The sequence below is a fragment of the Martes martes genome, assembly GCF_963455335.1.
Source record: "Martes martes genome assembly, chromosome: 15".
Lineage (NCBI taxonomy): Eukaryota > Metazoa > Chordata > Mammalia > Carnivora > Mustelidae > Martes > Martes martes.
Genome location: NC_137903.1, coordinates 25,268,440 through 25,390,335, shown reverse-complemented (window position 1 = coordinate 25,390,335; position 121,896 = coordinate 25,268,440). Strand labels below are relative to the sequence as shown.

Sequence of the window (121,896 nt, the reverse complement as noted above, 5' to 3'; positions counted from 1 at the left end):
CCCACACTCTCGGAGTGATAATGCCTGGCGCCCAGAGACCTGGAGCAGTGCGGGGAGTAAGAGGCCCCAGCACCCTCCAAGGCCAGCGGAAAGGCCTCTGACTGCAGAGGTCCCCCGTGGAAATGGGATGAAAGGGGGTGCCCTTCTGACCCAGGGAGGGAAGGGCAACAAAGCCAAAGACAGGTAAATGTCAAATGTTAATGTGGCCTTTATTCTACAGCACATGTGGCATCTGTGTATCCCCACAAGGAGACAGGACACTCTATAAAACCAAACCCAACCATCCCAACGACACTAGATGAAGATTTAACCCAGAGTCATGTCTCTTCAAAAACACAATACGGTCTTGTTTGCCATATTATGCCAAGAGACAGCACAGGAAGGGAGAGTGAAGGACTGAGGTTTGTGCCAAGGTAACTTCCTCTTGTTATTGCACTTTTATTCTACACACTTAGTATGTTACACTTTTATTAACACTGTAATAGACATTAGTCCTCTGAAACAAACAAATATTACATAAGAATAAAAGACAACAAGCTGTCCAGACTGATTTCCTTCCCAACCCTCTGAGTTGGGTGGCCTCCCCCCACGCCAGGCCTTCACATAGTCTCCGCGGGCATCTCAACTGGACTGGATGTTAACAAAGCAGATGAAGTTAAAAATAAAACCCTTTTAAGAACAGTAGTGCTCCTCGCAACCCCCAAAGGAGTTTGCAGTACAAGTTTCTGAAGGTTACTCCCTCCTCACCCACTTTTACACAGCACTAGCCCTAACCGCTCCCCCATATTTAGAAGGGTAAATCCACTTTTTTTTTCTTTTAAAGAAAAAGTGGGTTATTTGATCCAGCAAATCCAGAAGTCAAACTTTGAAAACTCAAAGAAAGCAACTACTCTTTTGGCGAAGGACTCGAGGGCCCTTTATCCCGCTCCGAAGCTGTATGGACTTCGGGGATTCCCTCATTAGCCAGATGGAACACCAAGCATGCCTTCTCTCCAAAGCAAGGCCACAGGGGACCTCTGCCCCCCCAGGTGCTACCGTAATCACCGACCCCTCTTGGCTTTTCAGTGCTAAATAATAAGCCAAAAAAATAAAGTGTCGTTCAGTGCAGTTATCACTCTGGAGCCTGCCACCTCAAACCCCTTCTCTCATTAGGAAACAACTTCCAACCCCCACTTTGGCAGCTCAGCAAAGATGCGTCAGAATGCATTGGAGAGCTGACAGGTGCTGGGGGCGGGTTCTACCGTTCCCCCGTTTCCATCCGTGCCAGTAATATGTCCTTTCCTTTACTGTTTCCTTGAGTTTTAGTGTTAAAAATTAGGAGAAGCTGCTTCCTAGGCTCTGTCCCCTTGAAATGGGAGTCACAAGTGATTCTCTTTGGTCTGGGAAAAACCAGCACAGCCCTCCTTCCTAGAGGAGTGGAAGGCTTGCTCAATCAACGAGCCACTCTCTACAGAGGATCAAGGAACTAGGTCACGCCTGTGGAAACCTCAGCCAAATGAGCATTCCCCAACTCCTGCCAGACTGACCTCGCTCGCCAGGCACAGCGTCGGCCGCGCGGGGGCCCCAGGCTCTGCCACTTCTTGATTGCTCTGCAAGAAGGTCCCTCACTCAGTTCTGAAACAATGTAAGTGACCGGACTTCAAGCGTGTTGAAAAAGGCCAGGTGATCATTTTCGGGCTGGGGTAAATCGCCCTAGTGAAGTCGATTAGGAGGACAGAACACAGTGAGGGTGATCCGTCCCACCCTTCCTCCTGCCCCAGCCACAATCTCACCTCACCCCTTGGGAGCACATGCAACCAAAGCTGGGGGGTAAAATCTTGAGGACTTTGGTCTTCTTGAGCCCGCTACAGCCAAGTGCCCCCAGACTCCTTTGAATACCTAGTGTCTTCCCAAGTAATATACAGTACAGTACATTTCATGGCATTCCATCACTTTAACAATAATGGGTGCCAAGGAACAAAGAATCCCAAATCAGCTGACGTTATAAAACAAAAGCAAAGTATGCGTGTGTTATATGTCTGTATTCCCGCACTCAGCCTGCTGAGTGTTCAAATAACACCTCCTAATATCTCTATGTGGACTTTGGCTGGCCTGGAAATCTTCAGGAATATCTTGCATCTTTTCTCAAAATACTTTTTTTGTATTGAATTGTTAACACAATTACTGTCTTACTTAGCATTGGTCCTTCCCGTCCTCCCTCCTCACTCCGGCAAAAAATGTGGGAATCTGCTAGGAAACCAGTGTCTGAGAGCAGACTAAGCTGCAGGGAGGGGACAAACTGAAAAGGGACACTGGGTAGAAGAAGCCCCCCCACACCTGCCCCGGCACCTGCCCCTGCATGAATGGGGAGTAGGAACTAAGACTTTGGAAGAATGTTAGGACTCCTGATTTGAGCTGGAGTAAAGGAGGACTCTGGGAAAGGGAACTATAGGAGACCTTTCCTGAAATGTCATACAAAACACTTAGACTGCTCTTTCGGCAGGTAGACGCTATGCACCTCTCCTTTTTAAACTTGAAAATCTGGCTTCCTGGAAGCCCCATCATCGTCCCCAGGAGGACAAACGAGTTAATGCAGACAACAACAGAGTGACTTGAAGAAGTAAAGCTATAAATGGGTGTTAATTCTAACAGGTCTACTGGACATTCCACCAGAATGAGGCTCGAGCTACAGACCCCAAAGACAGCGGGTCGGCACTTCGCTGTTGCAAGTAAAAAGGTTCTTAGCACTATATGGAGTTTCTGACGGACCCCGAGTGCTTGGAGCTTCCTACGCTCAAGGACATCATACTCAGAGCCCAGCAGAGCCAAGAGTGAAAACTGAACTTGAAGAGTTATAGGAAAACTTTCTGGTAGACGCCATTTATACTCTGTTAATGTTTAAGAGATGGCCATTCTCTCAGAAATGACCCGACAGGCTTCTAGCAGCAAATCTGCCCATTTCCTTACACACCTACTCAGGGACCTGGTTCACAGCCTTGGGGGCCAGGCACAGGGGAGAGAGTGCCATGCCCGGAGATCAGGCAGATGGACAGAGGTTCCTCGCCCCCCTCCGCTGTCTTCTTTCACCCACCTGGTGTTCTAAATCGAATGGACCATCTCAGTGGAGCGAAGCTTTATGTCAAGGTCTGAGATGCGTCAACGTGTAAATTGCTCCCCTTCAGAATTTCTCTTCTTAGGCACACTTTCCGACACACGCTCCGAAAGCCCACCAGCACAGCTCCCAGCTGCAGCGGAGGGGAACCGTCCCAGACACAAACACGCAGGGATGAGGGGCGCACACAGCTACAAGAAGCGTTCTCTTTCATCTGGTGCTTTCCCTCGTACGTTACAGTCAAAAAAAAAAAAAAAAGTTACAGTCAAAAAAAAAAAAACAAGTTGCAAAAGAAATCTTGGTTAAAATGCTCGTGGAGGAGTTTAAAAACATCAGTGTGTTAGATTCAAACACAAAAATGGGAATTTTTGATTCTCCTGGTATCCTTCCAGGGGGCTTGCAGGGAAGCCCACGGCCTCCAGATCACCGCCCACGTCTCGGGTCTCCCCACCTGTCAGTTTTGCTCAGACACTCTTGCCCAGATACCGAGTTCACTGGAGTTTCCCCATCTTGAGACCAAAAAGAGGGAGGAAAAAAGATCAAAGGGAAGAAGAAGAGATTCTGTCCTGGGATTAGCGGTAACTCAAAATCCAATCACATATGTATATACATACATATGTGTGCACAACATTTTTTTTTTTCCTGTGGCCTCTTGATGATGTGACCATGACATCCACCCCCAAAGTCAGGGCTATTCAGTCCTATAAATGTAAACACGCCGGCACTGTAAGGAACAGACAGCTCTGTTTCTAGCTCCCTGGTGGAGGCCTCTGGCTGTGGCAACCTGAGATCTGGTTGCAGGGAGCCAGAAGTTACTGTTTGGCTCCTATGTTCTCACAATCCCAGAAGGAAGTTCAAATTTTCTAAGGGTTCTGACGACTGGATAGAACCAAACTATTCCTAGCCAGAGCCAAAATTATGAAAATTATAGCTTTGACTACTATTGCCACTGCAGTGCCCTGCCTGTCTTAGCAACATAAAGTGAACAGACAATTGGTACATTTGCCTCCTTTTCAGTTCTGAGGCTGGAACGTTGTATTCCTCGGCGTTTACGTGTCCTAGACAGTCTTCTGCCGACAGCATGGCTTAGGGCATCAGCGAGCTGCTGCACGTGCCCCAGCACACAGCCAACTGTTCACGGTCCGGGAGGCATCTCTGCCTGGGAAGGTCTCAAGCTGCCCAGCAAGCATCGGTTCTCTCGGGAGCTCTCTAAATAAATGTCAAATTCTTCCCATGGCCAAAATGTGAGGGGAAGGAAAGAAATAGAGAGTAGAGGAGAAAGGTCTTTGCTTTCAAGTAGAATCGTCGAGTCCCCTGCTTGGCCGCTCAGAACTCGACTTGCACAGCCGGTCCATGATACCCTGGAGCATGGGCTGGACGATGCCCAAGAGAGGCCTCTGAGAGGGGTCCCCGTCCCAGCAGGCCTCCATCAGCTGCCAGCACTCCTCGTCAAACACAGGCAGACGCTCTGGTCGGGCCCCTGGGGAAAGGCACATGGAAACAAGGCCACGGTCAGTGAAAAAGGCCCATGCCACGATGAGGCCCAACCAGCTCGCAGACCGATCGCCCAGGCGGGGCTCAGGAGCTCTGGCTTCAGAACCCAGTAGTAACACTGACAACAAACTGGAATGCACTGGCATAGGAAGCTGAAGAACTGGGAATGTTCCAGAAAAAAGCCTTCTGGAAACAGTTCAGTACCACACTGCCTGAAAGCCAAGGCCTGACTTCAGTGTCTCTCCTGGATTCCGTGGTGGTCTGTGGTCCCACTGCTCTCAGTGGTGGTCGGCGGTGGAGGGGTGGTGGTGGTGGTGGTCAGAACAAGGTAGGGCTTGTGGCGCTTACCTCTCCGCACATTGTTCCAGAGATGGTCTTTGCTGGCACACCTCTCAAATGCTTCAGGGAGCTTGACAGAGCCCGAGCAGATATACCAGAAGAGAATGCCAAATGCGTAGACATCGACAGAGTTATCGTACTTCCCTACAGCGAGAAAGGGCAACAGCCTTGAGCCCGGGACAGAGAGCAGCTGCATCCCCGCTCATGGGGTCTGCACAGGTCTCCATGCCTTTTTTTCTAAACCTTTTAACATCCATTGCCTCCCCTAACAACCCTGATAGGCGGGTCGCCGATCTTTTTATACCTAAAACCACAGCCCTGGGAAGGCAGACACCGGAAGGGCTGAGGCTAGAGCCTGACAAAGGAGGAGGACGGGCCTTTGATTTTGATGGAACAGCCAAGAAGATTTAACCTGAAAGTTCGGATTAGGGAAGGAAGGCTGGGAACCATGTGGGTGGGTAGACTGGAACCAGAATGTAATGATCCTTAAAAGTCAGACAGAAAAGTCTGGATTCAATGGACAGCAGGAAATCCTTTATGTTTTAGGGCAGCAGGTGACAGGAAGAACGTATTTTAGAGTCTTCTGTCAGCAACAGGACTCAGAGAAACAATCCAGGGAAATGAAATATGAAGGAGCCAAAATAAAATGAAAGCAGTGCGAACAGAACTTCTTTGGGAAGTAAATCTAGAGAAAGAAAAATGATGGGCGTGTGCTTGGCTCTCCAGCTGACCCTGACCCTGACCCTGATAAGCCCAACTCCGTGAAGCCCGGGGGCAGACCCGTGCGTGAGGCTAACGAGAGAGGCCATGCAGATCGCCAGTTCGAACCCACACTGATGAGGGGCCTGCCGTGACCTTCACATCTATCTGCCTTGGCAATGCCACAACCATCTCCCATCCCCCAGGCCCGAGCCCTCAGGTCCTCATCCAGTCCTTCTCTGCTGCTGATCCCCCAGTCTTGCCCGCTGCTCCCCTGAGCGGCCCTGGCACCGGGCGCGCTTGTTTGGTTTCCGCACCCCGAGCAGCCTCCTCCTGGACACCAGCCCCACAGCTCTGCCTGCCTTCGCTCTGGCCACTCGAACCCCCTCCACCTCCTGCTGCTAAGCTAGCCTTCTGCAATCACATTTTCACTCACACCTGTGCACAAGCTCAAGTTCCTCACTGCCCCACACCGAGCCTTCACTCCTCTGCACATTCAAGCTCCCAGCGTTTCATCTCCAGCTTCGTCTGCTGTCACTCCCCATGCAGATCTCCTTCCTGTTACGCTTCTTTCTGTTCTGCAATTTTCCTATTTCCCTTTCCCCAGCCTCCAGAATGTTCTCTCCTTCATGACATAGGGTGAGATTCTAGAGCCAGAAAGACCTAGATTCCAATCCCAGCTCCATCATCTCTAGCTCAGTGTTCTGGGGTGGCTTTCTGAAGCTCACCCATCTGTACTCGGCTTCATCTGTGACACGGGCACAAAATGCATCACCATCACCACAGAAGGGCCGCGAGGATTAAATGGAACAAAATATATGAAAAAGCATACTCGTGCTGTCCAGCCCAAAGAACATACTTCCCACAAGTTCCCTTCCCACAGACTGATTCTTCCAGACCTGACTCAAGCTCTAGGCAACATCTCACTTCTACCTCAAAACTGTCAAACATTTCAACCTTCCTTCGTCCCTTGTCTGAGAGCCAACATCACATCAGAGGGCACCCGTTCTAGCAGCTCGCCACATGCTGTCCTCTACTGCTTCCTAACGATCTTACCTCTCCACATACATCTCTGTCATCTGCAAGTTCCTCAACGATCAGGGCCAACTCCTGATGTACCGGTCACTCAGTCAGTACCTTAGGGTCAACCAATTGGCTGATTACGGCAATTACGGCGCAAAGAGCCAGAGAAACAGCCACCAGGAGACCTGGTTCCTCGGGTGTGTGTTTTTCCTTCTTCCCGCTCCACCTCTTCCCTTCTCCCCCTCCCTGCCTTCGGTCTCCCTCCCCTGCTTCTCCCTTGCCAGCAGCAGACCTGCCAGGAGTACTTGTGGGTACTACTGAGCCCAGGGGGTAGCCGTCAGGGTTACAGTTCACAGCCCGGATGAAGCGCACTCCCCGGCCCGCAGCCTACCTGTGAAAAGTTCAGGGGCCATATGGATCGGTGTCCCCACAATGCTGCCTGACATCATGGCCTCCGGCTTGCAGAATCCTAAGTCGGTGATCTTGGCACGGTTCTGCTTGTCCAGCTGCCAACGAAGCAGGGCGAGAGTCAGCCCGTGCTGGACCCTGCCCACGGCACCAGCTACGCGCACACGCTCAGAAGCAGGTGTCCACCTCCAAGCAGCACTTAGTCAAGCGCCCTGTCTCCAGATTCATTCCCACTCCCGTCTTCACCCCAGACTGTCAGCAACCTGATGGCAGGGGCCATCTGTTTCATCTGTGTGTACCTCGCCCATCTCGGAAGCGTAGTAAGTCTTGGAAAAATGAGTAAGTGAAAGACACCGAAGAAAGTATTTTAGTTCCTGATGATTCTCCTCTGACCTCCAGACCCCAGGGCAGAAAGTCACTAAGGAAGAAGGCCGAGGTCCTCTGGTCAGCTGAGGAGAGTTGCGTGAATTCCCCACAGTTTCCTTTCCTGAAGGTCCAAGAGGATAAAGCTGTGCCCCAGTTGACTACTGGTAAGCCTCTCCGGTTTCAGCCCATGATTTTAGGGCAATCTCTCCCATTGCCCGCACTGCTGTCATCGTTCTGTATCATTAAGTGTTGCCGGACATCCTGACAATATGCAATATGGTTTCAAGAGGAACAGGTCAGAAGGCTCTTCCGAACTGAGATACCAGACCTGGTGGGCTCGTGACCACCTTCCCCTTGATGGTGCATTTACCCAGCTCAGCCCTCAGCCAGCACCTCCGACCAAACCCTAACCAACCACCAGACCTGGAATCCTCAAACACAGCAACGTCACAAAAGGACGATTCCAGATTAAAGGAGGACAGGAAAACAGGACAACAAAGTGCCCCGTCTGATCCCTGGAGTGAGCCCGGGATCAAACAAGCAAATGCACTGCGTCTGAGCAACTGGGAAGTAGTATTATAAACTGCTCATTAACTAACAGTGCCGTACTGATGTCAATTTCTTTGTCAATTTATTTTCTTTTAAATACACAGAAAAATGTCCTTCCTAGGAGATACAAGGTCAAGTATTGAGGAAACCTGTGCTATTGGCAATTTACTTCCTACAGTTGAGTAAAAAAGTACGTGTATGTGTGTGAGAGAGAGAGAGTGAAGAACAGAGAGAGACGAACCCAGAGAAAGACAGCACAAGTCCGGATGAATGATCTGCAGGTCTCCTTCGGACCGCTCTGTTCTGTACACTCGTATGTGCCCAACAGGATTGGGAGGAAAAACCTTAAGCAAGAGCAGCTCAGTCTAGGAGTCGGCCTGGCACTCCCCAAGCCTTGCGTCCAGGCTGCCATCAACCCGTCCACTGTCAACTCCATGGCGATCCTGGTAGGCGTGTCCCGCGATCCCGCTCACATGGAGGCGGACCCCCCCAAAGGCCACTCAAGCCACAGAGGCAGGACGCTATCTCAGGGAAATAGCTCTACTTACCAGGACATTTTTGAGCTTGATGTCACGGTGCACGAGTCCCTGGCTGTGCAGGAAGCGGACCCCTTCCACCACATCGAGCGCTATCTGCAGACGCGTCTCCAGCGTCAGCCCAGCCTTGGGGAGACAAAAGAGCTCACTCGTCACTAACAAGACAACTCCTCTGTCCAGCTCCGTCCCGTGTGCTTAAACCCACTAAGAGCTCCTTCTGTGGGCCACTGCAAGCAGTCTGGGCTGGGGCACACCGAGGACAAGGACAGAGAAGCAGGCAGGAGGAAGGGAAGAGGAAAGCAGTTAGGGCAAGGAAGCCAAGGGAAAGCAAGGAAGGACAAGGTGTGAGGCCAGATAACATCCCTTGGAGGCGGCACACAGGCGGCCGGATGACCCCGCAGGGGACTACAGATGGTGCAGGCCACAACTGGAGGCCTGAGCTCATTTCCAAGCCCTGAACAGACTCTGGGACTGCCCTTGAGGCTCAAAGGAGTTGTAGGTCTCCAGACGCCTGACTGGCTCAGTCAGCAGAACATGTGACTCTTGATCTCAGGGTTGTGAGTTCAAGCCCCATGTTGGGTGTACAGATTATTTTTTAAAAGTTAAAAATTTTTAAAAATAAAAATATTTTTAAAAAAAGGATTTCTAGGCCTCTCAGGCAGAATGCCTTCTACTGCACTGTAGGCCTGGTTAGCCTGGTTTGGCTTCACAGATTCAAATATCAAAGTCACGTTTACCATGCCTCCAGCTTAGGGCCTCTTGAATTCCAGAGAACGTTACATCACCCATCTAGAAGCTCAGCCTCTTCCTTCTACCTGCCCGAATTGTACCCATCAAGGTGGATTTATCACACTCAAACACCAAATCTTCACGAATTATTCACCGACTGTAAGTCTCTTAAAAGCTTCTGGTAATTACACCTTCTATGCCCAACATGGGGCTTGAACTCATGACCCTGAGACCAAGAGTCGCATGCTCCCCTGAATGAGCCAACCAGGTGCCCCGGCAATTACACTTCTTGATATGCCCTTATGGTGCTTAGCACGAGATCTTGCACAAAGTAGTCACGAATAAATATTTGTTGACTCAACAACAAACACTAGCTGTATCCATCGAAAGCAAAAAAAGAGGAAGAACGGCAAAGTTATAAGATGCTTTTTCTGTACTTCTGAATCATCTAGATTTTTACCCCCACCACAAGAGGCAAACAGTGGTGCACTGGCAGTATTCTTGATATAAACTAGGCCAAAAAGTCGATTCTGAGAAACTTCTAAGGTTTTTTGGAAACAAGGGCAATAAAACTTGATTATTCCCAAAAAAAGGTCTTGTGAAAGCTAGAAGGTCTGGATAAACAAGAAAGGAAGACCGGCCAGGGAGGACCCTGCGGATCTGGCTATTGGCTGTGGTTCAGCCCCGCGCCCTGCCTCACCCCCCACCCCCTGTGCCCTGCCTCACCTTCAGCCCTGTGTAGAGGTCCCGGTGCAGCCGCTCCATGATGAGCAGCACGGCAATGCTGGAGCCCCCGCCGTAGCTGTAGTCGATGACCGAGCCGTGCAGATCCACCAAGCGCTCGTGCTTCGGCAGAGACCTGGTGGGAACGACAGAGTCTAGGACTGCCATGCTCTGCCTCTGACCGTGTACAGCATGCCACCGCGTGGCCAGGAGTCCCCTTGAGACCACACGTAGTCCAGGACCAGAGCTCATGGCCCTCGGTGCAGAGGGAGGGTCAAGAGAATGGCCCCCTAACAAGGAATCGGAATTATGGAATCTAAAGACTAACAGGCCTTAAGGACTGAGAAGTCAAAAGGTAAGGCTGAGTCTGAGAAACTGAGACGGTGGGGAGACGGCAGAGGCCGTAAAGGCCTGCAAGAGAGCACATTTCTGGGCCCGACACAGAAACACTGGCTACGACGTCTGGGGACCCGGGAATAGAGAGACACAGCGTGCTCTAAGTCTCGGCACAAAGTTCGTCCCAGGCTTCTGGCTTATTCCCTAGGTCTTCTCCCACAGAGACGAGTGACAGGAGAACCTACCTCATGTAGTGAAACTCCAAAGCCAGGTCATTCCAGTGCTTCTCGTCCGGAGGGACGACCGACTTGAGGGCACAAGGGAAGTGCCCTCCCCAGTTGTCACACAGGTACACCACACCATACTGGCCCCGGCCTAGCTCCTGTCCCAGTTTAGGTTTACCTATTAAGTAAGGAGACAGAAATAAGGCAGGAGGAAGAAGAGCTTGCTGGGCAACCTCCCTAAGATTGTTAGACGTGTGGGGCACCTGGCTGGCTGGGTCAGTGAAGCATGTGACTCTTGAGCTCAGGGTTGTGGGTTCAAGCCCCACACTGGGTATACAGATTACTTAAAAGTAAAATCTGGAAGACTGCTTATGAAAAAAATATGTAAAATATCTTGCATTTTAAAAAAAAGATCCTTAGGGAGCCTGGGTGGCTCGGTCAGTTAAGCATCTGCTTTTGGATCAGATCACGATCTTGGGGTCCTGGGATCGAGCCCTATGTTGGGCTCCCTGCTTAGCTGGGAGTCTGCTTCTTCCTTGGCCCCTGTGCCCCGTTCATGCTCACTCACTCTCTCTCTCAAATAAATAAAAACTTTTTTTTTAAAAGATTTTATTTATTTATTTGACAGAGAGAGATCACGAGGAGGCAGAGGCAGGCGGGGGTGGGGGGGAAGCAGGCTCCCTGCTGAGCAGAGAGCCCCATGTGGGGCTCAATCCCAGGACCCTGACATCATGACTTGAGCCGAAAGTAGAGGCTTAATCCACTGAGCCACCTAGGTGCCCCTAAATAAAACCTTTAAAAAAAAATTCTTAGACATGGACCTAGGAGTAAGAAGTTGTAATTATGCTGGGGGAGAAATTCTGATGCTACTGGAAACTAGTAGAAAGTAACCTAACTGGTCCGATTTTTAAAGATTTTGTTTATTTGACAGACAGAGATCACAAGTAGGCAGAGAGAGAGGGGGAAGCAGGCTCCCCGCTGAGCAGAGAGCCCAATGCAGGGCTCAATCCCAGGACCCTGAGATCATGACCTGAGCCGAAGGCAGAGGCCCAACCCACCCAACCCACGCAGGCACCCCAAACTGGTCCGATTTACATAAACTTCAGTCATGTCTGAACTGTATAAACAGCAGGACCAAACAGACTTCAGGAATTCAAAAACACATCACAGGGTACTGAGGCAGCCTTGCAAGGAAGCAGCTTTAGACACTGGGATTCTCCGAGGTAGAATATGAGAATGTCACGTGACCAGAACCTTCTTCCTATTTACTTTCCTACAAGGAAAAAAAACAAGGACTCACGATGCAGCAAGACATCCTGTAAAGAACGGCTTTCCAGAGAAAGGCGAGCCAGGCGTGGGGCGTGATCCTTCCGAACCTTCAACCACAGATCTTCTGTTTTTTCCAACCGGCCTGAGTGGCCAGCTTCTAGCTGGAAGGGAAGCAGAAAAAAGTCATGTGACTTGTCAAGTCCCCAGCTTGGTTTCCTCACCTGCTATATGGGGTAATAACAGCTTCTCCTAAGGGCGACTGTAAGTTACACAAGATGTCCGTAATGTGACTGGTACACAGTGGGCTCTCAGTAGGTAATACCTGTTCCTCCTGGTTGCGTACCTCCATCTCCACACCCTCACCACACACGTGCACACATACACACGTACGCACACATACACATGTACACAAGAGCACACACATCCACTCCAAGGGGATAAGCAGATGTCACATAACTGTGAACCAGCATAAAAATTACAAAGTCCTTTCTCTCATTCCTAAAATAGTAGGCAACTTACATAAAATTCCTACCCCTTGGGGCACCTGGGTGGCTCAGTGTGTTAAAGCCTCTGCCTTCGGCTCAGATCATGATCCCAGGGTCCTGGGATCGAGCCCCACATCAGGCTCTCTGCTCAGCAGGGAGCCTGCCTCCCCCTCTCTCTCTGCCTGCCTCTCTGCCTACTTGTGATCCCTGTCTGTCAAATAAAATAAATAAAATCTTAAAAAAAAAAAATCCTACCCCTTGATTTTCATTCCTCACTCAGTGAAATGAGGAGAAACGAACCAAGTTCCCTACACGTTCCCTGGAGTTAGAAAAACCTCCACATGAAAAACGTACTGATGACACTTTCCATGACACAATATTACCGCTTCACGGCTAGGAAGAAAATACACTGATGATTCTATAAAAATTCTATGGAGAGCAGCGGGCAAAATACTCCCCGACCGTAGGTTCTTCTCCCTCTTCCCGCACGCCCACCTGCCGCAAGGAGGCTGCAAAAGCCTCGTGAGAACTGTTGAGCCGGGTCCGGAACTGGCTGCAGATGCTCTTGGCCAGCTTGGAGGCACTGAGGCTCTCGATGGCTTCCTGGGCCACCTTCCTCTTCCACTCCAGCGTGATGGCAGGCGGACTCACCCACGTGAGGCGCTGGATGATCTGCAGGACGAGGTCAGTGAGAAGACTCAAGGGAGACTGGAGCCGCCAGAAAGAACCCACGCCCCTCCCCTGGGGGTCAGCCAGTCTAGGAGCAGGCGATGAAGAAAGGAGCCCCGTGAAGGCCAAGACTCCTCTCCAGTTCCATCGACCCGAGAGTCAGGGCTCAGAGCAAGGGAAAGCATCAAAGAACACCAGGCCGAGTCCACATGCTCACAAGCCCTCACTGTGTACAGGTAGTGCCCGGGGTGCTGAGAACTCCCTTTCTGAACTCAGGATGGAGAAAGAGCACCATCGAATTCCGGAAAAGAAACCACACAAATGGCCCCTGGCAACCAAGCCTGGTTCTGAGAAAACATTTAGGCTAGGAGAAAGGAATATGAGGAAGTGAGTGACGGAGAGCTTTATGGCTGCATAAAATTTCATTTAAATGCACCACTTTAAGCGTTCAAGGGGCACTGTTCCTAATTATTTCAGAATAGGCATAAACCAGAACTCTCCCGGGCAGACAAACCCGGAAAAATGGCTGCCCTACCCCAAGAGAACTTTCTAGACATCAGTAGCTATTGGAGGGACTAAGGTTCATCTGAGCCAACGGGGGCAGGAAACGCTCCTCCAGCGGACTCCACCTGTTTGATTTGCTCCCACAGCATCCTTGTGACCGATGACCCGGAATGAAACGTAACTTCAACGTGATAGGCGGCATTTAAGATCTGAAAGAGAGCCACGAAGGAAATCAGTACTTCTGAGCACAATGGCTGATTAAAAAAACGTGATAAATACTATTTACTTAAAGCACAGAGTCCCGTTTCAAGGTTCCCAAATATGTCCTTCCATAAACGTGCAGGCCACACCGGTCGATCACCTATTTTGTGACTCTGTGGGCCCCTTTACTTCCATCTTCACCAACCAGCTCATGCCTTAACCGCGATTTTGCAGTGCGCAAGCACCTCTGACGGGCAGGGGTCATGCGATGGGAAAACAGCATAAGATTCAAACTGGATGGGCCAAAGGGTGCCCGGGACGTTCTTGGCTAGCTCGAGGCTGGGCGTGCGGGCGGGCTCTGTCTCCTGTGCCCTCTGTGATGTGGTGACTACCCAGTCTTCGAGTACCTGTTTGAGATAATTACTGGTGATGTGAACTGAGACATCCTGGGACTTCTCCAGGCTCTGCAGACAGCGTTCCAGGGTCCCGACGAAGCTCTCGCGCAGGTAGTCCACCGAGCTGATCAGCTTGTTGGCCACCGCCTGATTGAGCCGGGAGATGATGAGTTCCTGGATCTGCCGGATGCAGCATTTGATTTCTCGGGTGCCCACCGCCTCTCCGTTCTCCGGGATGATGACATCTACGGAGGCAGAGACAAAAGCCAGCTGGCCGTGAGGGAAAGGGACGGGCACTCAGGCTTCTCCCCATCAAAGCCAAGGAGCCGCCACGATAGCCACCAAGGCTCTCAAACACATAGCTGGCAGACGAGCTCTGACCCTCAGCGTGACCCGGGGCCACAGGATCCGCGACTACTGAGGGCATTACTGAGAAGGAGCAACCACATCTAGAACGAGCCTACTGATTCTGTCGGCTTTCTGTCACATTTATAGGACAGGAGGAACATTTATTTATTTATTTATTTATTTCTAAGATTTTATTTATTTATTCGATAGACAGAGATTACAAGTAGTCAGAGAGGCAGGCAGAGAGAGAGGAGGAAGCAGGCTCCCTGCTGAGCAGACAGCCCAATGCAGGGGTCCATCCCAGGACCCTGAGACCGTGACCTGAGCTGAAGGCAGAGGCTTAACCCACTGAGCCACCCAGGTACCCCAGGAGGAACATTTATTGAGTGCAGACTATTTGAAAGGCACCATAGTAAGTATTTTACATACGCAATCAAATTTAATCCTCATGATAACTTTGTCAGGTGGGTATTACTGGTCATTTTATAGGTCAGGAAACAGCCTCGAAGAGAGGACAGAAGGGAAGGGGACAGTACAGGAAGGACAACAGCTCGCATCTGAAACCCAAGCTCACAGATTGCCTTGGATCTCTGTACCATTTCACACTGCGGAACTCCCAGAAAAATCCAGCAGTTGGGGATTCTATGCTAATCAATTACTGAATAAAAAGCAAAACTGGAACATTGTCGCCAGCCTGCTACTACCTCCCAGAATTAGAATCTGTTCTGCAAGTCAGAGGACAGAACTGAAGAGACGACAAATTACCCACAAAAACTCCACTCCTAAAAAGGCACTCTCATGTCTACTGTGGGAATTAAAATTGGTGCCGCCTCTTTGGAGGAAATCTTGTATCTATCAAAAAAATTTTTTTCTAACCTATCAAAATTTTAAACTAACCAACCAACCAACAAAAATATCTACATACTGGGCGCCTGGGTGGCTCAGTGGGTTAAAGCCTCTGCCTTCGGCTCAGGTCATGATCCCAGGGCCCTGGGATCGAGCCCCACATCGGGCCCTCTGCTCCGCAGGGAGCCTGCTTCCCCCTCTCTCTCTGCCTGCCTCTCTGCCTACTTGTGATCTCTGTCTGTCAAATAAATAAAATATTAAAAAAAAAATCTACATACTCTTTGACCTACCTATTCTGCTTCTAGGAATTGTTTTTCTAGAAATATACCTTGACAAGCCTCAAAGATATGCATGTAAATGATAATGCAGAGGAATCTGTAACAGCAAAAAACAAAAAGTAATGAGTCTAAATGTTCATCAGTAGGATTATAGTTAAATAAAATCAGGCACATCTATTAGAAGAAGACAAATCCATATGTACCTTTGTGGAAAGATCTCTAAGATATGAATTCAGTGCAAAAGCAAGGGGCAGAAGATCGTATGGAGGAAAACTGGGTGGCTGGAGGGCAGTATCTTTGTATCTCTGAGTGAAGTACTATACATGTAGGTATTATCTTTAAAAAAAAGTATTTTCTGGGCGCCTAGGTGGCTCAGTGGGTTAGGCCTCTACCTTCAGCTCGGGTCATGATCCCAGGGTCCTGGGATCGAGCCCCGCATCGGGCTCTCTGCTCAGCGGGGAGCCTGCTTCTCCCTCTCTCTCTGCCTGACTCTCTGTCTACTTGTGATCTCTCTGTCTGTGAAATAAATAAATAAAATCTTTAAAAAAATTTTTAAAAAAAAAGTATTTTCTGAAGTATGTATGTAATATAGCCTGCATGCATGCATTACCTCTATTTTGCTATTTTTTTAAATATTTTATTTAAATTTAAAAAAAAATTTTTTTAATTTATTTATTTATTAGAGAGAGAGCGAGCGAGCACAGGCAGACAGAGTGGTAGGCAGAGGCAGAGGGAGAAGCAGGCTCCCCGCCAAGCAAGGAGCCGATATGGGACTCGATCCCAGGATGCTGGGATCATGACCCGAGCCGAAGGCAGCCACTTAACCAACTGAGCCACCCAGGCGTCCCAAGATTTTATTTATTTATTTGAGAGAGAGAGAGAGCATGAGAGGAAAGAGGTCAGAGGGAGAAGCAGACTCCCTGCCAAGCAGGGAGCCCGATGCGGGACTTGATCCCAGGACTCCAGGATCATGACCTGAGCCGAAGGCAGTTGCTTAACCAACTGAGCCACCCAGGCGCCCCTATTCTGCTATTTTTTAAGGTTTTATTTATTTGACAGAGAGACCGAGCATACGTGCATGCATACAAGCAGGGGGAGGGGCAGAAGAAGAGAGACAAGTAGATACCCCACCAAGCGGGGAGCTTGCCTAGGACCCTGAGGTCACAACCTGAGCCGAAGTCAGACACCTAACTGACTGAACCACCCAGGTGCCCCACATTACCTTTATTTTAAAACATAAACCAGGACCAGAAATTGGGCTCCTGAGGCTATGTGGTGGCTCTCTTCTAAATCTACCCATCATTGCCTCAAGGATCCCCAAGAAGAGCTTTGAACGAGGTTAAGAAGCAGACATGTAAGTCCTGTCTAACACACAGCTAACTCAGAAAGTGGCTTCCCAAATCGGCCAGGTGGTTAACAGAGCCGGACGGCTGGTCTACTTGTCCCCGGCAACCCTGTGTCTGTTGAACTGACCACTGCATTCCAGACACCGCACACGGTATCCCCGGCACATTACCAACAGGCAAACATTTCCCGGTCTGCCCAACCGTTCTGCCCCATGCGCTACGATACTAGCGCTGACGCCCGGCGTCCTCAGTCAGAAGCCTTCCAAGATCTCCACTGCAGGTCCTGACCCACCTTTGCTCATCTTCAGAAAGACCTTAAGAAGGCTTCCTGTGCTTGCTAAAGTGGCCTGTCTCCTCTGTGTGTGGCACAACCATACTCCATCGTTCACACACTCACTCAAATTCCCAGGAGGTAGTGCAGCACACAACTCCGTGTGAACTGCTGTAAGAGACAGGATGATAAACAAGACCCCGTTCTCCCGCATCTCTAGGACTGGAGAAAACAGTCGGTAGAACATAAATAACTGTAATAAAAGAAAATGAAATACACCAGAAATTTCAGGTATGCATGAAATGTGGTGGGAGTTCAGACGGATGCGATCTCTGTTAGCTAAGAAAATTAAAGACTGGGGCACCTGGGTGGCTCAGTGGGTTAAAGCCTCTGTCTTCAGCTCAGGTCATGATCCTGGGGTCCTGGTATCAAGCCCCGCTTCGAACTCTCTGCTCAGCAGGGAGCCTGCTTCCCCCACTCTCTCTGCCAGCCTCTCTGCCTGTCAAATAAATAAATAAAGTCTTTAAAAAAAAAAAAGAAAATTAAAGACTACATGAAAAATGCTATTTCTATAGAAGAGGCTCTGAAGGGTAGGTAGGATTTGGAAATTCACAAATAAAAGACTTTTTGGGTTTAGGGCAGGGTGGGGGCCATGAAAAAGTAAAGGAAGGGCTAGAGGACAGCAAGCAGCTGAGAGCAGGTGAAACGTGCCTGGTGGGAAACAGGCCTGGGAGAGTTGGCCAGGGTTGGGCTCTGCAAGATCCTTAACACCAGGCTGACGAGTCTGAACTTAGTCCGCAGAACAGGGAGCCAACGCAGCTGAACTGGAGAAAAGAGAGAAATGTCCCAGAGAGCAACAGGAAACAGTAGTTCAGGTGGACTGCAGAAGAGGGAACAGAAAAGCTAAGGCAGATACAGAACACGGAAGAAGATGCATCAGGGCTGGGCCACTGCCCGGATGCGGGGACAAGGGGGAGCAAAGATCTGGAGACCGTGCTGCAGCCCCGAAGCCGGCTACCAGGAAGATGGTGGTAGCAGGAACTGGGAACAGATTCAGAGGCAGTGAAGCATGGAAATGCAGAGTACAGGCTCAGGACTCAGACTGTTAGATCCAAACTCTGCCTTTACTTTTCTGTAGCTGTGACCTTGTGCAAATGACTTAACCTGCCTAAGCCTCAGTTCTCTCCTTAAGAAGATGCCAATACACATACTCCACGGAGGGACTGGAAAAAAAAAAAAGCGTGATTGAAGGTCCCACGTCAGAAATTCTGATTAACTGGTCTGGAGTGCTCTGGGGTGATCTCAAACATCTCTATTTTCAAAAAGCCCCCAGGAGATTTGGCTGTACCACCGTGATTGAGAACCTCCAGGGTAACCTGCAAACCACGGCACTGTAATTCATGGGTGGGAGGGCTAATGTTCCCACAGGGCGGGTTACTGAGCAGTCAGTACACAAAGTCAGCCGCACCAAAAACCTCAGCCCCAAAAGGCCTGATGAATCACACTGGCCCAATTTTGTTATTAGCCATTCATGAAGAAGGGACTTCCGGAAAAGCTGAAAACACGACTTTGGGAAACACTCCTGAGCTGGGTTTTGGAAGCAGCCTGGAAAGAAAATGAGACCACAACACACACCGAAAAGAACCAGTAAGGAAGCACAGGCCGTGCCGAAGGTCAAAGCCAAGATTAGAGCATGACTTAGTAACTGTTCTTCAGGCAGCTCTTTTCCCGTTCCAACAAGGTCAAGAGGAGACAGACAGAAACTAGAGATTAAAGAGCGCTATTAGGAAGAACTTACCAGAAGTCGGACTACCAGTCCCGGGAAGGAATGACAAGGGAATCTTCCAGGGAGGCCTCTGAGAAGGAGAGCGGCCGCTCTGGCTAAGTGATTTAAGGCGGGCTCCTACTAATGACAGTTGGGTAGATGAGATTCTCCTGAGTTTCCTTTGGCCCTCAGAATTCATGGGACTCAACTTCCAGCTGGAAAAGGGTTAAGGAATCCTGTGGTCCCGGCAGCCCATGCCAAGCTCTCCAGCTAGGACCTACCTTTAAATTCCATGTTGGCAGCGTCCTCCAGAAGTTCCTCCTTCATGGTGTTAAGCGTCTCAACAATCATGTCCTTCATTTCCTCCTGCTTCCGGTTGGCAATATTCATCAATGACTCGTACAACTCGTTTTCCTTTTTCCGAGTGTATTCTAGACGTTTGGGAGTGATCTGCAGGTCCCGCTGCATGTCAAAGGCCTGGTTGATAAAGATGTCGAGGCAGTGGCAGTGCACCCGGTTCAGGGCCTTCGCTGTGTCCACCAGGCGGGTCTGTAGCACCTGGTGAGAAAACGTACTCAAGTGCCTCAGTTTCTCACTTTGCTCCACCAACATGCTCTGAGCTTTAGTGTCTTGGCTGGGGGTCCCACAGTTCCAGTGACTGCTGCTCAGATAGCCCAGGTCCACCAGCTGGTGATGGAGCGCTGATCTTTCATTCTCTAGTCTTCTGGTAGGCGAGGCAATGATTTCCGAGCCCAGCTTCGGCACTTTGAAAAAGAACACGGGAAAGGAGAAATACTTCCGGATTTCCTGAAGTTCTTGCTCATCCCTCTCAGACAGTTCGTCCTTGTGGAGTGCATAGGTTATCACAGGCAGGAAATCGTTCACCAAGTCACCCAGAACATCTACTGCGGGCCGGAGGCCTTGGCATGGTGCGACCACGATGTCCACGTCCTGGAAGGGGAAGGGGGTCATATCAGCACCTCGGGGTCAGAACCAATCCTTGCCTCCCTGAAGTCCCACAATCAGACCAAAATCCAGATCTATGATGGGGCACTGGGGCTTCGGTAGGCCCCAGTCACTTGCTGACCTCCTTCCTGAGTTCTCAACACTCCCTGCCGTAGCCTACGAGGCAGGCACTCATCTAGAGAGAGACGACAGCCTGTAGAAAGGATGGCAGTCCCTTTAGTCATTTCAGACGTTAGTTCTAGCTTTCTTTGTTGTTTGGAAATCCACTGGTGCCCTCTGATGAAGGAGTAAGACAAATAAAGAAGGAGAGAGAACTGATGTGGACATGATCAGATTAGGATTGAGGCTGCCTGGAACATTCCTCCCACTCTCCTCTTTGTTCACATTCCCAGCCCCACCTTTCTAAGGCAGCTAACTCCCAGGCTTACTACCAAGCAGCCTTCCAATCTCCCTGTACTCTTGTCATGTTCTTAGTGAGTCTTCCCTAGTACACAGTCTCAAGCACTCTCTACTTCTCCTTTCCTTAATGTTCAACACATTTATAATTAATTTACTTAAAACCCGTTTTTGGGGGCACCTGGGTGGGTGAGTTCGTTGACCTTCTGCTTTTGGCTCAGGTCATGATCCCAGGGTCCTAGGATCCATTCCCACACAGGGCTCTGTGCTCAGCGGGGAGTCTGCCCCTCCCTCTGCCTCTCCCCTTTGCTTGTGTGCACGTGCTCTCTCTGACAAATAAATCTTTTAAAAAATTAAAAAATAAATAACACCCATGTTTCCCCAATAGCCTGTCAACCCTCTGAGGGCAGGGAGCATGTCTACCTTGTTAACTACGGTAATTCCAGTGCCTAACACACAGCCCTCAATATCGTTGAATCAATCAAGCGGCAAACTAAAAGCCAGGTTTGCCAAACATTATTACTGTCCTATTCTGAAGCTTGCAGGTATCCCAAAGTCTTAGCTCCCCAAGCCTTGGTAATGTCTTTATTCTCATGGTCACTTGGTATGACAGAGACCAAGGTTTGCATATCCAGTACTTGGTCTCTGCATTATTGGGAAGGCAATGGCCTTTACAGACAAGGCTGCCCGGTAGGTGTGTGGGCATTTCAGGGAAGTTCTTTAGAAGGGGTTTGATTCTGCCAGGAAGTATGCTTTTCGGCCTCATTCTTTTTGCCTGGAATAAGAAGGTCATCCTACAGTCCTAAGGCAAACCTAAGGGTAGAAGGCAGCACTGAGAATGATGAAGCAAAAAGAAGTAGGGGGCCTGGGTCCCTGATGACGGCAGAGCTGCTACACCAGCCTCGCTTCAGGCCTCTTCCATGTGAGGGGAAAAAAATTAGCTTCCATCCAGTCTAAGCAAGCCCATTTTTCTGTCAGTTACATATGATTGAACCCACCAATCACAACTGATACACCAAAGATCCTAAAGTGAGTTTCAATAATGATCTCTGGTTTATTTTATTTTAAAGATTTTATTTATTATTTGACAGAGAGAGAGAGAGAGGGAACACAAGCTGGGGGTGACAGAGAGAGAAGCAGGCTTCCCGCAGAGCAGGGAGCCCGATGCAGGGCTCGATCCCATGACTCTGGATCATGACCTGAGCCGAAGGCAGACGCCCAATGACAGAGCCGCCCAGGCACCCCGTGATCTTTGGTTTAGAAACAAACCACTACAGGTCCTGTTACAGCCAGTAGTTTTTGCTTTGTGTTCTACTTCTTTCCTGAGGATCTTGAGGCACTGAAAGAGTGTATGTTTCCTTCCACTGCACACACTGCTCTTCTGTATCTTTGAAATCAGGGCACCTGGGTGGCTCAGTCCTGAAGCATCTGCCTTCAGCTCAGGTCATGATCCCAGGGTCCTGGGATCAAGTCCCACATCGGGCTCCCCACTCAGCAGGAAGCCTGCTTCTCCCTCTCCCACACCCCCTGCTTGTGTTCTCTCTCTCGCTATGTCTCTGTCAAATAAATTAAAAAGAAAAAAAAAGAAAAGAAAAAGACACCGTCTACTCTATCTGGCATTCCAGACGGAAGGGTCGACCTGGAGACTCACGTCTCTACCACCACTGTAGGCACACCAAGTGTGATGGCTTCAGGGACTCGCAAACTCAAAATCATTCCTCCACAGAATTCTAGCACATTCCACAGAGCTGCAAAAGAATTCAACACAAGGGGCACCTGGGTGGCTCAGTGGGTTAAAGCCTCTGCCTTCAGCTCAGGTCATGATCCCAGAGTCCTAGGATCAAGCCCCGCACTGGGCTCTCTGCTCAGCAGGGAGCCTGCTTCCCTCTTTGTCTGCCTCTCTGCCTACTTGTGATCTCTCTCTCTGTCAAATAAATAAATAAAATCTTAAAAAAAAAAAATTCAGGGGCGCCTGGGTGGCTCAGTGGGTTAAAGCCTCTGCCTTCGGCTCAGGTCATGATCCCAGGGTCCTGGGATCGAGCCCCGCATCAGGCTCTCTGCTCAGCAGAGAGCCTGCTTCCTCCTCTCTCTCTCTCTCTCTGCCTGCCTCTCTGCCTACTTGCGATCTCTGTCTGTCAAATAAACAAATAAAATCTTTAAAAAAAAAAAAAAAAAAAATTCAACACCAACCTGTTCAAGTGTGTGTCCCTAGCACTTATCAGATGTTGCAAAGGTACTTTACTTGAAATGTAAACAACACACACTTGTTTGTGCTCTTCCAGACTCCGATTCTGTTTTCATTCCTTACCTTACTGAGTGGCAGGTATTTCTGATGAAAAAAATTTTAAATAAAAACCTGGGTCCTCTTCCTTTTTGATCTCCTTGCCTAGATAAGTAAGAAAGGACTGGGAAATGCCAGCCCGTTGTTTCTTGTCCTGTGTGTGTGTGTGTGTGTGTGTGTGAGAGAGAGAGAGAGAGAGAGAGACGGAAGAGATATCTCCCATCCCCAGAAAAGCTTTACACAGATCTCATCCTCCCCAATAAAGACGTAGTAAGTCTAATTCTCAGGTAGATCACATAACTGTTATGTGGCTGGCCACTGTGAACTCTCCAAAGCTAAAAGTGCTTTTAGCATCTCACCATTTCTAATTTGAGCAAACACTACAAATCCAGCTACTTTCCATCCAAGCCTAGGCCAGGAAGAAACTGCTGTTTCATCTATGCCTCGAACTGCATGAAATGTTTTCTGGTTGGTAGACTAGTCTGACACTCATCCCACTGTTCAAAACAAACCCCCTTTCACTACCCTGAGTCACACTGCTAGAGTATGAATCACTTCATGAGGCATATTCAAAAAGTGGGTAAGAACTTTTACAGCTTAGAGTAGAACACACAATTGCCTAAACACCAACATTATAATACACATAATAATTTGATAAAGGCTAGGAGAGAATCCCAAGAAATGAAAAGCTACAATAACATACAGAATGACAGGTGAAAATTTATAATCTTTATTTTAGGGCACCTGGGTGGCTCAGTCCTGAAGCATCTGCCTTCAGCTCAGGTCATGATCTCAGGGTCCTGGGATCGAGCCCCGCATCTGGCTCCCTGCTTGGCAGGAAGCCTGCTTCTTCCTCTCCCACTCCCCCTGCTTGTGTTCCCTCTCTAGCTGTCTATCTATCAAATAAATAAATAAAATCTTTTAAAAAATTTTTATTTTAAAGCTGCAAACCTCTCTTCAATATATGAATACATTTTGAAAGATACAGCCCAATCAAACTTATTACAGGAATATCATGAGAAGCAAGCCTAAATGAGCAAAACCAAAGTAAGAGTTCCTTAGAAAATTGTCAGGAATAATTTTGTTTGCTTGCTTCTTTATGATGGATTTTCTTAAAATTCTAAAATAAATTCATAGGTTTTCCTCCAAGAACCGTTCTGTGTGTGCAAGAAAACCAAAAGCTGCGGGGTCTACTTGCAGAACCAATATCCTTCCTAGGCAACTGAGGACTTTATTTGCTCACAGGCATAAATTCATTTTTTAAAGGATTCAGGGCTTTCTAATGGAAGGCACTACCTGATACACTGACAAACAGAAAGAAGTTGTCCACTCCTAAATACATCTTGTACTAAACAAAAATGGGCAAAAGACAAGTGCGACGCTCTCTCTCCTCTGTTCCCCAGTGAGTCAGTGCGTGCAGTTGGTCTCACCTCGCTGGTGACCTCGAGTGCCGGACACAGGCAGGAGGAGCTGCTGCCTGACCTCCTGGCGGTGGCCCAAACCAGGCTGGAAGGCGCTGTGTGATTCTGTGACACTTACCGTGAAGGGATGACTCATCCCTGACAGTTATAAACAAAAAGGGAAGCCAGCACTGTCTCCTGGAGACAGGGAGTGAAAAAAGTCATCAGTAATATAGAGAGGCGGAGCCAGACCCATTGTGGGCCCTATTCTGGCCCCCGGAGAGGGAAGTTTGCCCTCGGACGGTTTCATGGAAGGCTGCCTGCCTTCCTAGTACCTAGAACGGGGCTTGGCATTCATGAGCATCCAACAGATTCATGTGGAATGAATGGATGAATAAGTGATGCCTTCACTACCTGCTCCAAACCATTTCAGTAATCATATATAACATTTCCCATCTTTCAACCCTAATCGCACACATTTAGCTGTGACTGCTGTTTGCTTCTACTCCCAGAAGAAAGCAGTGAGTAAGCATTTTGCTCCTAACTCAATCAGGGAAAAAGAATCTCAGGGAATAATGAGAGTGCCCCCCAAATTCCCGCTGGAAGTCACAGGGAATTCCTAAAGGGAGTTCTCCTGTAGAATGCATTCTGCACAAGTCTACAGAATCCACAGAAGTTGATGTGCTAACCATCGATTTTTCTTGGCAAGATTAAGAGAATGAACAGAAAGGAGATTGCTACTCTGCAAACACCAGAACTGACCTCTTAGGTTTTGTCTCTGATGTACAAGGACATTGTCTGAAATGCCAGGAAGAAATGGCCCGGTCCCTGAAGAAGCCTGACCACTTCCTAATGACACTGGCTCTCACGGCTCGTGGCACATCCTGAAACTCCGTTCTGGCCGAGAATGAGTGCATTCACTGATGGTTCAAGCAGAAGACAGTCACGCTCTCAGGCAGGTCACAAAGGTCTTTGCTTTCTCCGCAGTTCTGAAGCCTCAGGTTCCCATCACACAGAAAAGAAGCACATAACTACATAAGATAGCTCTGCCCATGCTCAGTCACTGACCGGATCTCGACCTCAATCCCTGTCCCCACAGTCTGCCTCCCTTTACTGGCCATTCTCCTCCCATGCCATTCTCATGGGGCTGTCCAGAGGTTTTCCCTATCTGTTCTAACACAGGTGAAGCATTCTTCATTTTACCTGGTTTCCAGAAGGATCACTCTTAAATGCTAGTTACATCTTAAGGAAAATACCTCTCTGTTCTTGTTACATTGTACAAAACACCTGGCTACGCACACACTTAGTGGCCTCCATGCAACCTTCCTTGCAGCTACTCCAACACCCAGTACCCAGGGATTCAGGCAAATGCAGGAATCTGGAGCTTTGTTCTCTTGTCATTTACTAGATTCATCAAAGCAGAGAGACAAAGTGGTAGAAGGCAGAAGGGAAACTTTTTATAACTTTAACTTTTGTGTCATTTAGATTTTTTTTATTTTTTTTTAAAGATTTTATTTATTTATTTGCCAGACAGAGATCACAAGTAGGCAGAGAGGCAGGCAGAGAGAGAGGAGGAAGATGGCTCCCCACTGAGCAGAGAGCCCGATGTGGGGCTCAATCCCAGGTCCCTGAGATCATGACCTGAGCCGAAGGCAGAGGCCTTAACCCACTGAGCCACCCAAGCGCCCCAAGTGTTATTTAGCTTTTAACAGCATCTTTTTCTTCTGCCATTACAAAGGCTCTCTATAATGAATGAGGAAGAACTTTGTCTCTAACTGGAGCAGAATCATGACGATAAGTAATTTGGAACCAGAAAGACTTCCGCTTGACAAAAGGAAGGCTTTCCAACATGGTTGTCAGGCAAGGGACTGGTGACTGAGAGAAGGGGAAATTCTCTTCTCAAGGATGCTGATTAGTACATTCAAAGGGAGGAGGGAACTGGCTTACTTTGTGCCAGACACTGTGCTAAGTCCTCACACACCTCACACACCTCACAGTCCTCACTGAGGCCTCACAGCAGGCCTAGAAGATACAGACTGCTACCCTATATCTTGCACAAGAGGGAACCTGCCCCGTGACCCGGTCAGTGAACTAACAAAGCCAGGATGTCAATCCAGGTCGGCCCGACTACAAAGAGCACACTCAGTCACTGAAGGTCCACGGGGCGTCAGGAGCCGTCTGGGCTGATGTCAGGCAAGTTCTAAAAGACAAATGAAGGATGGACAAGATGACTTCAGGGACCCTGACAGTAATAGCATTCCAGGTTAAAAAGTATATACTAGGAAGGAAAGGCTCTGCCGTGAAACCAATCGCAGGGACTGGCTGAGACACCATGAAAGGAGTCAAAAAGAGAACATTTTCAATAGCCCCACCAACTGAGTTTCTGCCTGGTGACAGTACTTCCCACCCAAGTCTCTGAATTCCCTGCCCCCACCACCATCCTCGACTCAAGGTGAAACACACCGAGATCTTTGACACAGTGAAAACAGGGAAGCTGGAGCGCCTGGGTGGCTCTGCCTTCAGCTCAGGTCATGATCCCAGGGTCCTGGGATCGAGCCCCATGTCAGGCTCTCTGCTCGGTAGGGAGCCTGCTTGCCTTCCTCTCTCTCTGCCTGCCTCTCTGCCTACTTGTGATCTCTGTCTGTCAAATAAATAAATAAATTCTTTTTTTTTTAAAGATTTATTTATTTATTTATTTGTCAGAGAGAGAGAGAGAGAGAGAGAGGAGCGAGAGTGAGCACAAGCAGACAGAGTGGCAGGCAGAGGGAGAAGCAGGCTCCCTGCCGAGCAAGGAGCCTGATGTGGGACTCGATCCCAGGACGCTGGGATCATGACCTGAGCCGAAGACAGCTGCTTAACCAACTGAGCCACCCAGACGTCCCTAAATAAATAAATTCTTAAAAAGAAAACAGGGAAGCCTCTGGATGTAAAAAAGAGGTAGACAGTGGACGCCTGGGTGGCTCAGTCAGTTGAGCATCTGCCTTCAGCTCAGGTCATGATCCCAGGGTCCTGGAGATCGAGCCCTGTGTCGGGCTCCCTGCTCGGTTGGAGAGCCTCCTGGTCCCTCTCCTTCTGCCTCTCCCCCACCTGCTCCTGCTCTTTCCCTCTTGCTCTATCTCAATAAATAAATAAAATCTTAAAAAAAAAAAAAAGAAGTAGATGGGATCCTGGAAAAAAGAGAAAAAGACAAAAGAGGAAGATTAAGGCTATAATCTCTGCTGGATTTTCTTCCCAAGAGCTAACCTTGGAAGGCCACAAATGAATCACTGGTGGTGAAATGAGAAAACAGCCTCAGATTCAAGCTGTTCTTTTTACATTTATTTTAGTGAGCACAGAGATTTAAAAAACAAAAAAGAACTTGCCTCTCAACCATGCACACCCTTAATAGGTAAATTAACCTGCACCAGGTACTACGGGTTTCTTGGCCAAGAGCAACGTGTGCAGGTATGCAGGACGCCTACGTTGCCTACACCTGTTAGTGTGTGATAGGGGAGAGGCAGGAGGGATGTTCAGTATGAAGGGGACAGGCTAGAAGGAATTTATATTTTTGCATTTGTCTGAACTTCCAATACACTTTTTTTTTTTTTTAAAGATTTTATTTATTTGACAGAGAGAGAGAGATCACAAGCAGGCAGAGGTAGACAGAGAGAGGGGGAAGTAGGCTCCCTGCTGAGCAGAGAGCCCGATGCAGGGCTCAATCCCAGGACCTTGAGATCATGATCTGAGCCGAAGGCAGAGGCTTTAACCCACTGAGCCACCCAGGTGCCCCCCAATACCCTTTTTTAATGTAACACTTTAGTTCCCCTTTCTCTTTGCCCCATAAAATCAGGGCTTCTTTATATCTCCAGAATGCCATTCTCCATCTTATACATGTTACCCAACTTTGGGTCTTTTTCCTTGGAACGGCCATTTCTGACCCAATTCCATATATTATCTCCCCCAAAAGGTTATCTTCTTGCCCTGCGGACCTTCACCCAGCCTTCTTTCCGTTTTGTTACCAATCAACTGTTATCTTTCAATCTAGAGACATTCATGATAAGACACGGTATCTAACTGAAGGTGAACAACACATAGCAGATTTAGTTTTATACAGCACCGTCAGAAATGCCAAAAACTAGACAAAAATTGAGAGAAGCTAGTTTTCCAGCAACAAAGGATGGTTAGTAAATTTGGGGGTTAAAATTTTGCATAAACTATTGTCATGTCAAATAAAATCCTTTCATGATCTTGGGTTGTGATAGTGTTAACTGCTGAGAAATGACAAATACCAAGGTCTGTACGACAGTGAAAATAGATTATTTCCATTGCTAGCTACTGACGGAGACTGAGGGTTATAAAGAGAAAGCTTTACTACTCCAACTGGTTAGAGTTAAAAATAAAGTTTATTTGCAAGTCATCAGACCATTCCTGGAAACACTACAGTCTACCTCAGTTCCCCGAAAGTTACCCCATCACACACCATCCTGAGCCAATGATTGTGTCTGCATGTGGCAGTCTGGCCCCCAGGTGACACGTAGGTCTGTCCAGAGGATGGAGATAAACAGGCCCGCAGAAGAACTGACAGCTCTGTCGGCCCAAGCACGAGTGAGACACTGACCAGGCTGCAGGGTCCCCACCTCCGACTGCGAGAGTTTAATCATCTTGGCTCCTTGCTATCCCTTTTCTTATAGGTGGTCCCAGGAAACACACACACACACACACACACACACACACCACCTACCCCCCCCCCCCATATCAAACTGAGGCAACCCCGAAGCGGGCACTGTGTTTCAGCGGACTTGTAAGAAGAGGTGGCAGTTTGCCGGCCGGCTGGGGTGACGGTGGAGAAGGGAAGCACGAGTGCGTGGAGACTGACCTAGGGAGCACCGTCAGCGCTGCAACGTGCTGTCAGTGGGAAAATGACTCTGCTTTTAACACTAAAGGAGGCTACGGAAATGAACGGCTTGACGGTGTTCCTCTGCTGATGAATTATGAACTGAGAATCTCGGGGGACCCGGAGCTCAAAAGCTGGGAGTACTAAGCCCTGTGGGTCCCCGTGTGTCAGTCTATTCTGGAACACACTGAAATTGGCTAATTTATGAGGACTTTAAAGCGCCATATTAGAAGAATGACCATTGTATAAGAGGGCAGAAACTCTGCTTTGATAATCTGACAGCTGAAAATGAACATCTCATTTCCCCTAATTCAGTCTTGGTTACCTTGAGCCAAGTTTTCCTTTCTTCACACCCCCTTTGCAAGCCAAATGGAAGGGTTGTTCAGAGTTAACTCCTTGATCTTAAATACAATGGGAGTAAACAAAAAGATCTTTCTCACCGGCACACAAATCTTCACAGTAGCTGGGAAGCGCCCCCCTCCCCGCCCCCTGCCCCCCCCCCCCCCCGCCCTGAGCTCCGTGCACTGAGGCCCATGGATCAAGACAGGGGCCTGACTGTGCAGGCCGAGGGGGCCCGAGCTCCACAAAGGCTCTGAAGGCCTCCCCAAGGCACGGCATCAAGGGGTTCCCACCTTAGAACCACTGGGGTCGGCCGCTATTTCTACATCAAAACCACTGGAGAATAAAGCGGATCCGGAGGAACACTGGCTAAGGAAGCCTCGCCAACCACATGAAACAGAACTCAAGAGGCTAGAGAATTCCTCAAGACAAGAGAATATTCCTCAAGAAAGAAAACACAGGGGCACCTGGGTGGCTCAGTGGGTTAAGCCTCTGCCTTCGGCTCAGGTCATGATCCCGGGGTCCTGGGATCAAGTCCCGCATCGGGCTCTCTGCTCAGCAGGGAGCCGCTTCCCTTCCTCTCTTTACCTGCCTCTCTGCCTACTTGTGATCAGTCTGTCAAATAAATAAATAAAAAATCTTAAATAAAAAGAAAGAAAGAAAGAAAACATACTTCAGCTGTGCAGGGGAAAGCTGATTTGGTACCTTAACTTCCCAACCAAGAAGCCGCCTCAACTGTTCCCTCAGCAGCGTGCTTAGCGCACGTCAGGAGCAGCCGGGGGCGGGGGGGGGGGGGGGCTCTCCCCACTCAGATGTGTGCCCGGGGGACGGCTCTCACTCTCCTGCCTGGCACTTGCTCAAACTGCCTCAATTCATGGAACTAAAGTAAATGAGCATTAAAAATTAAAGCCAATAAAATGAAGGGACCCAGAGAAATCAATCCAGTCACGTGCCTCTCCTGGCCATGGCTCTGTTCACAGTCCACGATTGCTTTTAAAAGACAAGAACAGGAAGAACTGCCACCTGACCGAGAGCCATCAGACCTACTTAATAGTGGTTTTTTGTTTGTTTTGTTTTTAAGGATTTCATTTATTTATTTGACAGAGAGAGACACCGTGAGACAGGGAACACAAGTGGGGGGAGTGAGAGACGGAGAAGCAGCCTTCCCGTTGAGCAGGGAGCCCGATGTGGGGCTTGATCCCAGGACCCCAGGATCATGACCTGAGCCGAAGGCAGATGCTTAATGGCTGAGCCACCCAGGCACCCCATTTAACTGTGTTTTTTAAGCTGCAGGTCAGAATGCAGCAGCTCACAGCATCAATTTTGTGAGTTGCTACCATCAGTTTTAAAAGGTGAAATCAAATAGAAAAGAGAAGATAAGAGTGTGTTTTACAAAAAGTAAAAGTATTGTTTCATGAAATGTTATTTCTATGTGTATAGGGGCACCTGGGTGGCTCGGTCGGTTGGGCATCTGCCTTCGGCTAAGGTCATGATCCCAGGGTCCTGAGATGGAGTCCCACATCTGGCTCTCTGCCCAGTGGGGAGCCTGTTTCTCCCTCTGTCCCTCCCCCTGCTCATGTTCTCTCTTTCTCTCTCTCTCAAATAAATATTTTTTTTTAAATGTATATGTGTATATATATGTATTAGGTCCTGATACAAAATGTTTTTTTTTTTAAGATTTTATTTATTTATTTATTTGACAGACAGAGATCACAAGCAGGCAGAGAGGCAGGCAGAGAGAGAGAGAGAGGAGGAAGCAGACTCCCTGCTGAGCAGAGAGAGCCCCATGTGGGGCTCGATCCCAGGACCCTGGGATCATGACCTGAGCCGAAGGCAGAGGCTTTAACCCACTGAGAAGGCGCCCTCAAAATGTGATTTCTTAAGTAATCTCTATACCCAATGTGGGGCTCAAAGTCACAACCCCAAGATCGAGAGTAGCATGCTCTACCAACTGAGCCAGCAAGGTGACCCCAGTGAATGAAATTCTAGAAAAGTCTGAAAGCCACTGAAGCACTAGAACCTGAACGAACCAGATCAGGCCAGTATATCACAGAGAGATTATGCGTGGCTCAAATACTGACGAACTGTGAAGTTCACAGGTCAACCCAGCAGCCTCAGTTAATGAACAAGGATTACTGTCAGAGCCGCAGCCAACATTACGCAAGAACGCCCTCGGCATCCTGGACCTAAGGAGTGTAAGCCCAGTCGGAAAACACAGGGAAGCCACTGCTGAAACTCCACTCAGAGAAAATGCTGGCTTGTGTACATAGCCCCTCTAGCATTTATCAAGATAAAAGAAATCTGGTCTCTGGAAGGAAATGAGATGACAGCTTCTAGTTCTGAAGTGTCAAAGGCCATAGCCACAACCAAAGGACTCATTCACTGACTGGGAGATCGGGCCTTTTAGAACAGGGTAGGTGCAGAGCTTATAAGAAAGAAGAAACAAAACTTCTTAGTGCTGCTAAGCCAGCCCTTCCTTCCTGGCACAGCTAATCAAGGTGACGGGACTCTCTGTTCTGAGCAGGTGTGCACTCTTTTCCTCTTATCCACTCCTGACCCCTGACACAGTCACATTCTTTGCTGATCCCCACTCGGTCTCATCACATAGCCTGGTCCCAGCTATAGAGCAGGACAGGAGGCCTAGCACAAGAGCTGAGTCCTTCCTCTGTGGAGATCTGAATACCGGATAGTTGAAAGGATCTCTTGGAAGTGGGAGTAGATTTCAAGGGGGAAGCCAAGAAGATATCTTTCAAGATGACTGGATCTCCGTATCTCCTCACACTGAACCTGACCTGTCCCCAAGTTCTCTAGTTCCTTAGAAAGTAGGAGACAGGAACTGTCCCCCATAATAACAATGGCTAGGTCTAAGGAAAAACTCACAAAGTCTTTACTCCGGCTCAACTCGAATAAGAGCATTAATAATCAATCCATCATCTTATCATTCCTTTTAGAAAGGGATGGCTGGAGGCAATTCTAGCAAGATTTCTGGGCTTGATCATAATTACTCTGCAAAAGCCCTCGGAGATGCAAGGAGCACAGGGGGCAGGGAGATAAGCAAACTGCCCAGGGTCCTGCCTGGGGTGCAGACGCAAGGACGGGTGCGAGGGGCCTGTCTGTCACTTTCCTGGGTGATATGCTCTATCAGCTAATGCTCAGGGCCCAGAGCATTGCCAAACCGCTCTGTGAGAAAGCTCAAATACAGGAAAAGCGGGTATGTCCGTGTGCAGCTGTTGAGACCGGTACCTGCAAGAGCGCGTGGTGCATCGTGACCTCCAGTTCGGCTAAAACAGGGGCGGCGTCCTCGCCGTCCTCTTGGACCTCCAGGTCCTCCTCAGGGATGGTCTCCCAGTTGCCCTGATGAGCAACCAGCGTGTGCACCAGCTCGTACTGGCCAGGGAGCGCCAGGCCAACCCGCGTCTGAGTCCCATAGGTGAAGCGGAGACGCCGAAGCTTACAGTTCTCCTCCCTGGCCGGCCTGGCGGTGGGAAGCACGTGCACCCCCAACAGCAGGTTCAGCAGCTGGCACTTGACATTGCAGTCCTGGCCGAGGATCAAGATGCAGGGAAGGCAGTCCACAACCTGCTGGAGGTACTTCTCTTCCTTAGGTGGGAAGGCGATGCAGCTCAGCTGGCCTGGTCAGGGAAGGGGAGGGCAGGGAAGGAGAAAGCAGTACAGAGAGACAGTGAGGACGGGCGGACAGAGACCCAGTCAGGATGGCAGGGTCCTACAGAAGCAATTTCTAGGAAGCTCCTGGCTGGACAAGAGACCAGGAAAACATCTCTGTTGGAAAAGGTTCCTCAAATATCGAACAGGAGTCCCGTCCCTGGCTTGTCCCCAGAGCAGATGTCTATACCTAGAAAGGCAGCAGGGACCTGCTCCCTCCCCACTCCTTTTTCATGCGGTGCAGGGCCAGCCCAAGGAATACACCAGGACTCGGCCTCGGTCTTGAGATCCTTAAACTGGCAAAGCCAGAGAAGACTACACAAACTAGGAGGTGAATCCAAGGGGACACTGTACCTGAACATGTCAAAGTGAAGACCTTCGTGACAGAAAACCTAATACTTGCACACAGGTGGCCCTTGTAAATGTCTCTACCATGTGCCATGTTAGCTGTTACTTTCCTAATTTATGACATCTTTTATAACTAAATATGTGAGCTAATCTTTGTGTGTGGGAAAGAGCTGATCTTTACACACACGTACATCAAAATAAATTGTTATTCAAGTCTGTTTAGTTCTAGAATCTTTTCCAGTTCGTCTCTCTGATGGCTGCTGACAGCATCCCAGCGGCCGCGTCTGTTCTCCTATAACTTCGGGCGCTCGGTGAAGATCAGCAACTCCTGACCAAGGGCCATTGCTTCCGTTTACGGAGGACAAGGCGTTGAGTAAGACAAAGGGAAGAGTTCCCTGTCAGGAGACAATCGGGTGCATCTAGGAGGAATGTGATCTGTCTCATAAACATCCACTCAGGACAACCACACTCATGTAAATGGCGAGCTTCCACAAACACAGCAGGGGCATTCAAGAGAGAACAAAAAGCTCCCTAAAGGAGGAGAAACCTCTGTCTGGGTAATTCACTGACCTGCACCTCTCGGTCGGAACACAATCATTCCCCACCCGCCCCCGTCTGTGACTCAGGCAACCCCTGAGTTTGCTCAGAAAGGCACAGCCACAGCGGTTCTTAGGCTGGAAGAAGGCTGATCTCTGGGCCAAATACATCTTTACTGAAAGGCTGTGTGGCACCAACTGAAAAGTACTCCCCTTCAGTCGCGTCACTGTGAGCTGTTAAGCCACTCCTAAGCTTTTTATTTCGTTCACGGGAGGGGGTCTGATTTAAGGGGCTCTTCTGCTTCAGCCTGGATCTATTCTGTAACCCCCTTCCCTTCCACAAATGGCGCCACCAAAAGTTTTCAAGAAGGTTTTGCTTTTGCCCAAATTCCTCTCCATGCTTTTCATTAAAGCCCTTCCTTTCATGTGTGTCTGTGAGTCCAACACCTGGCCTGCATGTGCACATCGGGACACCGAGACAAGGAAATCGAGTCTTCTGGGAAAGAGATGGGCTCCTCTGAAAAAGCAAGTAGTCGTCGTAACAGAGCGCCTAACTTTGTGCAAGGCATTTACCAAGCCCAAGCGTAACACACCAGACCACTGGTCCAATCTTTGATCCACAATCTAAAACCAAGTAGAGAGGAGTGCCTGGCTGGCTCAGTCGGTAAACCAGGCAATTCTTGATCTTGGGGTTGTGAGTTGAGGTTACTTCAAAATAAAATCTTTAAAATAAACAAAAGCGAGGGGACAACGCCAATTGCTTGTATGTCGACTGAGCAAGTAGCAACGGGCTAGTCCTTAGTCCCTTCATATCTGGTTCACAACTCAACAACACTTATCACAGTCTAATCTGGTCATCTGTTTATAATGTCGAAAGCAGGAAGGACCATCAGATTTCTCTGTACCCTGGACACCTAACACAGTGACTGACACTTAGCAAGTACTCAGGTTACGCACTGGTTTGCTCTGTGTAAGAACCATTTACTGTAGAAAATTATCTACGGAAAGCTGTAAGTAGTTTCACTGAGTTCTCAGAGAAGTCTAGGGGCAAAACCACCGTCCCTAAAAACCTTCATCTCAATGCAGAGAGTGGACACGGACAACAGAACAGGACCTCCCCCACACCTCGAAGAATTTAACTACAACAATGCCAGCCTGAGGTGTGGGGACAGATTCGCCAGCTAGAATAGCTTTTAGCCATACTTTCTATCGTTTCCTCTTTTCCCAGTGCTGCTTGGAAGCTCAGAGGGACATCGAGGTGTAAGCCCATGCTGATGACCTTCATAACTCCTACAGCAAAAGTTGACACATACGAAAAAATGAAACCTAAGTGAGCGTGGAGAGTGGATAACTGAGAACTAAAACCAACTCATCACTTTTCAGGACCAGAGGGCGAGATCACAAAACCTCTGAGACTAAGCATCAACTCTAGGAAAGCCAGTAAAACATGCTGCCTCAGCCAAAGCCACAGCAGACACACCCCATTAATCATCTGACCCAAATGATCACCCTCCCCTCCATCTCTGTAGTGACAAAAACAGCCACTGCAAATACACCAGCTAGGTTCAAACCACCACAGACCAGTGCAACGGGACAGGAGTGCACTCTACTCAGGTTCTCTGGGCAACGACTGGACTGAAGAAAATCCTCAGTATGGGCATCGCCATCTGTTTTTCAATATGTCACTATTCAAGCCTTTCACTTCTGCCACCGTTCTTTAGCTTTCCACTGATTTCCGACATAGGTCTACCAGATTCGAACAAGGGCATGGATGGAACAGGAACAAAGTCCGTGCTCGATGGCTTCCATCCTTGCCTCTCCCGGGCAAAGGGTTCGGGGAGGGAGGAGTGCAGCAAGCAAGAGGAAAAGCAGGGAGGGGGGCAGAGATTGTGACTCCCAGGCTCCACTCCTCACTAGTTCTGTGACTTTGGCAATTCACTTGCGTTTTCTCAGCCTTGGATTTCTCATCTGTGAACTCAGGGAAGGGCATGACATCATCGTTTACATCTTTCCAGTTCTAAAATTCCAAGACGCCATCAGGTTTTAACTGGTGCAAGACACACCACTGAGGGGGATGAGTGGTTGGGCTGGTTGTTTTCAATCTTAAATTATCTGTGAATTTAATCTGCAAGCTTTCCCTGGACTATTTTAACAGCAGATCAAAAAGCTGACTGAACTAGCCAGGGGCTCGGAGGACCTACAGAGAGTGCAGTTTCAGCAGCTCTCTAAAGGAAGAGATTCCAAACTGTGGCCTGACAGTAGGAGGGAGGAAGAAAACCTGCTTCAGAGCTGGAGCAGCTGCCTCACTGACAGTTTAAGGACTTCCGAGTTAATCGAGTTTTCTTTCGTAATTAATCTAACAGCATCTGCATCTGGGGCAGCCAGAAGGGACCGGCAGGGCGTCTCAGTGGGAGCCCATTAACCCCGCCAACACCAGTCACAGGCAAATTCAACTCACATTGTCTTAAGCGCAAGCCAAGGCTCTTATTTTTATTTATATATTTTTTGATGCTTCTTAAATACAGATCATCTTGATTCTAAACAAAGGTTTTCAACTAGAAGAGGGAGGAGGAAAGCATCTATAGTAGCAACCCATTTTGTTTGTTTTCCATCACAAGCGGGAGCAAAATACACCCCAAAATATGCCTCTTTGGCTTGCTATTTTAAGCTGGTTATTTTTAAATAAACAGCAGATGCAGGTGAAACTCTGAAAACTGAGCACAAGTTACCCTTTCATAGGAAACATTTACATTTAGAGCGGTACAAGGGAAATCCCCATTTGCAAGGGTGTCTCCCTCTCTGTACCAGGAAGAGAAAGAGGAGTCTAAATCTCTAGAAACCCTTGTCTTTTTTTTTTTTAAGATTTTATTTATTTGACAGACAGAGATCACAAGTAGGCAGAGAGGTAGGCGGCATGGGGGGGGGGGGACATGGCGGGTGGGCAGGCTCCCTGCTGAATAGAGAGCCGGATGCGGGGCTCAATCCCAGGACCATGAGATCATGACCTGAGCTAAAGGCAGAGGCTTAACCCACTGAGCCGCCCAGGCGCACTAGAAACCCTTATCTTAATGCAGACCATTTACCCCTGCACAGCAGTCCTCCTGGTAACCTCCCATAACTGACTCCCCACCCCCAACATCTCTGTCTTTAGCTGGAGATAGATGATGTTTAAGGTGGTGGCGTGGGCCTTTCTGGAGGGTTTTTCCTGGAGGAAAAACATGCATATAGAAGGGATACACGTTATTAAACTTGTTTGTTTTTCTCCTGTTCATGTGTCTTTTTATCACAGGGGTGATAGAAACTGGAAGGGCAGATGAAAATTTATTTTCCTCCCCACAGTTGTATTTACTTAGCTCGTTCTAAGTACATCCCTTAATTTGCTTCATCTCATTTAATGCTCACAATTCTACCCGACGAGGACTATTATTATCCCCATTTACAGATGAGGAACCAGCAGCTTGAAAAACAAAACATAACAGAGCCATGTTTCTCCATTTATCTAAACAGATGAGAGACGGAGCCCAGCACAGTGCAGGAGCTGGGCCGAGGTCTCAGGGGCCCAGCTCAATGCCTAGGGGTAAACAGGGCCCATGAAGAGCCGAAGAATATGCCATCCCAAGGGGTATTTTGAGCTCAAGGGACTGGACACACAGCAGTGTAAGACAGGCATTCTCACGTCCTCCCCTTTTTCTTCCTGAAAGCAAGAGATAAAAACCCCCATCTGGATGGTGAAGTCCCTATACCAGAAGTAAAGCAACACTCTTATCATCAGAGACTTGGAGTTGAGGCCAAGAGAAATCAGTACAAGTAAGGCTTGTGAAACGAACCCTTATCTTCCTAGTCACTTTTCCACCACTAACTGCCTTACCCCAAGCCCCTTTGTCTTGTCACATTTTCATAACTTACTTCTCTTTGCCCATCCAATTCAGTACATTAAATGTTCAGGTCTGCTTCTTTGGGTCTTCATCTCCTATAGGGATGTTTCCATGTACATTTCCATGTGCGTGTAAACGTAATAAAATGTGTATGCTTCTCTCCTGTGTATCTGTTTACATCAGTTTAATTCTTAGGCCTGGCTGGGGACTCCAGAAGGACAGAGGAGAAATGTTTCCTCCCCAGTACCCACACCACATTTTCCCCAATTTGGAGCCAAACACGATTTGTTGATTGCAGGACCCCAATTTATTTTTATTATTTTTTTAAGATGTATGTATTTATTTGAGAGAGAGAGAGCTCAAGCAGAGAGAGGGGGAGAGAAAGAATCCTCAGGTGGGCTCCATGCCCCAGGAATCCAATGTAAAGTAGACTGACAGAGTCTCTATGAAAACTCTGTCAAAAACTCTCAAAATTGGGGGGCCTGCATGGCTCAGTGGGTTAAAGCCTTGGCCTTGGGTTCAGGCCATGATCTCAGAGTCCTGGGATAGAGCCCCACATCGGGCTCTCTGCTCAGCAAGAAGCCTGATTCCCCGCCACCAACCGCCCCCCACTACCTGCCTCTCTGCCTTGTGATCTCTGTCTGTCAAATAAATAAATAAAATCTTAAAAAAAAAAAAACTCTCAAAATCATGAGGAATAAATAAAGCCTGGGAGAAAAAACACAGTAGCACCAGTAGCTGGTGCACATTTTTAAAGAAAGTTGTTATTCTAAGATCTCCAGAGTACTTTTCTAAAAGAAAAGGAGGAGGGCACCTGGGTGGCTCAATTGGTTGAACATCCAACTCTTGATTTTGGCTCAGGCCATGATCTCAGGGTCGTGGGGTTGAGCCCCATGTCGGGCACTGCGCTCAGCACAGGGTCTGCTCCAGATTCTCTCCCCCTCCGCGTGCATGCTCTCTCTAAAATAATAAATAGATAAATCTTTATTTTTTTTAAAGATTTTATTTATCCATTTTGAGAGAGAGAGAAAAAGAATGAGCAGAAGGAGTATCAGAGGGAGAAGCAGACTCCCTGCTACACATGGAGCCCGATGTGCTCAATCCTGGGACTCCCGCATCATGACCTGAGAGGAAGGCAGATGCTTAACTGACTGAGCCAGGCACCCAATAAATAAATCTTTAAAAAAATAAAAATCAATTTTCAGAGAAACTTTTCATGCTCCTCTTATCAGCTCCTCTTATCAACCTTTGCTTTTGAGGTTAAGACTATTATAAAAAGGAAGAACTGGAGGGAAGAAATGCTAATGACCTTTTTATGTCTCTAGTGACCCATTAGGATACTTTGTTTTTGGAGTAAGGGCAATGGATCTATGTCAATGCACGTTCTTTGGCTGCTTTCCATGCCCATCACTGGAGAGGTGAGTGAAGGCAGGGTAAGCTGCAGTCCACGGCCAAGGCAGGGAAGGCAGGATACGGAGTAGGTGAACGGAGGTGAATGGGACTCTGCCGTGGCTTCTCCTACCATTACAACTCACTTGGTTGGCAGGACTTCAGAGTCAACTCAGGTCCCAAAAGTTACTGCCGCAAGCCTTGTTCCTGGCACCCGAGGACTTCCCTCCACTGGGTCCAATTTGTTCACCTCGCTTTTAACAGTGAACTTGTAGTCCTCTCTGAAAGCGAGTGACATGCACAGGATTTTATGGGAGGATTTAATAATTTGCTCAAGTAATCAGTGACACAAATACGCATTTCTACAAATAAGCTGTGAGACATCGTTATTTCCTATGAACTGTACGTGCCAAGAGTGGAGAAAAGGACAAGTTCAGGAGCTGAGAGAAAGAATTCTGCCACGAAACGCTGATTTATCATTCCCAAACCAGCTCTGAGCATCAGCTCAACTTAAAGGATTCCGAATTACAGCGGAAACATTAGGAGCCCAGGAGAATTTAAGGAAAACATACGCCCAGGTAGTCTGGCTTTCAGAATCCTCAGGACCAAGTTGTACAAGTACATGTGGTGGAACAGAATGGTTTTGGGAGATTAGACGTTGAAATGTTCTCAAGGAGCCAAAGCGTTTGTTGGAAGCTGAGAAGTCAAGCTGGCAGAAATGTCAGTAGGTTATCCCACCGGGAGGCCACGGTAAGGTCTACGTGTTTTTCAGAAGTAGACGGTCCTGGTACGTGGAAGAGGGAGACGGCCACCCCCGCCCTGCACCCCGGAAGCTTACACAACGTGGGAGCCCTGGAATGAAGAGCCCACACTCAGCCGCCTGCTGACAAGTTCTGTTTTGGGCAAAACTGCTGCTGAGGCTGGTCACGCTGCAGGGGGACCAGAAAGGCAGCGGGCAGCGCAGGTTATGGGAGGCAGAGGTAGAAGCAGTTCCTCCGAGGAAGCCAACCCCAAGGTTCCCAGAGGGCTTAGCGTCTGTCACTTGGGAGGTAGCCTCTCACACCCCGTAACCCTTAAGAATGACTCCATGATGGGGAGGGGTCAAAAGGACACAGCAACCAGCTCACAGTGGGGCTCAGTGATCAAATCAGGGACAATCAGGCATAAACATGTTCTTCCATAATAGTATGAGATTATAATCCATTAAAAGAAATCCATCAAAAAAACTGAATAAAGGGCTAAGCGAAAAAGGAATACCAACGGGAATACCAGCTAAGAAATCCGGAAGGATGATGGACAGGGAAACCCCACCGAGCCAGGTGGGAGCTGTCAATGGGTGCTGAGGTCTAGCAGAAGGCGGTGTTTTCAGGAATGGGATTCTCAGGGAAATCTTAGAACACCTCCCACTCAAGACTAATTGATTGCAAAGGGAAAAAATGGTGACTTTAAGGTGGAGAGACCTAGAAGGCAGCCACAGGACCAGTGATCAAGCTTAACATCTCCAGGGACGGGCGTGGTTGGCATTGGGTACCCCTGATGTGAGGCACATTCCATCATTTCCGTGCTTAGTCTCGCTAAAAGCTCAGGACCAAGTCTAGTGAGGAAACACCAAACAGATCCAGGTTGAGGGTCATCCTACAGAATATAAAGCCTACCCTTTAAACCTGTCCAAGATCTAAATGCCAAGGAAAGGCCGAGGACCTGTTCCACATTCAGGGAGTCTGAAGACACACGACAGCCAACGCAACACATGTCGCTGGACAGGATCCTGGATCAGAAAGAAAAAGAGTCATTCTTGGGGACAGTTGGCAAAACGTGAGCAGGGTCCGTGCATCGGATGGTGGCACAGCATCACTGCTCGGGCCCTGGCTTGGGGAGGTGCATGCTGGTATGGAGACGCAGGTCCTCGCTGCGGAGAATGTCACACTGGGGTGTTCAGAGGAGAGAAGACCACCTACCGACAGTGCGCTTTCGAAGGCTACAGAGAAACAGCAGATACAATAGAGGAAGACAGAGAGATTGGGAGGACACCAGCAAACATCAGCAAACGCAAAAGCAATAAAATGTTAACAACTGGGGAATCTGCCTGAGGTGCGTACAGAAGTTCTCTGTACAGTTTGGCAACATTTACGTAAACGTGAAATGGTTTCAAAGTAATTTTTTTTAAATGAGCCAGAAGGATACCTAGCAAAGTGTATCCAGTTCTGGATCTCACAGGAAAGGAGATGGAGAGAGAATTGTACTTGACATAAACCCCCCAGGGAAAAAACCCATCAAATACGATCATAACAGGACTGAAATAGGAACCGTTTCCTCACTGTCCCTACCTTCGCCCTGCACATCACCTCCTCTCCCCCATCTTCCTGTCATGGTGACCTGTGGGCCGCTCAGAGTCTGGGGAGTTCGAGGTGCTAATCTAGGTAAGCAGCTCAGAGTCAGATCTAGAACCCAAATCCTCAAGGCTAAGCAGTACAGATGAACGTGCCACGGGACCAGAGCTGCTGAAAGTTCCCTACAACCACCCAGTGCACTGAACAAGAAGCCACCAGAAGCCACCAGAAGCCGCATGACCCAGCACCGCTTGCAGAAGTCCCTTCTGATTATGCAGCAGGAGGGACACATCTCCACCTCTTCTTATCACGTAACTACTTGTATGCCTCAGTTACAAAGCACGTTTCCAAGCTGGGGCAGCAGAACTCCATTTCTCTCCGTGGAGGAAGAGGCTACAGAACAGGCCAATCACTCAGAAGAAACTGAAACAGGCTCCCCCAGTGGGAGCCTGAAGAGTAAGAACGACTTTTCTCCTACTGGCTCTGTTCTCCCCTATATTTCCCCTTGTACCTACCTATCTCCAGAATAGTAAAAGTTAAGGCTCGGGGCACCTGGGTGACTCAGCCGGTTAAGTGTCTGGGTCTTGGTTTTGGCTTAGGTCATGATCTCAGTGATGTGGGATCGAGCCCTCCACAGGCTTCACGCTCGGCGGGGAGTAAGCTTGAGATTCTCTCTCTCCCTCTCCCCCTCCACCTGGTGCATTCTCTCTCTCTAAAATAAATAAATCTTTAAAAAAAGGTGGGGGGGGATGCATCTGGGTGGCTCAACTCAGTTTCTGCTCAGGTCATGAGCTCAGGGTCCTGGGATGGAGCCCCGTTCAGACTCTGTATTCAACAGGGAGTCTGCTTAGGATTCTCTCTCTCTCTCTCAAATAAATAAATCTTTAAAAAGTTAAGGCTATAGTATGTTATACACAATATTCTTAAAAAAATATACTCCATATGGGCTCAGACACTGTCCCTCTAATTTAAATAAAGAACGAGCTTTTATTCAAATTAGTCTTGAATCTAGCTGCATTTATGACAGGGCCTTCGTCTTTGCTCTGGAAAGTTTGGCTCGATTAAAAAAAAAAAAATCCTGGGAAATGTAATTTCCGCCCCCATTACATCGAGTGGAAAGGGTAAGAAACACTAAGCTATAAAACATGTCCAGCATAAATAGGCACTAAAGTTCTTAATCTGATGAAGCTAAAGTTGGACTTTGGACTTTTTTTTTTAAAACATCTGAATAAAGACAAGGGATAAAAGCATTTTTTTAAAAAAGTGTGAGATTTGTGTTTTTTTTTTTTTTAAATCAAAGGCTTTTATGAGTACATAACCTAGCATCATTCTTCGCCATAGTTTTGAGGCATTATTCATTAGACAAGTGAAAAGCAAAACAATCCTCCAGTCCTGCTTCCCATCTTCCTGCCCAGAGAACACCACCCCAGGGAACGGAAGCACATTACAAAGCCCAACTCCAAAGAGAGTTGTGGTCAAAAGGTTCCCACCGCCGCATGGCGCAAGGCTGGGGAGTGTGTCCGAACCATTCACACTGCCTGCCACACTGAAGAAGGCAGAAAAAGGCACCGCACGCGACGGGTACTTCAACCGGGGGCCCACAGGTGACATGAGGAGTCCCCATGTCTGACCAACTTCCCTTCGGAGTATTTGGTTTGGACTTTGGAGGAGTATCCTGTCTAAGGGGACTTTCTCAGAGAGGCTGGCTGACAGCTCCAAGCAAGGGGCACGTATCCCCACCAAGGCTACCTCTGTTCTCCATTAAGGTGTCAGATTCCAGGATCCTCGTTTGGCAAAGAACTGAATCCATTTTCTTTTCTTTTCTTTTTTTTTCTTTCAAGATTTTATTTATTTACTTGACAGAGAGAGAGATCACAAGTAGGCAGAGAGCCTGATGTGGGGCTCAATCCCAGGACCCTGAGATCATGACCTGAACCGAAGGCAGAGGCTTAACCCAACGAGCCACCCCGGCGCCCCGAACTGAATCCATCTTCAAGCACAAGGTGGCCTCGAGTTAGCCTGGCAATCGTACGGGGAACTCCAGGCAGACCTTCGAGAGTCAAGAAGGAAAACCGCATCTCCCACGTGGACCCGCCCTCTACGCCTTTGCTATGAGTACCGCCACCAGACTCGCTGCACCGTGCAGGAAGCAGAACCCTTCGTTCCCTAGAGGTGAACTACTTTCCTCCAAGAAGCAAGGAGAAAACTCACCTGAGGTCTGAACACTGTTAGGGAGAAAACCACACGTACCCGCACACCTCATATTCTTCACGCTGGCCTCCCTCTGAGCAAGCTCGGAGAAAAAAGATAGCAGGATGAAAGCCTCTCTAACAGTAATCTTTGTGAGTGCATTCTGGTTTTGAGCCACACAAACAAGACAATCACAATTACTCCATCAAAGACAGATTGGGGTTGATTTTCTTGAACTCCTGTTAGAAAGTTAGTAAAGCATCTCAACTCCTCTTTCTGGCAGTGTCATTTAACCTTACCACTTCCCATATGCCTTATCCCATCCCTCAAAGACAGTCCTTGGTTAAGTAGGTAACCAATTTGTAGAAAATCCTCTAGAGGGAACGTAACAAAACAAGAATCCCTCTTTCCATAACATCATCTTGGAATAACGTCAGAGCTGGTGGGACAGCAGTTCCCCATTGCGCGTCCTGTGCCCACACTGAATCGGACATTAATAAGGACCTGTTGAGTGAAGAAATATTAAGGATTTACTTCCCTTGTCACGGTGATGCTCTGGCAGACTGGGATCACATGCAACTCATTCCCTGGGGCATGAAAATCATTTGGGTATCAGCACAGAATGCAGCCCGGTCGATTCAGTCATCTCTCAAATGCACCATTGTTCTGTTTTAGGGGTCCAGCTAGTAAAATGTGGGCAGAAACACAAACACCCCTATCTTTAATGGGGAGGAAATGTCCTTCTGAGGTGGGAAAAAGCATCATTCCAATACCTACCAGTCATGGAAATGATGTGACAGGCGTTTCTTTGCCCACTATGTATAAAACGCTACGGCAGGCATTACGGGGGACACAGAGAGGAATAAAACATGGTCTTTACCCTTAGGGATCCACAAGCTAGTAAGTGGGATAAACAAATATATCCACAGCAACCATGCAAACAACAGAACAACATACATACGAAAGCATGTTCTGTATGTCCAGAACCTATAGGAATTGAGCAAAAGGTACAAGGTGAAATGCACATTTCCCTTCGACAACGTATTTCTTGAGGTTTTATTTTCAAAAGACTGTTTTTGAGAAGTACATGTACTGCAGGAAGTGAGACGGAGAACAGAAGAATAGAGAAATAAAAGGAGGTGCTGGCAAGGTGGACAGAGCAAAACCAAATTTAAAAACCAGAATGGATTTTTGTTTAAATCCATGTTTTCCTTAAAAACCACTTCCAAGGCTGAAGAACTAAACATACTGAAATCAGTGACGACATTTCAGACTAAACTACACACACAGCAAATCTTAAAGGTAATTACGTCTTTTCTTTTGAAGGTGGGCAGGATTACCTATGCCTTTTCACAGTGGGCTGCGCTGTGCCATGGGAAACAGATCATCCCAGGAGGGCAAGATTAGGAAGGGAGAGGCTGTGAAGGTAAAGGTACAAAGAGCCATCGCTTTAGGGGGATAAGGAGGGGCTTCCTCCCAGGGAACAGGAGGTAGCAAAATCAGCAAAGAGGGGCCGGGTGCCCTTAATGTCAGGGACTAGAAAGGGGAATAAGAAGCTGGAGTAGGCAGGGTCATGTTAGACTCAATCCAATCAGAGAGTCTCCCACTGAAGTCAATTACGGCTCCATAGCTGGGCTCTGACTCATTTGTAACAAAATCTCTCCATTGCCAGGGTGCATTTTATATTCTCATGGCCAGGTCAGAAAAGAACAAGGAGGGAATGACAGAAGCAGAACTGGACTGGGGAGTTCAGAGACGCGGGACTGAATCTGCCTCCAGCTCAAAACTGCTCGGTCCCACATTCCATCCTTCTGTCCTTCTGCTCCTCTTTTTCTTCCCCCAACCCACCATGCTCCAGCCTCCTATTCCAGTGCTCACCAACTACATATACACACACACACTCAAACAGCCGCTTCCATTTAGCACTAAGTATATGCCTGCACTAAGTGCTTTAAAGTAGATCATCTCTAAATGTCACAACAACTTTGGGATATAGACATTAGCACTCCCTTTTTATGTATGTATGTATTTAGATACAATTCACCCTCTTAAAGTGTATAATTCAGTCTTTTTTAGCATATTCACAAAGCTGTGCACCCATCACCACAACCTAGTTCTGGAACATTTTCATTCTCCAAAATGAAATCCCACACCATTAGCAGTCACTCCGCATTTTCCTCTCTCCTCATTCGCTGGCAATCACTAACAGACCTTCTATCTTTATGATTTGCCTATTCTGGGCATTTCACACAGATGGAATCATCCGATATACAGCATTTCATACCACTACCATTTCACATAGGAAGGAGCCAAGACTCAACGAGGTTGAGCAACTTGCCCAAGGCACACAGTGAATAAGAGGCTGAACTACAAGGAAACCCAGTCTGATTCCAATGCTTGTGTGTGCTTTTCAACCACTATCAAGTCGCTTCCATACAGGAAGAAAAGTGAGAGAGAAAGCGAAAGTTTCCAACCCGCTTGGGGTCATGAAAGTCAGACTTAAGAACCACAATTACAGCACCATCCCTGCAGAGGTTACACCGAAGAGTCAAATCTGATCAGGGCGAACTACTTTCTAGAAAGCACACCTATCGCAGTCTCTGGCTGTTTCACCCCACAACCTGACGTCCCACCACCCAGCCACAGGAAGAAGGCAGCTCCATGAAACCAGGCTTTAAACAAGCACCTCTCTCCCCAATTTTCTGTCTCTCCCCCAATGTCTCTGCCACTTAATTACCATACTGATTTCCGTCTAAAGAGTCAAAGAAAAATGTCTATTTCAAATAAGTGTACTACTGCTCTCCCTCTTCTTTTAAATTCTGGCAACCAGTTCATACTAGGAGTGAAAAAGAAGGCAAAGAATGTTGGACAAACTAAGCTGTTTGCTAACCAAAGGCAAAAAGCTATAGAAACCTAAGAATTGTAAGTCCCATAAAATGCCTATAATCTAGCCATATCTTAGCTCTCTGCCATTTTTCTGCCATAGGTGCTGCCTGAGTATATGACTGACATCAGACTGTCCCTTTCTGGAGGACCAACTTCAGGTCTTCCTCCTCCTTTTCATCCCTCCAACAGAAACAAATAACAGGTGCACTGTAATGATGATAATTATAATTCTTTTTTTTTTTAAGATTTTATTTATTTATTTGAGAGAGAGAGAGAGAGCACGAGAGGGAGGAGGGTCAGAGGGAGAAACAGAGTCCCCGCTGAGCAGCGAGCCCGATGCGGGACTCAATCCTGAGACTCTGGGATCATGACCTGGGCTGAAGGCAGTCGCTTAACCAACTGAGCCACTCAGGTGCCCTCTTTTTCCTTTCTTAAGAGAAAAATATAGATGGGAAAGACTGATTCCCACCAGCCTAAGGCCACAGTCAATGTCTTTATTTGACTCTTTTTGTCCCCTATACCAGATACTTAAATGTTTACTGAATAACTATGGAATAGTATGACCTACCTATAATACCTACACAGCACAGTAACAGGCACTATGGCTAAACACGCACAGTACCATATATTAACTCCCAACAACCCTAAGGGCAAGCACTAGTGTTAGAATCCCCGGGGCCAGACGAGGAAACTGGCACAGCACAGCTGCGCTGTGCCCAAGGTCATCCAGTTATGAAGGAGTGGAAACAGGACTGAGGAATGCAGCGCAGAGGACAGCACTCCAACTAGACACATTTGAGTCATTCCAACATCTTCCTATGTTTATGATACGCTACAACTGCTAAGAAATCTGTTGGATCACAAAACAAGAAAAATACTTTTCCCTCTGCTACTTTGTAACACTCCATTCTGACTTTTTTCAAAGAAGTTCTCAAAACCTTTATCTCATCACTTCTGAAACCTCTGACAGAGGAAAATAACAGATAAAGGGGCTCTCATTCCCTGGAGTTTGGTGAAAAGAAGGCCAACAATCTGGGCAGCAGAGGAGGAATGGAATTTTTACTTGTAATTCAGTCTGCTTTGCACCGGCCGGGCAAAGGTACTTTTTAGCTCCTAAAACATCATGTACATTATATACTCTCGAAACTGCCTCCGAAGAATACAAAACTGTCAAAATTAAGGAGAAAGTATTATTTTGGGGTCCTTCCCATCTCCTCCGTGGTTAAAAGTGCTATAATAAAAATATGGAGTTAACCAATGATCTTCAGTTGCTCAAATACTATACTACATCCAACTCAGAAGCACACTTCCACTCTGCAATGATGATTAAAGCCTTCTAGAAGGGGCGCCTGGGTGGCTCAGTCAGCTATGGGTCTGCCTTCGGCTCAGGTCATAATCTCAGGGTCCTGGGATGGAGTCCCAGGGTGGGCTCCCTGCTCAGCGGGAAGTCTGCTTGTCCCTCAACCATACCCCCACTTGTGCAAGCTCCCTCCCACTCTCTCTCTCTAAATAAATAAATAAAATCTTTAAAAAAAAAAAAGGAAAAAAAACCTTCCAGAGATTTGTTAGGTTAGGAATTGACTGTTCCTTTCACTCATATGTGGAATTGAAAAAACAAACGAAAAGGGCAAAGAGGGGCTTCTGGGTGGCTCAGTCCTTAAGCGCCTGCCTTTAGCTCAGGTCATGATCCCGGGGGTCCTGGGACTGAGCCCTGCATCAGGCTCCCTGTTCAGCAGGAAGCCTATTTCTCCCTCTCCCACTCCTCCTGCTTGTGTTCCCTCTCTCACTGTTTCTTTCTCCGTCAAATAAATAAATAAAAATCTTTAAAAAAAAAAAAAAAAGGAAAAAGAAATGGGCAAAGAAAAAAAAAAGAGACAAAACAGAACCGGTGGTTGCCAGAGAGGAGGTGGGTAGGGGTTGGGTAAAATAGATAAAGAGAATTTAAAAAGTTTTTTTGAGTGTTTCTGCTCTTAATATTCCAAGTTCCTATTCAGAAACCAACATTCGCAAAAGAAAGTTGAGAAAGCCTCTGAGTGAACTTGACCTTGCAAAGATAGCCTGTAAAAGGAGAAAACAAGAGCTAGCTGTCTTCTAAGGAGCGGTTTCTACTTTCCAACACAGTGACCTAAACAGCGGGAAAAATGGCATTCCCAAAATATATATAGTAAGTGCCACCTCACTAATTTTCCCTGATATCAGCTCATTTTCACCTCCAAAGACAAAACTGTCCATATTGAAAGAAATGGAAGCATTTTATGGAACAAAATCAAATTGTTCCCAGTCCAGTCATCGGCACGCTACCCTGGTTTTTATTTCAGATGGACAGACTCCAGAGGGTGAAGAGAATTAGTTGAATACAATACGCAAAGATTAGTTCATGATGCAGTCAACTAGAAAAGCCAATGAGGCAAGATACAAAGGGTACATTTGTCTTTAACTTGCCTTTTAAAGAATTAAAATAAGAGCACGTCAAAGTGCCTTGAAAACCTCCATCTCTTTGATTTTTTTTTCAGTAGTGATTCTAAAATAAATAGTTGTTTTAAAGTAACAGCAATAGAGGACTCTTTTAGGTAAGCTATAAGAAAAACTTGTGAGCAGGGAAGCTGCTGGAAAGCACAGCTGGGGGGAGAGGTGAAAGTACAAATTCTGAGGATCATCTCTGAAGACATCAGCCCTTCTTGCCAGGTCTCTGACAGCCTCTACAGGTCCGTTTTCAGAACAGCAAATCTCTGGGCATAGAACGCCAAAACCACCCCTCCAGAAACACTATCATGCCGTTCCTCCCATGCTTATTACATCCAGGCCAACTAAATGGAACAGTATTGTTTAAGATCGTATCAGAATCTTGCTATCTTACTTTGATCACCATTTCTGGAGTCTCAGACAAATTTAAGATACCAAACAGGCAACTTTGGGAATGCAGGATCCAACACACACGAACTCTGAAGACTTCAACAATTCACTCTGTTCTGAGCCTCCTGTTCAAGTGTGTGGCATCTAAATGTGTGCTTCGGGGCACCTGGGTGGCTCAATCGTTCGGTGTCTGCCTTCCGCTCAGGTCATGATCCCGGGGTCCTGGGATCGAGCCCCGCATCGGGCTCCCTGTCTGGCGGGAAGCCTGCTTCTCCTTCTCCCACTGCCCCTGCTTGTGTTCCTGCTCTTGCTGTCTCTCTCTCTGTCAAATAAATAAAATCTTTAAAAAATAAAATAAATGTGTGCTTCCCAAAGTGTGTTTGTAGACCATTTGCAACAGAACCCCCAGTGGCATTCCATGTTTAGATCCTCAGGATCCACCCAGAAGACCTACGCTATCTGTGGGGTAAAGCACGAGACATTTTTAATGCTAATTTGGTTTCAGTGCACATTTAAGTTTGAGAATCACTAAATTAAACCCCCTGACTTATTTGCTATGTTGGCCCCAGGGTACTTGCCCACATGGGACGCCAGTCCCTTCTCCCTTCCAATCTATTTCCTAATTAGACGCAATACTTAACAAATCCTCCGGTTCCCCACCAACAACAGTTGAAGAGGAAGCGAGAAATCAGAAAAGATCAAAGCCCCTGCAGGATTTTAAGTGCTTCAGGGACTCTAGCACACCCCAGGGAGAATCAAGGCAAGAACGCTCAGCACCACCACCGCCAACAAACCCGATCCCTTCCCTCTCTAACTTCTTCACCAGAAGCACGAGCAACCGCTGGCACCCCTCAGACAGCTACTTGTTTCAGCGATCCAGCCCCGTTTAGAGTACAGTCCTACTTCTTCACAGACTTGCCACGCGATTGGTGCAAAAGCATTGCACATAATCACACACGCGCGCACAACACACACAATCCACGCCAGTTCCTGGCCTCCTCGGGCTCCCGGGGCTCCCCGCCTGCTGCTCTTCCTCTGCCTGCCCACTCCTCCATCCCTAGGCGGGTCTCCGACCACCGCGGCCGACCTCCCACTCGGAGCGACCCTCCCCGTTCTCCGGGGGACCCCGGCCCCTGCGCAGGGCCCGCTGGCTCGGCGCCCCGCAGCCCGCTCCTGGAGCTCCGAGCGGCCCCCGCGCGCCCCTCGCCCACCCCCGCCCCGAGGGATGCCCGCCCACGGCCTCGCCGATCCAGACGGCCCAGGCCGGGTGGCCCCGCCACGCCGCCCCGCTCCCACTTTCCGCCCCTTCCCGGCCTGTTCTGCAGGGACAGGGGTGCGGTCCGCCCTCCAGCTGGCCCCTCCAGCCCTGTCTCCGCCGCCGCTGCCCTCCTTACCCGCCTGCAGCCCGGGCTCGGCGACGTCGCCGGCAGGGCCGCGCTCGGCCCCGCCGCCGCCGCCCGTGGGGGAGGAGGGACAACTGTGGCTGTGGGAGCACTTGATGTCGCGGAAGAACTTCTGGGTTTCCCGCAGGTTCTGCCGCAGACGGCCCAGGTAGCGGCGGTAGCGGCCGAAGCCCCGGCACAGCTCGCGGATCATTCCGCCGCCGCCCGGGCCGGGACCCGAGACTGGCTCGCTCCCCCACGGCACCCCGTCGCCCTCCATCTCTCCAGCCTCCTCTGTCCGGCCGGCTCGGTCCCCGGCCCGCTGGCCCCCGCTTCCCTGCTCTCCGCCCCCCTCCCCACCCCAGCGCTCCGGGGGAGGAGGAATCCGCCTCCCGACGCCCCCGCCTGCAGTCGCCCGGGCTTCCAACCTCCGTCACCGCCGTTGAAAACAAACCAACCCGCAGTGCGCCGCCAGCGGAACCTTTGTCTCCACTCTCCGGGAGAGTGAGGGAAGGATCAGTGGGACGCGCCGTCCCTTTGCGGGGTCTCCTGGGACTTGTAGTCTGGGCCGTGTAGTCTGGGCGGTCCGAGCTCGGAAACCTGGGGATGGTGGATGGGGCTGATTCCCCGTGGACCCTCACGGGTTCTTGTTATCACAAGCTCTCCTCATTTCAAAACGTGTTCCCGCGCTCTGCATGGAGACGAGAGAGAGGAGGCTGCAGAATCCGGCATCAGTAGAAGTGGGGTGTCTTACTGAAATCAGAGTAAAAGATTTCAATAGCAAAGAGAAGGAAGGAAACAAGACGGAGGCCAGTAATACCTCCATGACTACCCTAAATGGTTCTCACTTTCCGGATACAGTAGATACTGGGGAATCTGCTGAAAATACCCTAGAAATAGGGAAACGTTCCTGTTTGTATTGCGTCCCCTTCTTCTGATTTTCCTTCTCCAGGTGTGGAAAGGGGGGATGTGAAAGGGTTCTTAAAGAGCTTTAAGCTGAAGTTCTTTGGTTTCTGGAAGTCAAGAGACTGGGCTGGGTAAGGGGAAGTTGAGGTTTGCAGCTTTTCAGACCAGTTCTGATTATCTTCACTTGGCTTCTGCTAATATAGGCTTTTATTGACACAGACTGCCACGGAGCCCTGGATACAGTTACGAAAAACGCAAAACTGAACAACCACCTCTTTCTCGCCTGCTGCTTTCTCCTCTCTTCTACAGGCACAGTGCCTTCCTTGCTTGCTGTAGAAAAACCCCATCTCTCATCCAGGCCACACCTGTGCTCCAACAGGGTGGATGGTGTAGTTCAATTGAATTTAAGAAGAGACTTGAGTTTGACCCTGAATTCCTCTGATGTCTTGTCTTGGACTTAGGAAGCAAGGGCTTGGACTAGTTGATCTTCAAGCCCTTTTGGCTCTAAAATTTTGTAAGTCTTGTTTCAAAATGTTTGCTTCTGTCTCCCAGCCTCTCATCCCTTGAGTGCAAGTGCTTTTAGCAAAGGAATGTCATGATAATTGGGCTAATTCAATGTAAAATGTGAAGGCATTACATTTCCAGTGGCTTTTAGGATCTTATAAAAAGGGGTCACCAATTCACGTGAGTCTCTGCTTGTTAAGTGGGTGTGGAAGACTACAGGTTGGGAGGGAGCCTCAAATTCTTTCTCATGTCCTCCCTCCCTTTTAAACTTGCTCGCACATTCTTCACTGGCCACTCCTCATTTCTCAAGACCTCCATGCAACCCCTAAAAGGCTCAGTAAAACATGAATGAAAATGCAAAATGGAAAGTTTAATACAAGATGGTTGATACTGTTTCAAAGAAGCAGCTGCAGGGGTGCCTGGCTGGTGTACTTGGTTGAGCCCCCAACTCTGGCTCAGATCATGATCTCAGGATCCTGGGATCGAGCCCCACGTCGGGCTCCGCACTCCACAGAGTCTGCTTGAGATTCTCTCTCTCCTTGTTCCTCTGACCCTCCTGCCTGGAAGTCATCAGGGAGAGCATTATGTCAAGTAAAGGCCATGGAGCTCATCCTTTTATTTATTTATATGTATATTTTTTTACGTGGAGCCTGAACTCAGAACCCTGAGATGGAGACCTGAGCTGAGACCAAGAGTCAGTCAACTGACTGAGCCACCCACATGCCCCTGCTCGTTCTTTAAAAAACTATTCACTAGTACTTTATTTTTAAAATAAGTAATATAAGACTGTAGTATAAGGTGCACAAGCTACAAAGGTTATACAGGGAAAACTAAGTCTTTCTTCTACTTCCTGTCTCCCAGTCACCTAGTTCTCCTCCTAGGAGGTAACCCCGTTGCAGATATAGGAATGTACCTTTAAACTCAATTGAGAGCATACTATTCTGCCCTTACAGACTCTTTCACACCAGAATATAAAGATCTGCCTCATTCTTTTTTGCTGTATAATATACTACCATGTGTATTGGTATATTTTATTTATCAGGTGCTCTGCTGACTGGAGTGCCTGGGTGGCTCAGTTGGTTAAGCATCTGCTTTTGGCTCAGGTCATAACCCCAGAGTCCTGGGATCGAACCCTGCATCAGGCTCCCTGCTCCACAGGACGCCTGCTTCTCCCTCTTCCACTCCCCCTGCTTGTGTTCCCTCTCTCTCTGTCAAATAAATAAATATTTTTTTTAAAAAAAGCATCTATCTTTTGCCAGGACTCTGGGATCTATCCCCACATTGGACTCCCAGCAGGGAGGCTGCTTCCCCCTGTTCCTGTGCTCCTCCCCCTGCTTGTGCTCTCACTCTCTGTCAAATAAATAAATAAAATGAAAAAAAAAAAAAAAAAGTCCCCTACTGGTGAGCCTGTAGTTTTTTTGCAGTCTTTTGCTACTACAAACAATGCTACCATAAGGAAACTTATACATACATGATTTAGAAATTTGAATATGTGTATGTCTCATCTCTATTTTTGCTTTGCTGAGGAAAGTCATCCTTTGTTTCCTGCTACTTAAAATCTTAAATACGCAAAAGTCAGTGAACTTTTCCTAAATCCCAATCAGCTACATGTAAAAACACACATTTTATTCAAATATCTAAGGACAAACGGAAGAGAATAAAGATTTGAGTGGTATCAAGAGAGAACTTAGGTTAGAGTAGGAAAACATTCCTCAAAAGCGAGGAGAGTTAGGGCAGTTAATGAGGATGAGCACACAGATGTACTTTTGTTCCCTCCTACAACACCACAAAAATGACAGTAGTGGGTTTTTTAAGTGTGAACCCACAATAATGAGAGGAGCCAGTAGGGAAAACAAAAACAAAAAAGGGAGAAGGTAGAAAGCAAATAGACATGCGTTAACTAAGTTAAGTTAACCTGCAGAAACCCGAACCTTAAATCCAAAGTGGAAAAAGCCGAGGCCCAACCTGATTTGTACCTGCCCAGTCCCTCAAGTCTCCAGACTTGGTGGCGGTGGCTCCCCACACCTCCCCCACCCCGCACCGCTGGTGCCCACCAGAGAGGTATAGGACAGCAAGGGCTGTCACCTACAGGTGGTACCCTGGGCAGGGATTAAAATAAGAATTTCGAGAGCTGTTCAAGATGGCCAGGTTGCCTCTCCCTTCTTCAATGGCTGTGCTCCTTTCTCTAAAAGAAGACTGAAGTATTTATTCTCCAGAGAGGGTCAAGAGGTGTCTCTGTGTAATAAAATGGGAGATAACTGGATTTCTGGATATTGGATGCTCAGATCCCCAGGCCTCTTCCACCATTCAATTCCTACATCTCTGGCTACCAGACATTTACCTTCCAGAGAGGAAATGCGACGTGTCTTCTTCAAGGACTCTGACCAACCCAAGAGGAAAAGCCCAAAGATACTGACATCAGAACAGAGACTTTGGAGCACCTGGGTGGCTCAGTCGGTTGAGCGTCTGCTTTCAGCTCTGGTCGTGATCCTGGGGTCCTAGGATCCAGCCCCGAATCTGGCTCCACATCTGGCTCCCTGCTCAGTGGGGACCCCACTTATCCCTCTCCTCCCAGCTCCTGCTCTCCCTTGCTACCTCTGCCTCTGTTTTTCAAATAAATAATAAAATCTTTTAAAAAAATAAAAGTAAAAAATTTCGAGTCCCACATTGGGCTCTCTGCTCAGCGGGGAGTCTGCTTCCCCCCCCTCTCTCTGCCTGCCTCTCTGCCTGCTTGTGATCTCGGTCTCTGTCAAATAAATAAATAAAATCTTAAAAAAAAAAAAGAAGTAAAAAATAAAATAAAATGTTTAAAAAATAACAGTTTTTTTAAATTTTATTTATTTTGGCAGAGAGAGATCACAAGTAGGCAGAGAGGCAGGCAGAGAGAGAGGGGGAAGCAGGCTCCCCGCTGAGCAGAGAGCCCGATGTGGGGCTCCATCCCAGGACCCTGAGACCATGACCTGAGCTGAAGGCAGAGGCTTTAACCCACTGAGCCCCCCAGGCGCCCAAGAACAGATTTTTTAAATTGAGATATAATTGACATTAAAGTTTATGTTAGTTTCAGGTATACAATGTAATGATTCACTATTTGTGCATATTCAACATAAGTCTAGTTAACATCCATTACCATACCTAAAGAATTTTTTCTTGTGATGAGAAATTTTGAGACTTACTCTCTCTTTTTTTTTTTTTTGATACTTACTCTCTTAGCAACTTTCAAATATGTGATACAGTATTATTAGCACCAGTCACCATGCTATAGGTGACATCCCCGTGACTTATTTGTTTCACATCTGGACGTTTGCTTCTTTTGACTCCTTTCACCTATTTTGTCCCATCCCCCTACTCTACCTCTTGCAACCACCAATCCAGAGCACAGATTTTTTTTGTTTGTTTTTTTGGCTTGTTCACTGCTCTCTTTCTAGCACCCAGAACAGTGTCTGTGACTTAGTAGGTGTTCCTTGGACATTTGTCAATGAATGTTCACTGTAGATATCTTTAAATATTCAGGACAGCACAAAGGAGAACATAAAAACTACTCATATTTTTACTATCCAGTAAGAACAAGTTCCTCTTGGAACTATGACAAGTTCCTCTTGGTTAGATGATATGATTTCTAGAGAGATTTCAAAGTCTTCTTTTGTTTGTTTATTTTTATATTTTAATATATATTTTTTGAAGATTTTATTTATTTGCTAGAGAGACAGCAAATAAAGAAGCAGGAGGAGAGGCAGTAGGAGAGGGAGAAGCAAACTCCTTGCTGAGCAGGTAGCCCCATCTGGGGCTCGATCCCAGGACCCTGGAATAATGACCATGATCAGACGCTTAACCCATACGAATGACAGGTGACCCTATTTTTCATTTTTCTTACATAAGCTCCATGCTCAATGCCGTGCTTGAAATCATGACCCTGAGATCAAGAGATCAGCCCTACCAACTGAGCCAGCCAAGTGTCCCAAGACTCTGGAGTCTTGATCCTCATGTTCATGTAGGTGGAAATCAGGTGCTTTTTGTGGAATGCCAAAAGACAATAACATTCATTTCTGCAGTGTGAATTAGGAACAAGTTCACCAAGAGAATAACTGTTCTCTATTAAGCAACATAAAATCACAATCACGAATCTGAGGATTTAGGGGGCGCCTGGCTGGCTTTCTCCGTAGAGAATGCGACTCTTGATCTTGGGGTTGTGAGTTTGAGTCTTACATTGGGTGTAGAGATTACTTAAAAATAAAATCTTTTCTTTAAAAGATATTATTTATTTATTTGACACAGAGAGAGAGATCACAAGTAGGCAGAGCAGCAGGCAGGGGGGGGGGAAGCAAGCTCCCTGCTGAGCAGAGAGCCCTACGTGGGGGGCTCGATCCCAGGACCCTGAGACCATGAGCTGAGCTGAAGGCAGAAGCTTAACCCACTGAGCCACCCAAGCACCCCCAAAATAAAATCTTTTTGAGTAGAAATCCAAGAATTTAAAAACCTACAAATTAAAAGGAAAAAAAATACTACAATCGACATTTTGAGTTTTCCATAAGTATTTCTTTACTACTGTTCAATTATTGTCATCTTCTGAAGTGATAGTCAGGCAAATGATAGTCAACTCCAAAGAAGAGAAAGAAAATGATGGAAGGAAAGACAAGAAAATATAATTCATTGACTTAATTTGATCCATGAATTAGAAAAAGTTCACCATTATCAAGTTTAGCTGCAGGACATATCTTCCTCTAGCTCAAAACTGATTTCCAAGGGAATATGCTCTGTTCTTGACAATCTGGCTTCTTATTTTGTGTATTGCTGGTGCTAGAGCAGTGCTTCTCAAAGTTTAATGGACGCAGGAATCATGCAGGCATACTGTCAAAATACACTTGATTCAGTAGGTCTGGGTAATGCCAATGCTGCTGATCTGGGGACCACACTTAGGGTAGTAAGGGTGTGTAGAGAGCAGGAGGGAGCAAAACCTCATGGTTAAGGACATAGGTCTTGGAATCAAAGAAACCTGCATTCATTTTTTTAAGATTTTATTTTTAAGTAATCTCCACACGCAACATAGGGCTTGAACCTCACATTTCTGAGATTAAGAGTTGCATGCTCTACTGACGGAGCCAGCCAAGGGCCCCAGAGACGTGCATTCAAATCCTGACTCTACCCTTTCCCATTTGTATGTCTTGGAGACCTTAACTTATTTTCTATAAATCTTAGGTTCTTATCTGAAAAATTGTGAGCATCGAAAGAACAGTGCTGGGATGCCTGGCTGATTCAGTCGGTAGAACCTGCAACTTTTGCTTTCTAGGGTGGTAAATTCACGTCCCACGCTGGGTGTGATTTAAAAGATTACTTAAATTTAAGTAAGATTTAAGATTTATTTAAAATTTTTTTAAATTTATTTATTTGTTAGAGAGAGAGAGCGAGCGAGCACAGGCAGACAGAGTGGCAGGCAGAGGCAGAGGGAGAAGCAGGCTCCCCGCCGAGCAAGGAGCCCGATGTGGGACTCGATCCCAGGACCCTGAGATCATGACCTGAGCCGAAAGCAGCCGCTTAACCCACCGAGCCACCCAGGCGTCCCATAAGATTTATTTAAATTTAAGAGATTACTGGGGCACCTGGGTGGCTCGGTGGGTTAAGCCGCTGCCTTCGGCTCGGGTCATGATCTCAGGGTCCTGGGATCGAGTCCCACATCGGGCTCTCTGCTCAGCGGGGAGCCTGCTTCCCTCTCTCTCTCTCTGCCTGCCTCTCTGTCTACTGTGATCTCTCTCTCTCTGTCAAATAAATAAATAAAATATTTAAAAAAAATTTAAGAGATTACTTAAAAATAAAACCTTGAAAAAAAAAAAGCTATGCCGGTGCTCGCTTTGGCAGCACATATACTAAAAAAAAGTGATGCCAATTGTAAATCTCAAAATATGTTGCAAAAAAAAAGTTAAAGCATTATCTAACACATAATAAGAGCTCAAAATATGGCCACTGTTTTTTTTTTTTTATCAATTGTGTTATCATTATTACAGACCTGAATTGTAGTCCTGACATGCTAGTATATAAACTTGGGCAGGAGGTTGGCCCTTCTTTTTTTTTTTTTTTTAAGATTTTTATTTATTTATTTGACAGACAGAGATCACAAGCAGGCAGAGAAGCAGGCAGAGAGAGAAGGAGCGGAAGCCAAGCTCCCCACCGAGCAGAGAGCCCCATGTGGGGCCCGATCCCAGGACCCTGGGATCATGACCTGAGCTGAAGGCAGAGGCTTTAACCCACTGAGCCACCCAGGCGCCCCAAGTTTGGCCCTTCTGAGTCTTGGTTTTCTCATCCATCAAATGGGATAATAATAGTGCCCACCTCAAAAGGTTATTGTGAAGATTAAAATGGGGGGAAAAGTATAAAAAATACTTAGCACAGAGCCTACCAGATGAAAGGCACTCGATAGAAGGTCATTGAAGTTATGACTGCTATAAGCCTTGGTTTTGCCCCTGGCTCTGTGACTTCTGGTAAAAGAATCCTAAGGTTGTGTTCAACATCACTGTGTTGGTGGGAGGATGGAATGAGCTATAGTAAATGAAAGGGTTTTGGAAATGAACTCCTGTAAAAATTTAAGGAAAAGCATCAGAGTCAGAATCTGACCTGAGTTCCAGCCCGAGATGTGCTAATATATTACTTTGTGATCTTAAGGACATGACTTCATCCATATAGTGGGGCTAGTAATACTGACCTCACAGGGTCATGAAGATTACATGAAATAACGTGTAAAGTGTTTAGTACCTTGCCTGGTATATAAAAGTGCTTGGTAAATGTTTTCCTTCCTATGTATAGTAGTTACATTCAAGGTTATTCATTTTTCCAAGGAGGATAGTATTTCTAAAAATATTTCAGTTTTGTTTGTGAGATTCTCTCCATGAAGATTTATTAGGTTGAAGATTAAAGGTCTATAAAACTGAACTTCTAAATGTATTCTATTTAATTATACATCAAATATCTTCCCAATTCTGAATATTTCATCAGTGGTGTCCCTGGCTGTTGGAAGGCAGGGCCTGGGGAGGAAAAACAATCAATTAAAAAGAATTTGGTAGAACCCTAAATAGGGATCATCTTTGTTTTACCGCCAAGTAGAACAAAGTTTCCAGAAATTTTTTAGAGGAACGGAAGTAACTGACCCAAAGCTTTCTAGCAGAAGCCCTGGACATACTGTTACCACCATTCATTTCTCATTAGTAAGAGAAGATTGCTACTGTTTTTTCAGGTCTAAATGGTTTTCATCCTTTCTGTACTATGTTGCCTGACACTTCAGTGGAACCCATTTTAGACTAATTTCCTTACTTGCTCAGAATAAAACCCTGCAACAAGTTATATTCTTGTACCTCTCTGCTGATCTTGGATGAAGATGGATAGATGAAAATCTGCCAATAATACCCTCTCCTAGGTCAACACTATCTAGGTAGAGGTTTTCTAGAAGATTCTGAAGCCTGTGGGGTTTTTTTGTTTGTTTGTTTGTTTGTTTTTTGAAGCCTGTGTTCTAAACATATTCTACCTGGCTTAGTCTGTATCTATATGTGCCAAACATGATGCGTGATATAAAGAGGGTGCTCAGTATATATTAGCCAAAAGAAGCTATTTTTTTCCTACCGTCCTCCTGCTACTTCCTTGCTCATGAATCTAGCTCTGCAGGGAAGTGGTTTAAGGGAGGCGGGAGGAGCATTCTGAAGCAACTGTGGATGGAAAGCAGGCATCCTGGTCATGAGAACCTTCCCCACCTCCAAACTGTCAGGAGAGAGACCTCTATCTAACAAGTGCTTCTATCTATCTTCTAAATGCTTGGAAAACAAGCCTGGAACCTAGCTGAGCCACCTTTCTAGATGCCAGTGTTTGGGGTTCCTATCCTTTTCCTAGAGCTGACTCCAGTTGTATGGTTTGAGGACCGCTTTCCCAGTAGGGCATAGTGATCCATTTAGGCAAGTTTCCTGATGACACCTGCACACACTTCCTACATAGGGAGTATGCAATTTTTTTAAGGGCATGGAGGAAGAAAGGAGGGAAATAGTATAACATTTAAAACATCATAAATAATAAGTACTTTCTGGGGCACCTGGGTGGCTCAGTTGGTTAAGCATCTGCATTCGCCTCAGGTCATGATCCCGGGGTCCTAGGATCAAATTCCTCATGGGCTCCCTGCTCAGCGGGGAGCCTGCTTCCCTCTCTCCCTCTGCTGTTCCCCCTGCTCATGCTCTCTGCATCAAATAAATAAATAAAATCTTTCTTTTAAAATATTTTATTCACTTATTTGACAGACAGAGATCACAAGTAGACAGAGAGGCAGGCAGAGTGAGAGGAGGAAGCAGGCTCCTTGCTGAGCAGAGAGCCAGATTCGGGGCTCGATCCCAAGACCCTGGGATCATGACCTGAGCCGAAGGCAGAGGCTTTAACCCACTGAGCCACCCAGGAAGCCCAATAAATAAAATATTTAAAAAGTAAGTAAATCAATCAATCAAATCTTAAAATAATAAAAATAAAATAAAATAAAAAACAAGTACTTTCCAAATAAAATTTTCAGTGGTCCCATATTCCAGCATAAAACTTACAATTACTGCTTAGTACTCCCTTCCCATCTTTTTTTTTTCTTTTTTAAGACTTTATTTATTTACTTCACAGAAAGACACAGCAAGAGAGGGAACACAAGCAAGGGGAGAGGCAGAGGGAGAAGCAGGCTCCCTGCTGAGCAGAAAGGCCAGTGCGGGGCTCGATCCCAGGACCCTGGGATCATGACCTGAGCAGAAGGCAGACACTTAACGACTGAGCCACCCAGGCACCCCACTCCCTTCCCATCTTTATCCATGCTTTATATCAACTTTAGTTCTCACAAAGGATCCTGGAAAGATGGATATCTTATCTTTGTTTTATAAATGTGAAAATCAATACTTAGGTCAAGTGGATTTGTCCACATGTTTGTCGGACTCCTTATCTATCTAGCTCAGGACAATTTTCCATTCTGATGCTTTCATTTTATGTTCTGTAAAGAAGTCTTTTTGTGTTCCTATACACTTATCATACGGATCTCTTCAACGGCAGCTAACATTCCACTGCAGTCTCAGACCATTGTTACTCACCCGCTTCCTACGCTTGGGCATGTAGGTCGGTTCAGGTTTTCCACTGCTCTAAACAATGCTGCTTTATATTTTGTTGTTATTATTGTTGTGTTGTTGCTTTGTTTTCTTCTTTTGAATTATTTTCCAGGAGGGTATTACTGGGTAAAAGGGTATAGACATTTATATATTTTAAGCTATTTATGTTACTGAATTATACTAAGTCACTGCATCTTGAAAGAGAATATTATCTTCTTTCCCCAGTACCCTGTGAGAGGCATAAGGCAAGCCTGGGTGGACTCACCAGTGAAAACAGCCCTTTGTCCCTCGAGCTGCTTGGGGATGCCCCAGGGCCATATGAGACTCCCTGAAAACGATTTATGACATAATCGAGAATAAGATCTCACATGGGATAGTGTGATCCCCTCCTTCCCAGGAAAGGCTTTCTTAATTAAATTGTCTTTTTCTTTTTGCAGTCACAAGATCAGCAGGTTTTTTCCAGCAACTGACACTTCCCTCCTGATTCAGACTATAGCTCTCCGTTCCCGTGTTGGGAAAAGGGGCAATGGCTGTGAGAAAGCCGTCACTTCCACGCTTGGTTTGTCATTCCAAACGAGGTGCAAAGGGCCGGGGTATAGTACACCAAGGAAAGGGAGACCCGACAGAGCTGAAAAAGGTTTCAGAAACAGTCAGGGGAAGTAAAAACGAGGAAAGTCCCACCGGAATAAGAAAACGCGGTAATTTTGAGAGATATACTAGTATCTCTGCTTCTTAATTCCCTTACATGGCAAAGTACCATTTGAAGTTATTGAAAGGTTTAGGCTGTAATTATATGGCTCGTAAAAGGCACTTAAATGATAGCTGTTTTTAATATTAATAAGCGTGTACCCATTAGCATAGCCTAAGCAACAGAGCAGTGGGCATTGTGGGAGAAGCCACTGAAGGCACACAGAACTGGTTGGGCTAGCTCTCCCAAGTCAGGTGTCAAGTTTTAAACCTCTTGGAGCCTCAGTTTCCCATCTGTGAAAAGGAGGTTATGAAACTTACCTACGAAGTTTGTTTTATAGCCCAGATGGGAGCTTGTGACAGGCAAATAGTAGGTGCTCAATAAATAGGAGATATTATTACTTTTAAACATTGTTCCTTTTCTTAAAATTACGTTCCACACCCAGCATGGAGCCCAATGCAGGGCTTGAACTCACGACTCTGAGATCAAGAACAGAGTCACCCAGGTGCCCCTGGAGATATTATTATTTCACAAATCTATCAATAAATGTGATAAATGTGATATATGTGACCAACCGTGCTTTCTTCAGCAGCACGTATACCAAAATTGGAACAATAAAGAGAAGATCAGCACAGCCCCTGCACAAAGATGACATGCAAATTCATGAAGTATATCATATTTTTCTGATTTAAAATAAATCTACATGTTTGTTGAATTAAAAAAATAATAAATGTGATCAACAAAGTCTTCCCCTACATCAGGGGTTCATAAACTTCAGTGTGCATAAGAATCACCTTGGGTCCTTGTGGCACGTGGATGGCGCAGTGGGTTAAAGCCTCTGCCTCCGGCTCAGGTCATGATCCCGGGGTCCTGGAGTCCCACATCAGGCTCTCTGCTCGGCAGGGAGGCTGCTTCCCTTCCTCTCTCTCTCTGCCTGCCTCTCTGCCTACTTGTGATTTCCATCAAATAAATAAATAAAATCTTAAAAAAAAACCCACAGAAATCTATCTTTTTTTTTTTTTTAGATTTTATTTATTTATTTGGCACAGAGAGAGATCACAAGCAGGCAGAGAGGCAGGCAGAGATAGAGGGGGAAGCAGGCTCCCTGCTGAGCAGAGAGCCCAATTCGGGGCTTGATCCCAGGACCTTGGGATCATGACCTGAGCTGAAGGCAGAGGCTTTAACCCACTGAGCCACCCAGGCACCCCCCAAAAATCTATCTTTAAAAAAAAAAGAATCACCTTGGGTCCTTGTTTCAAGTGTAAGTTTTCAGGTCCCCCCTCCCTGGAAATTCTGTTTCTATCCCTTTGGTATAGGATCTGGGGATCTGAATATATAACTAAATTTCATAACATTGATTTATGTTGCCTGTAATCCACGAACCAGACTTTCTGAGAAACACTGTCCTACGGTCTCAGAGAATAAAAAGAAAAAAATGTTTTTCCCATACGCCATAAAAACTCTATAATATGCAGATATAAGAATAAAAAGATCCGAATATTGAATGATTCTATTTTCAAGATGATTTGTAGCACCCGGGTGACTCAGTAGGTTAAGCTTCTGCCTTCAGCTCAGGTCCTGATCTCAGGATCCTGGGATCAAGCCCCCCAGGCAGGCTCCCTGCTCGGAGGGGAGTCTGCTTCTCCCTCTTTCTCTGCCCCCCAGAATGGCTCCCCGCTTGTGTGCTCTCTCTCTCTTAAATAAATACATAAAATATATTTTTTAAAAGATGACTTATATATTTCTTACCTACTTAAAGACTTCTGAATCATTCTAAAACAACATATTATCCTTTTAACACTCACGATATGGATGAACGTGTGTAAACACCTCTTTCTCAGGGTCATGTCAGTCCCTTAGGAGACCTCTCTCCCCTCTGCACTGGGGGACTTAATGACTCCCCGCCTTGGAATGTTGACACACATCACTATTTCAATCTTTTGTTGTTTTACATTTTGTTTGTGCCTTTTATTTCCCCACCTGGACTTGAATCCATAGGCAGGGACCCTTGTCTTTTCTGGTTCTCTATCTTCCATAGGCATCTTGTAAAGCCTTTGTACATGCTATGTGTTTCATAAATATGTCTGAATGAATGCACATATATTTAACTGTAGACTAGTCCTCATTGATAAATTCTTTACCACAGGAGTGGCTTAGAATTATAGCTGTGAAGGGTGAGCTTTTAGGTTTTTTCACCTTTAGAGCTAGACAGAGCAGGTTGCTGATCTCAGGCCCATGAAAGAAAGTGCTAGAATCCCTCTGAGTCTGTTTTCTCATTTGTACAGTGGGAATAACATTTACCTTGCAGAACTGTTGTGGGGATTAAGTAAGAGAGTGTTCACAAGGTTCCTAGCAAAATGCACGGCACCCGAGTTCTCTTTCAATGGTATGACTGTTTATTCTTATTATCATATCTGAAAGTACCACATAGATGAACAGATGTAATTGCCATAGATATCTCTCTTCAGATGTAAAATAATAAACCACTGATTCTCTCTGAGCAAAGCTGCTATTTTCTTTCTTTTTTTTTCCCCTCTTTTTTCATTTGATTTTATTTTTTTTAAGGTCTAGCCTTTTCAGCTTTAAGTAACAGATTGTCCAGAGGTTTTCTATGGATTCCCTATAGAGATGGGAAAGGACACAAAGCAGTCATTTTACCAATCTCAGACTTTTTTTTTTTTTTTAAGATTTTATTTATTTATTTGACAGGGAGAAACAGCCAGAGAGGGAACACAAGCAGGAGGAGTGGGAGAAGGAGAAGCAGGCTTCCCACTGAGCAGGGAGCCCGATTCGGGGCTCGATCCCAGGACCCTGGGATCATGACCTGAGCTGAAGGCAGATGCTTAACGATGGAACCACCAAGAAACCCCAAGTCCCAGGCTTCCACACAGAGCAGTACAATCAGGGCTTATGTTTACACTTCACAAACCTCCTCTGTTCATAGCCATGATGCTGTGACCTTTCTCCCATACTAAGGAGCAACAAGCACTGAGAATGAAGACTATGCATCCACCTGAAATGAAATGCAGGAACTTCCAGCTTTTTCTACTACAGACAGGAGATGTACCTGTCCCAGGAATGAGCCGGACCCTGGGATCTCCCACACAGGTCTCAGGGACGTTGTGAGAGGAAGGGACATAGGAATGGCAATCTGTTCAGTGTTACTTGTTTAAAACATGACCAGTTAGGGCGCCTGCGTGGCTCAGTGGGTTAAAGCCTCTGCCTTTGGCTCAGGTCATGATCCCAGGGTTTTGGGATTGAGCCCCACATGGGGCTCTCTGCTCAGCAGGGAGCCTGCTTTCCCTTCTCTCTCTGCCTGCCTCTCTGCCTATTTGTGATCTCTCTCTCTCTCTGTCAAATAAATAAATAAAAATTCTTTAAAAAAAAAAAACCAGTCAGGTATCAGAGATTCCATGCTGTGGAGGAAATAACATGTACAATTTTGAATAAAATAAAATTACAGTTTTGTTTCTGAAGGCAAAAAATGGAAACACCTAAGTATCTAAGAAGAAGGGTTAGTAAACAATCCATGATACAGTCACTTGATAGAATGGGTAAGGAGTCGCTTAAAATATTTACTTAGACATATTTCCATGTGGAATAACATGGGAGATGTAATAATATATGGATAATGATTCTGAGTACATTTTAAGGGAAAAAAAACAACAAAATTTAGTATAGACTCAGAGCTTTCTCCAACTCACAAGTGATGCAGACAGAGCCTTCCCGGTCTTGTCTGCCTCTGAGAACAGCCAATAAAAAGCCTGTATTTAGGTGGTGGGATGGTGATGTCATCGACAATCTGGCCAATCTCCCTGACGATTATTTGCATAGTTTACTTCTCCTAATCCAACGAAACCCAATTTTTTTTTAAAGAGGAGCATTGAGTGGAAGTGGAAATCTCTAAGAGAAAGGGAGGAAAATTACATTAACAAAGGAATATTTATAATGATGTTGGTATCACAATTCAGCGATGGAAATTATTATACCTGGTCTCAGTAGAGTACTTTTACCTTCTAAGCAAAGCACTCTTCTTAGTATGTTAAATCTTAAAATAGCTGACCACTATTATCCATTTGATGCTCGAAATATTTTTAAAAGAATTCCTTCAGAGTAGGAAACAGAATTTTCTTGGATAATCTGCAAACCTCTTTCTAATGGCATAAAGAGAAGCCTTTTGAAAATAGAAAAAACAAATAAAGAAACAAAAAAACCCTGCTCTATATTTACCTGTTGATTTTGGCACTTCATCCTCTATAATTAAAGCCTCTTCCATTTATAAAGCTAATTGAACTGGCTGTTGACAAGGGAACAGGATTCCATAACCCTGATCTTTATCCTTCTTGTTTATACACTTACTGGTTTGACAAATTTGATCGTACCAGCAATGCCCCCTTTCATTAGCCTAACTGGAATTTCCTTCCACGAAAAGCATTAAGCTTCATGGAATAATTCTGCTTTTTTCATGTGGCAGACTGGGGGTTTAGATAAGTTTGTTAATTATTTTTGTTTCATTCAGGTTTACTGAGCACATCTATGTGTCAAATGTTTTCATGTGCATTGTCTAGTTTTGTCCTTTGGATAACCGTGTAAGGATAAATGCTGTTAGCTTCTGTTTAGAGATAAGAAAGCCAAGGGCAAGAGAAGTTAAGTGGTTCCCCAAGAACACACAGGGAGTAACAGAACTGGAAGTCTTACAAGGATGGTCTGACCCCAAGACCTGAGACCTTCGCACAACACCGTGTTATTTATTTGTAATTAACTAGTGGTGTCAAAGCAGAATAGAAAATGCTACTCTTGGGGTGCCTGGGTGGGTCAGTGGGTTAAAGCCTCTGCCTTCAGCTCAGGTCATGATCCCAGGGTCCTGGGATCGAGCCCCGCATCAGGCTCTGTGCCCATCAGGGAGCCTGCTCCCCCCACCCCGCTCCCTCTGCCTGCCACTCTGCCTACTTGTGATCTCTGTCTGTCAAATAAATAAATAAAATCTTTTAAAAAAATGCTACTCTTACATACTGAATGCAATCTCTTGCATTGCGAATCTGCAAATTTTTATCTTATCTTGAGCATCAAAACATACTAAACACATACTAAAACATACTAAATACAAAAACACATGCCTGTGTTTTTCCAAAGAAGTCTAGAAAAATAGAATGATCAATCTTTCAAACAGAATTTCAGTCAAAGTCCGTTCAAGTTCTATTTATCTTAGGTACTCAAGAATTTACTATGGCTTATGGAAATTTGCCATCACCTTCAAACTGGCAGTTGCAAGTCACACGGGTCTCTCTGCAGACCTCACCCAAACTTCTTGGGCAGTAGTGTATTCATTCTATAATACGACCTCAGAGAAAGTTCGAATGGGTGAGAAGCAAAGTTAGAACCCTTGAAGTGGGATGTATAACACTTCTGAAACTGGATGACGTCTCTGATAATATCTATGGCCCTCAGTCTGTGCCAGATAACGCCTAAAGGCTTTACACTGATGACCCAAAACCCTCTAAGATAGGTACTGTCATGATCCTCCGTTCCAGATTAGGAAACTGGGGCATAAAGAGGCTGGATAACTTAGCCTCAGTCACACGGTGAGTGGAGAACAGAGCCAGGATTTGTCCCCGAGCAGCCTGGCCACAGAGTCTAGAGCTCTTAACCGCTATGCAACACTGCCTCTCCAAAACGGAATACACAGCCCCAGCCGATTTCAAGAACTGCACCGCAGGCTTCTCTGTTGACCTGCGCGACACCTTACTAAATATGCCTGCGAATAGGAAATTTGGCCATCATGCTATGTGTGTTTGATAACATAATAGTCCAAGTTAAGGCCGACTTCGACCTCGTATAGAAATGGGGCATAATTCAAATGATAATGGTCTCTGCTTTCTTAAAACCTCACAGTAACTCCCTCTACTTTTTTCCCAGCCTCCAGTCAGGTCGTGAACGCGTGCTCACCATTTGTCCAAGGCTACCACTTACCTCCCAGCCTAAGACTTGCTCAGGATCTGGAGGGGTCCCTCATGTCTCTAGAGCAAGTGAGGAGTCAGGTAGGGGGCAGCAGACAACTCTGCCTGCTATTGAACACATGGGAATCTGCTCCCGCTCGTTCTGCTTAGTCCTGCCACGGGCTTCACTGGCACTCTGTCCTTCCCTCATCATTGAAAACGCTAACAGCAGAGTGCCAGGGAAACTTTGTGTTTCCGAGTTGTGCCTGATACCCTGTAGTGGGTATAGGGGGTGGTTCGGAGTTCCCAGCCCATCCTAAAATTCCTATCTTCTAAAAACGGAGCTGCCTAAGTTTAGAAAGTAGCTGCCTGACTGAAGTAAATTCTTAACAACTCAGGCTCTTCTAGGATACACATGAAAATGAGTGGCTGGAATGGGAAAAAGGACGGAGTCAGGAAACTCCTAGGACTGAGGCCAGACTAGCATGGCATGACAGGTATAAACGCGATTGGTAAACTGTAAAACACGTAGTAGGGATCATCGCTGTACTCGCAGACCGAGGGGTCCCTCCCCTGCAGTCTAGTGTCTCCGTTGTTAGCTTGCATCAGAATTTCCTAGAGGGCTTATTAAAACAGACTTCTGGGGGTTCCAGGGTGGCTCAGTGAGTTAAGTGTTTGACTCTCTCTCTCTCTTTTTTTTTTTTAATATTTTATTTATTTGACAGACAGAGATCACAAGTAGGCAGAGAAGCAGGCAGGTGGTAGGTGGGTGGGAAGCAGGCTCCCCGCTGAGCAGAGAGCCCGATGCGGGGTTCCATTCCAGGACCCTGAGATCATGACCTGAGCCAAAGGCAGAGGCTTAACCCACTGAGCCACCCAGGCATCCCAAATGTTCGACTCTTGATTTCAGCTCAGGTCCTCATCTCAGGTCCTCATCCCTCATCTGGGATGAGCCCTGTGAAGGGAAATCTGCACTCAGCCGGGAGTCTGCTTAGGATTTTCTCCCTCTCTCCCTCTCCCTCTGCCTCTCCTCCCCGCTCTCTGTCTCTCTCTCTCTCAAATAAGTAAATAAATCTTTACAAAAATTAACAACAACAACAACAACACCCAGATTTCTGGACTCTATTTCTGATTCTGTAGTTCTTGCTGGTGTCTAAGAATTTGCATTTCTGTTAAGTTTCCGGGTGATGCTGATGCTGCTGCTTCCAGGACCATCCCTTTGAGAACCAGTGGTCTATGCTGCTGCACGAGCAAAAAGCATCATATCCATAGTAAGCACACAGTAGACACTCAGATGGAGTTATTACTCTGCTCCATATCTTGGTAGCCCCAATATTTACTCTCTTCTGCCTCCAGGTTACTAGCACAGTTTGGCTGAGATTCAGCGGAAAAGGAGGTTGCATTCTTTTTCTTCCTTTCCATATGTATCAACCTCCTGCTATTAACACCCCTTCTGATTTAAAAGCCTTTTCATAGTTTGCATTATTATGTTAACTAATTCAGTACTCTCTAATTTCTGAGCATAAAGCTAAAACTCCTATGAGATAGCTACTTAAAGTGGAAGGAGGGGTGAAGGGACAGAAGAGCACCCCCTCCCTCTGCATTTGCAGCTCTGAATGTGGGCATGGGTGTGTGCTGCAGACCACGCATCCTGGAGGGGATCAGTATCTCCCTCGCTGAAGGGCTCTACACACGTAATGTGCAAAGTTAGAGCAAAACGCACTGATGATAAACATTCCTATCTCGCCCCCTCCCTGCCAAATAGAACGAGTGGGTGGGGGAACTCCCAAGAGAGCCTTTTCTGGGAGGGTCCCTCCGGCTCCTGCCAAGACCGCGCCTGGGGTGGCGCGCCGCCCCGCCTCTGCTCCGCAGCCCGCTCTCTGCATTGCCAAAACGCAGCAGCAGAGCCCTCCAGATCCCTCCTGGGGGACCGCGCGGTGCAACCAACCCTAAAAACGTGGCCGCGCGACGCCCCCTCAGCCCTCCGGGCTTCCCATTGGCCCGTTGCCGTTGTCACTCGCTTCTTGCCTCGCCTTCCCCCTCGCGGGCGGAGGCAGCGGGCGGGGTAGGTTGCGCGCTCGCCGCTGGCTCGGGCCGCGGTCGCTGCTTTGCAGCAAGCGGCGCGGCGGGCGGGGAGCGGGGCGCGCGGCCGGGGAGGGGGCCGGGCGCGCTGCGGGCTGCGCGGCCGGCCCATGCGGGGCGGGGGCCGGCGGCGGGGCCGGGGGGGCGCAGCAGCCCGCGCGGAGGGCTGCCGCCGAAGACCTGCCCGGCCGGCTGCGCGGTGCCCTGCCTCGCCCAGCAGCCCGGCCCGCCGGGAGGGATGCGCCGTGCCGCCCAGCTCCCCTCCGCCCTGCCCGCGCCCTGGAGCAGAAAGTTTGGGGGGCCGGGGGCTATCTTCCTCCTCCCGTTCCAATGACTGCCCAAGGACTCCTGCCGCCCAGCCTCGACTGTGACCTGCCTCCGCTCCCCAGGTCGGAATGAACTATTCCAGGCTGTAACCAAGGCTCCGTGTCCTCGCCCCTCCCTCACCCTCCTTTTAAAAAGATTTATTTTTTAATTCAAGAAATTGTGACCCGCCGACTCCCTCTCCTCGTTGCTAATTGAGACCCCCGGGCCTCGTCTTCTGAGTGTAAGAGGGGGTGCGGTCTCCCCCAAGACGGCGCGCTGGAAGGAGAGAGTCCCCTTGCCGACCCACGGCCACCATGAAGAGGTGCAAATCGGACGAGCCGCAGCAACAGCCGGGCGAGGAGGATGGAGCTGGGCTGGAAGATGCCGCGGGCCCCCTGCCCGGCGCGGACCTCCGGCCTGGGGAGGCCGCGGGTGCTAACTCCGCAGGCGGGCCAACTTCAGACGCGGGCGCGGCTGCGACGCCCAACCCGGGGCCCCGAAGCAAGCCTCCTGATTTAAAGGTGAGCGCAGACCATCCCCCGGCAAGCCCAGCCGGCGACTTAGCTTTCCCCGCCCCACGCAGAAGTGCTTGCCCAGGATGAAAGTGATGGGGAAGCCAGGCAAAGGTCAGAGAGGATGTTCGGCCAGAACCCTGGGCTGGACGTCAGGTACCATTGGTGCCTCCGTCTTTCAGCTCCATTTCAGGCCTCTGTGTTTGTTCCTCATTATTCAGCAGACGTTCTAGTGACTCACCCACCCGAGATGGTTTGAATAATGTGTGTGAAGTGCTGTTCGCAGACAAAGGGCTGGAGAAATCCAAGATGCTAACTAAAAAGTTGACATCACTTTCCCTCCTGTAAGATGGCAGGGGAAGAAAATTGCAACGTGGGAGGCCAAGCAGAGGATCGTCCCTTTCCTTTGCTGCATTAGTTTCCTCCTTTTGGGACCTTCCTGGATGAAGCTCAGTTTGTCCATCTGTGAAAGGGGAGTGTGGATTTCTTGCCGTTAGGTGGAGCCAGAGGTTAAGCTAGTGCTTGGAGATCCCTGCCTGCCGGCTGAACCAACCCCCAGGGTGGAGAACTGACAGGTGGCCAAGCGGTACTTGGGCTGGTTTGGGGCACACATGCTGAGCCGGCAGTTAGAACCAGAATCCGGAAGAGCCGATCACATGCAGCTGGGAGCCCTTTATTTTCCTGGCCTGCGGTTGCCGAGACAATGATCGCGCTATGTTGAATATGTCTCTCTATTAATTAAAACGGCAGCGGGGATAAATAATGCACCTTTGCGGGAGCTGCTACAGGGATTGCAGGCTCAGGATTTGCGAGCCGGCTCACCACGGGGCTGAGCGAGATGTCAGCCCAAGGAAGGAACTTAGATGCCTTGGAGATTGATGCCTCCGGGGAGATATTCTCCAGAGGGGGTACAAGGTCTGGGCTAGGGGAGCCAGAGGACTCCATTATGTTAAATAAAGCCTGTATCCTATGGCAGCAGCCACTAAAGAGCTTACCAGAATAAGCCAATGACATTCCTCGTTTGGCCTGAGCAGCTCAGAGTCAGGAAGTCCGAGCGCAGGTGAGTGGGCTCTTACCTGTGTGTGTTACCTGTCTGTGTGCCTCGGGGAGGGCTAGGAAGGGAGACAGCTAGCTCCTTGCGTGTACTTCCAAAAAACTGGTAGTTGTGGGAGTGGGACCTCTGGGGCTGCGGCTGCCCTTTTTGGAGGTTGGGGGCAAGCTTCTGTCCACGAGCCTGCAGAGGCTTGTGCTGTGAGTCAGGCCCAAGGAGTCCCTGGTGCCTGTCCCAGCTGTCACCTGTGAGCCCACCCTGGGTAGTTCCTATTTTCAGTGAGATGATGAACAGAAATGGGTCCCCTTAATGTGGATGTGAAAAGAGGGGAGGCTTCTCCTGCACCCTTCGGCCTCCAGCCTCATTCTGGGCCCATCCAAGATGAGTCTGGCGAGTAAACCTCGATTCTGTGGCCAGATGGGACCCTTGCCCTGAGTTGATGAGAAGCTGCCTTGGAAACTCCCCCAGTCCCCAGCTCAGGCCGGCAGTGCAAACTGCCAGCTCCATTCACTTCCCTCGGTTGCCTACATGAGCGAAGGTGGGCTGGTGGTGGTGTGGGGGCTGCAGTGTCTTTGTCTCTGGATAATGCTGCCTTAAGAAGCTCGTTCATCTCCACCCTCCTATATCATCTCTCTCTTTTCTTCATCTTTTCTTTTCTTTTTTTTTTTTTTTTTTGGTGACACCCTCACTGGGGCTAGGGCAGACACAGCAGCAACTCCACACCTGATATTAACTGCTGAACTTCCCTGAAGCAGAATTGAGATTTGATGTGAGAACAGGAGCCTCACTCCCCTACCCGAAACATCTCACTGAGGTAGATCACAGCCGTGTGGACCCAGGCACAAGGAGCAGAAAACAGAGCTGCTGCAGGCTCAGTGGGAGTGTGGGGTGACAAGCGGGGCCTTTTCCTGTTTATCTCTGTCTGCTTTATCAAAACATGTTTACAAGGTAGGGACTTCAGAACCAGATAGGAACTTGGGGATCGGAATTTGATTTGCTGTGTGATCTCAGGCAAATCACTCAACTTTCCTGAGCCCTTTTCTGGGAAAAAGGAATAAGGATATTGAACTGTGTCCAAACTTGGTTTCCAGTGCTGGAAAAGTTGTTTTGGTGGCACAGTTTTCCGATGAGGGAAAAATTCCGTGACTGGCTCTAGCATTGGGTAGAAGCAGGCTTGTTTTGGATTTGCTGGTGGTACTGGAAAGGGGCAAATTCCATTTTTTTTGTAACACCCCTTTGCCCTGTACCTAGGTTTGGCCTAGGAAGATCAGCAGCTCTGCTTTGGTTTTCATTTTGAACTTGGGAGGTAGGAACTTTGGGTCCTTTGGTCCCAGTTCTGTTTTCTTGTGACAACTCCAGGCATTGTGATCGATTAAGTGCACTGGAGGAAATGATCTTGAGGAAGGGGCAAAAAAAATCAGAGGCTTTGTCTGAACTACCTCCAATGGCAATTGGGGGGGGTGGGTTAGTCTCTGCCGAAGAGATCTGAACGCCCAAGCTGGGGGCAGCCACAGGTTCCAGAGGCCCCTTTGGCCTCTCTCCATGGCCCTTCGGTGTTGTGGAGTGTATTATTCTGCACTGGAAATTTCTGCTACAGGGGTCAGGGGTCATGATTATGGGGTCAGAGGGCCAGTGAAAAGAAGGAAAAATAGTTACACAACAATCTTAAAGGAGCGATTATATAATTGTTACTGGAAAATCACCTAAAAAGGGACATTGCCTCACAGGAGGCTCCTGGGGGTACTCAGGGAGACCTTCTTCGCCGCTCCACACACTTGAGGTGACACCCCCTGCAACATGAAGCCACAATCCAGAGTCCCACTGCCCAGCCCCTTGTGGCCTGGGAGTCCTGTTTAACCACTCGGGTTCATGTATTTGTTCTCATCATGGGCTGCTGCAAATTCCCTGCTAGTTGGGAGGACAGGCCAGGATAGCTGGTAACGGAGAGAGCTGGCGGACCCAAAGGACCCCGGAATTCTCCAGCGGGATAACCCAGCTCCGGCAGGAATGGGAGTGGGGAGGAGCTGAGGGGAAACTGCAGAAAGGGACGCAGAGTGCACATTCCTGTTAACAATACAGCATGTGATGGCTCTTGCTGAGGCCTGGGATGAGTGGCTGAGCATAAGAGTCAGCTGGTTCTGTCCCTGAGTTCTAGAATCCTCAAGGCAAGGCGGAAATCACCAGCCTCGGCACCTCTCCCACCCCTTCTGCAGCCAGAGGAATGGAGCCCTTCCCAAAAGGAAGACTCTGGGTGTGCTGGCCAGAGTCCTTCCCCTGATGTACTTTTCCCCTCACCAAAGCCCCTTTGAATAATTTCCCCAGGGATTTCTGGGCACTATTCATCTTTCTCCCAGAGGAAAAAAAGGGGGTGCCCTGAGGTCCATTACTACAGTCCTGGTTCGAAGTGCTTTTGACTCAAGACTCCTGTGGGTTCTAGCTCATGTTCTCTCATTATCACGATGCCCTGACCTTCCTGCCTGTTCGCAGTGAAGATGAGAAAAAGCAGGGAGAAGCCGACTTGCTGGGGGGGACGTCCCGGCCAGAGGCCGTGTGGTTCTCCTCGATGGCTCACCGCCTTTCCTGGCGAGCACAGGCGCATGAGCCCCTGGCGAACGGCCCGCGTTCCTTCAGCCCTCCTGTAGACCATCCGTGGGAAGGGGTCAGGGGTCAGCAGATGCTGAGCAACTTCCCTGGGAAAGGCGCTGTTTTAAACTGTGAAGTAGGGCATGTCCTGGAAAGTGTCTGAGAACATACATGTGCAGTTTACAGCAAAACAGACGCCCCATCTACCTACCACCCACATCAAGAAAGAACATTGATATTCCCAAAAGCCCTGCTCGTTTTTCTATTGTTGTATTTGTTTAATTTCTTTTTCTTGTTTTTTAAGTAAGCTCTACTCCCAACGTGGGGCTTGAATTCACCACCCCAAGTTCAAGAATTGCATGTTTTCCTGACTGAGCCAGCCAGGTGCCCCTTATTTGTTTTTGTGTTTTGGGTTTTTTTTTTTTTTTTTTTTAAGGCAATGCCTCTCGATCCAACTGATGGGTTTCCGTGTCTCCACTTCTTCAGTGGAGGAGAAGACAAGCTGCTTCACGGGAACATGGGTGGGATGAAGGTGTGTGTGCGCTCTGGGGGTCTAGTGGAGGGTTCTGGGGTTAGATGGGACTCTATGTGGCCTCCTAGTTCTGCTTTAAAGGCGATATGTTCAGGCTGGATGAGAGGCTGGGATGATTTCCTCAGGGAAGTAGGATTGCTGTAGACCTCGGATCCGGGGAAGGGGAAATTCGTTCTTTGGCAACAGGCAGTAAGTACTTGCCCTTCCAGGTAAGCTCCCGGTCTGCAGGACGAAATACTTGCCAGAAAATCATCCATCAGAGGACACATACACTTACGGGTGCTTTGAGCATCATTCGATGGAGTCAGAAACACATGGGGTTGATCAGAAGAGATGGGATGAGAGCAAGATATTTTTTAAAAAGATTTTATTTGTTTGAGAGAAAGAGAGAGCACCCGCACGCACATGTGGGTGGGAAGCAGAGGGAAAGGGACAGGCGGACTCTGTGCTGAGCAGGGGGCCAGACCCGAGGCTTGATCCCACGACCCTGAGATCATGACCTGAGCTGAAATTAAGAGTTGGAGACTTAACTGACTGAGCCACCCAGGTGTCCCTAGAGCAAGATATTAAAGAGAGAGTAGGATGTTAATGACCAAATTAGAGAGGGGCTTCCTAAATGGAGACAGTGGGACAGCACGTGCCAGGGGCTTTGTGGGTCCAGGGTCCTTTGTTGTCCCAGCCCTGTAAATAGTCAGAGATGGTGGAGGGGTGGCAGGAATGCTGAGGCCGCCTGGTATTTACCGCACCTGCAGCTAATGCGCCGAGGGCAGGGGTTCCTGAGGCCCGAAGCTGCTCCACTCCCACCCCCTCTGTCTTCTGTAATATTCGGAGCACCCTGTGTGTGGGCTCCGGGAGAATCGGTGACCGATGGGAAAGCATGTGGCAAAGGCAGCTCCCTGTTCCCCTACCACATCTCGGGTTCTAGAAGAATTCGCAGCTGCCCTCATGGTTCTTGTGGGAACTGTCTTGCAGGCTCAGTATTTACAGATTGTGCTGCTTTTTGTGTATCTAACGGTTCTTAGCAGCCAATCCCATGAACAGCCCTGTCTCCCCCTCCCTCAAAAAGGAATTGAAACATCAGATAAGACCTGAATTTTAGGTGTAAGTTAAAAAAAAAAAAAAGTGTGAGTTTCAGGAGCTGGGGAAGAAAATCTCTCGGTGGTTCTGGAGGTTAGCTCACAATTCCTCTCTGTCTTTCCGTGTCCTCTGAGAAATGGCCTCTCCCTTTGAAATCCTCACAAACCAGGAGGGTGCTTTCTTAGAAGGAGGCCAGGACTGGACAAGGCCCACCTTTATCAACCCAGCACTCAAGCCTCTCTCTGTGTTGAGAAGTTAGAACAAAGCGGCTGAGGGATGGCAAGTGTGTTTTGTGGTTGTGGGAGAAGAACAAGATTTGACTTTTCCTCTCTCTCATTCTTTCTTTCTCTCTCTCTCTCAAATAAATAAATAAAATCTAAAAAAAAAAAAAGATAAGGCTTTGAACAGTAGCAGGAGGGATCTGGGTTAGACACAAGAGAAAGCTGCCTGTCTGAGCATTTTATATCTTTGCAAAAGGTTGTTGTCGAAGGATTAAGTCCTTTGTAAGAGGGTTTGTAGGCTTGGATGGTTTCTGGTCAGAAAATATATTATGATGCAGCAATTGCCAGGTAATATTAGGGACACGAAGATACAGATGGCAGAGCTCGTGTCATCCATTCACTCATATGGAGGATTCTGGCCATAAGCAGGTGGAAAGTCGGCTAACAGGTTTGAGGGAGCGCCGGGAGCCAGGTCATGGGCACGTGATTCATTGCAAGGGGAGCGGTGCGGATGATGAGCTCTCTGGAGCTCCGAGCAGGGCGGTAAGACCTGTCGGGATGGCTTCACGGAGGGGGCAGGCAGGGAGGCAGGGGGAGGACCACAAGAAGCACTCAGGTAACTTTTTAAATCTGCTGGTATACGTTGAGTCAGTTCTGCCTAGAAACCCAGGGATGCGGCCGCCTTCCCAGACTTGCCCTGGCGCCAGGCAGAATTCTTGAAGCCATCAAGGAAGGAAGACTTAAAATAAAATGGAGAATGGGGAAGTCCTGTGCCCCTGGATGGAGGCCTGTTTTTTGAAGTGTCAGCTGTGATGCTGGGGAAGAAATCAATGATCCGAAAATTCTTCCATCACTGTGTTTCTAACGGAAACCCCAGACAGGCCTGAACACTGGCAGCTCCTCGCTCTTCTGGGGCATCGTCCTCGCGGGTGCCGGACCTGGGGTCAGGGTTCCTCTCCTGCTTCAGCCCCAGGCTCTCCACCCAGAGCAGCTCTAGGGCAATTGGAGACTTCCGCAATCCACTTTGTATCCAGAGAGTAGGACTCTGTGGGTTTTGACAGCGATTAGCTCTTTAATGCTGGCCCTGTTTCCATAGAGACCCTATAAATAGAGGAACGTTGGCGACCTAGGCTTGCTAAGGCTCACGGTGACCCAGTCACCCCACTGAACCCTCACAGCCGATACTGTGGTGGGGCAGAGGGAGTTCCGAACCCAGGTGGGTGGAAGGGATGTGCGGTGAGCTGTCAGGTTGGGGTAATTAGCCATAGGTTAGTGTGGCTTGTTAAGAGCCTCGCAGCTTTTCTGGGAGTTAAGAACACAGGGACCTGTAGGAATCAGAAGCCGCTTTGGGCTATTTTTAACCACATGGTACCAAAGACGCTGTACCCCGAAGCATTTTACTTTTGGCCTCATGCAGCTGGGTTGGCAAATTTTGGAGCACACTTCCCCTTTGGTGGACCCACACCCAGGGAGGAGAACGGATGAAGCCTAGCTGTTTAGAGACCACAGCCTTCTCGGGAAGGATCTCGCAGAAATCAGCCAGTTCACCCTTTCTTCCTGGGAGAGGCATGGCATCCCAAGGGCAGGGTGTCCTCGCTGCCCTGAAAAATAGTCTCAAGGGAGAGGACAGCAAATGCCCTGGCCTTCTCCTCTCCTGGCTTTGGCATCTGCCCTGGGAAGCCGTCCTTTCTGGCTAACTCCCGGCTTCCGGGCAGCTCTGAGACATTTCTTCCTTGTTCTGATACATCGGGAGAGCTCTGTTTATGTCTCACCCCTAACTCTGAAACATCTCAGCTCTCTTCTAATACATGGCTTCGTTTGGCCACCAAAATGGTTTCTGGCAGCTGGGGAAAAGCAAAAGTCAGCGTGGAAAAGCAAGTGACATTTAGTAGCTGGGACCTGTTAGTCAGAGCAGGTGGTGCTTTCTGCTGCGTTGGTGGCCAAGTTCCCTGAAGCTAGTCACCATGGTTTTCCTCATTTCCAAAACTTGCGGCTGGTTATGTGTATGTGCTGAGTTGTTGGGTTTGTTTTTGTTTTTTTGTTTTTTGGGGGGTTTTTTTGAACACTTACCATGTTATGTCAAAACTCCTCAACCGTCTCCTCTCTGACACCTACCTGCAGAGCACCCCCCCTCCCAGCTCCCGTGTTGCCCAGCTTTCCGGCCTAGCACTTTTTAAGGGAAAACCCCTTCATTTGGAGGAACACCCCTGTCCTGTTATTCTTGGACTCCTTTTTTGGTCTTTCCCTTCATGCCTACTGTAGACTTTTTAGCAGGCTCCTCGGCGCCGCTGGGGCAAAAGTCCTGCGGTCATCTGACTGCTATCTCTGGCTTTCCTTCACCTGTAGAACAGATGGGGAAGGTGTGAACTGAAGGCCCGTGGTGGTTAAAGCCCTTACCCACGTCCCAAAATGTGACATGGGCAGATCGAACACCACAGTTGGGCAACCCATCGACCCTGGTCCAGGCATTTTGGGTTTGTTTTAAACCTGCCCGGAAGACTGTTTGGGGATGCCTGTAAATACCACCATCTGCTTTAGTCTTGGAATCGGTGTGTGAGCCAGCGAAGGTAAATTAGACCGGAGGTCGGAGGCTTGTCTGTGTAATTTGGAACGAGCCACTGCACGTGCTGAACCTCAGTTTTTTTATCTGCAAAACGGAGACGCTGACACTAGTTCCGTTCTCCCTCCCGAGGTGAGGCTAGCCTCAGGTTAGAATGACTGTGTAAATTAGCGCTTTGCAAAATGCTGTGTGATTTTAAAATAAACTGACCGAGGATGTTAGGGTTCGAGGCAACAGGGCAGACAGTGGTGGCTGTTGGCCATAGCACCTCTGTCCGTGTCCCGGGGCCTAGAGGGGGAGGAGATGGCTTCGGGCTCTGGGACCTCTGGCGAAGTCTTTTGAGGGGAACCGAGCAGATCTAGAAGAGGGGCCACGAAGTTGGAGAAGCTAGGTCAGAAGTGGTCGGGAGAGGATAAAGAGACCTGGAACTGAATGCTAGAAGGACAATGTGGAATATGCAATGGGACTGTGGCAGGAGCGGCTGGGCCAGTGCCAGAGCCAGCTGGCCCCATCCGTGAGGCCTGGAGGGCGGTCTGGTATCAGCTTGGGCCTGGGGACAAAGGAGGGTCCTGGCGGTCCCTGCTCCGGAGGCCACAGGATCTGGCCATTTCCAAGTCAATGGCAGAGTGTGCTCCCCAGTCCGTCTGCCCTGCACATGTTGGCTCTGCCCAGAGCAGGTGCCTCCTGGCCCTACCTCAGGCTGGTCATGCAGGGATGGTTCCTCCTACGGGGGAGCCTGGTCGCCAAGGCTGCCCCAGCATTCAGTTCTTGAGGAGGAATGGTGGTAGCCTTCATTTCCTCATCGAAAAGTGGAAATCTTGCCGCTGTTGCTTTTATTAGTGTCTGGGAAAAATCAAGTAGGATAACGGAGCAGGAAAAAAAGGAAGTCATTGAAAACTGTAAACCGTGAGTCCATGGTGCGTGTCGCTGAGGTGACCCCTCTGGTCTGTGAAATGGGTGATGGAAGGGCCCTGCCTACTTTGGGCGTGGTTGGGAGACTCCAAAGAGGCCAAAAATGAAAATCCTAAACGCCACAAACAATCCAGAGGTGTAAAGAAACAGTAGGAGCTGGGTCAGCTTGTTCAGATCTAAATGTGGGTTTTTCCCCCCTGGTTTTTGCATGGTCTAAGGTTTTCTGCTCTGTTTGTTTCTAGAAAAAAAGAAAATTCAGTCCATGTAACTCTTTGAGCTGTTTTTTTTTTTTTAAGATTTTATTTATTTATTTGAAAGAGCACAAGAGAACACAAGTTGGGGGGGGTGTGGCAGAGGGAGAGGGAGAAGCAGGCTCCCCTCTGAGCAGGGAGCCCGGGACTCGATCCCAGGACCTTGGGATCATGACCTGAGCTGAAGGCAGACACTTCACCAACTGAGCCACCCAGGCGCCTCATCTCTTTGAACTGTTTTTTAAAAATGTGTTTGTCTCATGAGGTTATGGGTTGTTCCTCACAGACGAAGACGTGGTATGGCTCCCTGAGCCCCAGATGATCAGGTTCTGAGTTTCCCTCTTAGGAGCTACAGAGTGTGGGTTCTCCTGGTCTTGCACATCCCAATCCCCCCTTTTGTCTCTGAAGCTCTCTGCCTGGGGCTCGGCCTGGCCAAATCAGCCAGCCCCCCGACGGACGCTGTCCCGAATTAGACCACACGCTGTCTCGCCCTGGCCTGAGCTGTGCAGCCTGGGGGAGCAGTAGAGCGGAGAGCGAAGGCCGGGGCCAGAGCAGTGTGGAATCCGCGGCCTAAGTGGTTTGTGACAATCTGAGGGAAAAGACACTCATTTAGAAACCACATTCTAAAGAAGTGGTCACATTCCTGACTGCGTTACAAGACATGCCCATAGAAGTGAAGTTTATTATTATTTTTTATGTTTACCAGTATAAACATATTTATTCTAAAAGGTATTATAAAGGATACAGATGACTAGGCAGATGGAGAGGTACCAGGGATGGAGTATGGAAGGGTCCTGAAGGCAGGAGCTTCTGTCCTGATGGAACTAGGGTACAGCACCCTCCCTTCAAGTGGATGTGTTCACCAACCTGGAAGCTCCAGTAAAGGTTATCTTATTGCCAACTATATCAGAAATGAGACTCTGTCCGTGGATCATGTGGCTCTTGATCTCTGGGTTGTGAGTTCAAGCCCCACACTGGGTATAGAGATTACTTAAATTAATACAGGTTTGTTGTTGTTTTTTTTTAAATACAGGATTTTAAAAAGAAGAATTAGGGGCGCCTGGGTGGCTCAGTGGGTTAAAGCCTCTGCCTTTGGCTCAGGTCATGATCCCTGGGTCCTGGGATCGAGCCCCACATAGGGCTCTCTGCTCAGCAGGGAGCCTGCTCTCCCCACCCCCCTCCAGCCTGCCTCTCTGCCTACTTGTGATCTCTGTCTGTCAAATAAATAAATACAACCTTAAAAAAAAATAAAAAGAGGAATTAGATTGGCTACAAATAACAGAAAATCGTGCTAGAGTTCTGTAGACAAAGATAGGTTTATTGCTTTCATGCAGCCAGAATTGCAGGGTAGGCAGTCACAACTGCTCTGGTATTACCACGGGGCCGTCACGTTCCCAAGCTGGTTGCTCATGGCTCTCCCATGTACGTGCAGCCCTGCATCATCACACTGGTCATCTTGTGTTTGCAAAATGGCTGCTGCAGGTCCAGACATTACGTCTGCATTCCAGGTGGGAAGAAGTAGGAAGGGTAAGGATCTTTATCAGGAAGGCGAGTGTTGCTAGAAACTCTCACCTGGTTTCCCATTGGCTAAAGCTGTCATGTGGCTACTCCTAGCTGCAAGGGCGTGTGATGGAGGAAGAATTTTCAGCAAAGTATGCGAAGGCCAGGCAGTTTGGTTGGTAAGAAAGGGAACAGATATGTGGTAGGCACTTAGCAGAGTCCACCACAACAGTATGGTCCTGATTTTCCCAGAGAATGCTGGGACGAGGCCTCTCTAGAAATGGTGTCCTGGTGGTGTGATGAAGACAGCGCAGCTTGAAGAACCTAACTTAGAGGGAGGGAGGGACCAGAGGGTGGGGGTGGGGGATCAATCCAGAGGGATACAACCCTGGAAGCCAGGTGCTGCTGGTGTGTGCCACGGAGCCGCGGACTAGCCACAGGATATCATGCCTAGTCACCCTGAACCATGTATTGGTTGGGAATGTCCTGTGGGGAGTTTTGGGGGGTGCGTTTGTTTGGAACTAAAAGAGGAGCAGGTCAGGGTTTACCACCTTCCTGCAAGGTGCCCTTTACCGGTCTCCCAAGAAGAGACCCGACCCCCCACCCTAGCTCTGCCCTCACCCACTGGGCATTCCAGAGCTTTCCACTCACCACGGTTCTTCATCTCTCCCCCTTAAGAAAATCCAGCAGCTCTCGGAGGGCTCCATGTTTGGCCACGGCCTGAAACACCTGTTCCACAGCCGGCGCCGGTCCCGGGAGAGGGAGCACCAGACGTCTCAGGATTCCCAGCAGCAGCAGCAGGGCACGTCCGACCATGAGTCCCCGGACGAGAAGGAGCGCTCCCCGGAGATGCACCGCGTCTCCTACGCCATGTCCCTGCACGACCTGCCCGCGCGGCCCACCGCCTTCAACCGCGTGCTGCAGCAGATCCGCTCCCGACCCTCGATCAAGCGGGGCGCCAGCCTGCACAGCAGCGGCGGGGGCGGCGGCGGGGGTGGCAGCCGGCGTACCAAGAGCAGCTCCCTGGAGCCCCAGCGCGGCAGCCCCCACCTGCTGCGCAAGGCCCCCCAGGACAGCAGCCTGGCCGCCATCCTGCACCAGCACCAGGGCCGCCCCCGCTCCTCCTCCACCACCGACACGGCCCTGCTGCTGGCTGACGGGGGCAACGTGTACCTCCTGGCCGAGGAGGCCGAGGGCGGCGGCGACAAGGTGAGGTGGGTTGGGGGGGAGGGCACTGAGCTGGGGGGCCCTGCCTCGCCAGTACCCAAACCCCGAGGCCCACAGACCTCTCTGCTCTGTCGCAGGAGTCAGAGGTAGGACTGAGCCCAAAGCCAGAGATGATCCCCAAATGGCCCATTCCTGTTTGTTTCCGCATTTTTCAAAAATTATAGTTTGCTGCTGCTGATATTAATTCTGGCTTATTTACCTTAAACATGCTATGGGGAAGCGGTAGGTACAGTTGGTTAAGAGCACAGACCAGCACCAGCCCTGGCTCGGCCACTTGCTAGCTGCACCAGTCACTTAACCTCTTGTGTACCTCAGTTTCCCCAGTTGAACATGAGGCTGATAACAGTAGAGTTGCTGTAGGATTGAATGGGTTCATATTTGTATAAATACTTGGCATGAAGCCCGGCACAGTATCGTTTTTATTATTATTACCAACCAAAGAAGATAGGAGAGGAATCCATGAAGGGTTGTTTGGTAAGGAGAACATCTAGTTTGACACTTGCTGAATTTCTGTCTCCGTTCCTTTATTCACATGACAAGTGCTTATCGAACACTTGTTAAGTGCCGTAACGGTGAACGAGATGAAGGTGCTGTGTTCACGTACCTTTCTGAGCAGAGGGGAGGGAGATGGGTAGATGGACAGAATCGGGTGATAAGGTTGTGGTAGAGGCTATGGAGGCTTTGGGGGGTTCAGGGGGAGGGGAGAGCCATTGGCAAAGATCTGGAGGAAGCCATTGAGTTGAATCTTGAAGGAGTATAATTTAGCCAGGAAAGAACGAGGGGGTGGGGAAGGGGGAGGTGTAGCACGCACAGAAACCGGCTAGTGGTGCAGGGGGCTCTAGGCTCCACTGTGGTTGGAGCATCCAGCTCTGTCGGGGGCTGACAGGTAGGCAGAGCCCGGATCACAAGGGCAGTGTGAAACCATCCATGGGTGTTAGGCAGGAAGCCGGGGAGAGGCGGTCTCTCTGGACCTCAGTGTTGGACTGGGAAGTTAGACTGGGAAGGGGACAGGCGTGGAGTCAAGGAAACTGTTTTTGGAGCTACTAGAGGAGTTTAGGCTGAAGTCAGGATGGAGAGGAGGCAAATTCAGAAGGCATTTGGAAGTTGGAATCAATAGAGTGAGAAAGTGGAGAGGAAGACGAAGGAACGAAGAAGAGGATGATTCCATAGTTTCTGGCTTACCAGCTTGAGGGAGGGGGCATCCTCCAGTTGAGGAAACATGGGAGTAGGAATAGGTTTTGAAGGCAAGTCATGAGTTCACTTTTGGGCATGTGAGTCGCAGGTGCCTTTGGGAGCTGTCTAACTAAAGAGCACCAGCCGGTAGTCAGGTTCATGGGGGAGAGGTCTGGGCTTGGGCTGGCACTTGGAGTCAGCACTGAGCTTGAACTCACGGCATGTGTTGAATGAGCGGGAGGCCAAGGACAGATCCGACATACAAAGAACAGAGCAGCCAGACATATAGGCATCGTCCTGGAGAGACAGGACACTGAAGCAAAAGGAGGAAGGAGTTTGCAGGAGGAGGGAAGTACTCAACAGGGCGAAATGTAGCAGGAGGGGCAGGTCACATCGGGGTTCGGAAATGTACACAGGCAGTTGCAGGCAGTGGGGGGTCATTAGTAACCAGCAAGAAACCTGTTTCAGTGGATCGAGGAGATGGTGGCAGTGGGGGCAGCACGTGTCACTCATCTGGGAGAAAGGATGGTAGACACCGGGTTGAGGCACTTTGGGTTTTGTTGGTTTTTAAAAGATGGGTGGGGAGAGTTGTGGATCACAGAGGGCCTTGCCAGCAAGGTAAAAGGACTTCGGACTTTTTTCCCAAGTGAGATGGGAAGTCATTAAAAGGTTTTTGACACCTTTTAAGATTGCTGTAGGGGTGCCTTGGGTGGCTCAGTCGGTTAGGCGACTCCCTTCGGCTCAGGTCATGATCCCGGGGTCCTGGGATCAAACCCTGCCTTGGACTCACTGCTCAGTGGGGAACCTGCCTCTTCTCCCTCTGCTCCTCCCCCTGCTTAGTGAAGCTAGTGAAATCCCCCTGGGCATGAGCTGGCGGCGGTTTGCAGCTGGGTGGGTGCGGTGGAGGTGGGGAGAAGGGGCTGGATCCTGGATTTGCTTCTGAGCTCGAGCTCCATCCGTCTCTAATGGACGAGGAGCTTGCCAGAAAGGAAGCAGGCAAAGACGGCACATGGGTTTTTGGCCTGGCAGCTGGAAAGAAGAAATTGCCATTAATTGAGTTGGGAAAACAGGCAAATGGAACATATATCTGGCAGGGGCCGTGGGGGCAGAAATCGGAGCGAGGTTTTAGACGGGTTGTGTTGGAGATGGCCTCCGACATCCAAGTGGAAATGCCAAAGAGGCCGTCCGGTGTGTGAGTGTGGAGTCTTGGGGAGAGACCCAGGCTGGAGGCATGCATTTGGGAATCGTCCGTGTACAGACAGGATTGAAAACGACGGCACTGGACCATTTGCAGGCATTGTTTCAGCTGTGGAGAGTGTGTTCCAAGAGTGAGCTCTGCGTGTCGGCTGAAAGGCCTTGTGGAGTGGGGACCCGGAGGGGCCTGGTAGAGCGAACGGAGTTAGGAGCTTGCAGTGAGCAGCCCGGCCCGCCTCTCCGTGCTGAGTCAGTGAAAGCACTTCACAAAGCAAATTAGAGCAATCCCGGCAAGAGAGGGTCCCTGGGACCACAGCTGCCTTCGAGGAGGGAGAACGTGAACCTGGTATTCTCCGCTGCCTGAGCAGACAGAGCAGGTGGGCGGCGGCCCCGTTAGAAGCTGGCGGTGAAGGCTTGTTGATATTTGCTGACTCGGGGTGCAGGGGGCTTGGAGGCAGGTGCATCCGCTGGGGAGCTTCTCCCCAGGCTTATGCCTGTGGCTGCTGCTTGGCCTTCACACTGCCCCCGAGACGGCCGGGCTTCTCTTCTTGCCGCCGGCGGAAGACTGGGGCTGGACACTGTTGGGCGAGCTGCCGGGAAGGACGGTTCCCTGTGTTCAGCGTGGTCACGGGGGAGAGGATGGTTGCTGGGATTGTTTTCTATCCGTATTTAGAACTTACAGCTTTCCCAAACTCTGTCGTGTTATTGCCTGATTGATGACATCCCCGTGAAGCTGTCGGGGCAGGCACTGTCTCCGTTTTCCAGCTGAAGAGATGGGCCTAGAGGCATCAGGACACTGCTTGCCCGAGGACACGCGGCCACTTCCTGGCAGAGAGGAGACTGGATCCCACATTCTAGAACGTGTGCCAGGTCAGACAGACGTGAAGTCATTACAAGCGCTAAGGGCCGTTTTATGCGGTACCCACAGGGTGCGGGTTCGCCTCGGCTCAAGCGGCTGACATTATGGCTTGGTTGCCATTCCTCCTTCTGTGACCCAGCTTTCCTGCCCTGTAACTGTCCCACCAGGGATAGGCGAGGCCCTGGGGGGCTTCTGAGGAGGAAAGGGGTCCTCTAGCCATCAGGAAAGCCTCCGTCAGCTGACTCCCCCAGACCCAGAGGCCATTGGTCAGGGTGAGATGTGTTGCTGGTTCCGCCCCGGTCTCTGGGCATGAATAGAAGGTATTCTTCTCTCTAGTAAACACAGCTCCCCACATGCTCTCTGCAAGCTTGCTGGTGATTACTAGCATCTATTTTTAATTCATAAGCCTCCCCTACTACCCACACCCCTTGCCATTGTTTGGAACTCACCAGCTGGCTTTCGGACCAGCGGGCCCTGGCGGGGGTTGAGTTACTGGAACAGCCCAGGGGCAGCTCTGGCTCCTCAGCTGTCATGGGGAGGCTCGCCCAGCCCCCACCCAAAGAGAGCAGGGGGCCCCCGAGGACAGCAAGGGTGCAGCAGGGGGACAAGACAGGGGCTCAGGGTCCTGGGAAACCACTCAGCCTTGGTGACCTCATCGGGCTGTTGTTGTTCCTTCCAGATCCAGTGAGCTGTTTTTGACATCATAACTTAAATGATTTTCCCTTAAAAGCAGAAACAAATGCCCATCCCTGCCCCAGACCCTGCTTCCTACCCTTTTTGGAGCCATGAGCAGGGTAGCTTCTCTCTCTGCCCGATGGCTAGAAAGCGGAAAAAAATTGTCACCCTTTGTTGGAGCACTGGCAGGTGCAGAGAGAATGCAGGTGACATCTGGGTTCTTTGTCTGTGTATAGCGCCGCCTTAACCTCTGGGATTCCTGGGCCCCCAGGCCTCGGCAGGAACCACTGGGTGCAGGTGCCATGGAGTTGGGCCGCCTGGATCCCTGGCAGATGAGTTCGTTCTCTCTCCCTCCCTCCCTCTCTCTCTGTCTCTTTTTGCTGAGCAGCAGTTCCTAGGAAATGTGTACTCTCAGAGAAACCTAGTAACTCTTCCTGTCCCGCCTTCATTTCCTGCTCCCAGCCTTTCAGGGAGTGGTTTAGCCCCTGCGGGGGTCAGAGGCTTCTATTCCCTTTTCCTCATTTCTTCCACATCTGGTTTGGTCACTGCTTCCCTCTTGGCCTTAATCAAAACTTTCCCCCAGCTGTTGCCACGCGTCCCACACCCCTTCTGGGCTTTTGTAAGGTGCTCGGGGCCTGAGGGTCCCGGGAGAGGGAGAGTGTGGGAACCTGGGTTTAAGGCCGGTGCTGCCAGGTGGGCCCCCGGCCTTGCTCTGGCTGCCTGTCCCCTTCTGGGTGGTGTGGATGGTGCACCCTGACGACAAGGAGGGGTATGCGGCGGGAGCCTGGAGCCCACACAGGGAGTCTGGATAGCCTTAAGAGACCAGTGTGGAGGTGCTCCGTGCCAAGCCTTTTGGTGACAGGCCTGCTGCCCCTGCTGAGCCAGGAGGGGCGGGGTGGGGGAGGCCAGGTCCACACGGTGAGGTGCAGAGGGCGGAGGGATCATGTCATGACTGGATACTTCCTGTGGCCTCGGGGAGGTCTTATCTCCAGGCTCCAGGCTGGGCAACCAGTGGCGTTCAGCTCATCGCCCGAACCAGAGCGGACTCTGGACAACCTGTTCCTCAGTAGACTCCACCAGACTTACTCGACAACAAGATTTCTTCTCCGCCCTGTGAGCACCCCTGTTTACGCCAAGGAATGGCACGTGAGGGGCCACCCTTAGCCCTAGGCACTTGCCAAGAAGACCGATGTTGGCAGGTGCCGAGGGGCCCTCGTTTGTTTATGTCTGAGAGCCTGCCGGGGCAGAGGGGGTGGGGCTGCTCTGCGGGTTTTCAATCTGGCCCCGCAGCAGCTGGGGGAGGCTGGACCATTCGTCTGGGGGGCCTCCTCGTATGTCTGAGCTCACAGGCCGGATAACATGGGAGGCCGATGGGGCCCCGCTCTAGGGTCAGCTGGGTCCCTTGGCCCGTCCACACAAACACATCCACCTTGAGAGCCATGTGGCAGTCCGCCCGCTCAGGCGTTCCTGCACACGCTCGGGTCTGTGCCAGCCGGAGCTCACTCCCAACTGCTGGAGAGGACCGCCACCTACTCTGCTCCCCGCCGCCACCCGTCCTGTCCCCTCTTCCCTTCTCTTCTTCTCTGCACGGAAAGGCTCCTCGGGTGGAGGGAGAGCAGTGGCAGCCGGCCCCGCGGCCTCCGAAGGGACTCCGGAGGCCGTGCCCAGGCTACCAGCCGCTCACCAGGCTAAGGCGGGCCAGCGCTGTGATGTGCCATGAACCTTTGTTCCCTGTCTCAGTGATTCAAAGACCCTGTTTGCCAGGGTCCTTTGGGCCCCACACAGCAGTCTGTCTTGTGGTACCTTGACAAATCAAGGGGTTCTTCTCTTAGTTCGAGTTCCTCATGTTCAGGTGAAGCCCTTTGCCTGGTAGGGGTCCTGTCCAGGCAGGAGAGGGGCTAGAAGGTGAGGACCCTCCCCCTTATCTAAAGCTCTGACTCAGAGATCATGAGCCACAGCCTTCTCTTTTTGAATAGGATCGTGGGCTCAGTTTGTTGTCCTAGGAGGCACCTGGCTGCTAGAATTCGCCTTTATTCATCTACTCCCCACTGACATCCATGACTTTCCAAAGTCATGACATCCATGACTTTCCTACAAGTTGGAAGGTCCAGCTCTTCTCCAGATTAGCCCTGGCTTCTGGAAGTACAGAATTCCGGGGGTGGGTAGTGAAATTAGATCATGTCCAGTTACCTAATAAGACCCAGGGTCTTGTATCTTCAACGTTCTTATGTCTTAGCTCAGGCGAAAAACGTGTGGGACACCTTGTGGCTCTCTGCAGCCCCTGGGGACTGAGAAGACACCAGCCCGGACACAAGTCCCCAGCCTCTTCCCTCGGCATCCTCAGCCCCCCTCAGGTGCCCCCTTGGCGTGCCCGAGGTTTGGGCGCAAACCCCACGCCAGAGCTGGTAACAGTCCGCAGCAGCAGGAGCTCTCTCTCGTCCGGTTCCAGACGCGGGGAGCCAGCGCTGGCAATGCGGGCGTGGGTCATGGGAGCTGGCGCAGGTCTCCGCGGTCCCCGTGCTCATTCCTCCCTGGATCGACCACATCCCTGAGATGTGAAACATGACCCTGGTCCCCTCTGGCGCCAGATGAGGCAATGGAAATACAGTAGCGTTAACCTGATCCCCTCTCTTGCCTCTTCTTTCTTCTCACGGGCAGTCTGGACTTTCTCTGTTTATACCCCGCAGAGCAGAGGGCTCTGAAACAGAAGCAGGGGTGAATACACACCCCCTACTGCATTCCTGCTGGGCTCCGGGGACCAAGGGCTCCCCTGCCCTGCAGTGTGGGGGCTGCAGGCAATGAGTGACGTTTCTGGAAACAGTAGCCTTGTCCGACCTTCCTCTCTCTCTCTCTCTGTCTCTCTCTGCCAGGTGCTGGGATGTCTGACTGTTTTTGCCTCCTCCCCGCCCCCCCAGTCCCCATTTCCCTCATCTTCCAGAGGCCCACTCTTGTGCTTCTGTTTCTTTTGTCCTCTTGGACCTTCACCGCAGTCTGGTTTTGGGGAGTTCTCATGGCATCCTTTCCACCTCTCCAGATAGCCCACTCCTGGGACCCCGGAGCTGAGCCAGGATCCAGGGCTGGTGAATAATTAAGCGTGCTCGGCAGAAGCTCAGGCAGATCCAAAGCGATACCGTGACCTCCTTCGGGTGGCTGGAAAGACAAGCGCTCTGTAATCTTAACTTCATTATATAAGGTTTCTTCACTGCCGGAGCAGGCGGCTTCAGACCCACATGCGATCTGGGCCCCATGTCTGAGTCCTGGCTCCTCTGGGGCGCAGAGGCATGGGGGCAGGCCCCTAGGACTCGTTGCCCGCGTCCCTCTGAGCCCAGCTGGCTTCGGCGCGTGGTGGAGCAGCATGTCACGGCTTCCAGAACACTGTCACTTCCCTTTCTCATTTAATCAGGGCAGCTCATGGGACGTGAGGAGCCCTGGAGTCGGCAGGATGCCCCAGGAGTTCTGCGTTTCAGTCCTATGCTTTCAGAAAGGAATCATTCCGAATTCTTCTTGGCAGATGGAGTGGGGGTGTGAGGGCGAGTGATCTGCTTTCCTAAAAACTGTCCAAAAAGAAGATGCTGCATTTTGTCTGGGTCACTTTCTCCCAGACCTGTCCCCAATGTCCCCACTGCCCAGGAGAGGGAGTGGCTATGAAACGGTCATCTTTTTCTACCCACCTGACACCAATTTTGATTTTCCTTAAAGTGACCAAGGGGAGTGGCCTCCTGCCTGCTTTTCTTGCTCATGGGGCCCAGCCTCTCCCCCCAACCCCCACTCCTTGGAAACATGCCCACCTTGGTTGTGATAGTTCATCCTATAGACTGTGAAACTTCCTCCCCTGCCTTCCCCGGGGGTGGGGGGTGGGTGGAAATGTAGGGCTCTTTGTCATTGCGTGAGTTTCTAGGAAAATGTACCTTCTGGTAGGGTCGACACGTGAGTGTTAGGGGATGGCCTTGGAATGCTGACCCCTTCCCCACGCCCCATTTCTAAGAGGTGAGCGGTAGAGAAGCAGCAGCCTCCCATGGAGGGGAGGGACCCTAACTGAGATTTTCACAGCGCACCTGGAACCCGATTATTTTGAAGGTCTCATCTTCTATTCTGAGCCACTCAATGTAGCTGTCTTTAGCTCCTAAAGCCGATGACTTCTCAGGTTTCCCATCCTTCAGAATACAGGGTTTGTGCTTTTTTTTTTTCCCTCCGAGAGAAAGAAGAGTAAGTAGGAAGATGAAAGGGGAGGGGGCTGAAGAATCGTAAGAACGGCCAAGGGAGAGAGCAGAAAAGTGCGGTACAGAGTGTTAGAGAAAGAAGGGGCCTGGCTTGAGAATTCTGAGAGGAGTCTGAACAGAGGGGAGCTCAGCAGTGGAGAGCCCGGGGCCCTGCTGGTCCAGCGCAGGAGCCGGGCTCCCATCCAGTGTTCCGGGGTCCAGTGTCCCCTCCCGGGATGCCACAGGCCCATCTGTCACCCCAGACTCAGGCTAACTGGGAAGGTGGAGAGCGTGCCACCAGAGACACCTGCCCCGGCCCAGCTGCCTGGGCCCCGTGTGCAGGAGCCACAGGGACTTCCCCGCCTCAGCCGACACAGGGCCTGCGTCCCGGCCAGCCAGAGGGCTCCCGGGCTGGACAGGACCTACCAGCAAGTGCACGTGCTGACATTCACCCAGGAGCACCTTTTCTTTGCAGAAAGAGGTTGCTCTGGGGCTCGTGTCCTTTCCAAGCCCAGTGCTTCCCAGTGCTCGAGTGCCCGCTGCGGCCCTCCCACACCCACCCACCCCTTTCCACTTGGCTTCAGGCGACAGCTGCTTTTCTGGCTCTTCCCGTACCCAGGCCCAGGTACCGCGTGGAGCGACGATGCGGTGTGTGTGTGTGTGCAAGGACATACACGTGGGGCGGGGGAGCCTCAGCATTCGTCATCTTGCTCAGTAAAACCTACAGTGTGCCAGGCGTGTTCCCTTTGAGCTTTGCTGTAGCCTGGGGAGTTGATCGTATGTACCATTTTGCAGCCAGGAAAACTGAGGCTCGGGGATGGAGAGCCTCCGGGGAGGGGCTCATTCACCCTTTCCTCCCGCCTCCAGAGGCCCCCTCCCGGGTCTCATTCCTGAAGGCCTCCGGGCTGCTGCTTTGGGGGTCCTGCTGCCTTCTCCTGGGCTGATGAAGGAGCAGGTGAAGGCCCCGTGGAGGCCGCATCGCTAGCGAGCCCCGGGCAGAGGATTTAGGGCAGCCCTTGGGCTCCAGGCCCTCTACTGTGCCTCCGGAAGGCTCAGGCAGCCCTCACGGAGCCCAGCCTTGGCGAGTCTTCCTGGGATGCATTTCCCTTCAGCCTCCCAGTCTCCCCTACTCTTTACACACCCCTGCCATTGGCCTTGGGGACACTGAGCCTCAGGGCCTATGCAGACTTGACTGAGGTCCCAGAGCGAGTGTGGAACTCAGACCCAAATCCAGGGCTCACATCCCCTCTCCTACCTTCTCACCACGACGCCTTAGGCTCCCTGCTCCCCGCCCCCGCCCCCCCCCCCCCCCCCGGGGCCGGAAGTTCTGTGTCCTTGGCAGGTCTGGAAACATTTCCTACGTCTAAAGACAAGAACAGACTCCAGAGGAGAAGGGATCACTCTTCCTCTGGCTTGCCTGGCAGCCCTCCCCGATTCCTGTTTGCTCCTTTTCTCTTAGCAGACTGTTGGTTCACCCCTGCGCTCTACCCCCTTCGTCCTGCTGTTCAGTTATGGTGCGGATGGGTGGGCTGTCCTCGGAGGCCAGGAGCTGAACCCTCCCAGGAGGGAGACGGCGAAGGCTCATGGACGGTGACTCTCCTTGCGTCGTCTTGGTGGTGCAGTGTGTTGCAGGAACCTCTTTCTGGTGCTTCAAAGCCTTCACGATCCTGGACAGACCCCGGAGTGAGAGCTCATGAGAGAGTCCCAGAGCTTAGCTTCCCCAGCCCCTTCCCCTGCTCTGGACTCCTGCGGGCCCGACCTTTTTCTGCTCTGCTTGTAAGGAAAGGTTACAGATCTTAGCTTGGTGGAGCCTAGAAAGGAGGGAGGCAGGGGAAAGGTGGGTGGTGGTTTTTTTTTTTTTTAATTGTTCCATTTATTCAACAAACATTTTTTGAAGCACTTCTAGGCATTATGCTGAATTTGACTTGACACATAACATACAAAAATAAGACCTTTAAAATTATGGCTTTTTTGATTGGTTATGGATGTTTTCCAACCAAAATTTCTTAAGGAGTTAGGAAAACACTTTTGCAGGGGAATCTGGCTGGCTCGGTTGGTGGAGCGTGCGACTCTTGATCTCAGGGCTGCGAGTCTGAGCCCCACGTTGGGTGTAGATGATTTAAAAACAAAATCTTATAAAAAACCACACACTTTTGCAGTGAGAAATACTGGGGGAAAAAATCAGTAAGAGCTGGTCTGGATTTAGAAAAAGTAAAGTCTTTTGATGACAATTTTGAAGTAGCCAAAAGGTTCTTGCCTAGAACGCATTAAGAGTAAGTGCAAAAACAGCTTTTGAAAATTTTGGTTCCCAAACACTTTGCCGTAGATAGTCATGAGTGTTGGAAGGAGAGGGATGTCTTTGTATGAGAAGACTAGGCTGTGTGTGTGGCCGCGTCCGACAGAGCCACAGAAGATGGGCTGTGTCGGTTGCAGCTCGATGAGCTAAGTCGTTCGGTCATTCTGCCTATGGAGGGAGGGGCGGTGCTATGCTGGGCACAGCGAGGGGCTCAGACATATTGAAGATGTGATTCGTGCCTTCCTAGGGGAAGTAAGACCTAAGGCTGTTGAGACATAACCATTACGCAAGGGGAACGATGCACAGTGCCAGAGCATAAAGTAAAGATCAAAGACCGTGGGGGGGGGGGAGGAGATCGTTTGCAGATGTCGGAAGCTGCTGGAGGTGTTTCCCGACTGCACCCAGCTCAGCCGGCCCCCGGAAATTGGGACCTGTGTGATGGGCTTTTGCTAGTTTCCTGTCGTCCCAAACTCCCAAGTCATCCGCCACCATTAATGTTTGTAGGTTTCACGAGCCCAGGGTGTGGGGATTCCTGGTCTTGGTGTTTTTGGCTGCATGCCCTGGCATTGGGCCCCAGAGATAGGCCCTGGGCCCTCCTTATCTCTTTGCACCTTCTTGGGACCACCCTACCACGTGTGGACCCTCAGTATTAAAGCCCTGAGTCCCTTGGCTGGCTCAAGTAGGTGCAAGATCCGTGCCCTTGGTGATTCTGCTTTGGAAGCCTCCCTGAGACACCCAGCCCGGCCCTGAACGCTGCAGGCCACCCTGTCCGCTTGCTCGCGGCGTGCTCGCCTCAACCGTGGCCTTCTGGCCCCCTCTGCTGGCCACTCACAGGATTTCCTGCTGGGAGTGTCAAGATGAAGTCCAAGGAGGGAGGGACTGCTGTGAGTTTGCCTTCTGTGTTTGATCTTAGGTGTTTTTGCCTGGGCCATGCTGGGGGGTTTGGGGTGGGGTGGGGTGGGGAGGAGAGCAGGGAAAGGGGAGCAGAAGCCAGTGGAGAAGTAGTTGCGGTGGTGTCCGAGCAGAGTGGGTTTGTGGAAGAAAATCGGAGAGCAGAGGAGTCCCTTGGGTGAGGCTGGCTGGGTCCTGACTCCAGCAGGGAGCTCTCGGGTAGGGAGCGTACCTCGGGAGTGATGGTGCCAGTGGGTAGGGCAGCAGGGGTAGGGGGCTCCAGGCTGAGCTGGCTGTGTTAGGATCTGACAGGGAATCCCCTCCAGGCTCCAGCCTTTCTGGCTTTCGAGACCTTTCCATCTTGGAAGCCTGGCTAGGAGCCCTAGTTCCTCTAGGAGGTGAAGAAAGGGAGTTCATGGGACTGTGACTCTGAGAGAAGGGCTTCTAATGGTGGGAGGCATGCACGATGGGAGGGGATGAGCAGAGCGCCCGTCTAGGGGGGTGGTGATGCCAGTACAGGTGTCCTTGCATGATGAATCCACGCCTCCCCCACCAGGGGTGGAGTTGTTGCCTGTCAAACCTGGGGATCCTCGTGCACCCTGAACCCACTGTGGCAGCAGCTGGACTTGAGGATGGGCAGAGCAGGGTTGGGGGGGGCACCTCATCACATCTTGGTCTACCTGCTCAGTGATCCTGCCTGTCTCCTCCCAGATGGGAAGGAGCAGCCTGTGAGCCCCAGGGGAGGGGAAATCTCCCAGAGCAATCCGCCCCTAATCCCCAGGCTGGGCATCAGGCTAGAGATGGCGGCTGCAGAGGCTGGGAGCTTGGGCACACCCGCTCGCAGACCTCGGCTTCCCTTGGCAAGCCCCGTGGTGCCCAGGGACTGTGACCCTGGGGGACTGGCCCAGTCCGGGGAAAGCTGGAGCCTTAGAGGTCCTGGCACCCCCTCACCTGCACGGCTTCGGGACGCGGGACCTACACAGGTGAGGCCCCTAGAGGGTGGGAGGAGGCAAGTTCACGGGGCAGGGTTGGGAGAAAACCAGCAGCTCATGCTCACTCTCTGGTCTCTTGAGGTGTGGCCCCCTCCCCATTACAGAGAGCTCTTTGTGGGTGGGAGGGGGGAGGAGAGGGTGAACACCAGGCCTCCAGGCCTCCACACGCCTAGCCTGAGGAGTGTCGGGAGGGCCCCTGGGGTTGGGTCAGAGGTCTTTTGCAGGAGCATGGCTGGACCCTAGCACAGATGCCTGTAGAAACTGGTGGCCATGCATCACTCGTCTTAGAGCCAGAGGAGCTGATGGGAGGTTAAGTGGGAGGCGCGTGGCTGGTTGTGATCGCTTCTGTCTACAGAGAAACACTGCCGGGGAGAGAGGGGTCGGAGGGTCCCAGAGCCCTGACCCCAGGCGGATGGTGGGGAGTCCGGAAGGAGCTAAGTGCTGGGTGCCCAGAGCTTTTGGAGAACTTGCGGGATGGAGACAGGAGGAGGCCCCAGGGCGGGAGGGTAGCTCCGGGTGGACCCAGGAAGCAGTGGGTGTGAGGAGGTGGTGGAGTCAGGTGCCTTGTCAGCGGGGCTGGGGATGAGGTGGCTGAGAGGAGGCATGGATTTGACCAGAGGCGGTAGGTGGGCCTGTCAGAAGGGACGGGAAGCCGAGGGCTAGGGGAGAGAGCGAAGAGGGTGGCCCCGAGGGCCCCGTGGGAGGCGGCGCCTGCCAGCTGGAGGCATCAGCCTAGGGTGGCCTTCACCCCAGCGCCCAGTGCCTTGAGCGCGCACGCATGGTCTGGAGGGATGAGGGAGCGCGTTTCCTCGTCTGTGCGCCACGCCTTCAAATCTCTCGTTGCAGCACGCAGTTCCTTGTAAAGCCGCCGAGGCCATGCCATGCCGGGAGGGAAGGGGCACCGCGGGGAGGGCACCCGGGCCATCAGGCTTCTGTCCCTCGAATCCCCCTGGTGGTGGCTGGGGCCTCACTGCAGGACTTCTTCACCCCACTGTACCCCGGCGGACAGACCTGGGGTCCATAAGGCCCCACGTGTGCCCCATGAAGTGCTCTCAGCATTTGCCTCCCGGCCCTCCGGAGAAAAGCTGCTTAGGATCCCAGGCACCGGTGGAACCGCCGGGCGGGCTGGTACTGTCCCCATCCCCCTCCCCCTGCGCCTGTCCCACGTGCGGGTGCCTGGGTCAGCTGGGATGGTGTGTCCAGCGCTGCGGCTGGGCCACTGCCCTCCCATCCCCAGGGCAGAGAAAGAGCCTGCGGCCCCACGGGCTGGGCTTGCCGATTTGGGAGGGTGGGGGCAGCCCCTGGTCCTGCTTTCAGGACCAGGGGTTGGGATCATGTTTCCAGCTCCGGCTGGGATGTCAGGTTGGTGTGGGAGACGTCAGGTCCCTTTCCTCTGTGCTTCCCCGTCGGGTCAAACTGCCTCTTCAGGCAGAAGGGTTGTCGCTGGCCACGACTGTCCTGGCCCTGGCTTGCCTCCCTTTCCCCCTCGGAGGTAGATGGACTCGACTGGTAGAAAGAGTGAATCTGAGTGTTCTCCCTCCCGAGAGGGGTGCTCAGATCAGAGGCCCGGGGCGAGAAGTCAGCAGAGCATCTCTGCCGAGTCACGTGGGCCCCCCAGCCGCCATCACGCTGGCCTTCAGGGCTCTTAGCCTCTGGAAGCCCAGACCTGCTCAGGAGCAGCAACCTGCCTGGACCTCAGCCTGCTCGGCCAGACCCGCAGACCCTCTTGTTCCCGCTCTGGGAGGGAGCCTGAAGGCCACCTGTCCCAGGACGGCAGGGGCTGCCTGTTCTCCTAAAGGGACATGGACACTCTAGGGCTCTTCTCCTCCCCTCCCTTCTCCTCTTTTTTCCTTGTCTAAGAGTGACCTTAGTGTTGGCTTTCTGGTCCCCGAGCAGAGAGCTATGACAGGAAGTCCTCATTTTCTGGGTCAGCCTGCCCTGGGGACCCTAACAGTAGTAATTCGTAATTCCGGAAAGGGGCTCTTGTTCCCTGGGGCAGGGCGTCGTGGAGCTGAGAGCCCTCTGCGGTCTCATGGGGACCTGGGGGCACAGGGTGGAGCACTCCGACCTTGCAAGTGGTGCTTGTCGGGATGGTTCCCCTTGAAGATCGCTTCGTGTATTTTGTCTGTTGCTAGAGAACTAGAACCACTATCCCCATCTGACAATAGCTGGTCCCTTCCCCTCCCCGCACAGAGCTTTCTGAAAGCCGGGATGCTTTCTGGCCCTGGAGCATGTACCGTGTGCTCCTGGCGGCAGGGATCCGGGCGGCCTGGCTGGTTGGTTGCTGTGCAGGGGGGCGGGCCGTTACCCCAGGTCTGGACCCAGCTTCACAGAGGGCGTGAGCTCAGGCCTGGGAGGAGGTGGGAGCCCCAGGAGGCCCAAAGGAGCCCGAGCCCATCTGGCAGTGTGCCTAATCCGGCTTCATTCAGAGTTGCCGGAAGGGGGCAGGGAGGAAAGTCCATGGTTCCAGGAAGCCACGTGGAGGGGGTGCTTCCAGGGGCAGAAAGCAGGGAGAGGAAGAGAGAAAGTTGCACCCTGGATGTTTTAGGCAGCATCCCATCTCTGGCTCTTCCAGAACATTCACCAGGACTTCTTGGACCTCAGTCACAGTTCAGAGCAAGGGCTATGACCTCAGCTCTGGCCAGTAGGTACAGGGAGTGGGGGACATGACGTGGCCTCCTGGGGATGGAACAGCACTGTGGGAGGAAGCATGGCCCTCCCTCCACCATTCTCCCGTTGTGAGAACTTGCCTGGCTGGTGCATAGGGCTTCATCTTGGAGTCAGGTGCCTCAGGGTGGTGGGGGGAGACCATGGTGCTGGGGCCATAGCTCCAGGTATGGTGCTGGCCGCGGGGCGTGGACAAATCGCCAGGTGGCCTGTGACAGTCTCTCGAGAGGCGCGGTGATATCTGCGTAGCGCATTCACTGCAGTGCTCTGGCTGGGGGCCCCAGGGAGTTTCACCCGCCAGTGACCAGGGCTTGAGCGATCTGGACTTGGCCCCAGGATAGGGGGTTGGGAGTGCATTAGAAAGAGCTTCTGCCCTGTTGAAAATGAGATCGTAAGAGGAAGGACCCAGGTAGCAGACCCACCCTAATAGGACGTTACTTGGAGCTGAGGTTGGAGGACCCCCCGCCTTCCACATCCAGCTTCTGTAATCACCACTACTGTCTAGTTTCAGAAGATGATCGGCACCCCCCGCAGGAAACCCAGACCTGGGAACTAGCCATGGCCTGCTCCTCCCCTACCGCCAGCACTTGACCACTGCCGATCTGGCTTCTGTCTCTGTGGATCGAACCATTCTGGCATTTCACATGCATGGAATCCTTCAGGGTGTGACCATTTGTGTCTGGCCTCTTCTGCTTTAGTGTGATCTTCTCGAGGTTCACCCGCGTTGTAATACGTATCAGTGCTATTTTGTTCCTTTTATGGCCAAATAAGATTCCACTGTACAGATGTACTCATCAGGTGGGCCCATTCGCTGGCTAATGGACATCTGAGTTGTGTCCACACTTTGGCTCTTGTGAGAAGTGCTGCTGGGAGCATCTGTGTATAAGCGCTTGTTTGAACACCCATTTTTATTTTTAAAAATATTTTAATTGGGCGCCTGGGTGGCTCAGTTGGTTAAGCGACTGCCTTCAGCTCGGGTCATGATCCCAGGGTCCTAGGATTGAGTCCTGTATCAGGTTCCCTGCTCCACGGGGAGCCTGCTTCTCCCTCTGCCTGCCACTCCCCTGCTTGTACACACTCGTGCGCGCTCTCTCTTTCAAATAAATAAATAAAACCTTTAAAATATTTTTATGTTTATATTTTTTAAAGATTTATTTATTTTAGAGAGAGTGAGTATGCAGGGGGTAGGACACAGGCAGAGGGAGAGAGCGCCTCAAGCGGACTCCGCTGTGATGTTCGCCGTGATGCTCGGCCTGATGCAGAGCTCGATCTCACGACCCTGAGATCACAACCTGAGCTGAAACCAAGAATCGACTTTTTTTTTTTTTTTAAGATTTTATTTATTTATTTATCTGTCAGAGAGAGCGAGAGTGGGAACACAAGCAGGGGGAGCAGCAGAGGGAGAAGTGGGCTTCCCACCGAGCGGGGAGCCCGATGTAGGGCTCGATCCCAGGACCTCGAGATCATGACCTGAGCGGAAGGAAGACACTTAACGACTGAGCCACCCAGGCGCCCCTGAACACCCATTTTTTAAATTCCTTTGGATGTAGGCCCAGGAGTGGAATTGGGGGGGTCATATGGCGGACCCACGTTGAACCTACTGAGGGAAACCCCAAACTGCTTCCCGCGGCGGCTGCACGTCTTTATGTCCCCGCCCGTGGGGCGTGGGGCTCTGGTTTTCCTCCATCCTCGCCAGCACTTGTTATTTTCCTTTGAAACGTCACAGCCACACGAGTGAGTGTGAAGGACTGATTTAGTTTTGGTTTTGAGCACCTGCTGGGTGCCCCGAGATGGTACTGTGACCCTTGCTTTCACTCAGTGTCTGTTGTTACCCTCCTGACAGCCCCTTTGAGGGAGGGGGAATCACCTCCCTTTTCCAGACGAGAAAATGGGAGTCCCAGAAGAGTTCATGACGTTTCCAAGGGCACACAGCCCGTGGGGGACAGAGCCAGGACCCTAAAGCTAAATTCGCATCCCCTTGCCCTGTTTCACCCATCCCCCACCCGCCGGTTTGTTCTGTTTGTTCTGTGTATGTAGGAGTCTGTTTTTGGTTTTGTTTCGTTATTTTGTCTTTTAGATTCCACGTGTGAGTGAAATCATACGGCATTTGTCTTTCTCTGACTGATTGATTCGCTCAGCATTACACTCTCAAGCTCCATCCATGCCCTTGGAAACAGCAGGTTTCGCTCTTCCTTCTGGCCCAGTGGGATTCCGTGGTACACACGGACCCGCTCTTCTTTATCCGTCCATGGGCCCTTGGGCTGCTTCCCTTCCTGGCTGTTGTCAGTAATGCTGCAGTCTCACTGCCTTTCTTTATGCTTTTTATTCTGTGTGTGTGCTTTTTTTTTTTCAGATCTCTTTCTCCTCTTCTGCTTTTTCTATCCTTTGTCATTTTGTCATCTTTTGCCAGAATTTTTCTTCCTTTGTTAAAGTATTCTCCCTCTTCGTACCTCTGCCTGCTGTCCGCCACCTCCTTGGCTTTCTGTCCCTTAATCACTCGGTCCTGGTTTAGTCCTGAAGGGGTCCTGCTGCCATGGGGGGGTCTTGGTGGGGGAAGGAGAACTCCCCACCTTCCTCCAACTCCAACACGTGTCTTCCTCCATGGGGAAAAGGGCAGAGGGGGGCTGTTCTGTGACTGGAGGCACCCAGCGGGATCCAAGTGTGGTCGATGCCAGTGGAGGGGCGGGAAGGAGCTGGTGTCCTGCTATGGGACCACCAGGCTCAAGTCTGGGTCCCAGGGCAGGGGAGAGAGGCAGTCAAGGGGGCCAGGACCCCAGCCCCAGGCCACTGCAGCCCACCTTCAGGCCCCAGCTCATTCAGCCAGGAAGGTCTGTTCTCCTCTCATTCATGGGGATTTCATAGCTGGCTTCCACTCTGCTTTTCCATTTGTAAGCTAGACAGACTCTAAGTCACGGGAGGAGATGCACCAAGCTGCCGGAGTGAAGCCAAGGTAGGGGAGAGTTGCTATTTTATACACCCTCGGAGTCCTGAAGCACTTCTTTTCACGGCATCCCTGTCTCATTAGCTCCTCCCACACCCCTCCCGGTCCCTGCAACAGATGCTCCGCTCCTTGTAGAGACAGCAAACCGCCCAGCGCTGAGCATCAAGCCAGGCTTCAGCCAGACCCCAAACTCACTTTTGGGATTTTTTTTTCCTCCCACCAAGAAGGGGAAAGAGAATTGAGCATCTTTGGAAGCACAGTGGCCTTAGAAGAGGGCCTGATTATTTCATCTTAAAAGTCGTGTGTTCAGTTGAGCGTCTGACTCCTGATTTCGGCTTGGGTCATGATCACAGGGTCGTGGGTTCCAGCTCTGTGCTGGGCTCTGCTGAGCATGGAGCCTGCTTCAGTCTCTCTCTGCCCCTTCCCTTGCCCCCTCCACATGGGTTCTCCTCTCTTAAAAAAAAGTCCTGTGTTCCTAGAGAATCGGATTTTTTGTATTGCAATACCTATACTGTCATATCAATATTGAATGCATTGGTTGGTATAATCTCTTAATTAAACTTCATCCCCCACCCCGCCTCACCCCAACCCAAATTGTGCTGCCTAGATCTGGACAGCATTTATGAGTGCCTTCTGTATGCCCCGCACTGGGCTAAGTGCTTGCTGGACATCGTCTGGTGTAATCCTCACAAAGACCTAAGCCTGGGCAGGATTAACCCATTTCTCAGGTGAGACTACTGAGGGTCAGGACAATGGAGAGGCAGACTGTTTGTCTTCACTGCAGGAATAGCACAGGAGGAAGGGGTTTAACTGCGGGATGGGGTTTTAAGTCGGACTGGCGTGGCCATTAGACCTTGGGACAGATCATTTGAAGGAGACTGTGGAGTTGGCCCCTCTGGTGTACAAGGTCAGAAAATCCAGGAAGCCAGCGTTCTGGAGGTCTGAGCACCTGGAGGGAGGGCCAGGAGACACCAAAGGAGACCCAAAGCAAATGTAAGGGGAGGAACTGGAAGAGGGATCGACATTGTCCCCAGCATCCCCAGGGGCGCTGTGACCTGAAAAGGCCTCAGAGGAAGCCCACAGACAAGCCACCCTCCCCTGATTTTGGCAGGGCTTTTGTTTTCAATAGTGTCTTCCAATAACTTTGCACCTCGGCAGAAGCCGAGTGCAGTGACTTCTGCCTGTAATTGGCACAGGCTGCTTCCGGTTCCGGTGTGTGTGACCGGGCCACTCTCTTTGTGTTTAACCCCTTCCCCCACACATACCTCATCCCGCCCCACACACACGAAGAGCGAATGATCCGACCCGGCCGTCCTGGGGGTTGCTGTGTGTAAAAATACATGGGGTTGAGCCATTTCCTGCCGCTTCCGTTCTTGCATGGCGATAAGACACTGGGGACCCAGCTGCGGACAGAGAGATCCTCCAGCAGCCGAGGGGGAGCCGGCCCTGCGAGAGCAGGACTCCAGACCCGCCCGTGTTCGTCTGACCCCGGGTTTCCCATCTTTCCTATCTCCTGTGCCCTCTCTTTCCTTTCTCCCCACCGCCCCCATCCCTTCCCAGCCTCTCTCCTCCTCTCTGCCGTCCTGATGCACTTGGGAAGCCTGCCTGCTGGTGTGGAAAGGGGCTGTCCTCTCCTTCCTACACATTCACCCCCCCCTGAGCTGGGCCCTGCTGCCCCCAGGCCCCCGGACCCGTCCCTGCTGCCCTTGGCCCTCGGGGTTGCTTCTGGGACTTGAATCTCCAGGCCCCGGCCCGCAGGGTGGGTGGGGCTGTGCTCTCCTCCCGCAGCTGGGAGACCGGGCAGGGCCGGGTTCTCCCAGCAGCATGAAGCGGAGGAGGTTGCCGACGACGACTCGAGAGAGCTGGAAGGTGATGGAGGGGCTGGGAGGGGTGTCCGCAGAGGCGGGTGACCTACTGAACTTCATCAGGGAAGCTGGGGTGGGGAGGGCGGGGAGGCTTCCTGCACCTGCGTGGGGCCAAGGTATAGGCTTCGGTCAGCACTCGGGGAGAGGCCTTCTGCAGGCAGGAGCCTTTTGGGGAAGTTGAGTCCAGAGGGACAACTTGTCTCATGGCCGACCAGTCAGTCCCATGACTCTCCACTGAAGCCTCAGACTGGCTTGGTCCATGGGAGGGGGCAACAAGCATCCTGGGTCCGAGGTTCCATCATCTCGTGTCTGTGTGTCCCTGAGCAACTTGCTTGAACTCTGGGCCAGAGGAGGGGTAGATCTGCCTGGACTGCCTTTTAGGGATATTGTGAGAATCAGGTAGATCACAGATGTTTCCAAATATGAGCCTGGCTGGCTCAGTTGGTAGAGGGCGCAGCTCTTGATCTCAGAGCTGTGGGTTCAAGCCTCAAGTCGTGTGTAGAGATTACTTAGAAATAAAGTCTTTTTTTTTTTTTTCAAATGGTAGTTGGAAAAGGAATACTGTGTTGTTATTTTGGACTCCTGCCCTGAACCTTCCTATTATCCTGCATCTGCCCTCCAGGCAGAGAAGCCAAGTCCACAGGTGTCCCCGGACACGTGAGAGATTCCTGCCGTATCCCCTGCTGTGGTTTCAGGATTTACCCATGCTTGCCCTGCTTGCCTTCTTCCCCAGGTTGACAAGGGAGACCTCGTGGCCCTGAGCCTCCCTGGTGGCCCAGGCCATGGTGACGCCGATGGCCCCATCAGCCTGGATGTGGCGGACGGGGCCCCGGACCCCCAGCGGACCAAGGCTGCCATCGACCACCTGCACCAGAAGATCCTGAAGATCACCGAGCAGATCAAGATCGAGCAGGAGGCGCGGGACGACAACGTGGCGGAGTACCTGAAGCTGGCCAACAACGCGGACAAGCAGCAGGTGTCGCGCATCAAGCAGGTGTTCGAGAAGAAGAACCAAAAGTCAGCCCAGACCATCGCGCAGCTGCACAAGAAGCTGGAGCACTACCGGCGGCGCCTGAAGGAGATCGAGCAGAATGGGCCCTCGAGGCAGCCCAAGGACGTGTTGCGGGACATGCAGCAGGGGCTGAAGGACGTGGGCGCCAACGTGCGCGCGGGCATCAGCGGCTTCGGGGGCGGCGTGGTGGAGGGCGTCAAGGGCAGCCTCTCAGGCCTCTCGCAGGCCACCCACACCGCCGTGGTATCCAAGCCCCGGGAGTTCGCCAGCCTGATCCGCAACAAGTTCGGCAGCGCCGACAACATCGCCCACTTGAAGGACCCTCTGGACGACGGGGCCCCTGAGGAGGCGGCCCGGGCACTGAGCGGCAGCGCCACCCTCGTGTCCAGCCCCAAGTACGGCAGCGATGACGAGTGCTCCAGCGCCAGCGCGAGCTCTGCTGGGGCAGGCAGCAACTCGGGGGCCGGGCCGGCCGGGGCGCTGGGGAGCCCCAAGTTGAGCGCGCTGTACGGGGCCCCCGGAAACCTGGACGCGCTGCTGGAGGAGCTGCGGGAGATCAAGGAGGGACAGTCCCACCTGGAGGACTCGATGGAGGGCCTGAAGGCTCAGCTGCAGCGCGACTACACCTACATGACCCAGTGTCTGCAGGAGGAGCGCTACAGGTAGGTGCCCACGGGGCCCCGGCCTGAGGGGATGGGCGCCGGCTCGCGGGCTCCGGGGGGCGCAGGCAGATAGAGGTGCGCACAGAAGGGTCCCAGGCTGCTGGAAGGAGCCAGAAGAGGCCCTGGGAAGGCTTCCTCCAGACTGGCCGGAGCAGCTGGAAGATACGGTTAGGGGACACGTGTATGGGGAGACAGTGCTACCTGTGTCAGGAGCCCTGAACGCCCCTCCTCGGTGGTTACGGGGTCTGTGTCCAAGAGGGGAAGCCGAGGCAGGGACCAGCTATGTGGCCTCTCATCTGAAAAGTCTTAAGAGCACTGACTCTGGAGCCAAGTTACCTGGGTTCAAACCCCAGCTCTATTCTTTTCTTTTTTTTTTTAAGATTTTATTCATGTAAGAGAGGGAGAGACACTACAAGCAGGGGGGACGGCAGGCAGAGGGAAAGGGAGAAGCAGGCTCCCCGCTGAGTAGGGAGCCTGATGCAGGACTCGATCCCAGGACCCAGGGATCATGACCTGAGCGGAAGGCAGATACTTAACCGACTGAGCCACCCGGGCGCCTCCGCCTCTTCTCCGCAGCTCTACTCTGCCATTGACCTTAAGCAAAGTACTCAATGCTCTCCACACCTGGTCTCCTGTCTGTGCAGCGGGAATAAATGAGTCCACACCTGCAAAGCCGAAGTGTGTGAATGTCCGGCACAGTCAGCTTAAACCTTTGGCGGACGCCGGAGTCTCTGGTCCTTCGTTCCCCTCTGCCCGCCCCACCCCTGTGCTCACAGGGCACTCGGCACTCGCTCCCTGGGATTCTTGGCCATCTTTTCCTCAATTAGCACTTTCGCTTTTCTCCTTCATGTGCATGCAGAAGGTTTGGGAAATTGAGGGGGACCCTGCCTGAAAACTAACTAGCCCACGTAAGGGTCACCTTTGGACGTCGTGTGCCTGCAGAGCAGGGATCATGTGTCTGTCCCGCCAAGTCCCTGGTCCCCAGGAGAGCGTCTTAGGCCAGGGCTCATCTGCTCACATTGAAGTCAGTTAGTCCCTGACTCCTCCATTCATGAGCTGTGTGATCTGAGGCAGGTTCCTTCACCTCTCTGTGTCTCAGTCTTACCTGTAAAGTGGGGTGACACTGGTACTTGTGGGGTTGAGGGTGACAAGGAGCCTATGACATAATGTGGGTGAAGTCTTGGCCCAGTGTCTATAGTAACTTCCATTGTCCTGGCTGTTAAAATTGGAACAGGGCTGAGCACGCTGGGTGGGTGGTGGTGGAGGAATGAAATTGATCCTGGGGAGAGAAGGGGGTTGAGGGGACCAGGGCTGCTGTCACACACCTTGTCCCTCGGCTAGGTACGAGCGTCTGGAGGAGCAGCTCAATGACCTGACCGAGCTTCACCAGAATGAGATGACCAACCTGAAGCAGGAACTGGCCAGCATGGAGGAGAAGGTGGCCTACCAGTCCTACGAGAGGGCTCGGGACATCCAGGTGCGACCCGAGACTGATCCTGGGGCGGAGGGCCCCACCAAGCTGGGGGTGATGGGCGCCTGGGCATGTGGAGGGAGAGGGCAGCATGGGGTGGAGCGGAGATGAGCGCGCTGCGGACGGTCGCCTTCTCGGAGGGGCAGGTCGGGTCCAGCCCGGGGGGCCTGCCCGCCCTGAGCTCCCTCGTGTGCACCCCTGCAGGAGGCCGTGGAGTCCTGCCTGACCCGGGTCACCAAGCTGGAGCTGCAGCAGCAGCAGCAGCAGGTGGTACAGCTGGAGGGCGTGGAGAACGCCAACGCTCGGGCTCTGCTGGGCAAGTTCATCAATGTGATCCTGGCGCTCATGGCCGTGCTCCTGGTGTTCGTGTCCACCATCGCCAACTTCATCACGCCCCTCATGAAGACACGCCTGCGCATCACCAGCACCGCCCTCCTGGTCCTCATCCTCTTCCTCCTCTGGAAGCACTGGGACTCCGTCACCTACCTCCTGGAGCACGTGCTGCTGCCCAGCTGAGCGGCCAGCCCACCCCCGCCCCGTGCTCTCTCCCTGGCCCCGAGACGGCTCTGCTTCTCCAGGAGGGACCCTGGGATGCCTGAGCCCCTTGAACTTCACATGTCTGGTTCGGCCTCTCGCCCAAACTGTCCATTCCAGCAGCTCCTGCCCCCTTCTCTGTTCTCGCTTCTGTCTGATGCCTTCTCCCTGTTGGCCTGGAGGGAGCTTCGAGCACAGCCCCGATGGAGGCAGTGGGGACATCTGTGGCCAAATGGAGCAGAGGGGTCACCAGGATGGCCTGCTGGGGTGATTTAGTCACACGAGGACTTCCCCCAGCTGACTCAGGATGCGGCAGGTCAGGAAGGCCTAGAAGAGTGGGAGCAAGAGAGGGCCAGGCCCCAACCTGGAGGTTCGACAGACAGTTCCCTCCTGCAGGAATGGTCAGGGGAAAGGTCAGAGGGCAAGGGGGTGGGGGGCTCTGCTGGTCTCAGAATGCCAAGCAGAGAGGGTAGGGCCCCCCAGCCTCTGAGCACCTGCTGGGCCAGAAAGTAGGCACAGTCTACCCCTCCTTCCAGAGCTGGTTTGAGGCTCACTTCTGGGCCAGGCCTTTCCCAGGATATGAAGGATGCAGGCTCTGGAGGTCAGGCGGGCTGTGGCTTTGGACTTGTGCTTCCCCTGTGATTCTTTCTGCCTGTCACTGGATCTGCTCTTTTCAGGGAAATAGGCCCCAGAGGCCCCGAGCCTCAGCCTAAGTAAGCCCTTAGGCCTCTGGGAGCACGTTGGGTTCTATTTATTCATTTATTTATTTGTTCCTTCGTTACCTTGCCCCCACTGAGCTCCGGGGAGAGGGCCTGCCCCGTCCTTCCCCGGAAGCCAGGCCTTGTTCTCGGCTGTCCAGCACTTCCATACCATTTCGCCTCTGGATGATCCTGGCTGGGGGAAGGGGGGCCGAGCCACCCAGCCCCACTCTCCCAAAGTAGCCCCTCGGCCAGGACGGGAGGAGAGTGGCCTTTTATACATCTATTTATTTTGTATGTGTGTATTCGTGTGCAGGAGGTTGTTTGTTGCTTTATTTTTTTAAGGCTCTGGAGTGTTGTGTATGGTTTCTCTTCACCTCCCAGCCTTCCCACGGGCACTTCCAAGAAGAGAGGGCATTTCTCGCAAAGCGAAGGAGAAATCCCCTGGAGCAGTGGACAGTAGTGCCCGTCAGCTGTGGTGGACCTTCCTGAAAAATAAATATCCTCTAAATTTTCAAAGCATCCTGTCTAGTGTTGGTTGATGGGGCCATCTCCGTGGAAACCACCGGTGTCTCCCCACACCCAGGCATTCTGGGTAACAGACCGGGCCTCCCCCGTTGGCCTGAGGCCGCCTTCTTCCAGGATCCACCACCAAAACAGCCAGAAACCACCACCAAACAAACGATCATGCTTTGGGGGGCCAAGGCGGTGGTCTCAGAGATAAGGGAGTGAGGTGATGCCAGCCCGTCCGGCTGCCCAGAGCCCTTTCCAGGGGAAGGGGGTTGGGAGAAACATGCCAGCGGCTTGAAGAAGACCAGCAGCCCCAGGCCCTGACAGCCGTAGGCCGGCCCTATGCGTGGCCACGAGAGGGCAGCAGAGTCCTTACTCACGCTCTTCTCGGGGTTCAGTCCCGAAGAGGGGCATCTGCTGGAGTTATCACGACCTTATTCAACTGCCCAGCCAGAGCACAGATCACCCGCTCACCAGGAGCCACAGGGAGGCTTTGGGCAGGGAGGCCGGGCCCCCAGTCTCTGCCCTGCGGCTGCAGGTCCTGACCCTGGTAGTTCAGGGCGCTCACAAGGCACGGATTCCCAGAAGGAACCCTGTAGGACCTTGTGGGGGGGGGCAGGGGGCGAGGAGGAAGCCGGGTACAGGAGGGGTATGGGGAAGGCACCCACCCCAGAGTCCTGGCCATAATTAGCACACCTGTGGCCAATTTCCCATCCCTTCTCTGGCCTCAGTTCCCACATCTGTACCAGGGAATGGTTGTGCTAAGTGCTGATTTCAAAGGGCTCTGATGTTCTGGGGTTCTGTGGGCCTGAGACGTCACAAGTTGCAGCTCTATCTGTAGCCTTGGGCTTGAGGGGGCCCTAGAAGTCTTAGGGCCCTAGGAGACCCAGCTCTCTACCCGGGTCCGAGAGGGAGTGGCATGCTGGCGGCCCCACACGGGCAGAATTGGTTCATCCTTACCGTCTGTAACCATGTAGAGTCTCAGCAGGTGACCTCATGGGGCCTCCCAACACTTCAGCGCTCCTGGGCCCTGCACCCCCCCTTCTCTTCCAATCACACACACACACCTCCCTTGGGGGCCGGATTCCTGGGCCCCAGGTAGGGGGTGGCTGCTCCAGGCTGCAGACATTTCCCACATTCCTCCCCAAGGTCAGGTGCCTTCCCCACATTGGCTCTCAAATGTCCCTGCCAGCCCCAGTCCGCCCTGAGAGGGAGGAGGGATGGAGGGAGGACAAAGGTCATACTCAGCTGACAACTGAAGCTGCAAAGTGACAAGTCCAAGAAAAGGGGACAGATCAGCCCCAGCCACAGAGTCATCCACAGAAAGGAGGGAACCACCCAGGCCCCATTTTGACAGGGAGGCATCTAGAAAAGCCGTGCTGTGCCCTGACTGGGGAGCTGAGTTCTGTTCCTCCGATGGTCACCGACACTTCCTTGTTTGTGTCTGAGCCCCTCCTTCCCTCCGTAAAAAGGGGGTGCCTTGTCCCCACTCCACATCCGCCTCCTTTCCCCACCACGCAGTTTCCCGGGGCAGCCTGTTCTGCAGGGGACCATCCTCCTTCAGACTGCAGGACCAACAGGGCCAGGCCCCTTCCCGGAGGATCTGTCCTGTGAGGCCTAGCCCCACACATGGGGGTTCAGGCAGCTTGGCCAGACCATGCGCAGCCCCTGGTGGGGACAGTCGCGGACATATTTTTGCCTGGTGTTGGTGCGCTCGCCCTCCAGCAGTGCTGGGCCGGTGAGCGGCTGGCCAGGAGCAGCACTGGGGACTGTGCTGGCCTTCCTGGCGGCTGGGGAGGGAAGATCCAGGGGCAGCAGCGGCCCTGGCAGGCACCAAGCCCTCTGACAGCACAGCAGAGGCTGGTGACTCAACCCTGCTGCTCCAGGTTCCTCCGGTTTTCTTGGGGTGATTCTAGGGTGGGGAGGGAGGGGGCAGAAGGAGAGACCGGGGGCCACAGGGTGGGGAAGACAGAGCGAGGGCATATGGAAGGATCCTAATCGCAGGCTTCTTTCCCCTATCGGAGCAGAGGACATGAAGTGAGGTTCAGATCCCAATATTCTAGCCTGGGTTTTGGAGCCCGCCAGCCTGGGCTCAAGTCCCAGCACGGCCGGCCACTCACCCTAGACGAAGCTCCAACTGCTCTCAGGGGCATCTCCTCGGCCATGGATAGGAGGGCGGGCTCGCGGGTCTGGGGTACGAGAGGGAAAACCCATGCGAGGCTTCAGCACAGCGCCTAGAATGTGGCCAGAGACTAACTCAAGGTGGTTGTAATGACTCTTCGTTCCTGACCCGAGGGGATGTTCAAGTGTGAAAGAACTGCCCAGAAGTGTAAGACAGACCCCGCAGAAAATGTCAAGGCTGAGGGTGACGTGGGGCGTCGGCCTCTGATCCCTCACAGCTCCCCTTTCCCAGGAGCTGAGAACCTTCTTACAGCAGAGGTCTTCCACCTAAGTCTTTTTTTTTTTTTTTTAAGATTTTATTTATTTATTTGACAGACACAGATCACAAGCAGGCAGAGAGGCAGGCAGAGAGAGAGGAGGCAGCAGACTCCCTGCTGAGCAGAGAGCCCGATGCGGGGCTCGATCCCAGGACCCTGGGATCACGACCCCAGCCGAAGGCAGAGGCTTAACCCACTGAGCCACCCAGGCGCCTCCTGCCTAAGTCTTATGGACAAAGCTGGCCCAGTCCCCAGGGGTCAGGCCCCAGCTTGAGGGAGGGGACCTGATGAGGCCTGCTCTGCCCAGGCCAGCTGTCACCGTCACCCTGGTCCTATGAGCATATGAGTATGCGGGGTCCTCCTTCCTCCAGCCCGGGGGCCTGGTGTGGGCTCCGGAATCAGCATCCAGAGGCCCAGGTTTGAGTGGAAACTCAACCACTCCCTGTCTGTGAGGTCATGGGCCTCAGTTTCCTCACCGGAAATGTGATGCTATTTGTGTTACCCAATTGGCAGGACTTTCCTGAGGCTCAGAGGAGACATTCCATGTAGGTGCCTGCTCCAGGGCACCCCCAGATCTGTCCTAGGGGAGCTACTTGTAAGGCTGCTGCTGGACCCTCTGGGGCCCCCAGAGAGGGCTCTGATCTCCTTGTGGGCAGCGCCAGGCAGGGCTTGAAAAAGTGGCTGGCAAGGGACCCCTCTGCCTGACGTGTTGTAGCCAACCTCCCAGTGCAAATGAAAGGAGGAAACTGCCACCACCCAGGGCGCTGGCACGGCCTTTGGGGAGGGAGGGGAGGCCAGGACTTGCCCCAGCGCATCCAGACCTGCAGGCAGAACCCGAGTCAGCCAGAAGGGCCGTCTAGGTTGGTGAGGGCAACACTGCCTCCCACACCCAGCTTCTCCCGGGAGCTGCTCCTCCCCGCGAGCCCCTCTCCCTCCCCTGCAGCCCATCCCTGGCCTTCGACTCCCCTCTCCCAAGGCCAACTGTCCAGATGAGATATCCTGGCCCCTGCGGGGCTGCCCCAGCCCCCTCCACTGTGCCCCACCCTCCAGGCAGCCGCCCATCAGGTTGAGTCTGCTTCCAAATGCACCCAGAAGACATTACCCACACTCCTAGTGCCTGGGCTCCGCTGCCCGTGCATCTCCCCGCTAAAGGCCGTCTGTGTCCTTGACTGTCCCTGCAGCAACTCCAGCTCATGGGCGATGAGCCTGAAGTAAATGCTCCGGAAAGATCTGGGTGTCTCTGGCTGGTCTGGGGGCTCTGGTCTCTGGTCTCCTACAGGAAGGCTGAGCTGGCTTGTTCCCACCCTCTTGGGTGCCCAGCTCTGAGTAAGAAAATACTCACTTTACTGGAGTTGGGTCCTCTTGCCTGTGTTCTAGTTGAGGTCAGCCCCAAGCACTGGGAGTTGGGGTGGAGGGGAGGAGAGGGTTTCCCACGAAACTGGGCACTGAATGAACTCCTGCGAAAGACGAGTCACCAACACAGACCAGTTATGTGTCTCTGACCGGACCTCCTTCCTCATCTTCTCAGCCAGGCGGGGCCAGGTCAGGCCTTGGTTAGGAAGACCTGAGAGATGCTATTTGGTTGCTTAGAAGAAAGGGGCTGAAAGGGGGTCCCCTTCCTTCCTCTCCTTCCTCTTCCTCCTCTGCTCATCCCGGAACTCTCATCAGAGTTTAGTGGCCGAGGGTCCCGGTGTGTGGCCTCCTTACCACCCAGCCTTAGGTTCAGTGAAATTTCAGAAACACGATTTAGAGCAGTAAGTAAAGTAAGACACGGTCCCTGGCCTTGAGGAGCTCATAGCCTAGTGGACACACGCGCGTATGCACACACACGTGCACACACAGGCACACGCGCGCGTGCGCGCACACACACACCTCTCTGAAACATGGCAGAGAGATAAATGCTGGAGCCGGGACTGGGGTGGGAGGTCCCGGGAGAGAGGGCGTCAGGAGAGTTTTAGAGGTTTCTCGGGGTGGGAAAGAGGTGAGCAGGCTGAATGTCCCACAGCAGGTGTTTTGGGGCAGGTGCCGGGCCTGCAGGCCGGGTAGCAGGCATCATTCTGTGGCAGGAAGGGATATGTGGCTCAGGCCTCAGCACTGCCCAGACAACACCCCAGAGTGGGGGGCTGGGGAAGGGCTTTCTGAGTCCGCTGCACCGGGAAGGGGCAGGAATGAGGACAGCTGTCAGAGAGGAAAGGAAACACCCACCCAGAACTTCTGGGGCTTGGGGCTAACACTCAGCCATGCTGTGTGATGCCAAGCAGGTCATGGAACCTCTCTGGGGCGTCAGGGTCCCCAAGGCTACATGGAAGAAGAACTTAGGAAGGAGAGGTTGATATCGCCAGTGAGTCTCTGGGAAGATCCCAAAAGGGGTCCCTGCACGAACCTAACTCAAGGACAAGCCCCCTGTAGAGTGGAGGGGAGTCTCGGCTTGGCTGAGGTCTGTGAGCAGCACCCGTGCTGACAGGGAAGTCAGAGGGAACAAGGAGAGGCCCAGGACCCAGTTCTTTTTTTTTCCTTTTTCTTTTTTTAAAAGTTGGTTCCACAACCAATGTGGGGCTTGAACTCACGACCATGAGATCAAGAGAGGCATGCTATACCCACTCAGCCAGCCAGGCACCCTTGAGGCCCATGTTCTAACCACCACAGGGGTCCTCACTGCTGGATGCTCAGGCTGGGGGTTGCAGTGGGGGGGGGCAGGTATCTCAGGGGAGTGAGAGGAGCCAGGTGGGCTCCTTGGGGACATCCTGGCCTCCCTCTCTCCCTCCCCCACGGGTGGGGCTACAGATGCCAGCGTTGGCCTCTCTGCTTGGCAGCTCTAAGATTGAAAAGGAGGTAGTGGCTTCCACACACAGCCATGGTCTCTTCAGGTATGATTTGACGGTGGGGGAAAGCCCCAGCCCAGCCCAGCCCAAAGTCATGGCCAACTGGATCCCTTTTTCTGTCTGGGAACTTTTCAGCTAAAAAATGTTGTGTGCGCTGGTTCATTTGATCTTCACCTCAACCCTGGAGGGTGGCAAACCCTACAGAGGAGCAAACTGAGTCTCAGCGAGATGAGGGAACTTCCTAATGGGCACAGCTGGTGAATGGCAGACCGGGGACAGAGCTGGGCTTGCGGACGGCACCATCGCTCCGAACTGAGGTCTGATACCCGTGGGTGGGCTAAGTGTTGTGGCAGGTGACCTGAGGAGGGCTAAAACCAACGTGCAGTCACCTCTTAGTATGAATGAGTTTATCCCATTAAACACTTTCTTTACTCTGCCAGAGAAAGATATAAGATTGGGGGGCGGTGAGTGGGGGGTGGAGCTGAGGAGAAAAAAACACAAAAAACTTTCAAAGAGTTGGGAATGGAAGACAAAACTTACACAAACTCCATTGACTTCCTGTTTTTCCGAGCTGGGTCCTCGAAGCCCCAGAGTGTGATGCTAGGTCCCAGAAGAGAAAGGCCTGGGGTGGCGGGGGGCAAGATGGTCCCAAGGAGCCATTCGTGTCTGTGTTCACCAAACCCGTAAGAGTATTTGCTTTGTGTAACAGAAGGAAGATCCTGGGGTGAGCTGCCCCCAGACTTTTCTTCTTTGAGTATCTCGAAATCTACCCCTAAAGAAAGATGAAAACAGACGACAGTACAGCTTGGTAACTGCTAATATGGGGTCATGGTGTAAGGAAGAGCCGGTAGCCGCCAGAGGGGAGCTGGGCTGGCCAAGTTCTCTTCGCTCGATGACACATCCTTTGTCAGATGTTTTTCACCCAACCCAGAGCCTCATAAACCTTCCAGCTGGCAAGTCCGCTTTGTGGCGTTACTTAAGTCCCTCTTGCCAACAGCGCCCAGTACGGCTGGCCGTGCCTGTGATCCCACCCTGTGACCTCAGCAGCTAGCTGCAGGGCCGTGCATGGAGCCTTGATGGAACCTCTGGCCAATACTCGCATTATACAGATGAGGAAACTGAGGCCCAGAAATGGGAGTTGACTGCCCAAGGTCACCACAGTCAGGGGGTGTTGAGCCTAGGCTCCCGCCTGCAGGAGACGTCCCTACCATGACACACACACGGGGGAGGGGTGGGGCTTGAGGGGAAGGCACCCCCATGCTCCGTGCACGGTCCAGGATGGAAGGTCAGGTGGTGTGGGGGAAGCAGAGGGGGCCCTGGCCCCATCCTGAATGCAGGATGCTCTGAAGCCAGGGAGAAGGGACAGGGGAGGGGAGAAAGCTCTTGTCAGCAGGGCTCAGATGGTGGCCATGCGGGAAGCTGACTTCTAAGACTCAGCATCATCCTTCAGTCTTATTGGACCCTCACAGGCCAGGGTTATTTAAAATTAAATTTAAATGAGAGGCACCTGGGTGGTCTGCCTTCAACTCAGGTCATGATCCCCAGGTGCTGGGATCAAGCCCTGCATCAGGCTCTCTGTTCGGTGGGGAGTCTGCGTCTCCCTCTGCCCTTCACCTTGCTTGTGTTCCCTCTCTCACTGTGTCTCTCTATCAAATAAATAAATAAAATCTTTTAAAAAATAAACAAAAAACTTAAATTTAAATGAATCAATAGTAAGCAAAATTAGAAATTCATTTCCTTGGCTATACCAGCCGCGTTTCAAGTGCTCAGTAGCCATGTGTGACCCGCTCCTGCTGTGTTGGACAGCACAGGCAGAGAACATTGCCATCATGGCAGAAGTTTGTACTGGGACAGTGCAACTCTAGACATGTTACAGATGTAATCTCATTTAAAAATATTCTTCTGAGTTTCATTAATACATGTTTGTTGTAGAAAATTTAACAAGGAGGGGTGCCTGGGTGGCTCAGTCAGTTACGCATCTGACCTCAGCTCGGGTCATGATCTCGGTGTCCTGGGATCGAGTCCCGCTTTGGGCTCCCTGCTCAGTGGGGAGTCTGCTTGTCTCTCTCCCCCTTCCCCTGGCCCTCCTCCCACTTGTGCACATGCTCTCTCTCTCTCTCAAATAAATAAATAAAATCTTTTAAAAAAAGATTTTTTTAAAAAGAAAGAAACTCAAACCACAAGTGGTCCCCCCATTAGCATTTGACCTATGGTCTCCCAGTCTTGTTTTTCCTTTAAATCAAAATTCAAATCACGCACATTGAAAAATTGCAAACAGTATAGGGGTATAGAGAATAAAATTATCCCTCAAGAACCCCAATCCAGGGGCGCCTGGGTGGCTCAGTGGGTTGAAGCCTCTGCCTCCGGCTCAGGACATGATCCCAGCATCGGGCTCTCTGCTCGGCGGGAGGCCTGCTTCTCTTCCTCTCTCTCTGCCTGCCTCTCTGCCTACTTGTGATCTCTGTCTGTCAAATAAATAAATAAAATTAAAAAAAAAAAAAAGGTAAATCCAGGATTTGCCTTTAGATCTTTAAAAAAAAAAAAAAAAAAAAGAACCCCACTCCAGAGGAAAGCACCATCAGCAGCTTGGCACATCGTCCTCTCCGCCCCACCATCTCATGGACTCCAAGGGGCCGCCTTCACCACACCACCCCAGCTCGCTGTCTCTTGCTGTCATCAGCTTCAGGACTCCCAGTCCTTCCCCTTCCATGAACCCAAAGCTGCAGGCACAGCCGAGGAGTCTCAGCGGGGGGGAGGGGGGTCTCTGCCCTCAGAGCAGCCCCCTCAGCTGCCTCTGCTTTGGACCCTCTCGGCACCTTCTGCCGGAGAGGCCCCTTCTTCCCCTTCGCCCCTCCTCGGCTCCCTGCTCCTCCGGTTCTGTCCTTCTAGCTCCCGGCCCTGCGTCATTTCTCCCAGCCATGACTGGAGACAGCAGAGTATAGCAGAGGGGTCAAGGGCACTGCCCTGGGATCAGTTAAGGGTCTGCTGCCTGCCAGGATCCCAGGACCCTGCCCGGCGTGGCTAGGCTCCCTCCGTCTGTGTTCTCACTGCTCTCACCTGCGGCGGGACGTGACCATGACCGTGCCTCCCTCAGTGTTGCTCTGAGAGCTGAGTGAGAGGATAGGTGTAAAACACTGCGTCGTGAGATGGATAGTGTCGTCATCTACAGCAGATAGAACGGAGGCTCAGTGAGGTCGAGGCCCCTCTCAAGCTCCTGGTAGCAGGAGGGGCCAGGAACCTGGTTCTTGACCCCTGTCTGGCTGGCTCCACAGCCCCTGCCGCTGTCTCTGCAGGGCATCCCCGGTCTCAACCTGCCCCTAAGCTCCAGGGCACATGCATCCGGGTCCACAGACAAGCCGCGAGGCAAGGGAGGCAACAGCAGGACTACAAGGTGGGCCTAAACCTCTGACTTTTCCCGAGCTGGAGGCCTGCCGGGGCCTCGGAGGGCCACCGTCCCCTGGGAGGACTCATCTGTATAATGGTCCTCCTTCCGGCAACTTCCCACAGCCATGTGTCTCCACCTCTGTAGACCTCAGTTTCCCCTACAGATAACAACCTTGTCTGTCACCTGCACTTCTGTGACCTCCGACTCCAGGAGACATCAGGGACCCAGACTTGGGCTTGATGGGGGTTGGAGGCCAGCTCTGCCCCTCAGACCAGACCAGGCACCGGACAGGGGCAGGGGTGGCCGCCGTGGACGCCAACCCCACATTACCTTTGCTCTCCCCAGGCTCCCCTGGGCCCCGAGGTAGGGTGGGGTGCTCGACAAGCCTGCTGGGTGAGAGCAGGTTTGGAAGGAGTTTAGGAAGGGTGTGGCTGGCAGGCTCAGGCTCAGGTGTGATCACTAGAGAGGGGGGCACACCTTCCAGACAGGGCAGGGTGGCCTCTCCTACAGGCCCGCTGCATGACCCCCACAAGCCCTCAGAAAGGGGTGAGCAGAGCTGGACACCTTCCTCCATCCACGTCCACCCGATGCCAGCTCACCAGCCCTGCCTTCCCGGGTGGTGGGTGAGGAGGGCCAGGGATCCAAGCTCCGATGGCCCCCAGAGCCGGAAGGATGGGAGTGGGGAACCTGTCCTCACAGGCCCAGCTGGCCAGCGGCTCTGTCTTCCCCAGCCACCCTCCCCCAGAGGGAGCAGGAGCAGACAATGGCCACCGGTGACTCACCCATGAGCCATCTTCCCAACCCCACCCCCTGGGCCCATCCCATGACAGCCCAAGCTGTCCTCCATGGGGGCTGGAGACCGGCCTTCCTTGGTTGCCAGCGTCCTCTCTCCCTGCCCAGCCTGCTGCCCGCTCTGCACAGCACCCTGCTTCAGGGTCCCTGGAGGGAGGGCTTTGATCCCAGCAGACCCAGGTGGTCAGAACAGACTCCTCTGGGAAAGCCACCAGAGGCTGCAGGGGCCTGCTCTCTCTGGTCTGGCTACCCTGCCCCACCCCCCTCCCCAGGGCCTTACCCACTGTCCCCTAAGTCCCTGCGTGGTCCTTGTTCTTTCTCCACCTTCTCCCAGGACAGAGCTTAGAATCTGCCTGCAATTTATTTCCTTCCAGGAGGCCAAACTGTTGAAGGAGTGAGAAGTCCCAGTTAATCTACCTAACGCAGGCCAGAGCTCACTATTAGAAAGTATTTCCTTTTGCTGAATGACAATCATCCTCCCTGTAGAATCCACTGGACAGCACTTCAGGAATGTGATGTCCATTCCCAATCCCCATTTATTCTCAGATTCTTTGCTTGGAACCCAGTGCCCTCAGTTCTCAGTTCTTCTCCTCAGATTGGTTTTAAAACATTTTAACAGTTTGGCCCTTGTCCCCTGGAAACATTTCCATTGATCTGAGTTCTTCTTGGAACATGGTGTCTAGAAGGAGGCATGGCACTGCGGCCAGAGCCCAGTCACACAGAGCGGGAGGGGAACATCACCCCCCAGCTGGCACAAGGAGACTGTCGGGAGCCCGTCATCTGGCCGGCTGTGCTGAACTTGGGAGCCCTGCTCGGCGTTTTTGGAACCACGTGGCTGCTTAGCCATGTTCAGGTTGGATGGCTACGCGTCGGTCACCCTGGCCCATGTGACTGCTGTCCCCACGGGCTTGCAGGACTCTCTGTCTGCCTGGTTGTGAGGGGCTCTCCTGGCAGATGGGGCCCATGGCGGGAGCCCAAGCCTCAGGCCGTGGCTCTTCATAGGTTTTTAATTAATTTATTTAAAATATTTTATTTATTTATTTGACAGAGAGCTACACAGCAAGAGAGGGGGAACACGAGCAGGGGGAGTGGGAAGGGGAGAAGCAGGCTTCCCACCGAGCAGGGGGCCAGATATGGGGCTCGATCCCAGGACCCTGGGATCATGACCTGAGCCGAAGGCAGCCGCTTAATGACTGAGCCACCCAGGCACCCCTCTTCATAGGTTTTTACTCATGGACTCCCTTGAGGGCCTGATGGGAAACTCTGTATTCTCTTCCCAGAAAAATGTACCTCCTCAAAAATTCTGCAAATTGGTACCAGCACTTCCTATGTGCCATCACCGGACTCCAGATCAGGAATCTCCATCCAGAAGCTGATGTCTGAAAACTGAACCCTGAGACAGTCTCCCCGTCCACACCATGGAGCCCAGGCACATTCCAAGAGCTGTGTTTGACAGCTCACCAAGGATGCTCCTGTGCATCGCCTCCGACAAATCCCGGAGTAAGGCCTTATGTCTGAACACACAGGAGGTCAAGGCCCATAGAGGTCCAGCGACTTGCTCAAGGTCACGGAACCCATCTGGACAGAGTCCTGCTAGACTCTTCTACCAACATGGGGCCTCCTGCCTCCCAGTGAGGGGGGCACACAGAGGAGGAACAGCTGCTGCTGGCTGTGGGGAGACTGGTCCTGCACACGCCCAGTGAGCAGGTGAGCTGTAGGTTTTAGAGGTCTCCTTCCTGGCAAAGACAGAGAAGGGCCACGCAGCCAGGCTGTGACTTGTAGGAGGGGAGGGACAGGGCAGAAACCAGGCCTGGAAACTGAACCCCAGGAACCCAAGGGACAGAGAGAGAGGCCCTGGACCCCTCCCCTCCCTCCAGGTGCGTGCAGATCCTTCCCTTGGCAGGAGCACCCCCCACCCTCCCCGCCACACCGGTGAGAATGAAATGTGGTCGGGGAGGAGGCAGGGTTCAGGATAGAGTACAGCCGAGTGGATGAGGTTTACACACAGACACCACACTTGACCATTTGAGGTCAGGATTGAATTGCCAAGACATTCTTGCTTCTCCAAACCCCCTTACTTGACCCAAAAAACTCCTCAGCTGGCAGGGCCCAGCTCACTCCCTTCGGGAAGCTTTCCCCTTGTGCCCCTTGGCAGAGGCCCTTGCTCCCTCCACCCAGTCCCGTGTTCAGAACCCACTCAGGCACTGCCCGGTCATTCTCTGACCCCTCTAAGGGCTGTGCTCCCAGCGGGCTGGAGTTCCGGACCCCATATCTCCCCTTGGCCCCCCAGCAGGAGCGGCTCAGTCCATGTCGGTTCCAGAAGCTCTAGATTCCAGGAAGGAGGAACTGTTCTGTGACTTTAAGCTGGGTTCCAGGCCTCCAAGGTCAAAGGAGGCCAGCCCCACCCCCCACCCCGCTTCCTCCCTCATTGGAAAACCAATAATGGTGTTTACAAACCCTCTGAAAAAGCATCTAACTGTTTTTCCCCGGGCTGTGATAGGTGAAGGAGAAGGCTCCAGAGAGAAAAACTGTCCTTTGGCTGTTCTTTCCCAAACCAGGTTCTTTTCTCTGGGCTGCAGGTGGCGAAGTGGAGCCTAGGAGGGGTCTGGAGCTCGCCCTGTTTCTCTGCAGGTTTGCAGCCTGGGCCAGCACTGGGGGGCTGCCGAGGCAGGGGCTCAGCTTCGCTTGGCCCTTCCATTATGAACTCTTGTCATGGTGAATTCATGGGATCAGATGGGTTTCATGTTTCTGTCTCCTCCCCCGGACTCGCAGGCTCTCCAGAAGGCAGGAACCGCATTTCTGTCCATCCGGGATCCTCAGGGCTGGGGACCATGTCAAGGACGCAGTAGAGAAAATTTAAAAGCTTGGTCGACTCCCTGCCAGTCGTATTTCTGAGGCACAACTGTCTCTTCATGGAAAGGGCTTCTTAGAGCTCCCTGAGGCTGGTGGGAAGAGGGATGCATCACTGGTGTCTCTTCCCTCCATTCTCCTAGCTGGAGGGGAGGGCCCTTCTCTGGGTTGCTCCTGAAGCCAGTTCTTGGTCTCTGTTTATTTCTAGACCCAAACTTCTTAGGTTTTCTGGCCGCCTGGCCCAAAACCCCAACCCCCCAGCTGTACCTCTGCACCGCCCCACCCAGAGTCTCCCTGGGTCTCCCGACAACCCTTAACTCAACCTCAGCCATGACTATTTTTAGCAGAGCTCACCAGCAGAGGAGAGGTGAACGACCTCATTGCCTCATGTTTTTGACATCCTCCCCTGCCCCCACCCACTCGTCACCCCCCCACTGCCACTTCCCTCTTTAAATAACAGCAACCTAAGAGGTGTTTCGCTTTCTACAGCTTTGGCTCTTCAGCCACGAGCACCTAGGTTTCTGGGAGGGTGGGTGAGTGGTGGGGCCCCGCTCACGGAAGATCCTTTGTCCCCCCCAGGCTGGGACCCTTAGTCCCACACACCCACACATGGAGAAGCCAGCAGCACATTCGCTTTCTGAAAAGCTGTCCAGGATAGGGATTCGTAAATAAAAACACAGAACGCGCATTTAAATTTGAATTTTGGGAGTGCCTGGGTGGCTCAGTTGGTTGAGCTTCAGACTCTTGATCTCAGCTCAGGTCTTGATCTCAGGGCTGTGAGTTCAAGCTGCGTGCTGGGCTCCATGCTGCGTGTGGAGCCTACATTAAAAAAATAAAAGAAATAAATTTGAAATTCAGATAGACAACAAATAATTTTTTAGCTCAGCATATTCCAGGCAATATTATAGGGCGCCTGCATGACTCAGCTGGTTAAGCATCTGCCTTTAGCTCAGATATGTGATCCTGGGGTCCTGGGATCGAGCATTGAGCTCCCTGCTCAGCGGGAAGCCTGCTTCTCCCTCTCCCACTCCCCCTGCTTATGTTCCCTCCCTCCTGTGTCTCTCTCTGTCAAATAATAAATAAAATCTAAAAAAAAAAATTTAAATATTTGTTAATTTTTTTTTATTTTTATTTTTTAAAGATTTTATTTATTTATTTGACAGACAGAGATCACAAGTAGGCAGAGAGGCAGGCAGAGAGAGAGGGGGAAGCAGGCTCCCCGCTGAGCAGAGAGCCCGACACAGGGCTCCATCCCAGGACCCTGGGACCACGACCTGAGCCGAAGGCAGAGGCTTTAACCCACTGAGCCACCCAGGCACCCCTGTTAATTTATTTTCAAATATCAGTTAAAAAGTAGTAGTAATAACTCATTACATGTTTGCATGAACAAAACATTTCTACAAAAATAAACTCTATCTTCCAAAACAAACAAGCAAATATAGTGAGAGGAGAAGCATTGTTGTACATTGTTGCAAATGTTTTAAATGTCTGGCTTCATGAAAGAAAGCTAGATTCTTTTCTTGAAAATTAAAAAAAGTTAAATTATGGTAGAAAACACATAGCAAGAAATTCACCATCTTAATCATTTTTTAAAAGATTTTATTTATTTATTTGACAGAGAGAGAGATTGCAAGTAGGCAGAGAGGCAGGGGGAAAGGAAGCAGGCTTCTCACTGAGCAAGGAGCCCGAAGAGGGGCTTGATCCCAGGACACCGAGACATGACCTGAGCTGAAGGCAGAGGCTTAACCCACTGAGCCACCCAGGCACCCCACATCTTAATCATTTTTAAGTGTACACAGTGTTAAGTACAATCACATTCTCGAACAGAATTGGATGCTTACATCTCTTTCAGCATTCCATCTGTTGTAACAACACATATCAGGAAGCCCCTGGAAAATTCCACAGTACACTTATTAGAGAATCAGAGGGAAAAGGCCAGTGATATAGTCATATTGTTAATAAAACCGTTTTAACCTCATGTATCCTTGTATCTTCTGGAAGGATTTGGGGGATACCACTAGGGGTCCCCCAGACCACTATTTGGGAACTGGGGTTCTAAACAACACCAGAGACTTCAGTGATAATCAGGACCAGCTCTTTTGCCTGAAATTAATTTGGGGTGGGCATGTGCTGACACTGAACGCATCATTTAACGTGATTCTGTGCTGGTTCTTCTTTCTGAGCTAAGTTGTGGGGGCGGAAGGAAGCTAAGGCTGGATCTCACCCAGTGCCCCAACAGGGGTGGAAAAGTGGGTTTAATGAGATGCTGATCCAAGGGGCCTGGGCATAGGACGCACGTGGACCAAGTTGACTCAGCTGACAGAGATGCTCATCTAAGGCCACGGGACATACGTGGACCAAGCTGACTCAGCTGAGAGAGAGTTGCAACGATGCCTCATCTTGAGGCTCTGAGAGGCATCTAAAGA

At 50.8% G+C, this 121,896-nt stretch overlaps 2 protein-coding genes across 2 annotated transcripts; one reads left to right on the top strand and one right to left on the bottom strand.

Annotated features, from left to right (window-relative positions):
* Positions 1-2,140: 2,140 nt before the first annotated feature.
* On the bottom strand, positions 2,141-50,881 carry DSTYK (dual serine/threonine and tyrosine protein kinase; the record flags this gene model as incomplete). The annotated part of the gene is made up of 13 exons (XM_080825278.1): positions 2,141-4,571; positions 4,934-5,068; positions 7,038-7,152; positions 8,518-8,631; positions 9,961-10,093; positions 10,539-10,695; positions 11,818-11,947; positions 12,767-12,943; positions 13,570-13,653; positions 14,053-14,285; positions 19,176-19,845; positions 32,393-32,781; positions 50,614-50,881. The coding sequence occupies 13 exons, from the start codon at positions 50,879-50,881 to the stop codon at positions 4,384-4,386; spliced, it is 2,793 nt and encodes a 930-aa protein (XP_080681404.1). The 3' UTR covers positions 2,141-4,383.
* Positions 50,882-70,432: 19,551 nt separating this feature from the next.
* On the top strand, positions 70,433-107,194 carry TMCC2 (transmembrane and coiled-coil domain family 2; the record flags this gene model as incomplete). Its single annotated transcript, XM_080825048.1, has 5 exons — positions 70,433-70,639; positions 81,996-82,526; positions 103,030-103,970; positions 105,312-105,447; positions 105,646-107,194. 5 exons carry the CDS (start codon positions 70,433-70,435, stop codon positions 105,955-105,957), a joined length of 2,127 nt encoding a protein of 708 aa, XP_080681174.1. The 3' UTR covers positions 105,958-107,194.
* Positions 107,195-121,896: the final 14,702 nt, after the last annotated feature.